Below are 142,275 nucleotides of genomic sequence, written 5' to 3' on the forward strand. Positions count from 1 at the left end.
CCAAAAATCAATTGACAATCATGATCCTTTAGATCGTCTGGTGCAGGAATTTCACTATTTTCTTTAAAAAACTCAGCCATATAACTATAAGATGAGAAAATTACTCACTCTAAAAATGCTTTGATCAATTTAAAATTCTTTGCATGATATTTACCCATAAACAACATTTTCCAATGTTTCTATATATGTTCTCTTCGGTTTTTATTAGTTCGGCTATGGGTGGAATGTCATGCTTTGCATATTCCTTAAAGGATTTATATTTATTTCTCTGTGGTAAATCAGCCATAGATAAATTGTTGTAAATCTCTTGAAGTTTGTCTATTAAATGAGACATTTTTAGAAATTTTATTAAACTGTTTATTTTTTAAATATAAACAATATTAACCGCAAATTCTATATGAATATTCTAGTAATGCTTAAAATAATAAGAAACTGAGAGCGAATTAAAAATAGTCTGGCCAGTGCTGCCAGATTAAAAGTTTAATTTTTCTCTATAAAAATCTCAAAATAGGGTATAATTTTAATTATATAACTTCGATTTTAGTTATAAAATTATATACTTTGCCTAACACTATAACAAAACCGAAAAGGTCTTACCTTAATTTTATGAGAAATAGGTAAATATTAATTGTGCAAATAAATCTCAGTAATTTAATATTTTCTTTTTAATATATTTTTTATAATTTTCTTTTTTGGCATTTTTATATTTATCTTTAAAGTCCATAAACATTTATATGCAAGTATAATTTGTAAGTAATATATTGAATATATAATTTATTTATTATTGTTATTTGATTTGTTAAACATTTACAATAAAAACTAACATTTATTCAAATTTTATTTAAATATAAATTGTTTATATTAATTAATTATAATGACACATTTAAATAAATATTTAGTTTTTTTTCTATTTAACATGCTGCTATAAAATATTTTTTTTTTCTTTTATTGGAATACATTTATAAAATGGTTCTTTTTTAAATTTTATTTTAAATTTTCTATAAATCTATACATTTAATATTGTGATTGTAATGCTTTTGTTTTACTTTATTAATTATTTAATTTAAAATTGCAATTAAAATAAAAACAAATCTTAAACGAAAAATATCAAATAAATGTTTTCAATATTATTTTCAATCTGTTTGGAGTATATTTATAAACACTAATAAAATAAATAAAAAAACTATTGAAATCTTCTAAAACAAGTTGTCTAGTTTTGATTTGAGTTCTTAATCTTAAAGAATTATAATTCTTTGAACTCCAGCTCCAGAAACTACAAATAATAGTATGAAAGTTGCCTATTCTGCAAAAACGGAATCGGCCAAAGTTTCACTAAATGAACAACTTACATAAAACGTTGTTACGATTGTAATGTAGAATACACACAATCTCCTAAATAATTCAATTCAAAATTTTCTTACGAAAAAAATTTCGAATTCAAAATGCAGAATAGGTGTGAATGTTTTACATACGTTATCGGTTTTGCCAACAAATTAAAATCATTTGTTTTGGTTTATTTGTATAAATGGTGCAATTTCATTTTCAGTTTTTTTATTTAAGCATATTATTTAATTAAATATTTTAAGTATTTACTATTATCTTCAAAATAAAGGCAAATATAAACAATTAGAGACGAATTAGCGAAATTTTAGAATTTGATGTAACTCGTCTACTTTAGATTCATGAATAGGAACATTGGAACTAGTGCTGTGACCATTGTTTCTGAAACCCATTCTGTGGAACGAGTTACATAGGTCATTAACACAGTTACACTATTTTAATTGAAAGAACTGGTTCCTGTTCTCTAAAAGCTTCTTAGAACCAGTTCTGAGAACGACAAATTCATCGTTTCATTGAAAGTGTGTCGACTAAAAAAGACGGAAACATTTCTGGCAGTCAGTACGAATCGAATAAAATTTTCGTATATAAGTTTTGAATTTGATTCTAATGGTGCCACCAGGTGCGCTGCTAGGGGTATGTAAAGTGGGAAACCTCGGGTATGTCGAAATTTTTAAAACGAACCTTCTTTTCGCTTGTGTTCCGATAACAACGGATTCAAATATTTCCCGATTTTCTCCTATGTGTGTAACAATTCCGCGGAAAAAAGTTCATAGGTAAGAACTTCGAAATATTATTATTGCTCGCCACACCAAACTAGAACGAGTACAAGTTATAACCATTCTGGATTGTGGAACTAATACAATTTTAGAACGCTTCCCTATTGTCTATGTTCTCTTTAATTTGTATTAATTTTAAAGACTATGAATTTTTGTTTAATTTTCAATATTTTATGTTCGTTGTAAATGGATAATAAATATGGCATTTTTTTCCTTTAAGTAATAAAGTTAATAATTTATTTATAAATATGTTTATTGTATATTTTATTATAGATTAATTATAGTTTTAGAAGTTGTTGTTGGTATGTAAGTATGAGTGTTATTTTGTAAAAATCGATTATAATTTCGAAAAATAATTAAGTCAAAAGTATATTAGACTTTTAAAAAGGATCTTGTTTATAAACTTTTAAAGTTTTGAAACTAAATTGCCAGTTAAACACTGGGAAATATAATATTGCATTTTAGTGAGATCTTCAAATCTTATGGGTCAGGTTTATTTATAAGTCATATTGATTTCAAAAAAATTAGTTAACAAATATAGAAGAAAACTAAAGTTAAAAAAACTTACCCCATATACATACGTCTTAAAACTTTAATTTTCAAAAATATTCAGCTTTGACAGATATTTTAATTCTTTAAAGATAGAAAGCTATTCCTTAAAATTGAAAAAAATATATTTTGTACCCTAGACAATTCAGAAATCTTATATATTTTTGACTTAAAATCCTTTCTGCCTGTTTGAATAATAACAAAATAAGTAAATAAAAACTTGTAAACTTGTTAATGTTTATTTTATAGATGTCATCATAAATATATGCATATATTTTTCATCTAGTTGTCTCATTATAATTATTAAATTTAACACATTTATATATTTTTAATATTAATTTAATAATATTTCATATTTAATTTAAATCTAATAAAGTAAATGTTTTATGTATTTTCCTTTTTTTTCATTTTATACTTTGAAAATCTTACTATTTTCCATTACAACAATTAACAGTTACATACGATTTGTTTAAAGATTTTGAAAAGTTTATATAAACATTCATGACAAATAAATTGAGTTTTTTCAATAAACAAAACATTCCGTAAGACAAAATTAATAAAGAAATACAGTTTTTGTTTTAAACAAAGTCCAGTTCTTATTCTTCACAGTCTCTTAGTTTTAAAACAAAAAGAAGACTGTTTAAATAAAACTGTTTTAAATTTATTTAAAATTATATATTTATTATTTATATTGTTTTATATATAAAACTTAATAATGAAAAGCTCTAAATAATTGAGCCAAATGTTTTTTTTTCATTCTTTTTTCTTGTTATTTTTCTTTTTCTGTTGTATATAATAATAATATAATAGTTATTTAAATGAATTCATTTATGTATTTTTATTTTCTTTTCGTTTGATTATAACATTAGAAATTTGTTAATAAACAAATATAAAAAAAATTATTTAATGTAGTTTTAAATAATAATAATAATATACATATATAATAATAATAACAAAAAAAGTAAATATATATATACAAAGTTATAAATTATCGTGTTATTTGGATTATTCTTTTTTATACTCATGAATTTTTTTACAACGCATTTTGTTTTTTTTTACTTTTAAATAAATTTTTTAAAATTAATGAAATCAGTCCATAGGTTTTTTTGATTACAAAAAATAATAATAACTAAATATATAAACAAACAAAAAATGGTAGATATTAATAATTAACAAGAAATATATATAAAGTTTATAACAAAACAAAAACTAAAATAATAATAAAAATAAAACATAATTATATGTATAAATTTTCAAACAACTTTTTCTTTTGTAATTTAATAATGCTTTTACATGTTTTTTTTTTTTTTTGGGAAACTAACACAATGTTTGTGGTAATTTGAAAGGCTTGATGATTTGATAAAAAGATTTGCGCAAATTATAGCAATTTTATGAAAATGTAATGGCAAAAGTTTACAAAATAATTTAATCTTAAATAAATTTCATATTTAAGTAGACAACAAAGTAGAATTTAAGAATTATTTATAGAAAATGTTTACATTTAATTTCAATAAACATCTTTTCATTATTTCTTTTAAACTTGAAATACTAAAATTCTTTTGTTATTCCTTTAATTTTAAAGTTTCCTTTTGCCTTAAATAAATTTTGTACATTTTCAAAACTTTTAATAGAGTATTATGATTTAATTTATTTAACTACATTTCGTTTATTTCATTTTTTTTTTTTTTTTTTTAATTTCACATAAAATTATAGATGTGTTTGCTATGTAAATATGTGTATGTTTTAATGAATTACTATTTAATTATTTGATTACTTTTATTTATGTAGATGTTATTATTAATATTATTAATATGTAAATTTTTCTCACTAGTTGTGATAAGAACAAGCTTCTAGCTTTATTTTATCTTTTAACATATTTATTATTATTTTTTTATTAATTTCTAAAATTTGGTTTAAAAAATTCTTAACATTTTTTTTCTTTGTTTTAAAAGAAAACAAACAATAATTTAATGGCTAATGTTGTTGAAAAGAAATACCAAGTTATTCCAGAATAGCAGGTAGTAAGTAAGGAATCCTTTACAAACAAAGCAAATTCCTTTTACATACAAATCTGTTTTTTTAACAGATGAAAATTATAAAGTAACAGAAGACATATTGTTTCATATTTAATCGGCGGGGAGATAGAGAGGAAAGGCTTTTCACAATGACTCATAATAAGCTCTACTAAAAAGCCTTGTAATTTTTAACACAAAACAAACGTTTATTTCAACGTTTAAGTCCTTTGGAAAATAATATAAACGATTTAAACTCCCACAAAACCATAGACTTCTAAAACTCGTATTTCAAAATCACCCGAAGGACAGAGAGGTGGATTATTAAAGGTTTTACAGCTGTCGGTTTTGCCAAAGCGTATATTCTCATCCATCCAAATGGCTTGACCCTCTCTGTAAGAAAAATATTATAATTAAAAATTGTTTTAAAACCTATTATTTTTTGTTTGTTTAAAACTTACCCTCCTCCTATGGTTATCATTTTTGAATCGGCTGCCATAAATAGCTCAGATGAATGTCCCAAATCTTTGTCATTGTCAATACCCACCCAGGGATATTTAGCTCGTTCCGGATATAGAGAGAATAGGAAAGTTTCTCCTGTACCAAAGTAGGCTTGTCTTTGGCCTTTGTCATCTTTTATGTTGCGCTCAAACCAACGGGACGAACAGTAGGCTCCAAATACCTAGAAAAGGAAAAGATTATTGAACTATAATGATAACAAGAAAGAGTGTTATATTCCTATACCCCCCTTCATTATAGTGTCTAGTCTATAGTCTAGTCTAGTCTATAGTCTAGTCTAGTCTAGTCTATAGTCTAGTCTATAGTCTAGTCTATAGTCTAGTCTATAGTCTAGTCTATAGTCTAGTCTATAGTCTAGTCTATAGTCTAGTCTATAGTCTAGTCTATAGTCTAGTCTATAGTCTAGTCTATAGTCTAGTCTATAGTCTAGTCTATAGTCTAGTCTATAGTCTAGTCTATAGTCTAGTCCATAGTCTAGTCTATAGCCTAGTCTATAGTCTAGTCTATAGTCCAATCTATAGTCTAGTCTATAGTCTAGTCTATAGTCTAGTCTATAGTCTAGTGTATAGTCTAGTCTATAGTCTAGTCTATAGTCTATATTCTAGTCTATAGTCTAGTGTATAGTCTAGTCTATAGTCTAGTCTATACTCTAGTCTATACTCTAGTCTATAGTCTAGTCTATAGTCTATTCTATAATCTAGTCTATAGTCTAGTCTATAGTCTAGTTTATAGTCTAGATTATAGTCTAGTCAAGTCGATAGTCTAGTCTATATTCTATGTTTTACGATTTTTTATTTTAACTCTGATATTTATGTACCGATTTTACTAGTTTTATATAGAAACATTCTTGAAAGCATTTCTCGTAGTATGATCGAAGATTTGTATTTCAAAAAAATCGCGGGTCTTCAGAAAATAATTTTCAACAAATATACAGTGTCGCAAGATAAGATAAACTCACCTCATTATTACATGTTTTAATCATCATTAAAGTGGGTTCATGTTGTTCCACTCGAACATAAAATGTGGTTAAAGAGCAGCCGTGTTCCTCGGTGGTATATAGCAGTACAGGCTGATACATTGTTATTCTAACTGGAAGCCAAGACCACAATGTGAAAAGCTAAATTATAGAAAAATAAAAAAAATATAATTAAAATACAAATATTTGCAAATATTAAAGTTTTAAAATAAAAATTAACTCACAACTCAAAAAAGTATAAAAGAAATAACAACAATTAAAAAAACATGCTATTAAAAATGATTAATAATAAAAAACTACAACATATTAATATAAAATTAAGAAAAATTAAGAATTTAAAGGAACGAAAAAAGTTAAGTAATTAATTCAACAACTTTTTTGGACAAAAAGTTGCTTTAGTTAAAAACTTTTGTTGTTAAATAAACAGCTGGAAGCTTTTAAACTTTTTTTTAACAAATGTCAGCAGGTTGTAATTGTAGCAGATTGACATTTGTAAATTCCAGCTGCTTCTGAGTGTAATTGTTTCTTTTTTTTTAAAGTATGAGGGGGTATGTCAAGTGTATTTTTGGGTTTTTAAGTGTAATGATTGTTATTTTTTTGATTTTGTTTAATTTAGGTGGGATATTAAGAAAGAAGGAAAACAGGAGATTCTACAAACTTTTGAACTCCTATTAAAAAAAATTTGAAAAAAAAACACAATTTGTTTTAATAAAATCCGCTTACATTAAATCTCTCTTTTATGGTTTTTATTAATTTTTTAACATCCATTGTATTCAAATTCTAAAGAAAATAAAAACCAATAATTTGATAATTCTTATTTGATTTGATAGCAAAAAAGAAACGTTCAATTCTATTTGTTAAAAGGGGCAACATTAAGGGGGATAATAACGAATTAAAAACAATTAGACGAAAACTTAGAAAAATATTTATCTAAGAGTGGCCTCAAAACAAAAGTTGCTGATGTTTCCCACTAAAAGGATAGAATATTTTAATCGAATAGTAGGTTGGTTTCCTAAAATTTTACAAAAACCTTTAAAAAAATACCTTCTTATCCTTTGATAGAGCTCATCGAGTAAGGACACAAGGGCAAACATTTGTAGAAACTACGCTTAGAATTAATTAAACTTTTATTTTAGAAACATCAGCAACTTTTGTTTTGGGGCCAGCCTAATGTCTATATAAACTTGTCACTATTTCCACCTTTTTTAACAAAAATTTCTAGTCGAAGTTTAAATTTTAGTAAAAAGACTTAGAAAAAGTTTTGTTTAAATTGAAATATTTTTCTAGGAAGTTATAATTAAGATATAGTTTTGCTTTACCTTTACCCCCGTATTTATAAACTCTTAATAGAATTATTGATGGTTAATTATACAAATTGTATTTAAAATATGCTTAAAAACCAATAATAAACGATTACTATCTTTATGAATAGGGGGGTTAGATTTGAAGATTTTTTAACTTTAAAAATACTTTTTTCTAAAAACTTTTTCTTTATTTAAAAAACTAAAAATATTCCGTTTAACAAACATTTTGCAAAATTCGTTGAGATTGATTTGTTTAAAACAATTTCTAAAATACAAATTCTTTGGAAGTGTTTATTGTATTTAATTATTGTAAACTGTCAAACTGAAGGCCAAGTATTTAAATTCAAATTTAAATGTATTGTGTAAATGTTTCTTTAAAGTGTTTTTATGTGCTGCATAAAACTAAAAAAAGAACTGAAACATATTTTTACATTTACTTTATGTAAACGAAAAAGTAAAATAAAAATTTCCTTAAGAAATTCTAATAATCAAATTGTGGAAAAAAATAATAAATTCACAAAAAAAATTACATCAAGATATATTCAGACAATTACAACAACACCAAAAATTCACACTTACATCCTCATTTTGACAAACGGTAGACTTTAAATTGTGTATGGGATAAACACCCATGGCTATGGCTCTATGGCCAGGGGATTTTTCACCCTTTATTTTTAACAAAAACAAAATTGTTTCAAATAAAACAAAAAGGTAGAAAATGTTGTTAAGAAGAAAACCAATTTGCAAAGAAAAAGAAATATAAGAAATATTTTAAAAAAGTTTTAGAAAATTAAAAGAAATGAAATAATTTTATTAAACGCCCAAGCAAGAAGTTGTTGTAGATATTTGACACCCAAGGCAAGTTTAGCGTTTACAGAAGTATTTGGCATTTTTTTATTAAGTAAATATTTTAGCGTTTATTTCAATGTTGAGTTGGATAAAAGGCAGCGTTAAAAATATTTTTAAAAAAGAGAACAAAAATTGTAAAAGAAATTTTTTATATTAAATTTAATTGTATCATAAAAATATTATAAAATATATTATTATTTTTTATTTTGTATAAAAAAAATTATAAACAATCTCGAATGTTTTCAGTTTGATTTAAAAGAAATAAAATTGTTTAAAAACATAAAATAAAACATGGTTTTACACAGCAAATGAAAATGTTGGCTTAGAGAGGAATTCACATACAAATAGAAAAAGAAAATCACATAAATAAGCAATTTGTATCAATACAATTTTGTTAGTAAAACATACAACTTCAACAAAAATAAAGAAAAAACAAGTGTAAAAAAAAGTAAAATTAACATAAGAAAAGGAGTTTAAAAACAACAAGCCATTTTATTTTTCATTACCAAGTTCCGACAAGTTTCGGTGTGGTGTGCCTTCTATATCAAAATTTGTTGTTTCATTTTTTTATTTTTGATTTGTATATAAACAGATTCAATCATTACAAATGGTTACGACAAAGAAAGTTTATTGAATTTGATTCGATACGATACGTAACGTTATGAAGTTAAAATATATGATAATTCAAGTGATTTAAAAAAAGAAAAAGAAGAAAAAAGTAAAAAAAGTTAAATTTTGGTGAGCGCAATAAGTTATTATAAAACTAATAAATTTAAATTGTATCAAAATTACAAAATAAACAAATAGTTTTATTTACAAACTACAACAAACTTAAAATATTTCTTTAATTATTGTTTTTTTTATTATTAAAATAATTTATTGTGTTTGTTAGTTACTTAAATTATAAAGAAATTTTTTGAAAAATAAAGAAAATTAGAAACTAATAAAAACTACTAAGCTAAAGCTACTTATAATAAATTTAAGCTTAAATGTAAGGAAATGTTTTAATAATGATTTAAATGGTTTAAAGAGGAAAAAAATTTAACCTATAATCGAGATTGTTTTTTTTTATAAAATTTAAAAATTTCGTAAAACCTTAAAATTGGACATAAAATTTCTACTAAGAAAATCAACAGCACAATATTTTAAAAGTAGACTTATAAACACTTCACTTTTCTTCGACCCATGAATCCATATAGATCGGTTTAACGTTGTATATCTCTTAGTGTGTTTGTTAAAAACAATTTTCTGAATGCCCCACATATCTCCTGTATTAGACATGCTTTCGAGAAATTTTTTCAAACAAAAATCAGAATTTCATTCATTAATTGATTCCATCAACAAAAACAAAATTTAACTACAATGAAGCTGTATGTTGTTGTTGTTTTTAGTATAATAATATTTTTATGGGTTATTTCGGAATTTTTCCCATATCTACGTTATTTATGGACCGATTTTGCTGATTTTAAATAGAAAACTTCTCGAAAGCATGTCTGATAGAATTATTGAAGATTTGAATCCATAAGATATCTGGGGTCTTAAGAAAATTGATTACATCCAACATACAGATATAGCTCCGCTATCTATAAAGATCCAGAATATATACTTTATATATTAATTTCTTTTCCAAATCTTTAACATTGAGCTGTTGGTTTTAGAAGGAAAAAGAACCTAAACCCTAAACAATAAACCTATTTCCAACTAGAAGACTTAACCTGAAAACATTATGTAACCCAAAAAGATAATTCTGAAAATAAAACTCACCTCTCTAATGGTTAATGTGTGTGACATCATTTGTATATTGACTTGTGATTGACTTGTTGGTAGATTATCGCTGGAACGCGATTTAACTAATTGTTTATTACCGCTATTCAAAACGGAACGGCTTTTTAATAGCATTTCAGTCTTTAAAAATATTCTAGAAATATATGTGGAACTAAGGAAGATAAAAAAAAGTACAAATTAATAATTATAATGAATAATTAAAGTTAAATGCAGACAAAATACCTTAGTCCCCTAATACTAAAAGCGGCATGTAATAATTTGGCCGGCGATACTGGGATTTTTTTGCAAAACTTTATTAAAGCACTGCCAATGTCATTCTTAATATTATCCGGACTCCATTCGTTGTTTGATTGACACTCCTTGTGGAAGAGATTTAAAATGACTAAAGCAACACGATATAAAACTTTAATGCCTTCATGGAAGAAACAATCCATAATGCGTACTAAATGCTGGAAGGGTAGACCAGCTAAAATCCACCAGCACCAATCCATAAAAACACGTTCCAATTTAACGCCGGGACAAATTCGTTGAAAATATGAAACGGCATTTTTCTAAAAAAAAAATGCAACAAAAAGAAAAACAATAAATTATCTTATCCAAAACAAATGTTGGCCTAAGCAGTATAACAACTTACTGTATGTTTTTTGGCTATTTGCATAACGGTTTTCCATGTCACTTCATGCAATAGTTTAGTTTGATTTATGAACACTTTATCCTTGCTACCCACTAAAGCGGCCAAACAATGATAAGCTTCCTCCTCTGTAAAATGAAAAAGAAAAATTAATAAAAGGGCTATTTATGACTGTTTATGGTTATAAATGTTAGTGTATCTATTATTTTTGTCTTGTTTTTTATTTATAAACAAATTAAAAGATTCCTACAAATTGACCTCAAAAATTTCTCAAAACAAGTCAACCAAAAAATGTGTATTTTTTGAAGAGATTTATTACATTCACGCGCTAAATATTTGACTAGTATGAGTTTTTTTCTTTTTGGGGTTTTGCTTTATTATTTTGGCTTTAAGCCAAAACACATTATTTTGATTTTTAATACAAAAAAAAAAAAGAAAACAAAATATTCTTTTTTTTTCAAATTTGTTTTTAAATGATAAACAATTGTGTAAGATAAGGCAAAAAATGGTAAATGTTTTTATTTGAAATTTAAAAAAATATGTATAGAAAAACAATTTTATTTTTCTTTAGATGCTTTAACCTGCTAATGAGCAGGTAATTAAAATTCTAAGCAGAGTTAGTATTTACCATAAAATTTAGCAATTTTAATAAACTTGTGGTTTTATGGCCATTAGAATTTTCCATTTTAATATTTGGAATTATACTTTTTTGAAATTATTACGAAATATATTGTTTATGGAAACAATATTTAATATTAGTTGTGTTTTGTTGCTAACGTTCAAAGGCAATTTCATATAAATTTAAAATTTATAAACGTTAGGAGTTAACGTGTAAAATTATACAAGTTAATTTTAACGTCGATAAAAGTGCTACCAATTCAAAAATGAAAATACAAATATTAATGTGTTTATGTCAAACAATAAAAAAATATTTTAAAATAAAATTTAAATCAAAAAAAATATCAAATAAAAAAACCTTTTTTAAGAAAATGTAAATAATTTCAAGATTTAGCAGATTTCTTCTGTGGAGTGATGCCAAGTCAGGTAATGTTCGTTTTGTTGCTAACATTAAGCGTTAACACTCATTGATAGCAACAAAACACAACTACTAATAAATATTTACTCATACTAGTAAAACCTTAAACTGTCAATTCATGTAAATTTCTTTATTAAATCTGAAATTTCTTTCTTGTCAGTTCAAGGAAGATTTATTGTAAATAAATCTGCATTTAATATTTCCTTATTGAAATGTCTCTCTATCTCTGACTTTGTGACCATTATTATTTTTATTTGAATTTCTAATCTAATTTCATAAAGTGTGACAAAGATAATTGTAACAACATTACAAATACAATTAAACTCGTCTGGAGGTAATTTTACAATAACAACAAGAACAATAATAATAACAATAATATATAATAATCTTACTAAATCTTAGTTGTGTATGTGTTTGTGGATTTTTTATTATTATTGTTTTTAAAATGAATAATTAAAAATTTAATCAATTTTATACAACAGATGTAAATATTTACTCATAATGTTTGTTTGTTTATAGTATAAAAAATATAAATATTTAAATTGCAATTAACTAATAAACAAACAAACAAACAAACATACATTTTTCAAATTGTATATAGTATTTACATAATGACAATTAAACGTATTAATAATAAATGTTATCAGTAATAGAAGTGATTTAAATGTAGTACAAACACCCGTAAAAATTATTGATAAGAAACCAAAAGGAACAACAACAACAACAAAATGAACTAAGACCTTATACGGTTGTTGGCGCTGGTAGTTTTAATTTATTAATGTTTTTTTGTTTTATTGAATGCATCGCATAAAATACCTTGGTTCTAGTCTAAAGACCCAATAGGTAAATTTTATATGAACAGGAAAAGATTGATCATGTATTTTCAATTTATGCTATCAATTCAGCAGTAACGGGGTTTTTTGATATTTTTAAAAACTTTTTAAAATATTTATCAGAAATAAATATTTATAGAGTAGATCGATCATATTTGTCACCTTGAAGATATGATAAGCTAACAATGTTTAATGCGTAAATTTGATTTTCTTAAGTAAAATGAATTTTAATTAAAAAAAATTCAAAGCACTAAGGACCGGTTTTACAGTTCGTCCAAAGAGACACAATTTTATAAATATTTATTAATGTTTTATTCATTAAAGGATCACACAGCCAAATTTGAAAAAAGTCGAAAAAGTTTTTCTAAAGTATTGAGTTGCATTGAATCCGAATCTGACCCCAGAACTTACAGTTTCATAAGGTTTTTGATACAACGTCTCCTAAATTTTGAATGAAAAAAACGATTTGGGTCATATTTGAGACATCTTGACAGCACTATGACACCTTTATTTATAACGTTTATTATATTATATGAAAATCCTATTTATTGACCTTAACAAGGTTAAGGTTTAACCTTTATTTATTTATTCCTTGTTCGAAAAATCTTAACCTAAAGCATGGCCTCTGGGTTAAAAATTTGTTGGTAATTCGACAGACTTAAATGCATTCAACTGTTCTAGATCAACTAAATGTCTCCAATGTCTGGTTTAGTTCTGATACCAGGGCAGAACAAGGTCTTCATGCAAGAGTACTCGCAATACTTCAGATTACATATTTCTCAACTACGACATCTGCCAGACAACAGAGATATATGTATATGGAGAATTTTATGTCAAGCGACCCAAGTCAAAAAATCGATTTTGCTGAAATTTGCATCAAGGTTAGTAATAAAAATTTTAAAAAAATTAAAAACAAATTTGGAAACTATGAAGAATTAGCTATGTGCATTTCTTTGGGCAATTTTTGCTAGGACCAATAGATGAAAAGTTACACTAATTTGAATAAAACCCTGTATGAGCAAAATGTCCAAATTTGACGCCCTCTAAGTCTGGCAGTTCTTGACCGATACAGCTGAAAATTTGCGTCTGGCCTACTATCCAATAGTACTAACCTTGGTCCAAATCGGAAGACATCGATTTTAAAAGTTGGGTTTGGTTCACCTTGACCCCTGTAATGTTTATAATCGAATGTCTTTACAACTAATTAAAGGGCGCATCATTGAACTAGTTATAATGTGCAATACACACCGAAACAATTAGTCCCTATTTGAATCAATTCAGATCGGTTTTATTAGTGCGTTAATTACGGTTTAACTTTAATCAAGTACAAAATACTTAAATCAAAAACGGACCAGCCAAGTACGAAAGACTTGATAATAGTGCGTTTAAGCCTATTTAACGCAACTACTTGTTTTAATCGCATAAGATTTCCTTATTACAAACATATAGAGAAAGTGTTTAAATACAATAATACTCTTATACTTATATATTTTTAATTATACATTGTAATTTAAACAATATTTTTACATAGAAAATCAACTAATTACCATATTATATGAAAATAATCGCGCATTTATATTGTATTTGTGTCAGATTTGTATGCAGCAGCAAAAAAACCCGGGATTCAAAACAGATTGGATGGAATTTTAACTCAATCCAACTAGTTTTAGTTGGTAATAATTAGATTACAATTGTGTACCATACAGTACAATGGTTAAATTACTGGACACATAATTAAATGTATAAATAATAAATAAATGAAACTACTGATAACAATAAAATCAAATACCGAATGTGTACAAAGATGCAAATTAATAGAAATGTTTTGGAAAAGTTAGAAAAATTATATGTGAAATTATATTTACATATTTGATTTACAAACATGTATAAAGAGAGAGGGTGGGTACAAGCGTTTTTTTTTTTTTTGCAATTAATCCGGTACAGATAATGATGGGGAAGAAATAAGTGTACGGATTTTTTATTATAAAAAACTTGCAAGCTTTTAATATTAACTCGTTGATATTTGAACTCAATTTAATCATTAACATTTGAACTTTAGAAAAGTTCTGGACTCTACTTGTCTTTATGGAAATAATTCCTCAAAATTCTAACATAACAAATTTACAGTTGTTTAGAAGGACGATAAAGTTCAACCTACTGATAGAGTCTCTGCTTCGGAGTTCCAATATAATAGTTATTTATAACAAGATATACAGATTATTTCAGATGGTCATAAGGTGATAATTTCTGTATTGACAGACTATATTTAAAATATTTCTTCAGTTGAGCATTTGTTTCCCGCTAAAAACTTCAATATTTGTTAAAATAATCTTTTTGTAAATAAAAAACTTTAATAACTACAAAAATACAAGAAAAACAAAGTATTTCTTATCATTTATTAATTAGTAATTAAGTTTATAACCATTAATATGTATACGACCATATATATCATGAGGGGTAATTACATTTAATATAAATAAATTTATAAAACACTTGCATTCATATCGCATGTTATTGAAGAATTTAAAGTATAGTTAAGCAGTGTAATAAAATTTAAATTTACGACTTTTGATTTGTGATTTCCTAATACTAAATATGAAAGATTAAGAAGCAATTTAAAAAATACTTTTGTTGACATAACAACAAATCAAAATTTTGTTTAAAAAATCAAAGGCTTTTAGATTTTGTTTTCATTAATACCTTTATAACTTTTAGGTTGTGTACTATCTATCTATCTATCTATCTATCTATCTATCTATCTATCTATCTATCTATCTATCTATCTATCTATCTATCTATCTATCTATCTATCTATCTATCTATCTATCTATCTATCTATCTATCTATCTATCTATCTATCTATCTATCTATCTATCTATCTATCTATTTATTTATCTATTATCTATCTATCTATCTATCTATCTATCTATCTATCTATCTATCTATCTATCTATCTATCTATCTATCTATCTATCTATCTATCTATCTATCTATCTATTTATCTATCTATCTATCTATCTATCTATCTATCTATCTATCTATCTATCTATCTATCTATCTATCTATCTATCTATCTATCTATCTATCTATCTATCTATCTATCTATCTATCTATCTATCTATCTATTTATCTATCTATCTATCTATCTATCTATCTATCTATCTATCTATCTATCTATCTATCTATCTTTCTATCTAAAGTTTAAGACTGTTGTAAGATATTGAATAACCAACTAAATATGACATGTATTTCAAAACAAAATATGAAAACTTTATCATTAATAGGGTATCTCTATAAGCTGTCCATAGTGTCAATAATTTCAAATATTCGTCTTATATATCTTAAAAAATAAATCTAACCAAACGACAAATAAAATATCTATAACGCTTTAAATACATGACACAACTCACGAGTCCCACTGCCCGACGTCTGACAGCCAACAAATAAATTGACTGACTCTCTGCTAAACAGTGTCACGATAATAAATGAGAAATGAAAAATTGTTGATGCAAAAAAGTAACAACAAAGATGAAGAGGTCTTATATAGTATGAGTAGTGAGTGAATGTGAGTATAAAAAATATATAAAATTTATTTTGTTGATTTTTTATTTTTTTTTTTTTTTGCAACACTCTAGAGAGATAAGCAGATAATAAAATATTTATTATTGATGGCATGAAATGATGACTACCAGAGGTCAATTGAGTGAATGATATTCAGTCACACAAAAGGCAGAAGGCAGTCAGTCACTTGATTTTCATTGTTAAGAAAAATAACAAAAAAATAAACGCAACTAATAAATATATAAATTTTATAGATGCTTTGCTAACGTAATTGCTTTAAATTTATTTTTGAACAAATTATTAGCATTAGATAAAAATTTATACAAATATATGTATATTTCACCTTTATATTAATTACCCAGTAACTTATTTATATTATTATTATTATTTTTGAAATTTTCACACAACAAAATATTAACATAAAATATTTTAAATAAATATTATTTAAAAATTTAAGCATTAACACAACAAACAACATCATATATTGCCAAATATGCGGGTATAATAAGTAGAAATACATAAGTTGTATTAAATCTAAAGTAAACAAACAAAAAAATCTAAATTTAATTTAAGAAAATAAACAATTTTGTTTTCTTTTTATAACTACATTGTAAATTTTTAAACACAACAAATTAACAAAAAAAGAAAAATATTGCTTAATTTAAAAAAATAATAAAATAAAAAACCTATAATACGCTTGACGTAGATTTTAATGTATGACAGACGAACTGACTGAATGTTAGAGTGAGGAGAAAAACTATATAAAAAGTTTATGTATTTAAAACATAAATTTAATTTGTACACTCACGTGTCTCAGCCACCAAAGTGTGACTAAAATGTTTACTGAACAAAAAAAAGTGGAACATAAAAAAGTTAAAAAAAAATTCTTTTGTTTCGTTTAGTATGAAATTTCTAATTTATGAGAAACTACTATAAGTATTAGCATTGCTATATAAATAACAGCAAATTAGCTTTGGTATTACAGATTAACGATTGCCCAATCTGGACACTTTTGCGAAATCCAGAGTATGCAAACGAGTCTATAGTCTGGTCCATAGCTTAGTCTATAATCTAGTCTATAGTCTAGTCTAGTCTAGTCTATAGTTTAGTCTATAGTCTAGTCTATAGTCTAGTCTAGTCTATGGTCTAGTCTATAGTCTAGTCTATAGTCTAGTCTATAGTCTAGTCTATAGTCTAGTCTATAGTCTAGTCTATAGTCTAGTCTATAGTCTAGTCTATAGTCTAGTCTATAGTCTAGTCTATAGTCTAGTCTATAGTCTAGTCTATAGTCTAGTCTATAGTCTAGTCTATAGTCTAGTCTAGTCTAGTCTAGTCTAGTCTATAGTCTAGTCTATAGTCTAGTCTATAGTCTAGTCTATAGTCTAGTCTATAGTCTAGTCTATAGTCTAGTCTATAGTCTAGTCTATAGTCTAGTCTATAGTCTAGTCTATAGTCTAGTCTATAGTCTAGTCTATAGTCTAGTCTATAGTCTAGTCTATAGTCTAGTCTATAGTCTAGTCTATAGTCTAGTCTATAGTCTAGTCTATAGTCTAGTCTATAGTCTAGTCTATAGTCTAGTCTATAGTCTAGTCTATAGTCTAGTCTATAGTCTAGTCTATAGTCTAGTCTATAGTCTAGTCTATAGTCTAGTCTATAGTCTAGTCTATAGTCTAGTCTATAGTCTAGTCATATCTAGTCTATAGTCTAGTCTATAGTCTAGTCTATAGTCTAGTCTATAGTCTAGTCTATAGTCTAGTCTATAGTCTAGTCTATAGTCTAGTCTATAGTCTAGTCTATAGTCTAGTCTATAGTCTAGTCTATAGTCTAGTCTATAGTCTAGTCTATAGTCTAGTCTATAGTCTAGTCTATAGTCTAGTCTATAGTCTAGTCTATAGTCTAGTCTATAGTCTAGTCTATAGTCTAGTCTATAGTCTAGTCTATAGTCTATCTATAGTCTAGTCTATAGTCTAGTCTATAGTCTAGTCTATAGTCTAGTCTATAGTCTAGTCTATAGTCTAGTCTATAGTCTAGTCTATAGTCTAGTCTATAGTCTAGTCTATAGTCTAGTCTATAGTCTAGTCTATAGTCTAGTCTATAGTCTAGTCTATAGTCTAGTCTATAGTCTAGTCTATAGTCTAGTCTATAGTCTAGTCTATAGTCTAGTCTATAGTCTAGTCTATAGTCTAGTCTATAGTCTAGTCTATAGTCTAGTCTATAGTCTAGTCTATAGTCTAGTCTATAGGGTAGTCTATAGTCTAGTCTCGTCTATAGTGTAGTCTATAGTCTACTCTACAATGTAGTCTATAGTCTACTTTATAGTCTAGTCTTATCTTAAACTTAGGGACCAGCCTAATATAACCACAAACATATAATAAACTTTCCAAAAGCAATGCTAATGAAATGACGTACATATATTTAAAATAAATGTTTTAATTTTGTTATTAATTTATTTAAAGTGAATTAAAATTTAAACACAATATGTGTTTTGTTGTCATTTAAAAAAAACAAAAACGTTTTCATTAAACAAAAATTAGCATTAGAAAACATGGCTGTTTATAATTATTTAATCAACAAAATCGAAATAGACTGCTATTTCTTATTATTTTTTTCTCTACCGTAATTTTTCCATTATTTGATTTTAATTGTGTGTTATAAACAAATAAAACAAATGTGAATAAGTGTAAAAAAATTAAAACAACAAGTAATTTGCTTAATATTTATCACACAAAATATTTTTGTTGTTTTATTTTTAAACTAGAGTAAATAAAATAATTAAATGAAATGAGAGAAAGAAAAAAAAAACTAAAGAATAAAGTAATTAAGATGATTATTTGTACTCGTTTATATTTAGAATAAAGTTATTTTTAAATTTATAAATATTATTTTAATATAAAAAGTAATATTACGGTTTATCACATGTTTAATAGATAGATAGATAAATAAATAAATGAAATGTATAATAATTATTGCAATTAATATTTTATTTGTTTATTTATTTAGAACATTCTAGTTTTGCGCACAAGTAGACAAAGTAAATAATCAGAAGAAATGATAATATTTGTAATGTATGTTCAATTGTTTCAGTTTATTAACCGGATATTGAACAATTGATCAATAACTACTTTAGTTAAGAAATAATATTTATTTTTATCGATTTTGTAACATTAAAATTAATGATATACATATATTGTAACGAAAACTACAAATTCTGAAGGAAGAAGTGATCAGTCTAAAGATCATTACATTTCAATTTGGAATTGGCAATTTCATGAACTAAAAGGAGTTCTATGTGTTCTTTTTAGCAAATTTGTATTTTAAATATTAAATTTACATTGACATTGTTTCCCAAATACCCCTTCAAAACCCATTTTATTAATTGACTTGAATTTTGAACATGTTTGAACTGATTTGTCTTACTTTATATATAAAACATACAATTTTTAAATTACTTACCAGACATAAAATGCAATAAAATCGATGTAATCGGATACAATACTGGACTGTAAGTGATATCGGGACAATCATAGCCCAAAACATTAACAATACGATCGGCCACAGCACGACCGGTACGTGTCAAATGGTAGGGCAAACAATGAGTAGCATCAACAAATGCAGGTAACATAATGGGTTTCTCCGACAATTCTGTAGTGCCAAAAACCTGTCACAAAAGAAAGCAACAAATCAATATTATAACACTTAATTAACTTTTAAACAGCAATCATAACTCACCTGATGAACCATTTCCCAATAGAAACCCTCAACCATGGGTGGTTTTGTATTGTGTTGACCACATAATGTGGGCCACAGCTGTGAACGTATGGGTGAATTAATGGGCCAGGAATTTTCACGTAAAATAGTTTTGACATCACGCTTTTTGCCTTGATCTAAAAGTTGTTTGATTTCGGTGAAAGAACGCAAAGCGGGTTCTTTGCCTAGAAAGAGATAGAGAGAAGTAAAAAAGAAAACAAATTAGTATAACAAAATAAAATAATAATAATAAGCATAGGTCAGGTACAAATTTAATCTTTTAATTGTAGTTTTTAGACTTTCTCTCTCAAAGTCTAATAAAAACAAATCATAAATTATTAAATAAATTATTAAGTATTTTTTTTTTACTAAATTAAAATATTTCTTAACAAAAATAAAATCAAAACACTTGAAAACTATACAATCATATTAAACAACAAAAATAACAATTCAAATTGATAAGCTTGATTTGGTGTTTGTTGCCTTAAATGGTAAAATATTGAGTGGTGAGTGCAGGTGTTATCAGTCCCTACTTTTTTAGATAGTATTTTGTTGTTTTTGTTGTAATTAGTGGACTCAAGTATAAGTGCGTGTTCTAGATTTTTATTCTGGTTATTGAGAAAAAAAAGAGTGTTTTGTTTTTATTCTATTGAATTTTATTTAAAGACATGACTTTTTTAGCCATATTTTTTGTTTAACTGTTAGATTGTGTTTAAAATAAACATATTTATTTTTTGGAGGACAGTTAGTGAAACATTTACCCCCCTATTCATAAAGACATTAATCGGTTATTTTGGTATATTAAGCACATTTTCAATACAATAAACCATCAATAAATCATCAACATTATTAAATATTTATGAATATAGGGTCAATTTTTAATACAACTTTTTATTTATATCAGATTTTTATAATAAAAATACCTTCACAAGGCCAAAATTGGCTAGAGTGATTGATCGGGAAACATTGGGTTAAAAATGCAATGTCTTAAAGCTAAAGATCAGGCGTGTGTAATTCAGTGGCTTTCGACATTGAAAAATACCTCCATGATACTCATATTAAGGGTCTTATTCATAAACTTTTATCAAAGGTTTATAAATGAAATTTTCATACAAAATTTGTTCTTTAAACCTTTGATAAATGTTTATGAATAAGGCAGTAAGTCTATTAAGTTTTCTATATTATACATTTTTGCCCTCCCTTAATAGGCCATAGCCATATAGATCCACAGATTAGTCAATCGACTAGTCCACGTACTAGTCAATAGACTAGCCCATAAACTAGTCAACAGACTAGTTTATAGACTAGACCACCGATTATTTCATAGACTAGCCAATAAACTAGTCTATAGTCTAGGTTATTGTCTAGTCAATAGACTAGTCTATATACTAGTCTCAAGTCCAGGCTATTATCTATTATATACTCGCCAATAGACTAATCAACAAATTATTCCATAGCCTAGCCCATGGACAAGTGAATTGACTAGTCATAGTCTAGACTCAAATATTGTTGAGCCAGCTATAGATATTAAAGTCCTTATATGAAGGTCAAATATGGAGCGATGTTTGCCATGCAATATTTTTTTACAATTGCTACATAATCAACCGTTTAAACTATCCTATATTCTATTCTACCTTTAACAAATATACGGACGGATATGTCTAGATCGTTTTAAAATATAACAAAGATCTAGACTATATGTAATTTAAGGGTCTATTAGCTATATTTCGATGTATAAAAACGCAGTGATAAAATCAATTAAAAATATAAAAGTGGACTATTCAAAAATTTGATAAAATCGAAAGATTACTATTTAAAATTGCAAAAATAGGAAAGTTTGAAACATTTATTTTTCACCCGAAATTGTATGATATAGAACCACCGTTGCACTTTATATAAAATAACTAAATTAACTAGAGCTTTTCAAAAATCCTATAACTGTCACACCCTTAATAAATATAAATCAAAACCACGCCCATCCCCTCCCTTCTTTAACACTAATAGGTAATAAAATTATAGTGCGTAAGCTTAGATATCTAAAAACACCTAAGGTGTATAATAAAAATAGGGTAAATATGTACTTTGATAAAAAAATTATTCCGATATCTTTATTATGAGTAAATAACCCCACATAGCAAAAACTTCCCCCCAAACATACCAATTTAGTCACAATCTTGTGATATGTGAAGTGTTTCAAGAAAAAAAACTTCTATTTAGGTCTTAAAATTACATTAACTTTATCTAAAAAAGAAAAAAGTAGTATAATTATAAGCAACAAGTCCAAGCCCCAAAAATAACGAAAGACCTTAAAATCTTATCAGATTTGATTATAAGTAAAACATATGTATTACGTATACGTAAAATACAAGTAGAAGAAGCTTTCTTATCTTTTTTTTAATTTTTTGTTTATATCATAAATTTTGTTATAATTTTTTCGTTCACAGAGGAAAAACAAATAAACCAACAACAACAACCAAATACAAATCGATCAAACGTCAATAAACTAATTAGACATAATCGTTATAATCAATCTTATAAATAAGAATTGAAGGTATATTTATTCATTTTTGCCGTCATATAAAATTATTATGTAGATATTATTATATATAGAGTTTGTTTAAATGTTTAATATTTTTTGAGTTTGATATTTTATTTTTTGCATTTGATATTTAGTCAGGTTTTCAATATTTGTTTGAAGTTGGGCATTTGATAATTTTTTAGGTAAATTGATGATCATGTTGTTGAATTTTCTGCTGTTATTTTTATTTTTTATAAAAATTATAAAATAAATATTAGTTTTTTACTGTATGTACTTGTATATTTGAAAATCAAATAGCGAATACAAATTTGTCGATAAATAATTAAGTTGAACATATGTAGATTATAAATTGCTACAGAAAGTGTTATAATCAATGTGAGAAATTGTTATGACTGGATTTCTCACTATTTGAAAACTAGTTTAATTATTTTCCTTGATAAAAACGACCTGATAATTGATCTTAATTTGGTGGAATATAATAAAATGATATCTTTTAATTATCAGTTTAAAGTTTCAAATATAAATTTAATTTAATTGCAGTTAAAAGTTTAGATAAACTACGTTCTAATCGAATGTTTTCAAAAGCTAAGTTTAATTTAAACAATGTTAAAGCTTTTAAAAAGTTTATTTAAACTAAGTTCATTATAACTTATATTCTAGAGCTTTGATAAGTTTTATTTAAACGCACTTAATAGTTAAGTTAAACTAAGCTTTAATACGATCATTGATCTTTATTGGGTAGAATATATCATCTCTATTAAGACTCTTCAAAAGTTCTGAAAAGATACGTTTAATTTGAATATAGTTAAACAAAACTTATTAAAATTTAGGTTAAACTCAGTTCGTTATAGCTTTATTATTACTTTTCCAGTTTATTTAGATGTTACAAGGCTTTCAAAATCTAAGTCTTATTAACATACAGTTAAAAGTTTACTTAAACTGTTTTAATACTAAAAATGATCTTACGAAAGCTTTCAAGCCCTCAAAAGTTAAGTTTAGTTTAATTATAGTTAAACGAAGCTTTTTTAAAGTTTAATAAGATTATTAATTTATTTTAACACAGAATATCAATAGAAAATAATTTTTAGAGAGAAGAATGCACAACACTTTATACGAAGTGGATGAGGACGGGTTTAACTAAACTCTTTTTAAGTGTCAACAACTTATAATTTTTATTTCCCCTTTCACAAACTTCACAAACACATTCAATTCAAACCAAAATCATTATGGATTTAAAAATGACAAAAAACCATGACTTTCCCACTAGAATCATCTATTTAAATTTGCATATAAACAAAATAAATCAATTTTACATTGTAATAATAACAATAATAATTTTGCAAGACATATTTGTATGCAAATTACTTTTCTAATTGCACAATTTTGTGCCGCTGCTCCACCCCAGACGTCGGACACACTCCAATACTATCATCACTAGCAATATCTAATATTTGACTTATTTATTGTATAAACTTTTTTTATGGTTTTATGAGGTAATAATTTTCGTAAAGGTGAATTTTCAAATGACTACTTTTTAGAACAAGTAGTAAGAAAATTAAACATCAAAATTGTTATACAATACGTTATAACGTAGTAAGTAATAAGTAGGGAATAAGTATTAAAAACAGCAAAAAATACAAATAAAATTGATAGTAATAGAAAAAAATGAGCTGTAATTTATAACCGCAAAATGACAGAGACACAAAAATTGTAATGTAAATATGAATTTGAAATTATTGTAATAGAAAACAAATTGATGTAAGAAGATTACAAAAATACACAGACAAACGGACGGACAGACAAGTATTTGTGGGTGGTTGTTTATTTTTTGTATTTAAAATAAACAATTATTGAATATTGTAATGGAAAAGTTTTTTTTTTGTTTCGCTTACGTTTGTTTATCAAATCGTATTGAAATATAAATAACATTGAAGAAATATTGTTTTGTAAAAGCAGACTTGACAGATCTGCTGAAATTACCTGTGATTACCTGCGATTGAATAACTGTAAAGTATTATTTAACAATGATTAAATTACAAAGGTGTAATTTGAAATTAATAAACTGTTATGGATTCATCATATATCCGTTTCTAAAGCGAAAAAATATTGTTTAACCAAATTAAAATGAATAAATTACGTTTAATAGAATACGTTAGAAATGCAATTGGTTTTACTGCATACATATAGATAATTATATAATACATATATTTTTTTGATTAACAATATTTTTTTTTGATTAACAATATAGCAATAACAGACTAGACTATAATACTATAGACTAGACCATAGACTCGACTATAGATTATACTATAGACTATACTATAGACTAGACTATAGACTAGACTACAGACTAGACTATAGACTAGACTGTAGACTATAGACTAGACTAGACTAGACTGTAGACTATAGACTAGACTGTAGACTATAGACTAGACTAGACTAGACTAGACTATAGACTAGAATATAGACTAGACTATAGACTAGACTATAGACTAGAATATAGACTAGACTATAGACTAGACTATAGACTAGACTATAGACTAGACTATAGACTAGACTATAGACTAGACTATAGACTAGACTATAGACTAGACTATAGACTAGACTATAGACTAGACTATAGACTAGACTATAGACTAGACTATAGACTAGACTATAGACTAGACTATAGACTAGGACTATAGACTAGACTATAGACTAGACTATAGGACTAGACTATAGACTAGACTATAGACTAGACTATAGACTAGACTATAGACTAGACTATAGACTAGACTATAGACTAGACTATAGACTAGACATAGACTATAGACTAGGACTATAGACTAGACTATAGACTAGACTATAGACTAGGACGATAGACTAGACGATAGACTAGACGATCGACTAGACTATAGACTAGACTATAGACTAGACTATAGACTAGACTATAGACTAGACTATAGACTAGACGATAGACTAGACTATAGACTAGACTATAGACTAGACTCTAGACTAGACTATAGACGATACTAGACTAGACTATAGACCTAGACTATAGACTAGACTATAGACTAGACTATAGACTAGACTATAGACTTAGACTATAGACTAGACTATAGACTAGACTATAGACTAGACTATAGACTAAGACTATAGACTAGACCTATAGACTAGACTATAGACTAGACTATAGACTAGACTATAGACTAGACTATAGACTAGACTATAGACTAGACTATAGACTAGACTATAGACTAGACTATAGACTAGACTATAGACTAGACTATAGACTAGACTATAGACTAGACTATAGACTAGACTATAGACTTGACTATAGACTTGACTATAGACTAGACTATAGACTAGACTATGGACTAGACTATAGACTAGACTATAGACTAGACTATAGACTAGACTATAGACTAGACTATAAACTAGACTATAGACTAGACTGATATTTGAGAAAGTTTCATCCAGTTGGGACGCTATCATGTTTTCAACAGAGGGACAGACAGACGAACACTGCTAAATCCTCTTAGTTTCTAATAAGAATCCACAATATATACTTTCGTTAATCTACAACCACATTTCTTTGCGTTACTGAACTGTTTCTAATAAGAAACCACAATATATCCTTTTGTGGATCTACAACCAACATTTCTTTGCGTTACAAACTGTTAAATCTCAACTATTGTAACGATTTGCAATTTATATCTATTAGTAGGCGTGAACTTTGATTGTAGTTTCTAGGTTCATTTTTGAATTTTTTATTTAAGTATTGCGGTTATTTTGCGCGTAATTACAGGAAGAGTAAATACGTCAATAAACTTTATTTAGGGCAGTACACGTATTAAATCAGTTTTATTATAATTATGTGCAAACGTTCAAACATTTCAAGTTGACGAAATGCATATAATAGCGTGAATAAATTTAAAAGGAAACTTAAAACAATTTAAGAATTATATTTAAATCTAATGTTAATATAAACAAACAAAATTAAAATACTAATGGACAAAGATCACAGGTCATATTAGTTATTCACAATTTAAACTGGACTATTCGGGCCCTTAATCTAACTTATTACAAACAAATTCCAAGGATTTTTTAATTTACCTGGACTAAATTGCCAACATTGACATTTTGTTGTTATATCATTTGAGCTGGCCGCTATAAAAAGTGGCAATTCAAAGAATTTATCACATTCTGGATCAACGTAAACACTGCTGCGGCGACTGCTAAATTGTTCGAATTCTTTAATGGCCAATATTTTGCCAACCATTTTTCAATACGCTCACAACCAACAACAACAACAACACACAAAAATAAATCACAATTTATTCTTCTTTTCTTATTTTGTTGAAAATTAATTCAATTTTTTTTATTATTATTTAAACACAGCCTTTAAAATGAGATTTTATGCTTTGAAGAAGAAAAAAAGAAGCGAAAAAAATATAACACAGCCAAACTGAGAGAATTTGTTGAAAGCTATTTTTTTATGTAGAAATTTTATTTACTTAGACGTTTGTAGTTAAAGTTGATGTTTTATTTATTTTTTTATTTTATTAATTAAGGTTATTTAAGGTGATTTGAAATTCCTTTGACTTTTTCTTAATTATTTACATAATAATTTATAATTTTTTTTATTTAATATCACGTTGTTTGACATTTGGTTGTTTTTAAATTATTTAAATTTGCACATTTTAGCTGTTTGTTTATTTGAAAATATTTTGAAAAAAAAAATTATATAGAAGAATTTTATTTCGTTTTTGTTTTTAGTATTTTGTTTAAATTTCACTTGGTATTGTTTTTCTGTTCTTGTAGCTTATGTCCCTTTTTTATACGAGTATTTTAGTAATTTTCTTTTTACACTTAATTATTTTTTATTTTTTTCTGCATAGAAATTATTTTCTTTTTTTTCTAGGAGGGACCTTGTTTTCAACTCGATCGGTTAACGAGCACAAATAAATGACTGATGATAAAAGTGACCGGCATTTGTTGAAAATTCAATGAAAAATAGAAAGCTTTTCATTTGTTGCTCTCATTTGTCAATCAAAACCAGAACAAGAGAGAGAAAAGTATTTAAATTGCAAAAGAGTACAGCAGCAATAATAGCGCACATATAAAGAAAATTAGTAATGTTGACTTTAGTGTTTCTCAAAAAGAAGCGTTTTTTATAGGAAAATCTATTAATGATTCACACCAGACGTATGAGTGATATATATTAAATTAGCCTTGAAAATTATTATTCATACGCCTTGCACTAGAAAAAAATGCATTACAATTTCTAAAAATATTGCAAATTTTGAAAAACTTTAAATTAAACACAAAACTTAAAGAACTGTTTTTATTTCACAACAAATTGACATCACTGTTAAAAATGTTCAATAGAGCATATCAGAGAGTCGCACGTGATTTTTTTTCAACAGAATTTTTAATCAACAAACAGAGAAGTAAATAAAAAAGCAAAGAAAAAAAAACACAGTGATAGCGATAAGAAAAGACTGAAAGAGAGAGGGAGAGAAAATAAAAGATAATATTTATTTCACACCAACTATACAGACACTTTACACCTCAGACAACTCATTAGAGCAGGCAGAGGCAGACTTATCAGACAATGACAGCTGATCGTTTTACAGATCGCGTTTATTAAAATATTTGTTCAGTTTTTTCATACATAATTTGTTTATAGTTTATTGGGTTAATTAAGACAACAGCTACAAGCCAAAAACAACAACAACAATAAAGTGATAAAAACTTGTTAAAAACATGAAAAAATGTGAGAGCATTGTCAATTTTTTGCCAAGAATAAAAAATCAAGATTTTTTTCGCCGCTCAAGAAGAAATATTAAACTTTATTTTGTTTTCTTTGAATTCTTAAATATTTATAATAAAATAATAATTAACCCCTTAAATGTTAAATGCGTCTTATTATGGACATTTTGAAAACAAAAATGACAAGAAAATTAAAAATACTGCCATAAAAATTTAAATTAAAGGTGATATTTTTAATATTTGTTTGCCAAAAAAAAAAACTGATGCTAGTATATTTTTGAATTTGTTGTTAAAAATAAATAAAATTTTCTTTTATTTTCATTGTGTTTAACATTAAAAAAAATTGTTTATATTTATCATTAAGACTTTAATTTATTTAAATGATTCAAAAAATTTCGTTATTGTTGCTGTTGTTTTCTTAGTGTTCGCTTAATTTAAGTATATAAATTTACAAAATTAAAAAAAAAAATCTTATTTTTCAAAAAAATATGTTCAATTTTTTAGAATTTTGCAAAAACTGAACCATCATCAACAATAGATAAAAAAAACGTAAACAAAATTTTGTATGACGATATTTTATTTTTCGTTTTAAAAATAAAATTTTACAAACGAAATAAATTGAGCATTTTTGTCCGTTGGCCAACAAGTGTTCGTTCATTCTTCTGATACATACGTAAAAATGTATCTAAATCTAAATTTATTGTTTTGCATCTGACGATTTTGTGTATTTAAATTGAAACGCTGCCATTTTTTGGGGAAATTTTATCATTTGTGTATAAATTTAGAGATAATTTTTTTCAACTTTTCCTGTGTGATGTTTTTTATGAAAACGTTTATATGTACTCATAAGTTTTCTTAGAAAAACAAATAATGTTTTTTGGAAAATCCTAATATTTAAAAAGACATTATGAAGAAATATGTGAGAGTGTAGCCATTTATTTAAATGAATTTTAATTAAAATGTGTGAAGAATTCCTATTTTATAGAATCACTGGAATTCCTAAGAACTTATGTTTAAATATTGAATTGTTAGAAGAAATATATAAATTTCGTTTGGTATTTCCTCACTAATTTCCTGAAAATATAATAAGATTTAGAATAAAGTTTTCCAATTTATTCTGATTATTTTCTTAACACGGTGTTTTGTGTTAATTTGTAGCCAATTTACAGCCCACAAGCAAACACTCTATGTCCTGAAGCTTTTACAAGAACAAAGGGCTGGAAAATTACAGCAATCAAAGGGTTTGTAGACTGTTCAGACACTATACAACTCTTACTAGTGGACTGCTTTGGACAAAAAGTTTAATATCAAACTACTTCAGCGTACATGCTGCTGGGGTATAAGTGGTGTCATATGTGTTACTTCAACCAAGAAAACTCCAGAAACGTTGCTAGATATTCCACCTATTGAAACATATTTAAGATATGAAGTGGCGTGGCGCTTACAGCCGAACTGCACGAGAACTGAACTAGAACTGAACTAGAACTGAACTAGAACTGAACTAGAACTGAACTAGAACTGAACTAGAACTGAACTAGAACTGAACTAGAACTGAACTAGAACTGAACTAGAACTGAACTAGAACTGAACTAGAACTGAACTAGAACTGAACTAGAACTGAACTAGAACTGAACTAGAACTGAACTAGAACTGAACTAGAACTGAACTAGAACTGAACTAGAACTGAACTAGAACTGAACTAGAACTGAACTAGAACTGAACTAGAACTGAACTAGAACTGAACTAGAACTGAACTAGAACTGAACTAGAACTGAACTAGAACTGAACTAGAACTGAACTAGAACTGAACTAGAACTGAACTAGAACTGAACTAGAACTGAACTAGAACTGAACTAGAACTGAACTAGAACTGAACTAGAACTGAACTAGAACTGAACTAGAACTGAACTAGAACTGAACTAGAACTGAACTAGAACTGAACTAGAACTGAACTAGAACTGAACTAGAACTGAACTAGAACTGAACTAGAACTGAACTAGAACTGAACTAGAACTGAACTAGAACTGAACTAGAACTGAACTAGAACTGAACTAGAACTGAACTAGAACTGAACTAGAACTGAACTAGAACTGAACTAGAACTGAACTAGAACTGAACTAGAACTGAACTAGAACTGAACTAGAACTGAACTAGAACTGAACTAGAACAGAACTACAACCGAACTACAACTGAACTGGACTAGAACGGATCTAGATCTGAACTAGAACTAAACAATTTTTTTTCATGAAAAATTTTTCTAACACAATAATTGATTAATTGGAATCAAAATTTGGCAATGACTCGGATCTTACACCTCTTTATTATTTCCTGTGGGGATTCTTGTTCGGCGTTCGACGTTCCTGAAGAACAGCAGCGGTGGCTAAATGCCCTAAATTTTCTTAAAATAAACTAATTTTCACAAATGAATTTATGAATAACAGATGTAACATAACTCAAATCATTTTTCCCAAAAACCTTAATTAATTATTTTAACGGGAATTTTCCCTTATCACATAACGACAATTTCAGATTAAGAATGAAAAATAAAACAATTGCATGTTAAAATTTTCAAAGTCATTAGAACGAGTTTTTTTTTTACTCTTAAAAATCACTCAGCCATGATTTACAATTTTTCTAGTTGTAAAATTAATGAACAAATTAACAATATCTGGCATCTTTTAAACAATTTCTAATGAATTAATTGTTTCGTGTTAAGGAGAACTAAAATCTATAATAAAAAAATAAATTCATTTCAACTGATCATATCTACATATATGATCAATAAAGTCAATATAATTCTAATAGAACGCATTTAACAAGGCTTATAAAATACATATAAGCGAGTGTTTATTACAAAACGAAAATTTTGTATTTATTTTTAAAGTCACGATATTCTATTTTTATTTAATTAAATTTTCATTTTTAATTAACACAATTGAATTATAAATTTATTATTAAAATACACATTATCTTCCTTCAAATAAGGGAGACAAATTTTTAAGCAGTTAAATTGCATGTATTTTTTATTATTTATATTCGTAATAAAAATATTATTATTATTAACATATTGTATTTGGTTAATATTTAATAAATTAACACCATAACAAATTAAATGGTCGAAATAACTGAACAACGTGACTTAAAACAAGTGTGAAAAAACAAGCAAATTGGAATGAGTGTTTTAATAGAGAGGGGATAAAAATAGAGTACCTTTTATATTTTATCATTCAGACATTATAAATCGTGATTTTAACCAAATACAAGATCAAGGTTTTACAAATATTCGGGATTAGATCAAGGTTCTACTGAAACTGAAAACTGGAGACTAATTTAGGTTATAAATAGTACCAAATAAAAGTACTATTTGGCTAACATATTCTGCTAGCTAAATGGCGTTAATAAATTTCATAATTTGAACATACAATTTCAATCCTCTCGTGTCCAGAGTGTACATATAAATTAAATGAGTATTGTTGTGGTCGGCTTACTCATGTGTGGTTGTTGCAGATTTGTCATCCAAATTGAAGATTACTAATTCTCAATTGGTTTATAATTGATTTAACAAATTGATGTTATAAATAAAGCTTTAAATAACTTAATATCTATAGAAAACCTAGAAAATCATGACCAAATAGCTATAGATATTGTGTTATCATGTGCTTTATTAAAATTTTTTTATACTCAAACATAAATGTTTTAAAAGAGAGCAGAGAGGGTTTCGAAATGATTATGGATTGTTCATGCATTGGATAAATAAGTATCTCAGTTTACTACATGTTTTTGGTCACGCTAAATAAGTTTGATTTGTAGTTGTTATTTTAATGACAACATTTAAACATTTTTTTTTAATTTATTTGTTTAAACATATTTTATTTTTTAGTCAAATCTATTTATTTTTTTGTTATACAGATTGCGTCAAATGCACCATTGGCATCATCATCATCAATCTGTTCGTCAAAAAAATCATGTCGAAAAAAAGGTTATCATGACGTATTGTTTTTTTAAGCAAAATTTTTAAATTTGTTCTCTAATTCGTTCAGTTGACTGACCACCAGTGACCGACCACTTATCAAAATAGTGACTGTTTAAAAAATTTCATGAGAATTTTGTTCAATTACAATGTGCAGCAGCGAGAACGTGTGCCAAGAATTGTTAAAAGTTTAAATAAATATATTTATTTGGCTACTTAGTTGATTTATTTTGTTATTAACGTAAAGTGTTTGCTGTAATTATACATAAAAAAAAACGAAAACAAAACAAAAATAACAATTTCAATTGCCTCAAACAGCAGCAGAGTTCATTGTAGCTTAACTAACTGAAAAATGTAAAATTCTGATTGAAAATAAATTTCATATGTTGAATCGTGTTGTGTCGCGTTTACCTAGAAAATTTAGACAACAAAAACAACTAATTAATTTTATTACGAAATTTTATTTATTTTTCTTTCTGCTATAAGTAGTTGTTGCTATTATTTTCTTAAAATATACATAAATATTGTATTGAGTTGTGTTGTTGCAATTAAATTAATGAAATGAAATTCTAATTTTAACGAAATTAAATCATTTTAAAAGAATTTTATTTTTATTATTGTCTTCTCAAATAAATAGTTTTTTTTCTAACGAAAACAAATTTGGATTTCCCAAGAAATGAATTAAGGAATAATATTGAAATTTAAATAAAAACATTTCCACACATAATTTTTACACTTTGTTGTTCTTTTTTATTCTATTTGTCACCATAATCTTTGTTAATTTATTTGTGATTCATACAAAATTTTTTCGTTTCTGCAAAAAAAGAAATAAATAAATAAATTGCTCTGACACGCTCGGAAAAATTTCCATATTTTTTGAGGCCAGAAAAATTATAACAAGAAAATTGTTGTTTTTCTTAATATTTCCATTATATTGAATCACTTGCTATGAACAGTCAGTGGTAGCATGAAAAGCAGGTGGCTGTATGACGCAGCTTTTTTTTCATGTATTTCGTTGACATTTGAATAATGATCTTAAGTGATCTTTGAAAAGTTTTAAGGCACGTGATTTAAATATTGAAAAAAATTAGCAAAAATGGCTTGCGCCGAATCAAGTCATCTGTTTTTAATTATTTAGAAATTATGGGGTCGACAATAAACCAATCTGATTCAAAATTAATCCTATTGAATATTACTGAGAATTTTGAATATTTTTAGTTAAAAATCGACTGAATCAATAAGCAATTTTTGGACTACTAATACTAACAGGATTTTTTGGCGCTATCTTTCTATAATCCATATTTTATCTGTACATGATTTGTAAGGTCCTATTAAAGGGATAAATTTTAAAGGACTGATTATGATTATAAATAAGCAGAAGCCTAATTCGGTATGACAATTTTCCAGATAGAACCAGATATGTATTGTCCTTTAATACATTTAAGATCCACAAATTCCCCAAAAAAATACATTATTCAACACGAAACGCAAAAAATGTTTTCAAAACTGTTGCTGCAAACAAATAATTTTCTAAATTTTTTCTTTTCAACAAATCAATCCTATTAAAACGATATTGTTTTACGTCACACCTTTTCAAATCAATGCCAAAAGATCAGTCGCAACCTGAAAAAACAATGCCAAAGATGATCAAATTTTTACTTATTATTTCTTTAAGTATCAGTATCACGAGTTATTTGCATGATTGCATGCATTAAAATTGATCACAAAAAAAAAAAAAAATTGTGGAAAACCACTGGCAATGTTCGCTGATGATGCTCATGATTCTTTCTTTTTTTAAATGATTAGTTTATTTATCACGGATAATAACAATCTAACAACGTTTTACGTCAATAACTAGTTCAAAAAAATATAAAAATTTCGATAAAACCAAGAAAAGAAATTGGTTTTGATCAGAATCCGATCAAAATTTGGACGAATTCCAAATTTTGAATAGATACCGTTTATAGGTTTCTCTAGTACGATGTCGAGGACTTGTGCGTCATTTAAAAGTGTCTAAAATATGTAGTACATCTATAAAAATCAAAAACAATAAATATCAAAAAGATTCAACAATCATGTAAAATATTCCAAAAAATAAATTGCCAACGATGTACAATTAACGGATCATAATTGGACGAAATTATTTAGCACATGGCCCGATATCGAACATGATTGACGAATGGACCACAGAACATCAAATGGGCATGACACATTGTAACAGCACAAGCCTCTTTCATGATCTGAAATAACTCAATAATGTATCACTAACGAATCTAATAAAAAATTTTAGAAATATCTATTGGTTCTCTCGGGGTCCAACTTTTTAAGTGTATCACTAAAAGTTGGACCGACAATCTAAAATATTGTCTACCGAGACGAAAAATCTCGTTACGCCTATCGAATCAAATCGCATAATGACATTGATAAACATGTTTGCATTCGCGAGCAAGACTTTCGAAAAGAAAACTCGTAAACCGATACAAATTTAAAAAATTTCGTCTCAAGAATAAATTATTTTATTTAAATCTATTCGTTGGATAAAAGAAAAATTCGCGAACACTGATGAGATTTAAATTATATTATAGAGTTTTCGCGAGCACGGTTCGAAGTTTAGGATATACGTTCATAGAAGCTTTACGAGTTCTCTTTGAATTCAACTTTATTAAAATTCAGCCCACGAATGAAAAATTCGCGAGCAAAACATACTTTTTTAAAAGAAAATACTTTGCGAGCTTAAATTAATAGGTTGGGACATTCGTGATTTGTAAAAAGTTTAAAGTTCTCATGGACTGATATAATCTAACGAAGCTTTATAGTAAAAATCTTTTTATCTTGAGGTTTATTACCTAATTATCGATAACGATATAACTACCCGAAAGTACTTTTCAGAACATGAATTTTAATTAATTTTCCAAATTTTGATCGAATTGATCAAGGTTTTTCTTAAGACACTTGTAAAAAAAAGCTTTTCTATAGATGTCGCTGATCTTCTTGTTCACTTAAGAAAACTCTATGAACTCGTTAAGCTTTCTTAAGAAAACTCAGTGATTTAAAACTTTTTATAAAAAACTTACTAAACTCTACTTTACATCGATGGTAAAATATACTGAACGTTAGGTTTTTTTTTATTCAAGTCTTAACTCTGATTATCTATAGAAAATACACTGATAAACAATTTATATGGAATTAATTTATTGTTCAAAATTATTTCTAACAGATAATTCATGGATTTTTTAGTTTTCTGTGTAAAGGCTCTCTGATCTTCATGTTCACTTAAGAGAACTCAATGATCGTTAAGCCTTTTTTTTAAGAAAACTCAATGATTTATAAACTTTTATAGAAAACTCACTGATCTCTATGTTACATTTAGAGGAAAATACACTGATCGATGGTAAAATATACTGATCATGAACTTTTTTCTATTCAAGTCTTAATTCTGGTTTTCTAGAAACATTTTGATAAAAGTTTGGTAAAGTATTATGTTTTATTAGTTTAATAAATATTCAAATATCTCTTATTCTTAACGAAAAAAAATTCTTAACGAAATATCTTATTTATTTACCTCCCAAATTCCTTTATGATTTGTCATACAAAATTTAAATGGTGTCAATTAAATCAATTTATAATCGAAAATATTTCTTTAAAATTTAATTTAAAACTAATTATCAATTCCTTAAACCACAACACAAGTAAGTATTATACAATTTTCAAACTAAAAAGAAATGTGTCATATAAGAAAATTAATTTTTTTCGATTTGGTCTATTGCTTTTCTGATAACTTTTATTGCGCTTAATTTAATCAAGTTTTGTGTACTTTGTCACTTATAAATACATACGTTACTTTTTCGTTTCTTTTTCTAAAGGTCTCGAAAACTATAGACTACATACTAATTAGAAAATAAAATATTTTCATAACAAGTTAACGACAAAATTTAATAATCATAAATTGCAAATATATATTTTTTATGTCACTAATGTAGACAGTTAAATTGAAAAAAAAATCATAAGTAAATAAAAGATAAAATTCAGAATTTTAAAAACCAGATACAAGGGTCAAAATAAGTACGTTTCTCGAAAGATCAATAACTAACAAAAATCTGAGAAATGAGAAATTTTTACATACAAAACTATTTATTTCCAGAATGTTCTAAATAATAAAATTCTTACATTTCAACTGAAATCAAATAAAGTGTAGGGTAACTTGCAATAAATATGTACATACAAATGTATATAAAATGCACAAATAAACGATCATTGAACGCAATTGAAAGTAAAGATCATTGTTTGTACAATAAAAAAGTCAAAAATGAGAACACATTCATAAACAATTACACAGTCTCTCAAAATCAAAAAAGTAAATAAATATAAAATTAACTAAAATAATGTGTGCAAAAATTAGATATGCATACAAAAATCACCAACAACATAAAAGTCGTTTTCAGCACGAGACGTTAAATTATAGCAACAACAAAAGCAGCTGACAAAGTTAAGAAACAATCCACTTGTTTGTCAATTAAAAGCAAAAAAAAAAAACAACAATTGGCATTACAATGTAAAAAAAACAACAAAAGCAACAACAATATATATATTAAATCATAACAGATTGTATGAAAATTTCTCTGAGTAAAATCAATATCATGCTGATGACGATGATGATAATTGATAATTGAATACATAATACAAATACTAACACTCATACGTACTTGTGTACAACATTAACACTTACACACGTAACGAATGGTTTATGTATTTGAAACAATTGAATGGATATTTATAGAATGTATAAAAAATAAAACACAATAACTAAACAAAAAAAAAGAAAAATAGAGAGAAAATCGTGCGATAATTAACGTACACACGTACATAATTGCCGGGAGTCAAAACCATCAATATGTGTAGAAAGAAAATGGAAACAATAACTACAAAAGCAAAGTGCATGACTACACGCATATTTCACTTTTTCTCATTTTACATTAGGGTGGAGCTAAATAAATGGCTATTGCCATTCGGCAGATCTTTTGTGGGAAAACTAAAAACGAAATTTTGTTATTGTCTAATCTTTAATATTAAAAATATTTCCTGTTCACAAACAGTTCCCCCCTAATATACGTATGTTTTATAGCTCTTTTCATCACTGCATACGATTTGAACTTCATTGATGCATTTCAAGGGGAACAATCTTTGGTGTACTAAAGAAATTACACATTTGGTACTAAATATGTATAAAAAAGTACATTTTGTTATCAAAGAAGTTTTTTTTAATAAGTAAAAAAATAACTGTAATTAACTAATTGTCGGCAAATAATTTTGATAGAAAACTCACTCAATCTTAATTTTTCTGAGGAAAAACTAACTGATTGTCAGATTTATCAGAGAATACTTAGTGATCGTTAAGTTTTCCAAAGAGAAATATAAGATTTCTTTAATTTTCTGTAAAAAACTCACCGATCGTTAAGATTTTTATAATTTCTTAACTTAAGTTCAATATGTTCATGGAATGATTTCTGTAGAAAATACAAAAATTTTAAAATTTCTAAATGAAAATGTATCTATTTTTAATGATAACTAACTGATTATTATTATTTCTATAGAAAAGTCAGTGATCATTTGGTTTTCTATGTAGTTTTGACTGATCTTTAAGTTATCTTTAAAAAACACTCTGATCATAAAGTTTGCCGTTGAAAACTAACCGATCCTTATGTTTTCTTTAAAAACTCACTTATCATTAAGTTTTCTGTAGACCAATAACTTTTCTATATAAAACTCACCGATCATTAATGGCAATAATAGGAAACTCAACTGATCATTATGTTTTCAATGAAAAACTCACTGGTTATTATCATTAAGTTTTCTATGGAAAACTCACATGTCGTTAAGTTTTCTTTAGAAAACGTATTGATTATAAAAATGTTTATAAAAAATTGATAATTTGTGTTCTGTATAGAAAACTGGTCATTCATTATAGAAAATAAGTAATCAATAAGTTTTGTGTAGAAAACTAACTGGTCATTAAAGTTTCTATAGGAAATTCAACTGATCAATAGGTTTTTAATAAAAAACTCTATTTAAAACTCACATGTCATTAAGTTCTCTTTAGAAAAATCATTAAATATTAAGACTTCTATAAAAAAAACAACTGATAATTAAGTGTTCATTGATCATGACTGATCTAAACTCATTGCTTTTTATCAAAAACATAATAATTATTAAGTTTTCTATAAAAAATATAACGATCGGAACGATCTATAGAAAATTCAATGATTGTTACGTTTTCTACAGATAGCTTAATTACGGATCGTTATATTTTCTATAAAAACACTATTGATCGTTTATAGAAAATTCACTAACCACTAAACCAACTCTCTGAACGTTAGGTAAAGAGATTATTTAAAACAGTTTGCAAAGAAAGTATTGTTTTGGAATACGTTATTTAAATATTAAATAAAACTGGTTTAAACATAAACAAACTCATACTTCATTAAATATTCAATAAAGTACGTGCTCACATATAAACTATAGTACTTTTTCAATACAAAAAAAAAATCAGAATCATCTCTGATGTAACTCTTGCATTTTATTAGATATATCTCTCTCTGGTTCTCTTTTTGCGTCATTTAAAACCGATAAACGTTGAAATTTATATTTATATAAATGTGTATGTATATGAAAAAGATCAATTAATACAGAAAAAATTAAATATTTAAATAGCCATTTACAAAGTTGCTGTTAAGTATTGATAAATATTTTTTTGTTGCATTTTTATACTAAATAAAAATTTATTTAAATCACATCATATTTAGTTTAAGAAATATTTAATTAAATTTTGTTAAATGTATTGTTTAAACCGGTTTAACACACGACCAAAAAAATTTGTTTTGCACACTTTTTTAGCTTAAATAAAAGTTCTATTTCAGCAAAATAAATTTAAAACACTATTATAGACAATTAAATAAGTATAATATATTTTTAATGTTTACAAATCTTTTTAGATAATTAAATCGTTTGAAGAGAAAAAAAAACAATAAATAAAATTATACACTTCTAAACAGCACAAAATATCAAATGAAACTGACTGACTTGCATGCATTTGAGAATAAACCGATGATAATGAAAATACATATCTGAGTAGAAATAATAGTAAACTTTTATACATTCAATTGTTAGAAAACATCTTTCGATTAGTTTTACTCTAATTAAGCATTTTGTACTTTTTGTTTATTTCAAATCACAGCACTTTTTTTCTATCTAATAGGTATCTAATGTAGATCACCGCAATAACACCTAGAAAACGATGAAAAAAGCGCTTAAATAAATGCAGTTATTAATACCGAAAGTGAGAGAGAGGAGCAAGCGAAGAGAATAAATAACCTGTGAGTTTTGGCACCAGAATTGTTAGAAAGCTTTTTGAAAGCTTTATTTTTGTTTACTTGATTTATTTTTGTAGTACAGAAGAAACCCCATATGGAATACAAAATACGAAAAAAAAAAATAATAATATTAAAATAAATTAACATATGAATGTGTTGTGTCAACGATTCTGCCTGCTTTTTTATTTTAATGCGTTTTTTTATTTTGTTATCATTATTCACAAAAAGAAAAACAAGAACTTTTGAAAAAGGTTGAAACGAATATGACAGCACGCTACTTTGATCGTTATTAATATTAAAAGTAGAAAAGTAATTGATCATGACTTTTTTCTATTGAAAACTTGAAGATCGTTTAATTTTTTCATAAGAAACTCATTTTTTCCAAAATAAAGTCAATGATAGCTTAGAAAACACACAGATCGTTAAGTTTTCTGTAGAATACATTATGATCCAGAAGTTTGAAAACACACTGATCGTAATTATTTATAGAAACACACTAATTGTTACGTTTCCTATAGAAAACTCACTGATTCTTAAGTTTGCTATAGAAAACTTAATGAATAGAGAGTCATTAAGTATTCTATATAAAACACACTCATCGTTAAGTTTTCTATATAATACACACTGATCGTTAAGTTTTTTTTATAGAAAACACACTGATCGTTGAGTTTTCTATATAAAACATATTAATCGTTAAGTTTTCTATAGAAAACACACTGATCGTTAAGTTTTTTTTATAGAAAACACACTGATCGTTAAGTTTTTTTTTATAGAAAACACACTGATCGTTAAGTTTTCTATAGAAAACACGCTGATCGTTAAGTTTTCTGTAGAAAACACACTGATCGTCAAGTTATTTATATAAAACACACTGATCGTTAAGTTTTCTATATAATACACACTGATCGTTAAGTTTTTTTTTTATAGAAAACACACTGATCGTTGAGTTTTCTATATAAAACATATTAATCGCTAAGTTTTCTATAGAAAACACACTGATCGTTAAGTTTTTTTTTATAGAAAACACACTGATCGTTAAGTTTTTTATAGAAAACACACTGATCGTTAAGTTTTCTATAGAAAACATGCTGATCGTTAAGTTTTCTGTAGAAAACACACTGATCGTCAAGTTAATTATATAAAACACACTGATCGTTAAGTTTTCTATAGAAAACACACTGATCGTCAAGTTATTTATAGAAAACACACTGATCGTTAAGTTTTATATAGAAAACACACTGATCGTTAGGGTTTCTATAGAAAACACACCGATCGTTAAGTTGTATATAGAAAACACACTGATCGTTGAGTTTTCTATATAAAATATATTGATCGTTAAGTTTTCTATAGAAAACACACTGATCAGTATTCTATATAAAAAACACTAATCTTAAATTTTTGTATAGAAAATACTCTGATCGTCAAGATTACTGTAAAAAACACGTTGATTGTTAACTTTTCTTTAGAAAACTCACTGATCGTAAAGTTATATATAGAAATCTCACAGATCGTTAATCACTGATCGCTAATTTCCCTACTCGTTAAATTTTCTACAGAAAACTCAAAGATCGCTATCATTTATATAGAAAGCACGCTGATCATTATGTTTTGTATAAAAAACTCACTGATCGAAAACTCACAATTTTCCTAAGAAAAAGTTTTTTAAAATTTTTGGAGATTTTATAGGGAAGTTTTCGCCGTTTTTTAAGAAATATAGCAAAACGTTATAATATAGCTTTTAGTAGTTAAAGTTTCAATGTTTCATATCTAATTGAATTAGCTAAATATACCTAAAATTAAATTGTACATACACACGTATACATAGCCAAAAAAAAAAAAATAATCTGAATAAAAATACAAATTTTACTGAATTGTTTACTTTTTATGTAAGTAATAAAAAAATATGAGAGACTCTATGGCACCTTAGCGCAATGTAGAGCAAAGTTCAAAACTATTTTGCATAGAATGAGAAAAACAAAATAATAACGAAAACAACAACATATGGAATTTTTTGTTAAACCAATAGCGACAGAATCGGTTTATTAAATATATGTATATAAATAAAAAAAATACTTTTTTATGTAAAAATTTCCAAGGAAAACATTTACAAAACGTGATTTTGTTAAAAGTTTTTTGAAAAAATTAAGTTTCTATATTTACTAAAAACTCTTTTTTCATACAAATATTTAATATGACAGCATCATCTGCTGCATTTTGATTTATTTTATTAAAATAATAACAAATAAATCCTTAATTATGTTAAAAGGTGGGAGGTATAATTAAAATAAGCTCTATTTCATTGTCTGTAATTACCCCTTTAGCAGTATTATCTAAGTTGTTTGTAGTAAACAATATTAAATGTAAACGTATAGGTAAATACATGATTGTAATGCACTGTGGAATTTACAACTTCCTAGTTTGTTTTGTTTTCTCATACTAGTTTTACAAATAACTCATTCGTTATTTTTGCCCGTTAAAATGAGTAATTAAACTAAAGAAAATAATCACAGCAATAAATATGTTCAGTTATATAAACAGTGGCAGAGAAAAGTCTACAAACACCTCAACTTTAACAACAATTTCAAGAAAATCTAAATTTTTTTTATTTATCAAAACAATTTAAGTAAATTTCTTTATATAGAGTGCCATATATTCGTCTGTTATTGGTGTTATTGTACTGTTGCAATTGTTAGAATAAGAAATGTTTAATTTTTATTTGAAATTTATGTACATATTTCTTTTGTTATTTTTAAGCTATTATTGTTTTTTTATTACCTACGGAAGCTTATAATTGTTTAGCAAAATGATTAAAGTTCATTATTGCAAAAGAATAAAATAAAACGTGTAAATGAATTCAATGCGAGTCGTATCTTTCAGATGCAGGAGCAGAATATAATTGTAGATTACGAATGTACTATATATATGTATGTACTTTTATTATAAATAAACACAACAGATTTGTAAAGTATTATTGGCACATGAAAGATGATAATTGTCTAGACAGGAAACCATTAAAGGAATTTAAGGCATAGAAAATAGAGAACATTATTCATGGTACAAACGGTACCTATTTCTTAGAGATAAATTGTATATAAAGAAATTTTTAATTGAAGATCAGTGATCGTAAAGTTTTATATAGAAATATTATTGATTGAAAATTCACTGATCGTAAAGTTTTCTATAGAAAATTCACTGATCGTAAAGTTTTCCATAGAACGTTCATTGATCGTAAAGTTTTCTATGGAAAATTCATTGATCGTAAAGTTTTCTATGGAAAATTCATTGATCATAAAGTTTTCTGTTTCAATTGTATTGAAACAGTGTGATGTACTTCACATAAAATCAGAACCCTCTCAGTGAGTATGCTATGGAAAACTTTATGATCAATGAATTTTCTATAGAAAACATTACGATCAGTGAATTTTCTGTAGAAAACTTTACGATTAGTGAATTTTGTATAGAAAACTTTAAGATCAACAAATTTTCTATAGAAAACTTTACGACTCGTGAATTTTCAATCAATAATTTTACTATATAAAACTATACGATCACTGATCCTCAATTTAAACTTTTTTTATATACAATATCGAAAAATATACAGATTGTAATGTTTTCTATAGAAAATTCACTGAGTGAAATTCTTTTATGGAAAACTCACAGATATTTAAGTTTTCTTAAGAAACCTCAATGAACCGCCAATATTTTGCATTGATCTTTTCTATAGAAAACAGTAACATTAAGTTTTCTGTCGAAATTTTACTGATCGTAAAGTTTTCTATTAAAAATTCACTGATTATAAAGGATCGTCAAATACACTGATCTTAATGTTTGCTATAGGAGACTCACAGATCGTAAAGTTTTCCTTTCAAAACTCTCTAAAGATTTCTATAGTAAACTTACTGATTGTTTCATTACATATAAACTGTATCTATAAGAGTTTAATTTACATTTAATTTACTTTTGACTCTAGTGAACTAAAATCTCTACTTATCTCCCAAAAATCAATCACATGACTTTTTTGACGACTTCCAATAGTTTAAAAATGTTTAAATAATTTTCAAAAAATGTGCAAAAACAAACAATTATTAAAAATCTCATAAAATATAATATAAATACAAATTGCTGCAATGGAAATTTTGCTTAAATTTATTTGCGCTATTTATGTTCTTTAATTTCAGTCTCTTTAAATATTTATTATGTTTAAATGTTTGTTTATTAATCATTTAATTATTTATGACCAATAAATGCCAAAAGTTATTAATGTAAACAAACTCTGTAAATTTGTAGCAACGATTTTAAATAAATAAACTGCTTTTTAACTGGTTTAAAAAAGTAAATACAAAAACAAAATAAAGAACAACAACTGTTGAAAAATCGCAAATATTAAAAAAAAGAACTAAATTACATTTATTTAATATGAAAAACTTATAACACATTTTATTTTTAAAATTAATTGTTTATCAGATATGTATGTATATAAAACTATGTAAATATATACATATGTATGTATATATGTATAAATGTGGTTTGTTATTTATCGCACGATTTTGTATTTTGTTTATAAAATTTGCTTTTATTATTTGATTTAATTTTGTTTGCATTTAAAAATAAATTCAAAACAAATAAAGAAAATAAGCACACAGTTTGTTAAACTCTAGTAGACATGTTTAACTAGTTTATAAACATTTTTTTTAACCAGCAACATGTTGACTAATTTCTATAATTGTAGCTTTGCTATTTCATTTTTAAAGCATATTTTTAGGCTTACAGAAAAATTTGTCAAATGTACGAGATACAAAATAGAATTAACTTTAATTTTATTACCTTTTTAAATGTAAAATTTTTAATTCAGAATTAATTTAATACATAAAAAATATTAAAAACAAAAATATGAAATTATTGATAAATGTGGAAATGTGTATAAAAATATGAAATTATCGATTAATATGGAGATAAATATGAAATTATCAATAAATGTGAGGACTTTTTAATATTTTCTGTCCAAAAAAATATTTATATGGGCATTTCTACCGTAAAATCTTCTTTTGTCACATCACATCACTCTCTATGAACTGTCTTAATATGTAGATAGTGTCAATCTAACCGAATAGTTCTTATATATAGCTTACTTATTAATTGTTCGTGACCTTACAAATGCATATAAAAAAATTTTTATCTAAAATTCCCAAATGGGATAAAAATTCCCAAAATCCCTCCTCACCAAAATCTCTAACCAAATAATATTTCAAATACCCAATTTGCGAACAAAATCCCACATCTGGTAACACTAAAATTATCTTTATTTTGATTTTTATTAAATAAAAAATGCACAAACTATAATACAAATCTTTATCAGTAACGTTATTTATTTGTTTATTAGAAAAAACAACAACATATTCTATATAAAAAAATATCAGTATCTATAAATATGAACATAAATAAATTTGTATGTTTTGTTGTACAAAAAAAACAATGTAAACACTTCAAAAAGAACAACTTAGAAACACAAAAAAAAAAAAAATTGCAATTAACAAGTTACTAACTACTCATAGATACTGAAGTGGTTTTTGACCTTTACGGCAGCTGTTAAAAGCAGCAGCGCTAAGAACGTTATACATGACGTATTAGAGGTTAGCACTTCATACGATTTGAATAAGGAAAACTGTCATGCCTTATAGGTAAGACAGCTAATTTGGCAATAACTGATTGAATGTATACATACATATCTAACTATCTGCCCGTCTGACTCTAAGACTTTTCGCCCAAAACTGTTCTTTTTTAGATCGAATTAAATAGAAATTTCGATCCGAGCTATATAACATACTACTATTTGTCTCTTATTTGTTTTTAATAATAATAATTTTTTTGATAAATTTTATTTTATTCAAAATTTTCCTAGTGTATTTTTCTTCAAAGCCTAAACTAAGAAAAAATCCCGTGTGACTTATCATTATTAACATGACATACAAACATTTAAACAAAAAAATCAACAGCAAAAACTAACTCGTGCCATATGACAGGGTAAAAATAGAGGCGTAAACTTGTTGGAAAAATAATAAACAAAACTAAAATACAAAAATATATTTATAGAGATAAAAAGTTGTTGGATGAATAAAATTAAACTAAACTGAATAATAGAATTGGTATTTCATGAAAAAAGTAAAAAAAAAAAACTAGAGCAATTAAATAAAAATGAACGGATTATTGTTTTTATTTCGGGCAGTATGTGAACCAATAGTTATTAATCCTTTTATGGATTATACTATGGACTAGACTATGAACTAGTTTATTGACCAAATTTTTCAATAACATCCGTTGTCAAGTATATACATACGTACAGCTGTTAAAAGCAACGCAACGTTGTCAACATTGCAACAATTCGTTGTCGAAATCTAAATTTTATACACATACGTTGTCTAAAATTTAACAAACGTGGTAAGCTCACTATTGACAAAGGATTGTATCAGGCATGGGGGTAATGACCACATTTTCAATTACAATTACATTTGAAGTAATTGTAATTGAAGATTTACCAATTACAATTACTTGTAATTGTAATTTATCCAATTACAATTATTTGTAATTGTAATTGAAGTTTCGCCAATTACAATTACTTTTAATTGTAATTAAAGAATTTCCAGTTACAATTACTTGTAATTGTAATTGAAGTATTGCCAATTACAATTACTTTTAATTGTAATTTAAGAATTTCCAATTACAATTACTTGTAATTGTAAATTTTGTTCCTTATAATTACATGTAATTTTGTAATTAGTAATACTTAAATTACAATTACAAGTAATTTTGATTGGAAACTTCAATTGCAAAGTAATTGTAATTGGCAAAACTTCAATTACAATTACAAATAATTGTAATCAGTTATTGTTATTGAAAAATTTGCCGTCAATTTGGTACCAGGCTTGCATATTTTTTCCCCTCTGTGCAAATAGTATATTAACTAGTCCATTGAGTGTCCTATTAACTACTCTATTGAACAGTATTTTACCTACTCTATTGACTAGTCTATTGTCTTATGGACAAACTAATATATAGACGAGTGTATTGATTAGTTCATTGATAAGTATGTGGTCTAGCCTATGGATTTGTCTATTGATTAGTACGTATATTTGTAGACTAGTATTTTGACAAGTCTATTGATTAATATATTGACTAGTCTATTGAATAGCTTATTGACTAAGTAGTCCATTAACTTGGCCGTTGTATATACATGAGTCTATAGATTAGTCTATTGTCTAGTTATTAGACTATTGATTAGTATGTTGATTAGGATATGGAATAGTGCCTAGACTTTTGACAAGTCTATTGGTTAGTATTTTTACTAATGTATTGATTAATCTATTAAATATTATATAACTAGTCTATAAACTAACAAAGTTTATAGTTTAGACTAAACAAATGACAACAAAATCAAACGTAGATCCTGTTAGGTTCTACAATATTAATAAAAATTATAAAAATTATATGTATATTTTCTCATTTAATTGAAAAGCTTTAAGATGAACAAAATTAGTCACTTTATACTTAAACAAACTCTGTGTCAATGTCAATCAAATGTCAAAAAAGTAAAAAAAAAAACTATCGCTAAGATCATGCTCTAGGCAAATATGTCATCACAAAAGTTCATTACCGTAAGTTAAACTTAACATATTTTGTTATTTTTAGTTTTTCATTATTTTTCAAAATATTTTTATAAATTTTTTTTCAACAACGATAAATCAAAAAACTAAACATCTGTTTAACATTATTATTTTTATTTATGCATTAAAAATTCCATTTAAATTTAAAAAGCCAAAGAAACAAATATGAACAAAAATTACAGCAAAAATCTACATTGCTTTTATAACTTTTCGAATCAAATTCAATTAAAATAAATCGAAAACAACAAGTAATATTCAATTGAATTGAACATTAATTTCAGCATTTGGCCATAAGAAAACCCCTTCAAGTCAAGTAGTAAAATTAAAAACTATAAAAATAAACATTTCTGCTAACACAAACTATTAGAAATTTGGTTTTTTTTTGGCAAAGCAAATATGAAATATTTAATTTTAAAGAAAAAAATAAATTGAAAATGATTGATATAAAATTTTGGATAAATTTCAAATATTTAATAAATTTTTAATTTGAAAAACGTAAAATAATATAAAAAAATCAACAAGAATTCCAAATTTATGCCAAGAAAATTTAAAGCAAAATATTATTTTTAAAATCTTAAAAATTAATAAATTTTTATTTCAAAAAGAACATAAAAAATAAACCACTTAAGCAAAAATAAAAAAAGAAAATAACAATTATTTATTAAATTTTCTTTTGCGTTTTTTAAATATTTTAATATTAAATATTTGATTTGCTTACGCAAATTGTTCAGATTTTTATATGTTTAGTATAAACAATTAAATTTTTTAGTATTCACTAAGTATTGTTGTTAATAATTTCTTCAAAAATTGTTAAAACATTGACATTGACCTTGAGAGGGTAATAGCAAAAGATCTGTATTTGAACCGCTTTATTTCGGGCGGCCTAGAAGGCGTTATTGCTCATTTGGCGGCGTCTTCTTTTGAGTTTAATTATCAATTATAATTGTTTGGTTGTTTGTTTTCTTCTGTTCTTACATTTTGCTCATTTTTAAAACAATTTAATGCCATAATTTAGGCCAAAATTTGTGTGTGTTTCTGTTGTTAATTTTTGGTAATTTTCTACACTTATCTGTTATTTTTGGCCAAATGCCAACAAAAATATTATGTTACTTTTTTAAATAACATACCAGAATATAATTTATTACAATTTTAAATATAATATTTTATAATTTCCATTGCAATAAAAAACAATTATTATAAACAATTATGGTAGGAAATAAACAAATTATTTGCCTTTATTTTGAAAAGAAACAAGAATTTGTTTTTTAAAGAGATTAAGTTTGTTTATTTTTAAGTGTTGTTGTGTCTTCATTCATAAGCAAGAAATCAATTTTCAAATGGAAATTGTTGAAAGATATGTAAACGTGCCACAGATTTCATATATTCACAGGTTTCTGCAAATCCTATAAATTTAAAAAAAAATAATTAAATTGAAAGAAATTTTAAATCTTATACTTCTCCAGATAATTCATTTGGAAACTAAAGAATTCCTTCCCTACTGTAACCCATTATACAATATTTTATTAGAAGTTGAGCCAGCCTAGTGTCCACCATTTACACTCACTTTCAATTTCCACAGCATACACGTGAAATTTGTCATTAAAATTTGTTAATTTGTACAGAAATAAAAACAAACATTAAAAATGTAAACGAAAGTGTCGAAAATGGAAATTTATATACAAAAAACAATGTTTAATTTTGCTGTAAAACTAACCCAGCAAAAAAGTTTTTGCAACTAATTATTTGCTGTAACATTAAATTTAAAAAATAATGACTTAACACTTAATTGTTTAATGCATGAGAATATGAAAGCTTTTCACTAAAAACGAAAAGTTTAAGCTTAAAGCTAACTTTAACACGCACCCACCGACACGCCCCTCTTTTAAATCACGCCCTTAAATCTAACGTAATATTCAACTAAAACAATTTGCAACACTAGTTCCATGTTAATTCCCCTCGTTTAATATGTATTTGAGTAAAAGAAATTCGAATAATTATGAATAAAACTTAAAATCTGGATCACTTCCTTGAGCATAAACTTTTCAGCTGGGTATTAAAAAATGTACTTAAAAACAATAATCATAAAATATACAGTTTATTACTCGTTATTTTTTTATTAAAATTTTATTTTTTGCAAAAAACACAACAATCTGCAGAATTTACGATTTAAGCTCCCAATGGGTGGTGGTACATCGAAATATCTGGTGAATCATGTAAAATACAACGTTTTATTAATATTTGTAAAGAAATTTCCCTTTCACACTATTACACAGTAATGAATGTATAGTCGGGCATGTTCGACCATATGATACCCTACACCAGAGAGTATATTAAAAATATGGATTATTTTTTTAATAATAAAGGATTAATTATTATTATTATAATTCCGAAATATTTTTACAATATGTTGACAAAAAAAGAGATTTTTTACAATAGTGATTGATTATATGGGGTAAGGGTGAATATGGGCCTGTGAATTTTCATCTTCTAGTAATGTTTTGAAGGGGAGTTTGTGTGGGGGATAGGGTCAAATGAGGCTCGATAATTGAATTGACAGTTTCATTTACACTTTTATAAAACTAAGTTTTTCCGATATTTGTTGAGATACTAGAACTTTTACCACGGTTGTATGGGGATTAGGCGAAAGAATGGACCGATTTTAACCAAATTTAATCAAATTATCTTGAAAATTGTGATCTGAAGCGGACATAGCTAAATTTAAGCCGATTGGTATACTTAAACCATAATAATACCCTAATCACTATAGGGGTGTAGGGTATAAAAATGTTGTTTAAATTGTAGATTTTCTTTTTTTCACACTCATAGTTGTCATTTGGTTGAAAAATGTTGTTTGTGTCATATACATATATAATTTAAAAAAAGATTCTGGAAAAATGACCTTGTTTAAATGAAATTTACAAAAATGTTGATAGCGCCATAATTAAATTTTCGCCATGTTGGGGCAAGGGTTCCCAATTGGTAAAGGTTCTACAAAAACCTCAAGTCGTCTTCTTTAAAGCAAACAGAAAGAAATTAGATTTCAATGAAACAATTTTCCTAAGATTACAAATTTCTAAAAACTAATCTACTCTCTCTTCCTAAAGTATCAGTAAAATGAAAAGCTATGGAACCTCTGAATTTTAAGGGTTAGTGTTCTGTCAAATGTTCAGTGAAGGTTGACATGTAAAGCTAAATGTTCAATGATGATTTTTCTTTTATTTTAAACTAAATTAATATTTGCAAAATTTATGCATACGGAGTAAATAAATTCACAGAATATTTTAGACAAAACAAAATTAAACAACATAAAACCTTTAATTGAAAAGTTGAATCAGAAAAACAAATTGAATTTGAATTTCATTTAATCCAAGGTTTCCTAACAAAGTTCTTTTATTCACTAACATATTGAAAACAAACATTCGAAGGACCCAGATAATAGTTTACAATATACTTTATATGATTCGGGTCTTGCAGTTCTTCGAACATGGGGTTTATAAAATAACAAAGTTTCAGATTCTAAAAATTGTATTTCTTTTTAAAAATAAATGTTTAGAATTATAATTAAAGTTAAATAATTTAATTGTTTCAAGACTTACCTGTTGACTTTGGTAAATTATAGAAATCCAGCACCTTAATTTCCGAAGTTTCAACATGTGGAGCAAATCCCTCATACAAGTCGCTCTCCTCCTCAATGCCACTCAATTTATCAGCCTGAGCTGAAGCCGTATCACGATTATAAGGCATTATATAATATATATTAATATTTCTCGATAAACCGAATCGAAATTATGCACACGATCACAAAGATTTGAAAACGCGTTATATATTTTTTTAAATATATTTAAAAATTAACACTAAAAAGATTATAGATAGTACTCGTTGTTTAATTTACGAAAAATTTTGTAATATGTATGACTAGAAGAAAGAATTTTAAAATTTTGTTTTATAATTTAACTGTACGTAACAATTTTGTTATAATTTTGAGTAAATTTTGTTTTAAAATTTTATTTAACTTTTCTTGGAGATAAAAATACTCCAATACGATGATGCTTGACTGAATTCATTTCCTCTTTAAAGCCACAAACTTATTGAAATTTAAACTCATGGCAGTCGGTCCACAATAAATTCAAATAAATTTCAAATTTTCTTTTCACCACCAGCTGCTGATTCTTCAAAAAACAAAATCACGAGTTGTGTTGAAAAATATCTGCAATTAAAAGAATTGAAAAAAAATAACAAAATTTGATTATAATCATAAACAAATATTAATTTATTTTTGTGCGTTTCTTTATTTTTTTAATTTTATTGTTGTTTAATATTATTTTTATGGCAAATATAGCAAATTAAAAAATAGAAAATAATTTATCTGAAACAACAAACTGTTTGTTGTGTGTGTTTTTTTTTTTTTTTTTTTTTTTTTTTTTTCTTCAATCTTTTGATGAAAATCAGAGAGATTGTAGAATATAAAAGTGTTGAAATTTTAAATAAACATGAATTATATTGGCACTTGAGGGAATTGAAAAACAAAAATGATATTGAGCAAAAAAAAAACGTTTAAAAGAAAAATAAACTCATTTCAGTTTGGAGGCTAAAAAAAAGAAAATCATTCATTTAAATTTTAATTTAAGAAAATAAATAGATGATGGAAGTGTTTCAAAATTGATTGATAAAAACAGATCGTGTTGTAAAAGCATTTTGTTATAGATTTATTATACCCACCATCAAAAAGATGCGGGGTATATTGTTTTTGTCATTCTGTTTGTAACACATCGAAATATTGGTCTTAGACCCACAAAAGTATATATATATTATGGGTCCTTATTAAATTTCAAGACGATCTAGCCATGTCCGTCTGTCTGTCTATTGAAAACACGATAGACTCCGAACTAGAGGGTTAAAATTTTACACAAATATTCCCTATAGATAAGGTTTGTTTTGTATTGAAAATATTCAATATTGGTCCACGTTTTCGCATAGCTCCCATACAAGTGGCCCACCGTAAAACAAAATATAACAATGAAATACGACAAAAATATGTTTCATATGAGCTCATTGAGAAACTTTCTACAAAATTTTATGGATATCGGTCCCTATCCTCCATAATGTGTACTTCAAAAAATGACGTTAACTGGCTTTAAAATACAAGTTTTGCGATGAAATTGGAATAAATAAGTTTCCTACGACCCAAAATCTCTGTATCAAATTTTATGAGGATCGGTCCATAATTGATCCTACCCCCAAAATAAGGTCCCTTTCAGAAAATGACTTTAACGCTCATTACTGGATAAAGATGAGTATAGCGATGAAATTCGACATAAGTAAGTTTCCTACGAGCTAAAATCTGTGTGGCACATTTTATAAGGATCGGTCTATAATTGACCCTATACTCCATACAAGGTCCCCTTTAGAAAATTACTTTAACGCTCATTAAAATACGAGCATAGCGATAAAATTCGTCATAAGAAAGTTTCTTACAAGCAAAAATCTCTCAAAAACAAATTTGTTGCGAATCGGAGCATAATTGACCCTGCCACCCAAACATATAAGGTCCATTCTAAATATCACCCTGATGTTTATAGGGAAGCATTCCTTTTACTGCATACGGTTTGATGGTGGGTATATTAATAGACGAATATAACACTCTTATATGTTTTTAGTTTTAAATGATTTGAGAAAAATTGAATTTGTTACAGATTTAATATATTTTTCACAGCTATTAAGTGTCTTTGGTTTAGTAATGGATTTTCCTCCAATGCGGAACTCTGCCGACCTCGCCTTTGATGTGTTTATATAAATGATCAATATAAACAGTGTTAGCCATATATTTAAGTACAACATGATTTTTTAATTTTTATACATTTAGCTGATAAATGAGAGAGAAATTCACTATTTGTGAATTGCAAACTATAGGCTTGTAAATATGTAAATCGTGTAAATTTTCGCAATAAGTGTTAGAAAAAAGAATAATTAATCAATTTTGTATAAAATTCCTATAAATAGTTAACCTACATTTTACAATAAATCATAAAAATAAGTAGTAGTAAGCTTACTACCCTTGTTAATATACTACCAAATAAAAACACTCTTAATGGATAACCCTTTTTTGTAATGCTTGGTTAACCATATGATACAACCAATAGATAATATATTAGACAATAAAATATTAACAATTAAGTTATATTAAAAACTATTAAATGATTACGACGACTTAAACACTTTAACTAAAAATATATATTTTGTTAATTTAATTTACACGTGTAATAATTTACGTCATTTTTACAGCAAATCGAAAATATTTAAAGTATTTTTTATTTCAACCTAAAATGCTAATAAATTTCTTAAAAATGCCATAAACCTATAGAAATTATCTATAAGAAATAAACAAAATAATTTAAGAAGAAATATTTACAAAATTATTAAATAAATATTTCAATGTAAAAATAAACACAATTTTATTTTATATAAATCAAGGCAAATCAAGTTGATGGAAAATATTTGTATAAAATACTAAAAAAAGAAAATATTGAAATTAATACAAAAATAAAACTTGAAATATTGCTCAGATTTCATTCCTTTCAATTTCTCTATTTAATATTTTTGCTTTCTTTTATTTATTCTCTTGTTAATTGTTTTTAACCATTTGTAGTTAATTTAATTAATTTGTTATAATTCAATTATATTTATTGTCAGTTATTTGTTCGCCATAACCAGCAAAGTAGCAAAATCTATTAGAAAAATTGTTGTTTTTCTTCATCATGGGATAATTTAACACCACTTGACAAGTTCATTTAAAAAAATAAACAAATATGATAAATATTAATTGATTTATGATTTAAAGACAATTCTGGTTAAAGGGTATATAATTTATGTCATGTCATAACACGGGGGGCTTTAAATAAATTACAATTTATGATGTAATTTAGAAATTTATTTTAAAGGATAGTTAGTTATTTATAACACTGCCTGTCGAAAATATTAAACTTTTTCGAAAGGTGTGTTTCATTTCAAATTTTATTCAAAAATATATTTGTAATTACTTGCTTAAATACACGCACTCCACACTAACTATTAAAGATAAAAAAGTATGATTCATTTTTAAGGTGAGTAATACATTAAAAAAAAAAGAAATTACTTAATTTGAAGAATTCGAAAAAAAAAACCCACTTGTCAAAATATTTTCTTTGAAACTTGGCAGATGTTAATTAAACATTTATGAATACTATTTGCTTATACATAATATGTGTTACTATTTATTTAAAAGATAATTTCAATTATGGTTGTTTTTTGTTTTGCTTTCCTAACTAGAATTGACCCTGTTTACTTGTAAACAGTTAAATATGTAATTAAACCAATTAAATATTTATTCAAGAAAAATAAACTCATTTCAGTTGCAAATAGTTTAGAAAACCCATCAGAGCGAAAAAAAATTATACATTATTAATTAACATAAAATTAATTTAAAGTGGAAAATGGCAAATTTATAAAATTTTCAAATTCAGTGAAAATTTATTTTTTTTTTTTTTTAATTTTTAGTGAAAATTTTAATTTTAAGTAAAAATTTTAATTGAAAATTTTACTAAGCCATACAACTTGATCTGAAATAAAACTTTAATACCTGGTACCAAATTGACACCAAACTGTTTATAATTTTTCAATACCATCCGTTGTCAAAGTATATACATACGTACGACAACACTATGTAATGTTGACAACATTGCAACAATTCGTTGTCGAAATCTAAATTTTATACACATCCGTTGTCTAAATATTAAAAAACGTGGTAAGCTCACTATTGGCAACGGATTGTGAATGTTTTTTAACATTAAGACAACGGATGTGTATAAAATTTACATTTCTACAACGAATTGTTGCAGACAATTACATAGTGTTGTCGTACGTATGTATATACTTTGACAACTGATGTTATTGAAAAATTATAAACTCTTTGGTGTCAATTTGGTACCAGGCGTGTATATTTCATTTTTCTTCTGCGCAACTATGTTTAATATTTTAATCGGTACAACAAGCTTATGATGTTTGCAGTTAACGATCGGGCATCACGAACGATCTAGCCCTCATATAAAGTTCCCATCAAAAAAAAATACTTTAACGTCCCAAGTTAGCTTATAAAACAATAATATCGCAAAAAAATTTGCCATAAATTACTTCTATATACATAAGAATAAATCTCTCTCTAGGATTGCCGATGACGGGGCCTAGCGGCCCGCTAGTAGCGGGTCAGTACCGAAGTACCACGACATTGCACTCTTGCAAACTCTCCCGAAACATACCCGCAAATAGAAGGGATCGATAACAGAAGAACAGGAATGTCGTACATCCATCATTATATAAACCATCATACAGACCATTCATCCGACACATTCATACGATGCTTGGGGGGTAATGACTACATTTTCAATTACATTTAAAGTAATCGAAATTGAAGCTTTACCAATTACAATTACTTGTAATTGTGAATTTCTAATTTGAAACTTCAATTACAATTACAAGTAATTGTAGTTGGCAAAAATTCAATTACAAGTAATTATAATTCGTTATTGGTCAATTACACATTACAAGTAATTGTAATTGGTTATTGCTCAATTACACATTAAAAATAATTGTAATTGACCATGTAATGAATTACTTTGTGTATTCAATGATTCATACATTCAAGTCCATTGAATGATCTATTGACGATTATATTATAGGACTATGTAGTATGGACTAGTCTATAGATTACTATACGGATTACTCTATGGAATTTTATCCGCTAGACAATTTAATTGTCTTTGTAATAGCCTACTAACTGATTTACAGTTTATAATATAGGATATATAATTAATATGTCGTGGAAATACTTTAGTGTTTTCAATGTCAAAAAGTACAATAGTACTCAATTTGAGAATCAGTAAAATCAAGCAAATATCTAGTATAAAGCGGGAACGATACAGAAACAAATTTTTAGAGTTATGAGCAAAATAAAGCATCATTTATGCGGATTTTCAGTTAAAAAAATGCAATATTTAAAATATTTCGAGTTATGAGCAAAATAAATCATCATTCATGCTAATTCAGTTAAAAAATATAAAAAAATACAATATTTACTTTATTTTAAAAACTTTGCGAAAAAATAGATGAGACGATAGTGAAAACAATGAACACAGTTCTTTACATCTTCATTGGGGTGATGGCTAAAAATGTAGACAAGATTCAAAATGAAATTTACAAATAATTTCTTATCCTGCTTAAATAAATACATACAGCCGAAACTTTATAACAATTTTAGTTATATTTTAGTGTCACCCTAATCTACCAAATGTATGTTAAATTTACAATAATGCATCTATTGTTTAGCTGCTATTCTATGTTGTAATAATTTTATTTATTTATCATTTATGTCATCGAAACAAGAAAAAAATATATAGTGACCTGTTTTATGTAAATAAATTATGCATATTGAGTTGTCATTTTGTTAATTTAACAATAACAACATAATTTGAAATTCTCAACATAAATTAATACAATAACAAGCAGTCACTGGGCTGTGAAATAGAGTATTTAAGTAGATTTAAATGCTAAAAAAAGCTAATTGAAACAATAATTTCCGAGGTCTATTCTATATTTGTAAATTTGCAAATATCGTCCGAAAGTTATACATATATGTATATACATAAGAACACTCTCCTCTAACTGCTCTTTTTTATTTTTTTTTTTATAGACAAGTTTGGATAAGTGAGGAAGAGAGTAAGAGAGCTCATGAAAGAACTCTTTGCCGATATCAGATGTAAATTATTAGTACGAAACAAAACATTAAGATTTCTAGCTGTGTTTTCTAAACATTTTTGTAGTATTTTTTATTCTAAATATGTTTCAAACACGGTGGCTTGTAAAATCCAATTAAGTCTGTTAAATGTCATTAAAGAGTCGTTAACTTTAGACACTTGAGAGACAGCAGCAATGAAAAAATACTACAAAATTAAAATATCTTAAATACATAATATGAAAATGGACACTTATTTGTAGCATAAACATGCGTAAACATGCACATTAGACCAGTTCTTAAAAAAAATAAAAATATTTTAAAATTATTAACAATGTTTCACTCTATTTGCTGCTAAAAAGAAAATAATTATTTTTTTTTAATTTTATATTCACAGAAAAAAATAATACATAACTAGAATGAATTTTGTAATAAATTGTATGAATCGAACATGACTTTTTTTTCCCAAACCATTTTCATTCGGAATATTAAAAGTTCATAAAATGTATGAATTTGTACATGAATGAATTTTTTTGTTTTTTTTTACTTTTTTTCTTTGATTTTCATAAAAAAATTGCAATAAATATCCAATGTTCCATTTTTTTAGAAAATAATCATACATATTAGCGAATTTTTATGAAAAATAAACAAAAATATTGAAAAAGAAAATATGAAATAAAAAACATCAGCAAATATAGATAAACATCCATTCTTCAGACAATCCCGCAAGTTACGCGCATATTTCATTGTTTTCAATCTAAAAATCATAAAGAAATAAAAAATTTTCCAAAGAAAATTTCAAACATTTTTTAACAAATGAAGCATGGAGCCAAATAAGGGCGTATAAACCATTTGGAAAATTTTACAGGAGACGATAAAAACATCATAAAACTTTAAAATCGGCATTTTTTCCTACTTTTTTCACATATATGCATAAATATAACTCACATCTATCCCTGTGCTAAAACTCAGTAAAAAATTCGAGTCACAACTTGCCAAAATTAATACTTGAAATTTTGCTAAAATGGAATAAGGCCATATATCCATATATTTTAGTTGAAAGTATATATAATAATTTTTTAAAATATAACTATAGTTATGGATATACGCCCTTCTTCTTGTCCACACTTTCATACTTAAATAATTCATTCAATAATAATCTTTTTTGCAATATAATTAAAAAATTAATAAATTTGAAATGTTTTCCAACCATTCTGCAAATTTGTACGATTTTTTACAGAAAAATACATTAAATTGCTAATATTTTTTTCCCAAAAAAATAAATAGTATTTAAAAATCGTGCTTTTAAAACTATCTATTTTAGCGAAAAATTTATATTTTTCAATTTATTTTTTTATGAATAGATGTAAAAAGGTTAGTTTAATATAATTATGCGAAAAAACGCGATTTTGAAAAGGTGGTCTTTACGCCCTTATTCGCATCCATGCTTCAAGTAGAAAAATAGAAAGAAAATTTTTAATTTTTTAAGTCAAGGCTTCTAGATTATGTTTAAAAAAATAAAAATTAAAAAATTCATACAATTTAGGAACTTATTCTTAAATATTATTAACTATAGTCAATGAAAGCTGTTCACAATATTTATGCTCAAACTTTTTTCTGTGTTATTGGATTTTTATGATAAATTTATTTTTAAGAGCAGGTCTATTATAGTCGTTTGCTGATTAAACATTGCGGTTGGAGTCAATTTTTTTGTGTAATAAACCAGAGACACAACAGCTAAAAATCTTGTAAAAAAACACAAACAAAATAGTTAAATTCCTCAATGTGAAAAAAAAACAAATTGTTTAGTGAAATATTTATTTACATATGAAATGAATCAAATGTTAATTCAAGTATTCAATAACAATTTAATTAAGTTAATAACAATAATTTACAAGATTTATAAACTAAACGAAACGCACAACAAGGGTATTAACCCAGCAAACACAAAGAGTCGAATATACTTGATAATAATTTGATTTGAAGGGAAATTGTGTCAACAAATACGAGCTTTCATCTCTAATAGAGATGAATTTGAAAACAATGTCTTCTTGGATAAGAGATTAAAGATTTCTCGCCTATTCACTGGAGTCTCACTGCTTACAAAATCAGCTACTTGAGGATATGTCGGAGTAAAATCTTGCTTAACTTCGATTACAATGAGGTTATTAATCCCGCGATAGATTTCTTCTGGTCCAATAAAAAACTATTTTAACACTCTATTAGAGACAATAAAGTGACTTTCTCCCTCTATTACAAAGAGTGCCAAATGACTCAAAAATTATATAAAATAGATTTAATCAAGTGGTTAAACATTTGTCTAAAGGAAAACACAGACTCCTTGAAAACAGGAGTTAAAACTGTTTTTGTTTTTTTTTTTAATTTTTAAATTTTTAATAATTGTACAAACGTTTAACCAAATGTTTGTTGGGTAAATTACGTTCAGAATATGAATTTGTTGAAAGCATCAGCAGCGACTGGTTTCAAAATTATTTAAACAATGTTAATTTAATATTTTATTTATTTCAACAAATTGGCTGTAATTAGTGGTTTAGATTTTAAATTCAAATTTTGCAGTAAATAGTAGAGTTTTCAATAAAAGTTCATCATATATAAGGATCTCAAGACATAGCTCTATGCTAATGTTCGGTCAATAGAAGAAAATGCATTTCTTCGACTATTTGATTATTCAAATATTATAGGTCAAAAAAAATTTGTTCTCAGATCAGGATTTAAGAATATTAGAATTTAGGAATATTATGTCAAAAAAATGAAAAGAAAGAATTTTTGGCCATATTAGAGACGTTATAAAAGAGTGAATGTAGTAAAGCTTTATTAAGTTTATTATGTTATCTGAAATCCAATCTGTTGATTTTAAAATAAAGACACAATCTCTATTATATCTTTCTTATATATTCTTCGAGATAGCGTAACCTTTACGTTTGAGTAAAAAACAAAACTCGAAAACAATATGTCAAGTCTAAAAAGTAAGAACTTACATATTATAATGTTTGTAAGTTATTACTTAACTCCTTTTAAGTAATGCAGTCGGTATGTAGTAGTTATTGAAAAGTTTGTTGTTGAGTAAGTGCAAGTCATTACCATATTTTTACTGGGACATGTACTTGCAACAATATGCGACTATGTTGAATGTTAATTGCTTTTCGTTTCAGCTATATTTGCATGCTGAGAATATACATATATTGCCCTTCACTGTAGTTTGAAAATCTTAAAACGCATTTAAATCTTAAATCATATAATTTGTATTCCAATTTAAATGATTGTCGGCAATTTCTCATTTAGCTGTGAAATGTCAAAACAGTTTTTCAAACCAAAGTTGTCGTACAACATAATTTGAGTGACAATTTTTAGTATTTGCAATAAAAAGACAGCAAATTTTCCCTCTAATATTCCAATTATTTACTTATTTGTCATCTCTAACAAAAAAAATAAAATTTTTAAGAGAGTATTCTAAACGATTTGGTTCCATCTTTTTATACCCACCATCAATAAAAAAAAATGGGGGGTATATTGATTTTGTCATTCCGTTTGTAACACATCGAGATATTGGTCACAAAAGTATATATATTCTTATTAAATTCTAAAACGATCTAGCCATGTCCGTTCGTCTGTCTGTCTGTTGAAAGCACGGTAGAGTCCGATCGGAATGAGCTAGAGGGTTGAAATTTCCCACAAATATTCTCAATAGGTAAGGTTTTTTTTGTATTGAAAATGGGCAATATCGGTCCACGTTTTCGGATAGCCATACAAGTGGGCCCCCGAAAAGGATTTTTAACGAGCATATCTGTTTTAAAAGTACGAGTATAGCGCTGAAATTCGATATTAATAAGTTTCATATGAGCCAAAACCTTTCTACCATCGGTCCGGTCCATAATTGACCCTACCCCCCCATATGAGGTCCCCTTCAAAAAACGACTTTAACGATCAATTCTGGCTTAAAAGTACTAGTATAAAGATGAAATTTGACATAAATAAGTTTCTTGCGAACTAAAACCTAGGAAACTTTTATAGGAACGTAAATCATTCTACCGAATTTCATGCAAAAAGTGATATTCGATTTACCTAAACATGCTTTATATAAAACAAAATCTGTCAGCAAATTAGTAATATTACCCTGATGTTTATAGGGGAGAATTCCTATTACGGCATACGGTTTGATGGTTGGTATATAAGATTCGGCACAGTCGAATATAACACTCTCACTTGTTAAGACTCCAATTAATTTTCTTAATATTTAAAAATTAGAATTCCAACAGGGGAAATAAGCAAAATTTCAATAAAAGTTAATAAAAATAAAAGTTAAAAACTTTCATATGTCTACAGTATATCGAGGGACTATATTCAATAGTCTCTATCTAAAATAATACAAGTTTTCAGGAGAGCAAAAAAACTGTTTATTTCGCTAGTTCGTGAAGATTTTTTAATTTTTTCTTTTACAATATATTTTTACGACCATATTCTAAACCATTGTATAAAAAGAATTTTAATTTTTGCATTATTTACAAAATTATTCACAAATTTATATCAGATAGAGCTTATTTTTCTACGAAAATGTTCATTCAACCAACAGATAGAGAGTTTTTCATGGAAACATAAAATTTTTATTTGAATTAAAATCAATAAATATTATATTTTATACAATTTAATGGAGGAAAAGAAACCAAATTGTTGAAAAAGCAACAGATTATAATGTTTTGGTCCAAAATCAATGTTATATGGTTAAACACGACAATAAAATTGATTTAATTAGTATCATAATGAGCGATATCTCAAAAACTATTAGACCGATTTTAAATATTTTAACAGATTTGTGTTCAGCATGTCCAAATTATTAAGAAGACTTGTTTTGCAACAGAAAATTATCCAAAGGGATCGAGTTTGAAGCAATTTTTGGATAAGATAGAGAGTTTTGCATTCAGAATTTTTCCTTTTTTAAGATAGAGAAATTTAAAAAATGCTATAAAATTGCCAAAAAAATATTTTTTTTCTTTGAAATTTATATCACTGATGCGCGATAGTTTGCTGAATATTTTGCCATCAAAATCTCATTTTCATAAAAATGACAGATAGCGACTATTGAATATAGTCCCTCGATATGTATTTAAATAATATTTTTATATGTAAATACAAAAAACAATCTGTACTAATTTAAATCACAAAGTTCAATGACCATTACTCGCAATCAACAATAATAATAATAACAATAATAAATCAATACCCCGACAACAGATCCCAATTTTCACGAGACTACACAAGGCTGTTTTGCTATATTTTTTCTTTTGTATTTTTATTAAACAACTAACTTTAGCATTAACCCATCATCAACAGGTGTTAATTGTTAAAAACTTTTTATTTTTAAATATTAATGACAATTTATAACACTTTCACATTTCCCCTTTGTTCAGACATTTCAATCATAATCACAACAACAACGTTGATAATCTCTGTTAAACAAGGAAAGTTTGCAGTTTTAAATATTTAATAAGTTTTATTTATTAACAAAAAAACACCCACCGCAATTTGTAACATTTCATTCACATGTGTCAAAAGTTGACATAAACTGATTATTTTGCAAAAGAAGCAAAAAAAAACAAAATAATTGAAATTAAATGAAAATATTGTACATATGTTGACAGTTTAAATTAATTTATTATCAATTATTGAAAATTAAATATAAAGTATGTTTTTTTTTAAAGAAAATATAGGTTACACATTGTTGCTGATTGGCAATATTTAAAAAAATTTTGTATTTTAGTGATAACTAACAGAACCCAGTCCACATTATTACGTTCTTTAGCATATACAACTTTAGTCATCCGAAGTTCTTGCACATACATTCAAAATGTCTTTGCAATAGTTTTAAGTCTTGCAAATTTACAACACTGTTTTATATACATACTTATAAGATTGCAAACTGTTAGCTACGTTTGCAAGTCTAGTAAACATAGTTTTCCATGAAAGGCATTTTCTGCTTATAAACAACGTTAGTAAATTTTTAATCAACTTTAAGACTCTTTTATGAAATTTTTACAAAATTTCCCATTGTTTATAAATTAAACAAGTAATTAAACAGTTTTTTCATATTGTATTATTATTTTGTGTTTAATTTTCAAAAAATATAAAAAAAAACTTCATGCACACATGCAAGTTTACTGAAGCATTCATGTTTAAATACAAAAATTGCAAATTTTACTCTTATGTAATTGTATTGCTGATGTAGTACACGATTTTTTCCTGTTTATGTTTCTTTTGTTAATGATTAACTGGGCTTTGTTTAAAATTGTTCGCTGTTATTTTTACACAAACTGAAAAACTTTACTTCTTGGAATTTTTAAGGTTGTTTCTGTTGTTTTTTTTTTTCCATTTTGCAGTTTTCTTCCTAGATTTCGAAAATATTTATAATTATAGTTTTTCCTTGTTTTTATTGAAAATGTTTACACTAGCTTCGAAAGGCAGTATATTTCAAAATAAAACATTTGGCAATGTGTGCTGTTTACCATCTACATTACTAAATACCTTAGCAGGAATAACTGGTAGCTAGAACTTCATGTAGAAATTAACTAAAATAAGTAATAAAACAAGTATAAAATAAGTGGACGAGTTCTTGACTTTTTTGCCCAAATAACGTTTTTCCTTAAATGTATTAGTATTAAAAATCGCTGCCAGTTTAAACATTCTCTGAAAACTTATAGTGAATAGTAAATGCTTATGTCAACCGCTTGATTGGTAGATACAACCACAGACTTACTACTGTTTGACATCACGTTCATCTACAATAACAACAATTCATATTGCAAAAACACAATGAAATGTGAATTTTCAATAGTTTTAGATTTAACGAAAAGAGAAGAATTTAGCAAAAAAAAAAAAACTTAAATCCCCTTGGAAATATGTAGATTGCCGACAGAAATGACTACATAGCAACGAAGAAATAGAAGTAGAATGGCTCCAAAAAACGAAAAATTCCTACATCTTTCAAAAAGTTTTCTTCAATTTCAGATACTAGATACAAATACTACTAGAAAAAAATAGATAAAAATCTTAAAAAAAGTTTATTTTGTTTGCCTTTCGAGAAGTGAAAAGATCAGTCCATTGACTAGTCCGTGGTCAAAAGACAAGTCAATAGACTAATCCAAGGACTAGTTAATACACTAGTCCAAGAAGTAGTAAATATACTAGTCCATTGACAATCGTATTAGTAGTCAATATACTAGACCGTATACTTGTCAATAGATTAGTCAATAGACTAATCCATAGAGATATTAATCAACTAGTCAACTATATAAAATATTTCCAAATTTTCAAGTAAATTACAATTTTGACCCTTAAAAAAAATTATACAAATATATATTACTCCTAAGGCAAGTCGCCACCCTACTGCACAAATTTCTAGTCTGGAAATTTTTCTAAAGTTGGTTTTGTGTTGATTAACAAGGGTTTTTGCTACGTTATTAATGTTGCAACATATTTGTTGCCAGTCGCCTGCTGGATTAAATATTACGAAATGGTTAACAATTTAATGAGTTGTAGTGAGTTTTGTTTCTTATTATCTTTCGGCAAGAGAGGAAGGAGACTGTTGTGTGGTTACTGTTTCTGCTACGGTAATTCACAATTATACAGCACTATAAAGTTCAATGAACGTACGATCATCGTTTCATTTGAGTTGAGATTACGACAAGTGCATGCCACCACAACTAGGCAATAACAGCAGCCAAATCAAACCGCAAGAGGCAGTTAGTTGTTGAATAGTTGTACAAAAACAAAAAATCGCATTTTTTTCTTTATTACTGTTTTATTATTTGTGCCACAAACGGCAACAGCAAATGTTGCAAATTAATCATGTTGCCTGTTTTCATGCTGTTTTGTTGCGATTTTTTTCTTCAAGTTTTTGTCAATATTATTTACACAATTTAGCTTTTTTATTATTATATATTTTTTTAGTTTTCTTATTTTAGCAACCCAACCGACATGTTTTATAATGTTGTTAATTTCATGCTGTTTTTTGTTGGTGGCGAAAAATAAAGTAAAAAACAACATATTTTTTGTGTACCCTAGACTATGGTGATAGGTTTCATATATTCTTTTGGGAACCTGCCAAGTATTCTTATATTTACCCCGATAACATTATATGTTTCTCGAAGTACCCAGTTATTTTATTCAATAATTTGCTGTACCAATTAACAATATCTAATTGATAAAGTTTCTTAAAGTACAGAATATTTTATAGCTTCTAAAGAAGAAAAATTTACTAAATCGCAGGGTATCTAAAAATTGGTTGCACTCGACTATAACAACCAAACGTGTTATACATTTTATTTGTGTAATTTGTATTTTTTTTTTTTTGTGGCAGTAAGTGAACAAGAAAATAAAAAACTCAACAAAAAAATGTATAAACTGTGATATTTTTAGCTCGATTGTAAAGATTTCTAAATTTTGATTACACGTGCCACATTTAGCAGCCAACACAATCATTATCATCATCAGCAAAACAGAGGCTGGCAAATCACATCAACTTACATTTATGGTAGCACTTCATATAGATGCAGTCAATTGTCAAATCAAACCTCTTAACAAAGTCGACGTCACAATGTCTATGTTTGAGGTAATTTTGAAAAAAAGAAAAATATAAAAAGTTGTTACAAAAAAATATCAGTCATCATTTAACCAGACCAACAACAACTAAACACCAACAACCTCTTTAAAAGTAGGGGAAAGAGGACGGCAGACAAGGAGGAGGCGGCAGGGAAGGGGCAGTGGGGAAAACAAGGGCAGAAAAAGGATAGAGGAGGAAAGAACAAAAGGGGGGATGGGGAGAGCGGGAGCGGCCAAGAGCGAGCGAGCGAGTCGAGCGGCGAGCGAGCGAGCGAGCGAGCGAGCGAGAGAGCGAGCGAGCGAGCGAGCGAGAGAGCGAGCGAGCGAGCGAGCGAGCGAGCGAGCGAGCGAGGAGAGAGCGAGCGAGCGAGCGAGCGAGCGAGCGAGCGAGCGAGCGAGCGAGCGAGCGAGCGAGCGAGGAGCGAGCGAGAGAGAGAGCGAGCGAGCGACGAGCGAGCGAGCGAGCGAGCGAGCGAGCGAGCGATAGATCGATCTATCGAGCTATCATATCGATCGAGTAGCTATCGATCTATCTATCTATCATCTATCTATCTATCTATCTAGCTATCTATCTATCTATCTATCTATCTATCTATCTATCTATCTATCTATCTATCTATCTATCTATCTATCTATCTATCTATCTATCTATCTATCTATCTATCACATTTACAGTATCATAGATCTAGTTCGACTTATATACATATATTAAATATTAATGTTACATGATTTACCCCAAAAAATAAATTATTACAAAAAGGTTACAACCACTTTCTTAAAACACTATAATTATGTACAGTCAAACCCGTTTTAACGAACCCGTTTTTACTCTGTCAAATTGGTTGTAAGCGAAGTTCGTAATAAGACGGTCGAAGTTTTTGTAGACCCAAAATTAAATGAAATTTTACGAAATTAAAAGAATATGAATTATAAATTTATTTAATATTCTTTATAAAAAAACTCAATTGATTTTAATTGTTCAAATATTTCTTAACAAATTTAAAGTCTTTTGCCAACAAAGCTAAATACTTTCTTATGATTTCATTACATACTTTTGAAGAGAAAAATCAGTTTTGTATAAAAAATATCGGGACTTAAAAAACTGTTGATAATAACCGAGAATTCGTTATAACCAAGTTCGTTATAAGCGAGTTTGACTGTATTCGATTATTTGTAGTAGAAGTATGTAACATGAAAATTTTGTGCGCATGAGCCGCCACCTGTATTGAGGTCACATTGATTTCTTCTGTCGCTGTTGTAAGTTTGTGCTTCTTCTGCTACAATATTTTCGTACAACCTGCTCTGTGAAACACACACTGACTGACAAACACACTCGATTACTAAAGTGCAACTTTTTTGTCATTTGGTTTTTTTTATATGTGTGTTATAATTCCCCCCTAGCGCCAACCCTCTATTAGTGTAAATTTACACTAAAATGTATAAATACGTATATATGTGTCTCTGTGTGCATTGGAAAATTTATTATATCTTTTGTTTAGGTTTCAATTTTTAGTTTTTCTTAAGAAAAAAGTTTAAAAAAAATTACTGAAAAAAATTTTAAATAAATAAAACATTCAAGTTTCAGTGGAAATTGTATAAACTGCTCGTAATATTGTCTGTTGGGAACACACCCATTGTTGGCTGTCAGATGATTTGACTGACTTTGTTGTTGCCTGCTGATGTTGATGTTGAAAATCCATAACAATGGCGACATTTATCCTCAAGTGTTGGTTGTATTTCGTTTTTTCATGTTGGTCTCAAACAAATACTTAAACAATTGAAACGAATGGATTTGTGTGAGTGTATTTGCTAAGTAACCCAGTAGTTTATAAGAAGTTAATGTACATCCAAAAGTATCCTTTTTTGTCTAAAGTTAAACTATTTGGTTGAGTCATTTTATCGATATATACTCTTTTATATTCTTTTCGATTAGAAAATATCTTAGAGACTAGTAATTTAAACTACCACAGGTAATTTATTAAATAGTCAAAACAGACATTTGCAATGTAAATGAAGTGTGGTTATTGTCTGTCAAGGGTAAATTCAGCTTTTTTACAGTTAACTGTTTGGGGATAACCACCCCCAGATTGCAGGGTGCGTGTTTATTTGCCAAGTTAGAGTGTGTATATGGATTTCAATGACATAAACATTTAATTGTTAAGTATACGCACTTAAGTACTATTTTATAGACTACTTTCTATTGTAGTCATACATTCGCACAGCTCTGCATATTTAATCAAAATGTACTTAATACAAATAGTACTTACTGGCATAATAAGTATTAAAAAAAGCAAATAAAAAAATGAAAAACTAGGGCGTTGTTAAGTAAAATTCCCTCATAATACATTATTATTTTTTGCTTTTAAGAAAAACAAAAGGACTCCTCCACTTTTTGACCATTAAGTATTCCATAATGTAAGCATTTTTCGCTCCCATGGCGTTTTTTAGAGGAAGTTGAATTATATAATAAAAATGTTTATGAATAAGAAAAAAATTTGAAATGTTTTGAAATTATTTGGTACTTTACCCACCCACACCCTCAGATATGTATATATATTTGATATATATTTGTTCTTTTAAGGGAAACTCAAGCCATAAATCAAATAGTTGTATATAAAATGTTTGTAAAATTGCTGTTGTTTTTATTATATAGATAAATTATATTTTAATTAGGGTCATTTGAATGCAATACAAACAAATTTTGATTATGTAATCAAATAATATTTGACAAAAAAGAAAATTTTGTTAAAAAAAAAATGATTTAATTTTTTTGCAAAAAATTTCATACACTTTCTAAAATAACTTGCACTCTCACCTTAATATTTAAAGATACAAATAATAAGCAAATATTTAACTATCTTTATTTTATAATAAAAAACTTTTTATCTACATTTTATTAGCAGCATTTGCTAAGTTTTCATTATCACTTTATATTGAATCGTAACTAGCAACAACATTTTTAATAATTTATTGATTAACTAACTTTAATCGCTGTTAGTTCAATGATTTATCAATACACTTTATATTTTTTTAAACACTTAATAGAATTTTTATTAGTATATTTTAGCAAATTTAAAGAAAAATTAAAAAACCAACGCTCAATCTACTAAAACTAATTATAGTTTTATATATAGTTTTTTTTTTTGCAAATTGTCATGGCAGCGGCAAACAAAACTACAAATATATAAAATTGATCGTACAACAAGTTTAATTAATTTTAGCATGATATTAGGCACGTATTGGAACGAAAATTATTAATAATTTACTTTAACAAAAGTGTAAAACAAAACAACAGAAAAATTGTTTAATAAAATGAATTAAAACAACAAAAAATAAAAATCCAACTTTAATAACAAATTCAATAAATTAACAGAAAAATACTTAAATTTTATATCCGGAATGTATTTTTTGCGGTCAACTTTCATGATCATTCAGGTCTTTTGTTTTTTTTTTTTCATTTAAGTAAAAGTGATTAACAGAGTCTGCAAGTGGACGGAGTTATTAAAGGAATTTGTGGGTAAATTTTTTTCTTAATTTTCACTCAACTTATTTTTATATTTACTTGTTTAAAATTAACTTTTAAATATGTTATTTGCTCAGTTTAAAATAAATTATTGCAATTTATTGACAACTGTTTAAATGTTGTTACAAATGTACCAGTTACTACAAAACTGGCATAAGTCAAAATTGGGGTTTTTAGAACGGAATACTAAAAAAATATAAAACCTCTTTCACTACTTACTCATTTGGATTTTAACTACGTTAAAGAAATACTTACACTCTCGCTTACAAAGAAATTGTTGAGTAAGTCTTTTTTACTAAAAAAGTCGGCGAGAATACGAATCAGGGACTTCGGCTTGGTAGTAAAATGTTCTACTTCAATGCAAATTAAATTTTCTCTAAAAATTTATTTCGATTATTTTAATTTAAAACTAAAGTTTTTACAAAAAAATATTTTTTTAAAATACGAAATTTTTTAATTTAATTTTTGCTTCAATTAAATTCAAATTTAGATTTTCGCAAAAAAGTAAACTTTCATTTTAAGTAGATTCTAGATTTCTTTACTGTTTTTTTTTTCATGAAAAGGAGCGCACAACAGGCCCGATAGTGGTATAAAAGCCTCTAGTACTTTATTTAAATCCAGTACAAAACACTGAAAACGGAGCAAACGGGTTCAAATCCCATCTTTAAGAAAATTAATATTTTTATTTTGGCCTTTTGTGGTTTATAATCCATTAGACCCAATATTTTTTGAAAACTTAAGTTTTTCTTGCTATTAACAAGACAACATTCCCGGATAAATTGAAATATTTGGCAACGTTTCTCGACATTTTTCACTTTTGTTCTAAGCTAAAATGAGTCATCAAATAATTGAGCGAATAAATAAATGACTCAAGTAGTTGAACTCGAGTACAGGTTCGAACTTCGAAGCAAGTATGTATGTAGAAGATTAAAAAGAATTCAATAAAACCCAGCAAAGGAGAGTAAGTCTGCTTAGGAGACTTAAACAATTGCTGTTGTTTTTATCAACAATTTAAATTCCAATGAAATTTAAACCGAGTACGTGTTAATAAAGTCTCTTTTGCAAAAAAATATCAAAAACAACAAAAAAAGTAATTTTGCCCAGAGTCTACAACTTGTACAAACAGTGAACCACGTTCATTAACTTAACTATGATTACGTTTATAAGCTCTTTCGCTATTTATTGTGCCGGAGTCACGTGCTTTTTTTATTGTTTTAATGTTTCATTTACAAAAAAGTGACAACACAACACAATATCCACAGCACAGTGGGATTAACAAAGAAAGTGTGAAAAGAAATTTAGTGTTGGCTAAAAATTGCATAGAATATAAGAATATAGCTAAAGCTCCTGGTAAAAGATTTCTGCCCCCAAATATTCACTTTATTTTTGCCCCCAAATAATAAAGCTTAAACCCACAGTGCACTGCCTAAAGCAACATGAAACCACTTTGAAAACTATAAAAAATATTAATATTGCTTTTATACCAAAAAAAGAGTAATTACAGCAAAATGGTTACAAAAAAATAATTATAATTAAAATGATATAAAACAACGAGACGACATAATAAAACAACTATAATGGAAAAAAGGAATATGAAATAAATAAAAAGTAATGTATAGTTTGGTGTTATTGGTAGGTGTGTCTCTCTGTTATGGATTTTTTTTGTTGTCTAGTGTTGTAAACAGTAAAGAGACACCCAACTGTTTGGATAATAATGGCGTAAACATTGTTGTAGTATAAAAAGAAGAAAAAAACAACCTACAATAAAAGGGTGTGTGTTGCAACTGAAATTGTATGTACTCTAGAAAAAATCTTAATTACTGAAAAGCGTTAAAAGTTAGACAGAATATTTTTTACAGTTATAGGAGTAATATGTCATTTCTTTAACAAGGGATGTCTAAATTTCCAACAATCCATGTTGACAAATGTGCTTACAACTTTTCAAAATATGAGTAGATGTCATATGTGGAGATATTATTTACTTGGAAGTAATGTTGAGATAAAGCATGCATTCATTACTTAGTAATGTATAGTTGCTTCCTTATCATTTCCGAGAACAACGATACTCAGGAAATGGTGAGACCAGACTACAGACTAGACTATAGACTGGACTATAGACTAGACTATAGACTGGACTATAGACTAGACTATAGAATAGACTATAGCCTAGACTATAGACTGGACTATAGACTGGACTATAGACTGGACTATAGACTGGACTATGGACTAGACTATAGACTGGACTATAGACTAGACTATAGAATAGACTATATCCTAGACTATAGACTAGACTATAGACTAGACTATAGACTAGACTATAGACTAGACTATAGACTAGACTATAGACTAGACTATAGACTAGACTATATACTAGACTATAGACTAGACTATAGACTAGACTATAGACTAGACTATAGACTAGACTATAGACTAGACTAGACAATAGACTAGACAATAGACTAGACAATGGACTAGACTATAGACTAGACTATAGACTAGACTATAGACTAGACTATAGACTAGACTATAGACTAGACTATAGACTAGACTATAGACTAGACTATAGACTAGACTATAGACTAGACTATAGACTAGACTATAGACTAGACTATAGACTAGACTATAGACTAGATAGACTATAGACTAGACTATAGACTAGACTATAGACTAGACTATAGACTAGACTATAGACTAGACAATAGACTAGACTATAGACTAGACTATAGACTAGAGATAGACTAGACTATAGACTAGACATAGACTAGACTATAGACTAGACTATAGACTAGACTATAGACTAGACTATAGACTAGACTATAGACTAGACTATAGACTAGACTATAGACTAGACTATAGACTAGACTATAGACTAGACTATAGACTAGACTATAGACTAGACTATAGACTAGACTATAGACTAGACTATAGACTAGACTATAGACGACTATAGACTAGACTATAGACTAGACTATAGACTAGACTATAGACTAGACTATAGACTAGACTATAGACTAGACTATAGACTAGACTATAGACTAGACTATAGACTAGACTATAGACTAGACTATAGACTAGACTATAGACTAGACTATAGACTAGACTATAGACTAGACTATAGACTAGACTATAGACTAGACTATAGACTAGACTATAGACTAGACTATAGACTAGACTATAGACTAGACTATAGACTAGACTATAGACTAGACTATAGACTAGACTATAGACTAGACTATAGACTAGACTATAGACTAGACTATAGACTAGACTATAGACTAGACTATAGACTAGACTATAGACTAGACTATAGACTAGACTATAGACTAGACTATAGACTAGACTATAGACTAGACTATAGACTAGACTATAGACTAGACTATAGACTAGACTATAGACTAGACTATAGACTAGACTATAGACTAGACTATAGACTAGACTATAGACTAGACTATAGACTAGACTATAGACTAGACTATAGACTAGACTATAGACTGAACTATAGACTAGACTATAGACTAGACTATAGACTAGACTATAGACTAGACTATAGACTAGACTATAGACTAGACTATAGACTAGACTATAGACTAGACTATAGACTAGACTATAGACTAGACTATAGACTAGACTATAGACTAGACTATAGACTAGACTATAGACTAGACTATAGACTAGACTATAGACTAGACTATAGACTAGACTATAGACTAGACTATAGACTAGACTATAGACTAGACTATAGACTAGACTATAGACTAGACTATAGACTAGACTATAGACTAGACTATAGACTAGACTATAGACTAGACTATAGACTAGACTATAGACTAGACTATAGACTAGACTATAGACTAGACTATAGACTAGACTATAGACTAGACTATAGACTAGACTATAGACTAGACTATAGACTAGACTATAGACTAGACTATAGACTAGACTATAGACTAGACTATAGACTAGACTATAGACTAGACTATAGACTAGACTATAGACTAGACTATAGACTAGACTATAGACTAGACTATAGACTAGACTATAGACTAGACTATAGACTAGACTATAGACTAGACTATAGACTAGACTATAGACTAGACTAAGACTAGACTATAGACTAGACTATAGACTAGACTATAGACTAGACTATAGACTAGACTATAGACTAGACTATAGACTAGACTATAGACTAGACTATAGACTAGACTATAGACTAGACTATAGACTAGACTATAGACTAGACTATAGACTAGACTATAGACTAGACTATAGACTAGACTATAGACTAGACTATAGACTAGACTATAGACTAGACTATAGACTAGACTATAGACTAGACTATAGACTAGACTATAGACTAGACTATAGACTAGACTATAGACTAGACTATAGACTAGACTATAGACTAGACTATAGACTAGACTATAGACTAGACTATAGACTAGACTATAGACTAGACTATAGACTAGACTATAGACTAGACTATAGACTAGACTATAGACTAGACTATAGACTAGACTATAGACTAGACTATAGACTAGACTATAGACTAGACTATAGACTAGACTATAGACTAGACTATAGACTAGACTATAGACTAGACTATAGACTAGACTATGGGTTTATAAGTTAGAAAAAGTATCGCAGTATTTTTTGAAATAATAGAAAGAATTGCGATGTTGCTTCCTAAAAAAGAGTCTATTAAAGTACATAACTGCAATTTCTTTTCTATAAAATTTTTCAATTTTATTTGCATTTGTATTAATTTACAGGAAAGGAAAGCCTAACGCGATAAATAAGTCCATATGTATTTATAAATATATTTATTTATTTATCTTTCATTTGCAATAAATATTTTAGCACACAAATGAGAATTTATTTTTATGCAGTCTTGTTCGAAATTGACAATTATTAAATCAAGGTTAATCAAGCATGAAATATCCGCCTTTTTCACACATCATGACTCAAAGAGTCTTTTTCTGTTCGCGTTTTTATTAAGTATTATTTGTATAATTTTTAATATTTTTTTTTATTACATGAATAATTCTTGATTTCAAGTTGATTTAAATTTCCACACATTGCTAGTACTAAGTGCGACCGACTGGTCACAGACTACGATAATTGATAAAATGCATAAAACTACGCTTTTAATTTTGCATACAATAAAAATTTACAGAATTTACAAAAATTCTCTACATGCATCGACTAATGCATTATAATGGACAATCAAAAAATATCAAGAAGGACGCAGTAGAGGCTGTGAAAGGAGTAGACGAATGACGACAAGCTTTAGTATGTAAATTTTTGTTGATTAAAACTCTTTATAATATTAAATTCATGTTGTTTTTGTTTACAATAAATGCATGTGTGAGAATTGAACGTAGTTAGGGGCAGATGTACATACGTTCAAGCTACCGACAATGATGAGGACGCATGGATGTGAATGGTTGAATGGATGGAAATGATGTAGAGCTTTAATAATGTTTGTTTTTAATAGACGTGAGTACAATTTATGATTGTGGGTGTAAATTAGTGGGCGTTTCATTATTCCCCATCCGTTTCTTTTTTTTTTTTTCAATTTTTTTCGTTTTTAATTGAAGTATTTTCCATTTACGTTAGATGAATCGTTAAAGACTAAATATGTACATCAACAGTTTAGTAGACCAAACAAACGAACGAACGAATGAATGAATATGTATTCATTTGATTTTATTAATTCAATTAGAATTTATGAACACTTTTCATAAATGGTTCATATCTCTATAAAATATAAAATAATAATAAACAAATACAATACAAGATATGAATTTCGTTGTATGATGGTACGTGAGTATACTAAATGAAATTTAATTACAGCCACTTAATTAAGACAATAATAAATTAATGTGATTGTTATTGTTTAAAGGAGGAAACGGTATAGAAACTAATCTAATTTAATTTTATGGCTTTTTTTGATGTCATATTTATTTAAATGTCTTGATCCTTAAAAGGCACATGTTATTATTTACTTCACATTTATGACTCAATTAGCAGTAGTAGGAAATATAACTTTTCTATTAGTGCCTTATGAAAATGTTATGCTAATTTTTAAAGTAACTTTAATAATTCCTACAGAAAACACGAAAAGATCTTTCAAAATGTATATTTTTTTTATCGTATATTCATATATTTCTAAATCGATATTTACGTTTTCTTATTAAAAAACCTTCTTTCGAGTGCTACACAGACGGAAAAAAACGTTTTAATTTTTCTATAACAGCCGTTGTATGTACCGATAATAATGCCTTACCAAAGTGCAAACGCTATGTTGTCAAGCAGAACGTAGCGTCGTCGAAATGACAACAATACATAATCGAAATGACAACAATATGTTGTTGCAATGTGTTGTCAAAATTACAAACGGTGGTTACCAAAATGATAGCTGGATGTTATTTAAATTTTATACACATCCCTTGTCTAAATATTAGCAAATGCGGTAAGCTCACTTTTGACAACGGATTGTATCAAACTCGTTACTTTTCTACCGTTTTTTCCCCTCTAGCTATATAACTGAATGCGGAAACGTCAGTGTAGACTGTCCTTTGGGACACTGACGGTTCAAATACTGTTACTGGTCTCGGCCTCTATCAGACAAACTAATACCTGTTCTGTTTTAAGAAAACGTAAATGTTAATGGTTGACGTCTCGAAATTTAGTTTTCAAATATTTAACCCGGCCTTATCCATGGCATAAATTCGACGTTGCATACATAGAACGATAATCATATGGGGGCACTATTTCCACTTGAAGATTATAAAAAATGCTTTCATCCTCTCATTTTCATTCAAATTACCTTGATTTTTATGCAACTTTTTAGAAATTCGTTAAGTCTTATGGGCTTACTTACTTGGCATTGTATGATTGGACGCATGTCAGGCTTTATTTAAGACTACCCACTTAACATATTTTGGAGAATTTTTAGATAAAAAACGCGTGTGTCAAGATCTATAAAAAATATTACTAAATCTAAAAGAATCCTATAACATCAATCATATTAAACCGGGATCCACAATTTTTCTTTCGGTAAAATGGTAGATGTTGCTGGATCATCTTAAGCACTTATTTTTCAATCTTATGCAATAGGCCTGTCTTCACTTAGACATTACCAAGTGTGGTTAACTATTAGATAATGCATAACTATGTACGTACATATGTATGTATATGAATGTGTGTGAGTGTAAAAGATGGATGGCTATTGAACAGACGCTGATCGGTTTTCTTTGTATTATTTTAATTTTTCTATTTAATAAACAAATATACATTTATGCAATCATTATTATATCGTTATTAATAGAGCAGATTGTAAATATTTAGATTTTAATTGATTTTTTTTTTTAATTTATTTTATGAATGTTTTTGTTTGTTTATGCAAACGTATGTATAATGATGAAAATGATTATAAAGAATGTCGATTATCTGCAAATATCAATATACATTCTTATATGATTGTATGAAAACTAAAATAATGTTTATTATTAAACCATAATATTAATAATAGAGAAAAGTATGGCACGTGTTAATTAATTTGTGTATTTGGCTAATTAATTCACATTTTTATAAGCTAAATAAAAAAACAAAGCAATTTATAAAGAACAATTTTCCGTGTATAAATAATGAAAATTTCATTACTTCAAATATAATACATAAAGTTGAATTAAATTAGTTACTTATAAATAATGTCAACACATTTCAAATACATACATATGTACATCAATATCAAATATTTAATATTTGATTCCTTTATATTGTCATATTTGTCATAGGAAAAAAAGTAATAACATTAAAAAGGATATTGCTGTTATTGAGTAAGAAGGTCTTTTGTTAACTGAAATTAATTTCCTTAAATGTCCTTAAGTAAGAAATTCAATTTATTTTTTTTTTTTTTTGTAATGCAATAAAAACAAATGTAATTCAATCCTTTTTTATTGCCTTTTATGCTTATCCTTAAAATAAAGGGTAAGTCAAATGTAGGCAGATTGTAGACAACACAAAGGAACTACATATAGTGTATAATAGAATTGGAACATATAGTGTATGATTGAATGGGAACTAATTATTTAATATGAAATTTTACAGGATTCCGGTATTAGGTCTAACCCAGCAAAAAAAAGAACTTCCAAAGAAGCGAAAATGAAGTGGAATTTACTCCATGGAAGTACAGAAAAAGTGATGAATTTAACATAGGCTTGTCATAGGAGTGATGTCCTTTTTATTTGATTCCAAATCCACTATTTCTGAAGTTATTCTCAAGAAGTAATTTTTAAGCTGTTTTTTTGGAAGTTATTCGGAAGTAAAATTGTATTATTATAGAATAGGTACAACTAATTTGATTTATATAATATTAACATTAATAAGGATAATACATTTAAAACAGAAACCCAAAAATGAAATTTTTTATCTTACAAAAAAATATCTTCAGCATTAAAGAAATAAAATTATTTTCGCTTCTTCGGAAGTCATTAAAAATCACTTCCACAGAAGGTAAAAAATTCTCTAATTGCTACTTTTGAAGTGGTGATAAATGTTATGCTTTATTTTTGCTGGGAATATAAGAAAAATCGAGACAATTGCGTGAACATTTATGTCAAAAATATATTAAGATTACATCATAAAAGGCCAAATATGGTCTGTTCACAAGGACTAAGCCGCTATGCTCTAGGGACTTTGCGGGTCGGCTTTGAAGTTATTTTAAGCGTGTAACAGTACTTTTTGAAATATTTGAATTTTATAAAATTACAAAACGAAACCTTTACATTAAAATAAGTTTGTTTTTGCTTTTAAATGCGTTAAATTCTTTTATTAATTCTTTATGTTCATACTGTTTGTGAAACGAACTGTTTTTATTTTAATTTTTTCTATATTCACGTACAATATACAAAGACTATTTTGTACTGGAGCAGACTTATTTTATAATTTCAATGCCATGAATAAATAAAAAAGTATTTTTTGCGACAGAAGTTTTTTTTTTTTTTTTGTTTAAACAGAAGCCGGAATATGTATACAAACGACCAACGAAAAACAAATTAAAACAAAATGTCTGCAATTTTGTTTAACTCTTACTTTACAAAAAAAAAACTGAAGAAAAAAGAAAAAAATAATAGAATGTATAAGTATAGATACATATAAACAGAACCTTCTGGGTCTTCTATGAATTGACTGGTTATTACTTCGTTTACTGTTGAATACGTAAATTTATAATCAACATGTAGTACGTAGATAGAAAGAAGTACACGTTGCGTTCCTTTATTTATTCAAACATAGATACATAAATACATATGTACATATGTACGAATTCATGTAGGAATTTACGTAAATTTTGTTTGCATAAAAATGTTGGTTGGATGTTGGATTAGTTTTGTAAGAAAAACACTTAAGGAATTTTTTATTCCGTAATAGTAAATAAAATACTGAGATTCAAAATGACAAAGAATAAAAGAGAGAAAACATGTAGAGGAAAAGAAAAAGCAAAATCTAGAAAATCCCTTTGTTGCGCAATAACACCCGCACTCAAGCCCATGTATTACGTATAGTAGATAAATTTATGCGAATATTTAGTAGGCTGGCTTATGAAAATAATAATGATTTCAATTTCAACAAAACGAATGATGATTTGGCCAATATATGCAAATATGCATGAAGTTTACATTTTCAAATATAAGGAGCCATCCTAATGTATTTGGAATAAAAATAAAAAGTCTTAGCTCATATTTCTTTATCGCGTTACTATTCAGAACTTTTAAGGAATGAAGGATATATTGTGGATAAATCGTAATGGACGTAATTCCTAAAAATTTTCCAATCAGTGTTAGCCAGGAATGTTATTTCCGGAATAACATTACTTCCAAGATAATTGGATCTAACTTCGACGAATGCCTGGCAGTGGCAAAGAAAGTGCTCCAGAGTTTCACTGCCCTCTCCACATGCTCTACATTCGTCTGAATCCGCACGGCCAATTTTGTATAGATGTGCTCGTAAGCCTGTGCGTCCATTCAGAATACGTACCATCATACTAACTTCAGACTTGCTCATTTTGAGGAGATTTCTCGTCTTGTTCTCATCAGGGTCACCCCATAGGATATTTGTGATTCTACCCACCGTTTCATTATTCCAAGAGGCCTTATGGGATTCTCTCACCCATATTATTAATTCAGTTTTTGTTGCGTCGAATGGATTTGCGTTTGTCAGGTTAACTACCTCGAGCTCCCTTCCCTTTAAAGCTATTACATTCACCCTTTCGTTGCCGACTACACCCGACTGACCTCGTACCTATATGATGTAAACCTTACCTCTGGGAGAGTATTCAGTTGAAGCTTTCTTAAAATCCAATACGGTCTTAGATTTAATTCTATCACCTTATATCGCCCTAATTGCGCTCTGGCTGTCGGTAAATATATTAAAGGCTGTGGGCGCCATATTTATTCTAGTTTCCAACAAATTCTGTGTCTGGTATGCATGTCCGATGATTGTGTATACCCTTCCAATCTGTCCAGTATACATTTATTACGTGTCCAATAACCGCTTTTGGCCAGTTCGGGTGGAATATATAGCAACGTTTTCAGAGCTTTGATTGAAGTAGTACACATGGCACCACTTATACCAGCAGCATGTACGCTGAACTCCCTATAGTAGTTTGATATTACACTTTTTGTCTAAAGCATTCCACCAGATTATTGAAGCATAAGCTAGAATTGGTCTAATTACACTTTTATAAAGCCAATTTGTCATAGGAGGATTAAAACCCAATTTCATGCCTATAGTTTTCCTACATATCGCCCAGCACCGATGTGCCTTATTGACCTTATCCTCTATGTGGTGTTTCCATTGTACTAAACTAGCTACGAGATTTATTCTTGGGTTTCGGAATCGGTTCTAGTTTTAAAACTAGGGCAAAATCCTAGTAGTAACTCAATTAACACCTTTTAATCATTTCCACCAAAAAATCTGGTAAATTAACACACAACAGGCCTAAGAAAACGTATACAGTTTTTAATTTTGCAAAATTGAACAGATTTCTCTTAAATTAATTTAAACAAATAAGACAACAAAAAAAGCAATATAGAAATATTGGATTTATTCCTACAAAAAATTATATACATAGTTAAATCTTCTCTGCTGATTCGCCCAATAAAAATAAACTCACAATATGGCCCAAAAAAGCAATATCTAGAATTTTTTAATTAACGGTCATAAATCGAACAAAATAACATGAACGTTATTTTTTTTATCAAAATATGCACTTTAAAATCGTTAGTAAGTGTATTTTATCATTTCATTCCTTTAAATCCCTTTTAAACGCGTTTAAATAGCAGTTGTAAGTAGTTTAAATTCGTATAAAAACGTTGCTGGATTTTATATAAATTCTTTATAGAATTTTTGCATTGCTTTACAAAAACATTAAAACGAAAGCAACAAATCTCTGAAAAACACTGTTAAAGAAAAAAATTTCAACTACACCGGATGTTATTTATATTATATGTAAAGTAGTATATTTTAATAAAAAAATGTAAAAATATTCGTCTGAAGAAACACAAACATACAAATAATTTACTTTGTGCACAAAGACTGAATACAGTATTTTAGATTGAGATTTATTTTCTAATAAAATTAAATAAATTTTTAGTAAAATATGTAGTTTCCAGTGTAATTTCATTTTCAATTTTCATATTAATTATTTTATTTATTTTATTTGAGGTAATCATGTGATTTTTATTCCATTGCAACGTAGCAACAATGATTGGACGACTGACTCTCTTACTACGTAAGTCTGAGACGTTGAAATTTTGTAAAAATTATAAAAATACCTGTTTTAATTATTATATTTTTTTTGCAATTTTTTGCTCATTCATTTAATTTTTTTATGTTGTTAAATTTAATTGAAAACAAACAAAAAAACATTTTTTTCGTTTCACCCTGAAAAGTTATTAACACGTTTATTTGGATAATGCAGTCTACATATTAAGTACCAATGGTCTTAAGTTCAAATAAATGTTTAGAATTTATTTTTAATTCTATATTCTAAATAAACAATAGAATCGTTATTTTAATAATTTATATTTTGTGTGGCGACAGCTTCCTTGTTTAAAAAAAAAAGAAACAGAATTTAAACGTTACAAAGAAAAAAAATATTTTTACTGCGAATTGGGCTAGAATCCTATCAGTCCATCTTTCCGTATATTTATTGAAAAACAATTTTAAAGGACCAAGATTTCTTCGAAGTTAAGATCATTCTTTCACACATGCTTTTGAAAACTATTGCTTAAAATATATTTTCTGAAAGCTTCAAAAATATTCGCGATCATTTTCTGAAGATCCCAGATACATATATTTGAAATCCAAATCTTGGATCTTTCTATCAGGCATGGTTTAAAAAAATTTGCTTTAGGAGTTAAACTTTAAAATGGTAACTTTAAAATGCAATATCTCACGATATTGAACCAGCTTTTCAAAACGGAGTATGCAACTCGATTCTACGACCGAAGATTGAGTTCACGTGTTTCGGCGTTTTTCTGTGCCTTTTTGAAAGTTGAAATTTTACGTACAGTGTTATATTCACAAAAATGGTTCTAATGTTCTAATCTAATAAATAAGTAAATCCTGATAGTAAGTAACAAAAGGATGAATTGACAAAGAGCGAAATTTAGAAGAATTGTTAAATGGATCTCGAACTCTATGCTCTAGACAATATATTGGTATTTGAGCATGTACAACCAAGTAGTTTAAATAAATTTTCACAAATCTAGTCTGTTAGAATATATATGTATATTCCTCACGTTCATTCCTTCTTTGTGGAACGGTATCTGTTGTTAATAACAACGTTTATTGACAAACATTTCGGAACCACTTTATTTTGGAAAATAACAAAAATTTTACAAAAGAAAAGTAAACAATTTAATATTGCAAGTGTAAGTGGCAAAAAAAAATCTCATTCTTTTCTGGCGATAATGAATAACAACTTTTACATTATCATTATTGTTATTCGTTAAGTTTACATTCAATTACATACTTATTAGAATTCAATTGATATTTGCACGTTTGGACATGCTCTCAGTACAAACTTACATACCTAAGTACATAAATGTATTTGTAAAGTTACATTTTTTTACACGATTTTGATCGTTTTGAGAAATATTCAATTTCACACATGCATGTCGAACGAAGTGATATTACGTGTAATAAGAATATTGATTGGGTTTTTTTGTGGACGATTTTAACATGAATTTTTGTTTAAAAATAAATAATTTTAAAAGACAACGAACATATCGCGATGTTAGTCAATCTATGTATCTATCTATTCATACGTATATGGTAGTTTTTTTTTAGTTTTGTTTTGTTCATGTTTTTTATTTGATTTATATTTTTGTCTAGTTTGCAAAAAAAAACAATATTTCGATACTTTGATCACAATGTAGTCAGACATTGTTGTCAGAACGTCATTCATTTATATTTCTTTATATTTTTTTGGAGTTTTTTTTTCGAAACGGATTTCAAAATAACAATTGTCATTATATTGTGATTTTATGATTCATAGTTTTGAGTTGTTGGTGGCTGTGTCAGAATGACAGTGTACTACTTAGTTGAAATCATTTCTAAAGTATTTGTGTGTTAAAATGCTTTATAGTTAGCGTTGAAATATGAATTATAGTTGACTGAACTAAAAATTTTAACAAATTGATTGTGGATGCAAAAAAATAATAATAACATGGCATAATTTCCAACAAAACTCATGTGCATGGCAGACTATAAAATGAAATAAGAGGACAATTTGAAAATTTACTTAGAAATTTAGGAAAATTTGTTTTTTTTTCTTATGAATTAAAATGAAAATTGCCTTTAAATACCATAATTTTGGTTATTTTTTAAAGGTGACTTTAATTACTCTCCTCGTTTCTTAACTAGAGCAGTATATTACCACAAAAAAAAATCGTTTCTATTATGAAACCTACTTGAATATAAATCACCTCATACACATAAAAAATCCAATATAGATTTCGATAATAATTCTATAAAAATATAATTCTGCCATATGAAAAATATCATAAAAACTTTTTTTTATTATATACTTTTTTTTGATATTTGAGTTTAGTTTGTCATGACCCATTTACATTGTTTTTGTTGTTGTTTTTGACATTTTCCAAATATTATACATACAAAAACATAAAAAGGAAATCTGTAGTTGGCACTACATCAACACTTCATTTTTTTGTTTGGTATAGAATCCGGCAAATGAGTTGAGTTGGACCACCACACCTCTCAAAATATTGAAATAAAATCAATAATAAACAAAATATAGAACACTACACACCAACCACCCACCTTCTTAATTTAGGTTTTCCCCTAAAAAGATATGTATATACATAAATACATACATGTATGTATACACAAGTATTTGTCAGTAATTTGGTTAAATATTTATGTTTCAACCGAAAAAAACACAGAGTCTAGTAATCGTTGCTGATGGTGGTTGAATGAATTTATACACAACATGCGTAGCCACCAGCACTTGTGGGTGAACTTTGGAAGAAAATTGTAACAATGACTTTGTTTGTGAGGGAATTTCTTTTTCTATTGTCATAGTGACGACACACAATTTGACCAATTTATTTTGAGTTTTTTTTTTCTTTCTTTATATTTTATGTTTTTGGATTATTTTTATTCATTGTAGTAAGTGTTTAAAGGTTAATCTCTTATAAAATTGACATAGATAAAAATAATCTTATATTTAGAATATTTGAAATGCTTAGCACCAAAAAATTGGTTTAACTTGACATTAGCAAAATTTTGTATAATCAAAATTTCTTATAGCTTAATATAAAGCACATTAGTGTGTATTACTCATTGATTATTTAGCTGATAAATGTGACGTTTTACGAAATAAATTTCTAGAGGTTAAGAAACTGATATGTGACAAGCACCGTAACTGGTTGGGGTCAGAAACACAGTCTAATTTTAATACATTTTATAAAAGAGCAGCAGTTCCCAAAATTGAATATTTTTATATAGATTTCGGAATATTGTATGAATATTCAGAAATATTAAAACTGACACACAGAAAAACAATCAATCAATGTATTAATTTCAATTCTTAAATTTTTTTGGTTTTTATTCTCCTGTAGAAAGTTTTTAATAGATTTTTATATATTAATCCTAAAGTTAAAAATGATTTTTTATGCTTAAAATATTTTTTTGGATTATTTCTTTTTTTTTAAGAGACTGATATTGTCCCATCAATAAATATTTATTTGGGAAAATTAATTCTGTTAATAACCTACTGACAGACAGATTAAAAACCTTATTGTATATAATTAAAAATAATAATAATTTTCCACCAAAAAAATATCAGCTATTAACACAATTTTGTGACATAATAAATTGATATTTCAAGGCTATGATTAGTACAAAAAATATTGAACGCACCAAAATACATATAACAGAGAATTTTATATTCATGTGTTATATTGGTTTTAACTAAAAACCCAAAATTCTTATCTCGGCCAAAGAAAAACTACAGATAAGATAAGGAAGCTCACAATCAGAGGCAAAAAACAATCTATTCCCTAAAACTAAAATGAACATCATGGAAATATAAAACAAAAATAAAACATGTAAGAAAGTCTAGTAGTCGGGCATGCCCTATATGATACCCTACTAGGAGTTTATTTATCCCTCATTTTATTAAATTTTCGTAAAAGTAAAAAAATTTTATGTAAAATATTGGGAAATTTTTCAAAATTTGACTTTTTTCCATACATTAAAGTATGTCATTTCGTTTTATAAAATGAGACGTTTAAAGTGATTTTGCGAAGAAGGTATTAAATCGATGTTGAAAAATGTATAAAAATCATTTACAAATTTATAATATTTTTTATAATTTTATAGAATACTGTCTTAAATTTTGGAAGAAGTTTTAAAATTGGCCTAAGTTATGAAACTAACTTTCATCACTATTGATATTTTTACAATACATCTGAGCGTAAGATTGCATTTCGGAAAAGCGAATTTGATTGAAAACTTGAAGCGATTGTCATAACAATTAAAATATATTACATACAAATTGTTTTATATCAAAGTTTATCGTTATGCTAGAAATTTTAAATCAGTTCTTAAAGTTGTAGCATTTTGAATCTTTAATGGGTGATATGCGAAATCATGGAGCGATTTTACCAGATATCATCTTGGCTCAAAAGTGGTAGACTTTTATTAAACTTTATACAGTTATTTTTATAAATGCAGGCTATTTGACATGGTTAGTCGCATCACTATTTTTGATTGTTACAAACATATGAAGAAACGCATAATACACTCACCACTTAAGTAGAGTTGAGTATAAATATCTAAGGGAATTTTCGAAAATTAATGTGTGCAAAATTTCTGGAATTCATTAAACCCTCAATAAATATAAAAAATATGTATAAAAAACACTTACCTACTATTTATTTTGTTGTTGTTATTGTTGCGAATATTTCGTATGTTGACAATCAATTTTTTGTTGTCGTTGTCAAATTTTGTCCGTACTTGTTGTTGTTCGTTTTTTTTTTTTTTTCTGCGAGTTGCTGTTTTTTTCTATTTAAAAGAAATTATTTTTATAATTTTCAACACAAAAATTTATTTTGTTTTTTATTTATTATTTTGAGCACACTATTTTTGCTTTTTTTTATATTTTTGTGTTTATATTATTTTTGTTTATATGTATGTACCACAAGTAAAGAAAAAATAAGAAAATCACGTTTTTGTGAAGCACGTTCACGTAATTTCTCAATTACTATGTGTGTTTGTATGTGCAAAAATTCTTTTTCAATTCTTGTTTACAAGGATGAAGATCTCAACTGTTAATTCCTTTTTTTCTATTATAAGCACTTTCTAAAATATAAATAATTTTTATTTGTATAATTTTATTTTTAAAATAAAATATTTATTTTTTTTTCTTTTACACACCTAACAACTCGACCTCAACTTTAACGTTTTAATGCCACACTAAATATTTGTATTTTTCTTTTGCCGAAGAAATGTATGATTTTTTCACGTTTTTCTTTGGCTTGTTTTTTTAAGAGAAAAAATGAGAGAGATAATTATTTATTTGTGCTACTTTTTTTTAAAGAGAGTTTTAGTTTCATTTATTACTCTCTTGTGAGATATTTCTTCTGTTTAAATTAAATAACAGTGTTGCAAAAATATGTACTTTTAAGAAAATTTTAATAAATAAAAAATTCTTATCTGAATTTCTTATAAAAGTCTAATTTATAATAAAAAATCATATCGATTTGTTGATAATTATTACTGTTTTACAACGTCTGTAATATATACATACATATATATATCTTACGATGTACTATTTCTCACAAAGTTTCTATAGAATTATGGGCAGGCCACTTCACAAAACTTACCTCTAAAGATTGTAACCAACCTGTATATATACACCCATATTCTGGATTTCTCTAGTTGCTTCTTCTTCTTTTTTTACGACTCTGTTGTTGTTATTGGAATACCTTTTTTCGATTGTTGGCTAACTAAATGCGGAAACGTAATCGAAATGCGAAATAGTGGTGATTATGGAATTCAAAATGGTTCTATATCCTTTACCAGTCATAATATCTTTTATAATATGAACTGGACCTATAGCTTGGTCTGAAAAAAACAGTTCCATACCATAATATTCCCATAGTCATCTTAATTGTTTTACTTGTGTATTTTAAATCCAGTCTTTTCGTGGTTATTGCTGATTTTTTAAAAATATTCCCAACATGAGGGGTTTTTAAATGAGAACCATATAAGTTATGGAACATATGATGTAAAGCGCATTTAAATACATATAGAATATATGTACTTACGATTAGAGTTTTGGGAAAACTCAAGAGGACAAACAATTTATTCACATATACATTAAAACGAACTCGGTTTATCGTCGGATAAAAAGAATGAAATAATAAATAAATAAATTTTACTGGTTCCTCGGAATACCTTATAAACGGGTTTGACTGTATAACCAAAATAATAATTTGTAACCATTACAGCTATTTCTTAAATAAACAACCTAAAATATACAACCCTGTTTCACATTCTATTAGTCGCACACTAAAATTCTAAAGTATTCTCACGAAAACGAAAAGTGCACATGATAAATAACCACTCTTCTCGTTATTAAAACCAACAAAAAAAACTCTTCCAATAGAAGTACAAAAACTAGCAAACAAACAACAACAGAAAGTAAGGATTTAAATAATGCATTAATGTTAGTATTGTTGTTGTTTGGTTGCCTACATACAATTTCTAATGTTTTTTTTTTGTTATTTTTTTCGGTACGCAATGTTAAAGCAAAAAACATAAGAAATCTTAATGTACATACACACATTTTTTCTTTCATCTTTAAATAAACAAATACAAATATTTAGACAAGTTGATAAAAATGAACAAAAAAAACGTAAAAAGACAAATTATTGTTGTTCATAAATAAATGTTGTTGTAGTAGGCAAAATGATTAGAGCGGCTGGTAAGTGTTTTAAAATCAGCAAAAGAAAATAGCAACATTTATTTAAGTGATGATAATTTGATAAAGCTGTTTTTTTTATTGAGGTTGATGTGAAATAAAAAATAAATAAATTATTTTATATTCATGTGAATTAATTTGGCATTTAACAGCAGGGTGATTACTCTTCCCGTTGTAGTGCTCGTTTATAAATTTAGTACAAGTCAGAGATGAACACATGTTGGGTACTTTTTTTTCAAAAAAAAAAACTCTGAACATTATTAAAATTATTCTATCTACACGTTTTCATAATTTCATTAATATTTTATTCATAATCTCACAATAATTATGTCCTCATTAAGTTTAGTAGGTACTATTTCTAATTCTAAAAAAGTACTTTGGTTATTGTTTTAGTTTCTCTCTTGCAGCCCTGTAGTGTACACATTTCTTCTTTTTGTTTTTGCAATCAACGCTTTTTAATACACATTTGTTTTCTTCTTGTTGTTGTTGCTTATATGAATTTCTTAAACATTAATTTCACTTTATAAACACTATAAATTAAATTCTTTTTTCTTATTATTATTTTATTTGTTTAATGATAACGGCAGTTTAATTTTTTACTTCTCCGTTTTGTTTCTTCAACACAAAAAAGTTCTGATTTTGTTGGGCTTCAAAGTAGAAGTAGAAAAAACAACATACAGAAAGTGAGTGATGAAATTACTTGGGTTTTTTTTCTTTAGCCCAATTTAGTTTTGTAAAAAAATCAATACCTAGGTATTTCAGTTTTTTTCTTTGAGTTCACTTAAAAACACTTTTATCTATTAAATAATCACCTTTTCTTTTATTATTTTTTAATACACCGACCGCAGTATTTTAAATTTGCTATTAAATTTACTTGGATTTTTCATAAAACTTATTACTTTTTAATTATTTTCACTTCAATTAAACGCGTGCCTTCGATTTAGCGACAATTCACACATTCCAATAGAGTTTCGTTAAAAGACTGAAATTAAAATTAAAGAATTTTTGTATGGCGATTTTTTTTGTTGTTGTTGGTTGTTATTAGCGACTCTCTTAAATAAGAGAACAATATAGGTTTCTCTTGTAACATAGCGCCATCTACATGTTTCTTTTTTGGTTGTAATTTTGACATTTCTTTTCGATGTGTTATTCTAAACAAAAAAGTCATGGTTGTAAAAATTGGTAGTCCAGAAATATATGGTAAAATTACACAGGCCAACAAAATTAAAAAAACTTTTCTATAGGATGCTGAATCCGAATCTTTGCTTTGTCTTCAGATATCTCGAAAAAGGAAAAAGTTACCAGAGTTTTTACACATTTAAAACCTGGTACATAATTAATACACATAGAATAGTCAGTTCACTATTCCGTAGACTAGTCAATAGACTACTCAATAAACAAGTAAATATACTCGCCAATATTCATTCTAGTCATTATACTAATCCAAACTAGTCAATATACTAGTTCAGTGACCATAAAATCCCAGCAAAATCATGGTAATGGCTTGTACTTACTCAACAACTTACTTTTCAGTGACTACTACAAACCGTCTGCATTATATTAAAATGAAGCTTACATGAAATCATGAAGCTGTATATTAGCGTCAATATATTGCCGTTTCTTTTTTATAATAAAAAATCACAATTTAAAACAAGTAAGAAAGTATAGTTGGGCTTGGCCGACCATATGATACCCTACACCAGTTATGAATATTAAATGTGATTTATTTTTCATAATAAAGCATTAATCTTGAATATTACCTTGATTCCGATTTATTTAAGCAATTTATTGATAAAAAACTTATTTTCCAAAAGAGGCTTTATATGGGGGATAGGAGCAAATGTGGACCGATCCCGATAAAATGGGCTGGATAAATTTGTATTTATATAATATTTGTCTGTGCTAAATTTCACTGCTAATAAATTAATTGCAGATATTCAAATCACTTTCTGAAGGGGGCTTTGTATGGGGGCTAGGGTCAAATGAAGTCCGATCATTTCGAAATTCGTCAAGCTCATCAAGGCTTGTATAAAACTTAGTTGTGCGAACTTTCATTGAGATACATTTATATTACACATAATTAGCTCAAAAGCCCTTTTCGGGGGGTTCAGTTGTATGGGGGCTAGGTGAAATAATGGACCGATTTTAACAATTTTAACCAATAGGCTTCGTCCTTGGGTCTAAACAAACGTGTTTTCCAAATTTCATTAAATTATATTGAAAATTGTACTTGTACTTTGATAACAACGTTTACATGGACACACGGACGGACGGACATCGTTAAATCGACTCAGAAAGTTATTCTGAGTCGATCGGTATACTTTAAGGTGGGTCTCGTATTAATATTTTAATGCGTTACAAACATCAGCACAAACGCATAATACCTTCCTGCTATAGTGGTGTAGGGTATAAAAATAGGTCTCACAGACCAACACGCATGCATAGGAAAGTTAGTTCTGGTTTCCAATGTCATCCCCGTGTTAAAATAATAACTTAAAATTCTATTATGTAAGTAAATTTCTTTACTTTTACTTTTCAATATAAGTTTTTACTGGGTTTGTACATAGAATAGTCGTTATTCTAGTCCTTTGACTAGTGCATATACTTGAAAATAAATAAATTAGTCAACTAGTCTACAGACTAGTCAATGCATCACTCCATAGGATCAAAATCTATACATATATAAATTTATTTATTTTATTTGAGAATTTAAACTTAAGCTAAGCTTTATAAATTCGTAGCAAAACAATTATACAGAAAGGAAAATATACATGAGTATGCACCACAACAGTGATAAAATATCAAAAAAAAAAAAAAATTAACACTTTTCTATACAAAAATACAAAATCACTTTTATATAATTTACCATGTTTTAAATTATTTTTCTATATCGTTCCAAGAGGTAGTAACGAGTAAGAAACAACTAATCCTAATTAAACTTAGGAATTCGAGTGAAAAAACTAAATGCTTAAGAAATTCAATCAATTGAAAATCATGTTACACATTTCATTATTCTTTTGATTTAAAGCTAAAGTACGGCCTGGGAAGTTATACGAGTATTTGGACAAGACTTTTTTGCTAAATCTGTGGTCGGCTTGTAAAGTAACCAATTTGGTGTTGAAGTGTCTAAAGAAAAAAATAAATTATTAAAATCAATCCAATAAAAAAATTATATATTAACTTACTTTAACTGCATTTTAGGTCTTTGCAATTGCATGCACAATTTAATGCCAGAATAGAAATCAATATCAGCTTGAAGGCTAATTTTGGGCTCATAGGTCAAAAGGAACTCATTGCTTACTTGGGCATAAGTAAAGCCAGCTTTCATTATGCCATGTACGGCAGCAGCAGAACTAAAATTATTTATTATTAAAAATAAGTTTTGATTTTTAATAAAATCTACTTACTTTTGTTGAATTTCGGTATTGGCATTACGATTCCAAATACTGAAATCTACTTTGCCATTCAAATCCACCGATTTAGAACCGATTACTCTCGTATAAACAGTGGCTCCTGATGATAATATTATATAGTGTTCATGATCTTGAGCTAAAGTGGTAGCTTGGAAGGCAGGTGTGGGATCTGAGGCCGTGCCACTCCAAACATGACCCATCAATTCTGATTGGCCGGTGAAAAATATCAAAGGTCTCAAGAGAACCCCTTGTACAGCAATTTCCATACCAGCAGTAGCAGGACTATCATCGACTTCTTCGTCATCATCATTTGTATCCTCTTCACTATCTCCTACAAACGATGTTAAACCACTAGTATAGATGCCCAGCTGGAAAACAATATTAATTTTAAAATAATATAAGAATGAGTTCATATTTATACAGCAACTATTTTGCTTGTACTTTTAAATTGTTTTGGATTTGTAACTGTTTACCTTAAAGGTGCTAGTTTCTTCCCTGCCAGCAGATAATATCAATTCAACCGAACCTCGTTTCAAAACGCCTTGATAAATTTCTTGAGTACTGAGTAGACTTTCATTGAAAGCAGGAGCCCAAGATAATTCTCTAGATAAAACTGTAGTAAGACCTAAAATATAAAGAAAACTATTGTTTATTTTTATTGTCTTATTTGTCTTGTTTGTCTTATTTAAAATGGAAGTTAGTAATACTTTTAAGTTTAAACAAATTGATTAGATTTTTTGTTCTAAAAATCAAGATCGAGAAAAAATGTTTAAAATGAATATTTTTGAAAATGATACTACCCTTAACAATCACTCTTCTATAAATATGTATTAAATGAAAATTACCTATTTCATTCTTGTCTTAACACAAAATAAGTATTTATATTCGTTTTGTATTGTTCACAATATGAAAATGTAATTTTAGTCAATAGTTTTAATTTAAATTGATTTTTACGTTAATGAGTATTCAAGCAAATTCCAATCAAAAGTTTTGAAAATTTTGGATGGGATTTTTATTTTAGGACCCTACTAGGACCCTACTGAACCTAATGCACACCTTTACGACCCATGAAAACATATTTTAATTATAAATAAAATGTTTAAAATTGAGAATTTTCAACTAAAATTTACAATTTCCAATAAAAAAATTTTTACTCAAAGTACATTTCATATTTAGAATTTTCATAAGAAAATTTAAAAGTAAAGGTTTTTTGAGATGCAAAATTGAAAATTAGCATAGTGCTTTTCTGAATTTCTATAAAAATTGTAATTTACAATACATTTTCTATACAATAATTTTATTATACACATGTTACAAGTTAAAATCAAATTAATCCTATTTTTTAAAAATAGAAAATACATATACAAGAGACAATTTCTTTAAAACTGCACAGCCCGAGCAAAATCAATAATGTATTAGTTGGGCATTGACAAAAGTACTTCCTCCCTGGCCAGCATGAATGTGTGGTAAAATTGTATTTAGTTTACGCTGATATTCCTCAAAAAGTTCCGGGCAGACACGATATGGTTGATCATCAGATGACAAGTGAATTGGTTGTATATAGGATTGTGGCATAGGAGCTGGAGGTGGAGCAGGTTTTGGTGCTGTCATAGGGGCTGGAGGTGACAAGTAAGCCATTGCTGCTGGCGCTGGAGATGAGGATGGCAATGAATAACTATCCAAAGGTATAACATTAGAGGGAGTTAAGGAATACTTTGAAGGTTCTTCATTTGAGCAGGGCACATTGGGTGCAGTTACACTAGTAATGTATGAAGGGCTTTGACCTGCTGTTAGAGTATGTAGCAATGATGGAGTAATAATATTATAAACAGTAGAGACTGTTGATACAGCTGGATTTGTGAGTGGTGGGCTTAAACAAGGTGTAGATGGAACAGCATAAGATTGACTGCAAGGTGTTACTACAACAGGAGTTTGTGGTTCCGGTTTATTGTAGTTATCTTTAGAACTGTCATCTGATTTTTCACTATCTGCCTCTGAGCTATATGAAGGTGATGCGGATTCACTTTCAGTTTCCGTTTCATAACTAGGACTCAAGGGTTTATATTCCTCTTTAGGTTTTTCATCATATTTAGTCTCTTCCTGTTGGATTTGTTTGATTAAGTCCTTATTGCCTTGATACTGAGGTGATACATATATAATGGGTTGATATATAATTTGTGGTACTTTTCCATTTGTATATTGGTTAGCTTTAGGGGTTTCCTCTTTTGTATATGTTGAAGGCTCCGGAGGGCTATAAGTATTTTCAGGCACAGCAGCAGGCGGCTCATATAATTCTTCAACAGCAGGGCTATTATTAACATTGTAGTCAGGCTCTGCTGGTGGCAGTTCTGTGGGTATCTCATATACCGCTTCAGGTGCAGGTGGAACATTGTTATCATAGCTGGGAGGATTGTTAAAAGCATTACCATTATAACGCGGAGGATTGGCATTATTATAACTACCCCTGCCATAGCTGTCATAGTTTATTGGACCGAATAAAGGCTGTAAATTTTGCCACAGTGGCAATGGTCGAAAGGGCTGAAATGGCAAAAGAGGCAAAGGTGCCGGACTATAATTATCACCATTTCCTACATCGTAATTACAGTTATTACAGCAGTTATCACATTCTCCAAATAGCCCGTTTTTAAATAATTTCTTCCAAAATGAACGCTGTGTACGTTTCAACTCATCCGTAGGACCTATATTAGAACCACTATCGGCAGACAAATAATACGCTGCCTGTCTAGACTCTTCCTCGGTACCGCCGAAATGTAAATAATCCTCTGACATTATCTCCGCGACGATGCCCAAGAGAAACCATATTAAACAAAAGGATTTCAAGGTAAACATTTCCAAAATTTTTATTAGTTTTAGGAACAACTTTTTTATATGCCAACCAGTCCCTTTGAAATTTTCTATGCAACTACTTGGATAAATTGATTTCAATTTCTGTTTGATATTGGCCATTAAACAAAAATCGCTGTTCAGCAATAATTTTTTGCTATTTAACAAAAAATTTACAAATAGGTTACGAAAATGTATACGTTACAACAAATGCACTTTAATCTGATTTATGATATTTTTGCCTTTAGGTTCTTTCTTTTTGTTAATTTTTGCTAAACTGTTTTATGTTTTTGTATTTTATTTTCAAAAAGTTAATGGTATCGATAGAGGAATTTGTGTTAATATTAAGGTGGCATTTGTTAGTTTTGTTAGGAATATGAGTCTAGATTAAAGTTTATGTATAAAATTTCAAACCTAAATTTGACCTAGACCAAGTTTTATCTAACAAAATTAACATTAACGTTTTTCTATGAAATTTCATTTCCCAGAATATATGCGAGAAAGGTGTTAAGTTCAAAAAGCGTTAAGTCATATCGTCCCTGTTTTGAATATTAGTACAATGTGTTTTTTAACAAAGTTTTCAGAAAAGCAAAAAAAAATTTTAACTAGAAAAATATGTATCTTCGCGGATTCGTTAACTAGTGTAATTAATATATATATTGAAAAATAACTGAATTTTTAACAGTTTTTATATTGAAATGTACTTCCCCTTTATGTACAGATTGAAGATGTCGTTCGAAATTTGGGTTTAGGGATTTTTGATCAATTATAATACCATGCAGCGATTGTTAGGTAAAGATCATCAGTTGTTTTCGAATGATTTTCTTTTTATATTGCTTAGCAGTGCTACTTAAAAATATCAATAAGATTAATACTTATAAAGATATTGTGATTACTATTCTTGCATAAATTAGCAGAAAATAATTCTTATTAAATCAAATTGCAACAATGAAAAAATTTCGAAAAAATCCACATAGTACTAAAATTTAAAACAGGAACGATATGTAGAGTATTAAAAAAAATCTAACATAATAATTCAATTCGTTCACTTACCCTTTTGACCAATTATGTGATAATTATTAATATGAGGTCTCTCATACAAACCAGCCTCGAGCAGAGCCCTAAAGCGTGGACACTTATCCGACAACATTTTCAGCTTTTGTATAACATAAGTTTTAATTTCGAAATGGCGATCATTGGAGGCCAAATAATCCAATAAATGTCCCAATTGTTCGGGTGTTGGTTTCATGGCCAAGAGTATATCCAAAGCCAAAGTGCGAGCAGAGGAATCGTATTTCTTTGGTATTTGATAGAAGATGTGAGTAAAGGCTTGACGATGTTTCTCATTGAAGTGTATAATGGGGAATGATTTTAAGGCTTGCATGGCGGCCACAGATATTTTAGTTTCCTCCTTTAAAGCATACTTCATTAAAATGGAAATGGTTGTAGGATCGCGTAGATTTTGTAAAGCTCTTATGTAACGAGTCTTGCAGACTTCCTCTTCACAAACTTCAAGGAGATTTTTAAAAATAAAGTCTTTAATTTCTTTCAAAAGTTTATCGTTAGAATCAAAGCCTGATTGATGGGTGAGCGAGGCCACACACTGAAGTACTGAATCTTGCAATTTTTCATTTTTGATGGCATTTTCCTCAGCAGTTGTAAGACGTTCAAAGAGATCTTCAATTATAGATCTTTCAGGATGTGTTCCAACTGAAAGGGATTGTAAATATTTCTCCAATAAATCTACATCTGACTTTTTGTTATAATCAAAAATTTCATGAATGGCTTTATGGGCATCAATAGTTTGTACCGCTCCTAGAAGATCTACCAATTGAGAGTGTAATTTTTTATTGGATTTTAATATATCCACAAATTCTTCTTGTTTGGTAATACGAGCCAAAGGTATAAGTTTAACAAAGGCTTCGGCCAAGGCTTCCTTGCCAATTAAATCATCGGTTAAATCATTATTAAATGAATCAACTTGTTGTTTCAGCTGTAATTTTAAAATAGTTAGCAATTTTTGTGATTTCTATATTAATTTTACTTAAAACTTACTGTAATGTCCTTAATTTCACTAATAACACCATCCACATCAGCTTCAATTTCAAATACCCTATACCATTCCAATAAACTCTTAATAGCTTCTTCTGAAGTTTTATAGGGAAGTTGTTCAACTGGTTCAGCGGCAAAAGCAGTGTGCTTTAAAAACAACAAAGATTCTACTTGAGTACCAACTTCTGGCTGGGCTTCCAAACTTAATTTATGAGTTTCCACCGAAGAGGCTAGCAACAACTGACCGTCGGCCGACAAATCATATTCAACTCTTTCGAATGATTTTTGATGAACACCTGATATAAGATAAATTTAGTTTATTAACCGATTTCATTAAAATATCCATTTCACTTACCTAAAGGTTTTTCGCCTCTATAATTCACCTTTAAATCCCAGTGGGAACAATCAGTTTTGATTTTATTTACTTTTGTAGACGACTTGATGTTATAGAAATTATTACACATGCCCGAAACATCTATTTCGCTAACGGGTCCATTTTCAAAATTAATATGCATTAACGAGGCAATGCCTCGTTCCATATTTAGCAGAGACTGATCCCGCGATGTATGAGCAATAACTTTACTTGGTTTGTTATCAATAAAGCTAATATAAAATGGTCTATCGGGAATCTTTTCAATTTCTTGCACTTTTACATTGCCCTTTTTGCCAGGAGCGGAGACACGATTTTCCGTAAAGTAAACTTGTATAAGTTGTTCGTTGTCTGAATTCCAAACTGAATTTATTTTGAGCAGTGAATTGAAGGTATAGCTGATTTCTTGAGACGAAACATGTTGCAATTGTTTTGTAGAAACTTTATTCTCAAGAACATAGTACTGTTGGCTCTCATAGGGTATGAGAGGGGAAAATGCTGTAAGGAAATATGTTAATTATGGAGCAATATAACTTTAACGAAATTCGATATATGTATGTACCTACATGAGATTTATAGGAAATCCCACAACTTTAAAACAAATTATTGGAAATAAAGAGTCTTTCAGATTATAAAAGAAACTTCAAATATTAACTGCTAGTAATTTTAATTTAGGCCAACATTTAAAATCATTAGTTTAACTTTAAAATATGTATTTTCGAAATAATTTGGGAATCCCTTGCTACATTGAAATCAATCTTCCATTGAAATCAATATTTTCCATTTAAGAGATATTGTTCTAGAAAGTGAATGAATTTAATAGACATGTGTGTTCTATTTAAGTAGACACCACTGTATTAGAAGTGATTAACTAAATCTGATCTGTTTAAAATTAAATTTGTACGAAAAGCTAGATTTTGTATAAACTGATAAGGAAAATTGTAGGAAGACGTCAACTAGCCACGTCATTTTTTTCATAAATTTTCAACACAGAAAGAATAAAATTAAGAATAAATTTAAAAATACATACCTAAATGATGCTAAATTTGTATAAAGAGAACAACAACTATAATAATAAACAAGATAACTTTCACCAATAACAACAAATATTTTAATATTAAAATGACCTAAAAACACTGATTACTTAAAAAAGGTTATCATACACAAAACTATAAAAAAATTTTAAATAAAAGTAAAACTAACTCTAAAGATTAATATTAACAAAATATAAAATTATGTATGAACACTTGTTGGACTTAAAATTGCAGTTTACTGATTGTTTCAATAAAGAACATAAATGTTTGACATTTGGTACTTCATTTACTCACTCTTTTAAAACGTTAATATTATTTATAACTGTATGTTTTCGTTCTCTATTGTCTTAAGTTCATTAAACTTTTATTAGAAAATTAATTAATTATTCTAAGCTTTACTTTCATATAGGTACATTCACATTGTGTTGTAAAATTATTAAATTTCTTCTTCCCCCACTAAAAGCACCATTGGAATTTATAAATTTCTTATTTTTTCCTTTTTAGTCTTTTTTCGGCAACTTACCCGCCGCTAAACAGCAACATGAAAAACAAAATATTAGACAGACAACTATTCTTAAAAATCTTATAATCATTTTGAACACAATTATATGAGGAACTTGTTAAAATGAAAAATTTATTTTTAATTGATATTAATTTCCCTTGTATTTTATTTCATTGATACAATATATTTATTAATTCACTCAAGCCCGATTTTAGCACTTCACTAAACAAGTAGTAAGAACAAGAAAAACAGAACAACTGCAGTGCAGTGTGCGGCGAGAGAGCATCAGAGACCTGCGACGACCATAATTGTTGACGCCGGATGATACATTAAATTTCGATGACGGCTTAAAATCTGGTGGCTAAGTTTTCAAAAGTTGTTTAACGGTCATAATCAGGGAAACCAATAATATACTCTAAAAGTGTTTTATGCGCATTAAATATGCAGTAATAACGGAACATGTGCTCTTCATATTTTTAATGATTTTTTAACATTAGCGGAGTTTAGTGTTTAGTGAAAATGGTTTTTTAAAAGAGCAAATGCAAAATATCATAGCTTTTTATTGCAACACAGGGTATACAGAGGCGACACGAGCAAAAAACTATTTCTATCTCTTTCGCACACCACTTTACACCAATTTTTTTAGCTGTATTTTATATACCTCTTCCCACAAATGTTTACAAACGCCGCAGAAAAGCTGATTTTTGACTTTTGTAAATGTCAAAAGTGACATCTCTGTATACTTTGTGATTGCAAACCAACAACAAAACACACACTGTTGCAATTGTCACACCATAGTATAATTTTTTTTTTTTTAACGTTGTTTGCAATTTTTTTAATTAAACAGCTGACAATTGTAAACAACAAAATAAATAAAACTAAATAGAGACAAAAATTATTCAAAATAAATTAAAAAGAAAAAACCAAGTAAAAAGTGATCAACAGAAGGAATATAAATGTTCTTTGATTATTTGGAGGAGACACCAAGTATAGAAGTACGTTTTTTTTTTAACAATAAGTAAAGAAGAATGGGATAATTCTTTACATTCATATAACTAATAAATTATATTAATAATTTCAACATTTGATTACTAAAATACAGTCTTAATAGGTCATAGTCCAATTGTATTACATAATTTTTTCTAAAATGACGCTATTCGAATTCATTATTTTAGTGCTTTTTTGTGGTTTAGTGCTTCTAAAAATTAAAAAGTTGCCAACTCTGTCAACGAACAACAAAAGAAACGAGTATCTGTCTACAAATGCGTGAGAATTAATAGCCAACCCAATAATAAAGAAAAACAAAAACAATTGTATTTACTCTACACACCCATACACAAACTTATACGTATTTAGAAGAGGGGAAGGGCACACAAGCTGCAGGGGCAAACATTTTACTATATTATTAAAAAAGAAAACGAAAGCAAAAACAAATAAAGTCTGACAAAATAACAACAAACACACACGATTAAATGAGTGTACGACCCACAAAGATTTTAAATAGCGAACGGGAATTTTAATGGGTAGCTATAACGCTCAGACACACCACCCGTGAATGCCGGTTGGACTTGACTTTGGACGAACCAGGAAAAACGAGACCCCGCCAAAAGAAGTTTCGCTTCCCTCTTTTTTACCAGGCGGTTCAGAAAAGTAAACAATTTATATGCTGTCAAATGCATACAACCAAAAAAACAAACAAGTACATAGAGAGTGATACTATAAATGAAACAAACACAAAAAAATAAACGGGAGAAAAAGGTTGAAGATTTCACATTTTATTAATACCGCTATACACAATACTACATCAACTGTTACACTGGCAAATTTATTTGAAACGATGAGATTGTTGATTTTGTGTTTGGTGTTGCGTCTCTTTCCCTCCCATCAGTATCTGAGTTTGTGTGTGATTAATAGGTGGGTTTGTTTTTTAGTTGTGTTTTTTTAGTGTTGCCAAAGTCTAAACATTTTCTAGGTATAAATATTTCCCAAAAAATTTTATTTTTGAATATTGTATTAACTAAGATTTTTAAAAAAGTTTTAAGACTTTTTTCTAGATAATATTTGCATGTATAATTTTCAATAATGTGAATATTTGTATATCATTCAAAATTCAATTCGACTATTTTAAAGTGATAAAATTACAAAATAAGAGTAATTTATTTGGCAATAGCCGTTACTTAGCTTTTAATTAGCCCTGAGTGTTCGAACGCTTCAAAAATAGAAGTTGTTTTTTTGGGCAACAATTCAATTGTCAATAGCGAAACCTGAGGTCGTATTTCAATGGGACTAATTTTAAAATGTTGTTAACTGATGGCTAACTGGCTATAATTTTACCCAAATATTATTTATACTTTTTTTAATTTAATTTTAATCATGTTGCAACGCGACATGTTGAACGCTACATTTTTTCCTTTGTGATATTTATGTTGTTCCTGTTATTGTAGGCTCGACCCTTCTTTAAGCCAACAATAAGTTGATTTTTAACAATTTTTTTCTTCAGTTATACATAAGGAACCATGTAATCCCAGCTTATTCTAAAATCCCTGTATAGGCATTTCAACACTTCCATAATATTTCAGCCGCAAATTAATTATTGGAATTGGAATATAATCTTAAGATTGATAAAATTTTATTAAACAATTATTCCAATCAATTTTACAAATAAAATTTGTTAATTAATTAGCAAAATCAATAAATTTTAACCAAAGATGCTTTAGAAAAATATTCTCTAATTCCTGGACTCCAATATTTTTAAAATACATTTTTGCACATACTTGTAGAACATGGATGAGACAACAAATAGAATAAAGACTTGCATAAAAACTTGAGTTATTACCAGATCGAACATAGATTGTACATACATATGTATGTATAAAAAATATCCGTCGACCATAAGCGTCAAACAACATAATGTTTGATTATGAAAGTTTCAAAACAAAGTTGTATTTTGCCAAAAGCACTATCAACAAGAAGCTACACTATACGTATCTGATTATTTTTGGCAAAATGAAAGAAATAAACAAACGACAAATGAAAAAGGGTACAAGCAAATACAAAATAATAAATGTGTTACTGAGTAGTCATATTGTTTGTTCGTTTCATGGGGGAACAGATTTTATAAAAAGTCGCCCTCTGCTGAAAACAAGTATGAAATGAATAAAGTATATATGTAGTAAGTACACAAGAATAATTATTGCTGTATTTTAAAAAGCTTTTTAATTCAAATGCTGCTAGAGTATACTAATTGAATAATATTTTGTCCCGCCATTGCCAGTTAATGTTTTGTTTCTTCTTTTCTAATTCAAAATTTGTAACGTCTGTGCGATTTGTTTAGTTATTTGAAAATATTAGATATGGCGTTTTTAAAACGGATGTTCGGTCGGCAGCGTTCGGTCCACCATTTATATTTCTGTGTGGGTCGACATTTTGTTTTATGCCCGTCATTTTGCTTATTTCACAAATTTCTAGCAGGCCAACAGCATTTCTTACAAGAGGAAGTAATGTGTTTATTTCTATGTACGAATAGAAAGAAAACTAGATAAGAAATCTAAAAGGCAGCTAGAAGAAACAAATTTGTGTGTAGCGTATAGAAATAGGTGTGGTATAAATGATATGTGCGCACTTGTTAAATGGTGCGAACTTTTAAAATTATAAGAAAATCCAAATAATACTGTAGCGATACAGTTTGTTTCAATTATCCTCTCATAATGTGAATTATTATACAAATCTTAATGCACTTAACTAAAAACATACGTTCATTCATATGTATGTACCTATAAGCATTCAATAAAAAGGTGTGGTTTTATATCCGAATCCACCTTCTACAACTGCAGTGCGTTGTTTTTAAGCGTACATTTTAATCTGAAGAGTTTATAAATTGGTTATAATGACACATTTTTTCAATTATGATTTTAATCAATTTCTCTATTATCCTTATAAAGTTTCTTATTATCCTATGAGTCCTTTTTTTTAAATTTTAATCATGGTGCCGAATGCCAGGAGATGACAGTTCCTTAAGTTTAATATTATTCAATCCTGGATTTCTTAATGTCAAAAACAAAAAAGTACAATACTGCAGCATTATCCATCCCTGTTACATTTGTTAATAAGACCCACTAAAATATACACTAGTTTTAAGAAACTATTTTGTATTTTATTCTCACCCGCCTGTCATTCTGTTAAAAAAGTTCGTTGTCCACTACACACAACAACAAACAACTACTAATGAAATAAATAACTACACGCTATTGTGGGCGTTTAACACTTTCCTACAAGTTAATGAACAGGCGTACAGAAATCTTCGCAACCGTTCTAAAACTATTCAATCCCCAACCGGCCGAACGACCAGCAGAAAATATTATTATTGAACCATGTTATTGTAACAAATGTTACATATTTTTTCTTGTTTGTAAGACATTATTCTAGCAGATTACAATCAATCTGCAATGCGTGTTGTGATATAATATTTATTTTTTTTTTGCTAAAGATTCACATTCATAAATATAAAAAAAAATTGTACATTTCTTCGAAAAATTAAAATCAAGTATATTTTCTGTTTTAAATGGATTTTTAGGTTCTGTAATTTTCTTATAATATTTTCTCCAGTACAGTTCTTACTCGAATTTGTGTAGAAGAGTACGGATGGGATCGTCTTAACTTGACGAAACTCTCTTAAGTACATTATAGTTTGGAACATAAGTTTTATATGTATTCGCACAGTTGCTTAAGCTGACTTAAGCTACGGCATCAGGAATCGATAAACCAGCTTGTCTTAGTTAAGAAGCCAAAGTAATCACAACATCGACAGTTTACTATGACCTTTTTCTCCCGAAAATTCTGTTAAAAACGATATTTGAAAGTACAATGGTACACCAATGACCCATTTGGAACAATTTTTGACATTTATTTCCTGATCGAAATAATATTATAAAATGGTACATCTGACACAAAGTTACAAACATCATGTGAAACTGCAGATCGATTGTTTATCTTTCACGCATGTTATAAGTAATGAAATCGATATCAATTGATGACCTCTGAACTGCCATTTGATCTTTTTAGATTTTTTCTTTACATACTTTCAATATTATTTATTTACAAAATTTATGAAATACTAAAATTCATAATCAAATGATTATTCTTTTTTTCGCTATTGGCGCTATTGGTCAGTTGTACAATTTATTTTTCTATAGTTTAATAAAAAAAAGAAGAAAAAAACACCCAACTACTTTATGGTATTTCTTCTTCCTTGGGAATTTCAACCTACAACAATTGACCACTGATACCCTGTTATTTATATATTCCATTCAAATTTTTTCCACATATTTTTTGTTTCTTTTAAGAATTTGTAGATATGTATGTGTTTCTTTTTGGCAGACATTTTTCTGGTGTAAAAAAATTAAACACACACTCTTATAAATATTTAGTTCTTGGCCATTTGCCATAAGTTTTACAAAAAAGCACTATAATAATGAAAGAAAGAAAAAAATAGTGACCATCATACAAAATAAAAAAAACAACAAAACTGTAAGGCAAAATACCAACAACATCAGTACAAGAAGAACAGGCAATGAATGACAGGTTGTTTGTTGTTGTAAAACAAGAAATAAAACAAATTGAAAATTGACGAGACGGACAATTTACTTTTATTATTTTAAATCATTGTTCGAGTATTATGGGAGCCTAGTAATAAAACTGGATTGTGGACCTGACTGACCGCATGTTTAAACAACAACAACATCAACAGTGAAAAAAAAACAAAAAATGTATGGAGCACTATTTTTGAAAAAAAAAAATCATAGACACACGCATTTACAACAAGAGGAACGAGAAACAAAACAGTAATGAGTGTAAAAAAATTGTGTCTATAAAAATGACCACCGGCTACTTACCAATAGCAGCAACAAATAACAGTGGGAAAAAAATTAATTTGGGATAGGTAAGTAATTTTAGTGTTTTAGAAGTTAAAAATACATACATATGTACATATGTATATTCATAAATTAATTTTATTTCTAAGGTATTTTTAAATAAATATATTTATTATTAAACAAACAAAAAAGCTTTAAAAACTAATACATATGCATGTTTTAGTAGTCAGTTAGTTAGTTATTCTGTCATTAAACTTTTTTTTTTTAACCTTAACCTTAGCTTCGAAAAAAGCTTCAGCACAACCTAGCGTATGCGGGCAACATATAAAATAGTAAGACACTAAACAGTCAAAAAATCTCTTTTCCAACAAACCTATCAACCAACCAAAAACAACAAAAAACACTAACAGCCAAAAAATACACGCAATGCCCCCCAAAATAATAAAAAACAACAAAAATCAATTCCATTCCACACACACTCATCAAGTGTTGAAGAAGGTCGGTGAATAAACTTTGTAAAACAAGTTCATTAAACTCAATAATAAATAAATACAAAACACTGCCAACGAAAGAATGAATGAACGAACTACTGCTTAAGTACGCATGAACGTACAAAGTACCATCAAATCTTTGCAAGTAAAACATACACAAACACACTGTCTCAATCACTTAGCGAAGAACTTTTTAAAGTTCTGCCAAAAACTAAAACAAAATCATACGAAAAGTTTGCAAAACTGATATGTTCGTTGTTGTTTTAGTTTTGCGAATTATTATATTTTTCGCAAACATTTGGCTTTGAGTTTGTTAGTTTTGCACGAATTTAACCTTGATAGTCGTCAAAATTCTATATAACGACCTCAAAATGTTTGAAAATCCTTGAACATTGAAACTAGGCCACTCACGGTCGTTGTATTCGTTTGTTTTACGGTCAAAGCCAGTGTGACCAGGTCTAAAAAAATTTTGCGGCTAGATTCTATCCAAAATAATGCTAGAAAAAATGGTAAATTGATTATAAAATGCCAAAAAAATTCTAAAATTTTTTAAGTACATACTTTCATGAAGCATGAAGGTTGGCGGTGCATCAAACACTAATATTGCCAAGGTTATCACACGTTTGTCCGGAGAAACTAGGATCAAAAAGGCACATCGGTGCTGGGCGATATGAAGGAGAACCATAGGCATGAAATGGGGTCTTAGTCCTACTATAACACATTGACATTATAAAAGTGCAATTAGACGATATCTAACTTATACTTCAATAATCTGGTGAACTTTTTTGGACAAAAAATGTAACATCAAACTACAAACTACAGGAGTTAAGCGTACATGCTGCTTGGGAACAAGTGATGTCATAAGCACAACGCCAAGCAAGGCTCCAGAAACGTTGATAGATATTCCACCCATTGAAACATATTTAAGATATGAGGCAGCACTTACAACCGAACGGCTCATAACATTAGGTGAACTGCCCAAAAGCGGTTATAGGACACGTCATCAATGTATACTGTACATATTGGAAGGCTATAAACAATCATCGGACGTGCCTGATCGCATACCAGACAGAATATGTCGGAAACTTTGAAACACTGAGCCCAGAACATTTCTCACGAACATTACCCCCGAACAAGGTCCCCTCCCGTAAATCACTTATTATTATTAGGTAATGAGTTATATGCGTTTATATAACTCATTACCTAATAACGATATCCGTACAAAATTTAGCACAAATGTTACTTTTGTACACAGAAATGTAATTTCAAAATTTATTTACGATTGGTCCATATTTGGTCATATGCCCCATGCAAGGTCCCCTCCCGAAAATCACTTAAAGACACATATCTACTAAATTAGGATCTCCTTACAAGATTTAGCACAAATATTGTTTTTATATACAGAAATGTTATTGTGAAATTTTTATCGCATTGGTTCAGAATTAGTCATAGCTCCCATACAAGTTCCCCTTCAGAAGAACACTTAAACACACATTGTTACTCTTTACAAAACTAAGATATCCATACAAAATTTGGTACAAATATTACCTTTGTACACAGAAATGTTATTTAAAATTTTTTACTATCGATTCATAATTGGTCGTAGCTCCATACAGGGTGCCTTCCGAAAATCACATAAACGTATATTACTCATTACCAAATAATAGAATCCTTACAAAATTTGGCACAAATATTAGTTTTGTATACAAAAACGCTATTTCAAGTTTGTTTCGCTATCAGTTCATAATATGGGTGCGAACATTCCTATGCAATTCCGCTTCCAAAAAGCACTTAGACACATATTACTTATTACCCAATTTGTAAATTAAAAAAAAAATAACGATATAGATACAAAATTTGACTGAAATATACCTTTCATATACAGAAATGTTGCTGTAAGAATTTGTTACGGTTGGTCTACAATTGGTCAGATCTTACCTACTAGATCCGTTCTGAAAATCACTTGAACCCTATTTAACTAGTTGTATTATCTTTATTAAAATTAGTTTAGTATAATTAATATGTGTACAACAATACATTTGAATTTCCTTAAATCTTTCACATACAAGCAAATTATTAAATATCGCTAAAGAATATTTTAGGGCGCTATCTTGGGGTTTTCTATTAAAAGACACGAGAAAACTTATTTCTACAAATATAGCACTCTAACTTGTTTTTTTTACCAACAAACCTTTTTCTTTCATGAAAAGCAGCGCACAACAGGCTCGATAGTGGCCTGTTTCTAATACATTAATAAATAGTACGATTTTCTTGTATAAAACAGTTTGTAAAAACGTTTTTAAAACAGTTTAGTTAAACATCGTATATATCATTATAAAAAGATATATTCGATTTTTCTTTTTTTATTAGAAATTTTTAATTCTTTTTGTTCATCAAGGATAAAAATTTTAAACTGGAAATCCCCATGGTCCTATACAGAATTTTATATACATATGAATGTTGTCGTTGACATTATAACCTAATTTTAGTATAGGAATTATAAAAAATAAAAAAAATAAATTTTTAAGATAGCAACAGCATTTATTGGACTTAAACGAGACCGTATACACATGATAATAGTGGTCTTATAAAGTAAAACTGTGTTTTTAGTTTTTCATTTTCTGATATTTTCTCCTTATTAAAGTACTTTAAAATTTTAAGGATATAAAAATGTATTAAAATATTTCTATCAAATAGTTTTCGTCAATATGGGTATCAAATGAAAGAGGATAATCTATTTGCCGGTCCACACTAGGAAACTATATTTGGGAAACTTTTGATTTTGCGTGAGAGAGAAATAAATATCATTCATCTCTCTCGCGGTACGGAGTTTACAGTCGGAAACTTGTTTTGTTATTCTTCTCATTCGTAGAAAAACAAATCAATACAATTAACACGTAGTTTCTGAAACAAAAGTTTCTATGTGTAGACATTACGGAAACTTGAAACGAGAATTAAGAAAAAGTTTCTCAACTAAAGTTTCCGAGAGTGGACCGGCACTATGGAAAACAAAACTTTATTTTGTTTTTACTTTTCAGGACGAAGAAGTGTAAATAAAGTCTTTTTTAAATTCATTCTTTACCTGACATACATGACTAATTAATGCGTTTATAATAGCAATTGTAAGGACTTTGTACTTATTCTTTATATATTTTTATTGTTATCATGGCTTAGCGCATTTGCATATCACAGCAAAAGTACATACATACATGTTTAAAGTAAAAATTATTTAATTTTTTTATTGTACCATGTGCATTAAAATCACAATTTCTATAAAAAGTGGACTTGTTATGTTTGCGTACTAAGCTAACGATATTTCTCTCCAAAAATATATATTGAAACCTTATGCATTCTTTACCACATATTACATAAATATTGCTCCTATGGCATTATTACTGAAGTCGCTAAAAAATATGTTATTACTAAGGCAAGGATTTTCATGCACTAAAAAATTAAAAATATGCGCTTATAACATGCACTATAAAATGGGAAAATATGCACTAAAAATGTGGAGAATATGCACCAAATAATATTTCCTTTTGAAATTTATTTATTAACACAAATTTTTCTTTTATCGTATTTAAGTAAATTTTTATAGATACATATTTAGAACTTAAGTTTTTGACAATAAATACATAGGTTCTTGATGTCAGAGGTACCGCTTAATGTACTCTAATACCAATTTAACAGAATCACAATCTCGTGTCAAGTGACCCAACTCAAAAACCGATTTGGATTTTGCATTTATAACAAAATATTCAACAACAAATCGATGCCATTCCAAAAGTTATTTTGATTTACTGACTACAAACATGCATTTGCATAAAAATCCTTGCCCTGGTTATTACTCTAAAAACAAAAAATTTTTTGTTAAATAAGGAAATACTCGTGAATGCAGAGATTGCATACAGAAGAACTGGGTACTCAGTTTTCACTTTTTGATCTTTTTAAAGGACATCAAAATGTTGAGGATATAAACATTTAATTAATGTTTTTATCTTATATCAATATGGGCATGACATTAAAGAGGATGATTTCTGGAAATTAAAAAATATATTGTTTTCATTTGAAAGTTGAAAGATTATAAAGTATGTCCTTTAAATATATTATACCTTCAAATTTCTAAGAATTTTTCAATACATATTTTATATTCCTTTTGCTTCTGTTTATCATGATTGCCATTCTTTACAGTATACTTTCTAGGTACCAACTTGTCCAAAATTAAATTACGATTGCTGCTTAATTAATATATGCATAGCTGTTTTAATTGTATTCCGGTGGCCTATTTGAAATCAAATTCCGATATTGCGCTTTTAAAAAATCAAACCGTGCCAATCAATGGAAAATATGTGTGTCGGACGGACATAAGAGTTTTTCATAAACAAATTTTGGGGAAATCAATTTAAAATTGGGGATTTTTTGGGGGCAACAAGCATAAGATGGGGGACATGAGTCAAAATTTTTCTGACAACACTGTTAATAGTTAACAAAATTACTACAAAATGTCTGCTGTCAGTCTCGTCGTCGGTTTTTTGTTGTGTCGTAAAGGTGGTTCATTGTGAAATGACAGCGCCGAACTAATTAGGCAAACAGAAATATCAAATGGCATTATTTGTGTTTTTTCTTTTATATCGTAAGAAAAACTAAAACTAAACATTTCAGAGATGGTAAGTCGATGAGAATGTATACTATTTATTATTTATTTATGTTCAAAAGTGTCGTACGTAATTGAGAACACTTTTCACTTTTTAATCAGATTTTAACAAAACATGAGAACCAAGGTTGGCAACCGTCATTAATACCGATACCGATTAAATACCGTTTAAAAATGAATAATATTAATAATAAGTATATTAAAATAAATATATTGCATCTATTTGCTTTAAAATTATCATATCTGTAGTATTGTGATGCCGACCACTTATTAGAATTCAATACTTTTAAGTATCCATAAGACATATAGTGAAATATGACAAAAAAGGAACACAATTGACCTTAGAGAGAATCGGTTCATAATTAACAGCACTCTCTTTCATCAGAATACTCCGAACCAGTTTATTATTAATAACACTTACCCCCATTATCTCAATGTCTGGTTATATTTTATCGTAAGGTTAAATTGACAGTTTTTATACAAAAATTATTTTAACCGGCAGAATATCTACCGGTTAAACGATAACCGGAGTTGGTGTTAACGGGGGTTAGTATTAAAAGTAATCACTCTATAAGATTATGTAGTCTCCTGTCCATTATAGGGTACTATTTGGAAATTCAGAAGGACACTCATAAATGCATTTTTTGTGATAAATATTGATATAAGTAAGCATAATAATCATTTTAATTACCTTTTCAAATTCTGTGAGGATAGTTCTATTGTAGGACTCTATATTGTTTTTTTAGAATGATTTGCTAACGGTATAATAAGATTCGGAGAATATAATACTTTTATTTGTTTTTCATTAACATTTATTACTGCTGCCGGTATAAATACCGATATATTACTTTTATACCGGTATACCGATACCGAAATAATTTTAAATATCGTAACCGAAATAACTTAAAGTTTAATATCTATAATGTTATTCGTTTGCGTACTTCAAGTGAACTTAGATTTATGCAATTGTTATTTAAAATAATACAGTTAGCTAATTGCTTTCTTATATGAATGCGGGTATATTGATTTTGTCATTCCGTTAGTAACACATCGAAATAGTATCTCATGTTTACTCCATAAAGGTTATACTAGAGCCCGACATAATTGATTCTATTTGCTTCCGACTCATTTAAAATTTTCTACATTACTCAGAAATGTTTCCTGTTGAAAATGGGCAATATCGGACCCCCTTCAGAAAATGATTTTAACACCCATTACAGGCATAAAAAACAGTATATCATCAACGCATAAAAACTGGCTTTATGAGAATCGGACTATATTTGATCCTATTCCTCATATAAGATCCACTTCAGAAAATAACTTTAACGCAATGAAACTACAGGAACAAGTTTTATAGGAACTAAAATCTCTCTATTTAATTTTATAAGAAATGGTCCACAATATAGAGTCACAATTTATATGTAAGGTTCCCTTCAAAAAATTACTTTAAAGCTCATAATTAGCTTAAGAGTAACAGCATGGACATACAATTTTACACGAACAGTTATTATATAAGAAAAAATCTCCATACATAACATTACGTTTTTAAATAGACCTTCATTAATCATTAATAAATTAAATTGGTACTAAACTTTCCATCTCTGTAACAGAAATTTCTCTCAACTGCTCTCATAATTAAAATAAAAATAAAATCTACAACTTTTTACTTGCTACACAATTTTAAGCTCCTAATATTTAGTGTCATATTTCGCACAGAATTCGAATTTTCGGTTGCGCCGTAGTGTCATCGCTGAAATGTGGTTGGGTATCATCATCGCAGTCTGTTTCTAAAAATGCTTCTTTGTTCCCTTATTTCTTCCTAAAAAACCGTTACAAATCACTGTCAATACGTTAAATTCAAAATATGAATTTGAATTTAATAACAACTAACTCTGTATATAATAGAAAAAAATGTTAATACCTATATGTCATATAATACTGCTACGTTTATATGTACCTACCCATTTGATTTTTTTATAAATTAACGTATTTTTTATTTTTCAAAAGTAAATTTAACGAAAATCGGTTATCAAAAATGTTTGGCTAATTTAGAAATGTAATTAAGAAATACTGAACATTTTCCATCTCTGCTCCTAAGAAATAATATAAAATGTTGGATGATGGAATAGACGACGGACGGCTGGCAGTCTTGCGGCGGTTTATTTTTTTATTTTGTTGTTTGTCGCCGCTTTTTTGTCTCATCCAACCAAATTTTGTTGTTACTTTTTATAGAGCCGCACATGTTTTGTGTCGCATCTGACCAATCCGCGTAGCCAAAATCCGTATTTCAGCCGTTGTTGTTCCACATGATACCAGGCGAACAGTAATTTCAACAAACCTTCAACAACATTTCTTTTGTTTGATTCTCTGTGGTGTGAGAGTATAAAAATCGGCATTGTTGTTTATTAAAGTGATTGGCTGATAGGAAGGCAGGCAGGCGTTGGCTGTTGTTGGTGTAAAATGGAATGATGGTGGTGTATGTATAAATGTAGTACTGTATAAAATAGCAAGTGGTGTGTATTAGTGCTGTAATATTCTACTACTTTTGATTACTCAATACTACTCAATACTTTTCGTTTGGGTACTCAATACTACTCGATACTTTTAACGGTTTTATTTTAAATTAAAAACGAGGAATTTTTCCCTTTTTTAAGTAAAGTTAGACCAGACATCACACCTCTTTTGAGACATTTTATTTTTTTAGATAGCGTCGATAAATATTTGTAACTTTTTAACTATTATTGCAGTGTTTAAATTATTTTTACATTGATTTGATATTGCTAAGAGTTGCATTTCTAATAATGATATGGTCTATAGAGCTGTATTTTTCGACATCATAGCCGTTAAATTTAAATAAGTTAAATACATATACAAGTCTGAAAGTATTGAGTAACTACTTTTTAGTATTGAGTACCCAAAAAATACGGCAAATACTCGATACTCGATACCCACTACTCAATACTTTAACAGCACTAGTGTGTATTGTGTTGTATATTTACTTTGTTATTAATGTTTCCATGAAAGTAGTACATACATACATACTTGTTATTTTTATCATGTACGTTTTTATTAAGAATTGTTGTAGAGTTAGAGCAGGGTTGGTAAAATTGGTATATTTGTAAACGATAACTGTCAAGTTATAACAAGTAGGAAAGTATAGTCGGGCATGGACGACCATGTGATACCCTATCCAGTTCGCCTTAACTCCAATGTATTAAAGAAAATTATTGACTTATTATTAAAATTATAGTTAGTTATTAGTTAGTGTTAGTTAGTTAGTTAGTTAGTTAGTTAGTTAGTTAGTTAGTTAGTTAGTTAGTTAGTTAGTTAGTTTTGTTAGTTAGTTAGTTAGTTGTTCGTTAGTTAGTTCGTTAGTTGTTAGTTAGTTAGTTAGTTCGTTCGTTAGTTCGTGTTTTAGTGTTCGTTGTTCGTTCGTTATGTTAGTTAGTTCGTTCGTTCGTTCGTTCGTTCGTTTCGTTCGTTCGTTCGTTCGTTCGTTGTTCGTTCGTTCGTTCGTTCGTTCGTTCTTGTTCGTTCGTTCGTTCGTTTCGTTCGTTCGTTCGTTCGTTCGTTCGTTCGTTCGTTCGTTCGTTCGTTCGTTCGTTCGTTCGTTCGTTCGTTCGTTCGTTTCGTTCGTTCGTTCGTTCGTTCGTTCGTTCGTTCGTTCGTTCGTTCGTTCGTTCGTTCGTTCGTTCTTCGTTCGTTCGTTCGTTCGTTCGTTCGTTCGTTCGTTCGTTCGTTCGTTCGTTCGTTCGTTCGTTCGTTCGTTCGTTCGTTCGTTCGTTCGTTCGTTCGTTCGTCGTTCGTTCGTTCGTTCGTTCGTTCGTTTTGTTCGTTCGTTCGTTCGTTCGTTCGTTCGTTCGTTCGTTCGTTCGTTCGTTCGTTCTTCGTTTCGTTCGTTCGTTCTCGTTTGTTCGTTCGTTCTTTCGTTCGTTCGTTCGTTCGTTCGTTCGTTCGTTCGTTCGTTCGTTCGTTCGTTCTTCGTTGTTCGTTCGTTTCGTTTCGTTCGTTCTTCGTTCGTTCGTTCGTTCGTTCGTTCGTTCGTTCGTTCGTTCGTTTCGTTCGTTCGTTCGTTCGTTTCGTTCGTTCGTTAGTTAGTTAGTTAGTTCGTATCGTTTCGTTCGTTCGTTCGTTGTCGTTCCTTCTGTTTAGTTCGTCCGTTAATTATTCGTTTTGTTTGTACCAACTCTCTTCTCTTTCGATTCTCCAACTGCATCCATACACCTATGGGCATGGGCAAAGCAATACATATGTATGTGCATGCTGAAAAACTTGTACATGCCAATTAAAAACAAAATAATGAGCATTATAATTATAATGAAAATATAACGCAACGAAGAAAAAGAATTGAAATCGAAAATGAACACAAATCTCATTTATACACGCCAAACTTACTAAATGATGATGCGCTTTCAAAGTAATTATGGGAGCCTGGTCGCAAACGATTAAATTCAGTTTAATCATCCACTAAAAAGAACCATCATCATCGTTAACGACACCAAAATACAATAAGAAACAACAAGCAGCAGCAACAACAAGTAATAATTACATTTAAAAGTTAATGAACAAAAGCTACTCTGTCGTTTTCTGTACAAAAGACACAACAATCAAGCAACAACGTCAATCATTATGAACACAAAAATTATAGTAAATGAAATTAAAAAAAACTCATTCCAATACACTTAACTGTAACTGTGGTAGTAATGATAATTGAAATAACATTATTTATTCGATATGTATGTATGTACTATGTATAATAACGAATCAAATTGTCTTTTAGGATTTATTTATTTGATCTATAAATGTATTTATTATAAATTTTGAATGTCACCTTTTGATATCTTTTTCAACTCTTCTCACAGGTCTAATAGAATTTCCTGGTACATATTTAAAAAAAATAGAACCAATTCTTCGATCAACGACTTTGGTTCCGATGAGCTTAATGAGCGATCATTTTGCGCTAAAAAGTATACATACATTTGTATTTACAAAATAGGTTATGATCAATCCTACAAATTTTTAAGAACAAAAATCTTATAAAAATTTCTTCATATTGAGGAATTTATAAATTATATAAACTGTTTTATTTTGTAATTACGCAAACTACATTTGAGGTTATACATATGTTTCGTGTGAACCTAAGCCCATTTACTACAAGAGTGTTGTAAATATATTCCAGAATGATTCGCCATTTCTGATCTACATGTAATTAAATATTTAAAAGCTACACATAAAACACATTTAAATTAGAATATTTTATTACACATACATAACTGATGTTATTCGTAAAACTTGTACTTGTATGATCAAATACCATCATCATTTCTGAACAAATAATGATATCTTCACAGGATTTGGTGGGTGGATGCATGACCAGTAAAGGCATTCAATAGTGAAATAAAAAAATTATCTAAAATTTTCAAATGACTGTTTTTGTCGGAGCAACGACGATAAAGAGATTATTGCTCTTTCAAGAATAATACTTGCTTCTTGCAAGAATAATTATTATTTTTGTTTTCTTTAAATGAATTCAACATACATACATATGCAAATATGTATCTATAGTTTACTTTACCTCTTATAAACAAAGTCTATTCAATAGAAAAATTATTTGTTCAATGAGTATTTTAAAACAATAACAAATACATACATACTCTTTATTTACGAGTACAAGTACTTGCACTCTTCCAACAACTTACAGTTGTTTGTATTGTATTATTAAGTTATTTTTATATCGTTCTCTTTTTAAACATCTAATACTTTTTCTATTGCTGTTATAATAGACATTTTTTGTATTATTTGATATAATCAGCTATCTGAAATTACTGTTAACCTGGTAAAAATGTTTGTTGTCGTATTTTAAAGTCTAAAGAGAAAAAAGATTGTTGTCGTCGTTCTATCTAATAAAAAACATTAATGATAATTTTTTAAGCATCAACACCTTACTAATTTATTTAATAACACATAGATTGTTGTGGAATAAAAAATAATTGATGATAGGTTATACATACATATGTATATGTATAAACTATTCCTGAAGATGCTGAAAAAACGGCGAAACGTCGGATGAAAAAAATTAAATAATAATTTTATTATTTGGAATTGCTATTACGTATTTATAAAAAAGTAATTACTTATAATAGCAGTGTATGTAATTTCAACTAGTGATTGTTTTCTTGTATGGTAAACATTTTAATTATTAGTTTGACTTCGGTTTTCATTTATTAAGCCACTAATGAGGACACTTAAGTGATTGAGGAATTTTTAAGGTTTATAATTTAATATTATTGAAAAGGAACGAATGCACCAATAGAAAATAAATCGCTCAAACTATTCCTTTTCATTGCTTGGTCTAATCATGTTTTCTAGAATATTTTGGGATCTACTGATGACCATTCACCAACTAGACGTATTTAAAAAAAGCACATTTTTCCATTGAAAAATATTAGGGTATCCCGTGGACCATATTTTTTGTAGGAATACTTCTCAAACTACTAATTCCAAGAAAAATAAAAAAATATTCATTTTAAAAAGGGTCTCACTTCCCTACCAGCCATTGAAAATCTTGATCTCAGTAAATGGACCAAATCAAATGCCAAAAATTTTTTTAAATATTTTTCTATATAAACAGAAAATTACATATGTATGTATGTACATTTTGACACCTACATATGTGTTTCAATAAAAAGCAAAATAATATGTTTCTCAAATACAATAAATAATTTTGTGAACCAAAAATACGCTCAAAAAATTTAACATTATTGATAAAAGTTTGGTATAGTTTTACAAATTACATATATGTACTGATGTCAGGATTTTCAGTTCAAAAAATATTTATATCAATACGCATCGATTGAGAGATATTTCTACATGATATTCATATCAGAAGAGGATCTGAAAATAGCTCTGCTGTTTGAAATATCGATATATTTATGTCAATACTATAAATGAGCATTAAATCTAATAAAAAATCATGGTGATAAATTCCGAAAGAACCAATTTATAATGCTTTTCGGTATTTTCTTTAAATTCATTTATAAGAGAAAAAAACACCTACTTGTTGGGTATAGAAATTGATAAAACTATTTTTCTATACAAAGTCCTTTAAGAAAGTCTGTTTTTTAAATTCTTTTTAATGGGCCCCATTAATAACTTCTTAATAGAATATACAATTTCAAATGTTAACTTTTTGCAGTAAATTTAAAAACAAAAATACTTAAAACGTTTCAAACGTTGTGGCTTTTTTTCTCAATTTTTAAATTTGCAAAATCAAAACAAAGAAATTAATGGTATAAAAAAAAATTAAAACAAGAAGTCACTTGCTAAAATTTTCGCAATCCTAATAATGTAAAATTAAAGGGTGGGTGCTGCTAAGCAGAATTTCTATACAAAAAACTATGGCGACTTAATAAAACTAAAATGAAAGAAAAAACAGCAAGTAACTTTGAAATTTAAAATACAATTTTATGTACATATGTATGTACATATATATGAATGTATTAAAAACAACAACAACAAAAATTAAACACACACAGCAGAACTGCAAAACAAATTCTAATTGTTGGTTTCATAAGCAGGCCCACAAAAATGTTGACAAATAGTAAACTGTTTTGTAAAATACAAAACATTTGATAAACATGTCTTTAAGGTTAACAATGGCTAGAAGGCTGGAACAACAAATTTGATAAATTGAAGGTATCTTGGATTGGAATATCTTACAATTTTGAGTCCCTCCTAATAAACAGACAACCCATCTTAAATTCAATATAACGTAAAAACGATTTTTAAATAATAAAAACAATTACAGTCTGCAGTAAATGCTGACACCCTGTTACGATTTGCACGTAGAAAATTCGTTTTTAATAAAAAAATTTTGTTTAAATTTAAAAAACTTCTTGAATGGTTGGGTAAGCAATGTGATTGGTTATTTTTTATTAAAAAATAATAAATAATAATAAAACGGGCAAAAAACACAATAATAATAAATAAATAAAAATAAATTCCCCTCTTATTTATTTATACGTTTATGAACGTCTATACATGTGTGTGTTTCGAAATGAATATGTATAATGATTGTTAAATGATGTTGTTGTATGTTAATGTTGTCAGTATTATTTTATTATATTATTTCTGTCAAAAAGGGGGATTATCGTCTTGTTGATTTTCCTGTTGGCCCAATGATGATTATGTCAGATCTGTGCAAGTGCCACTATAATTTTAAGAGTATTTGAGAAAATTTATTGCACTAACATGTTGTTGTTGCTTATTTGCTGTTGTTTGTGGTGACTATAGCTAGCTATGGAGATACTTACTTACTTAGTCTAGCCCGTCATATGACATTGATTTTTATTTGAAAAATAAAAATACAACAAAGTATAAATAAAAATGTCAATAACATGCTACTACTATAGCAATACCAAATGAGATACTAGATAATGAGTGTACGAAATGAAATGCATTCACTGCCATATATTGTATATGACAATACCCGAATTTAAAAATAACAAAGTCAAGAAATCGACCATTTTGTAAGGAACCTTTTTCCTTGTTTGATGAATGTTTCATGAATACCCTTAATAAGGGTATTCATGAAAGTCGTTTTAACTATAGAATACTACTCTTAAAATATGTTTATATGTATATCATCCTAGAACTGGTCAATATTAAAAATATTCTCCATATTAAACCCGTTTTGGTTCTCCTTTCTCTAGATTAATCAAAAATTTACAATAATAATAACAATTTTGGGTGGTAAAATTCGACAGCACTACCGTATTGCCAACATTGATCTGATAATAAAAAAAAATTTTAGGTCAATTCGATTAAACAACTTCCCGCAATTTTTAAAATGCTTTTATTCGATATTTTTATTAAAATTATTTTAATAATTTTCACATAAAGTCATACTATTATCTAAAAAATTCTATATTATGATATATTGAATTCCGATTTATTTTAATTACGTAGTGACTACAACAAGTCGACCTTTACGTAAACTACTTAAGAAATAATTCTCTCTTCAGTTGCGGTTTTCATAGTATTATTTAGAAAATTTCAAATGAGTTGTTTCACTTTCTGGCAAAACTAAGCGCCTGTTAAAAAGTTTAATACAAATGTTGGTAACATTGTACAATAATTTATAAAATTAGTGTTGTGTTGTTGTGTTTACTGCTAAATGCAGCTACACACAAATGGCAACAATATTTTGTTGAAATTTATTTTTATTTAACAGATTTGAATGTAAGGAAATGAAAAATTTCAGTTTTTTTTGAATTCGTTTGAAAGGAGTTGCCAATTATGATGATGTTGAAGTGAATGAGGGTGGTTAAAGTTTGAATTTATTTTAAGTTTTTCCTACAATGTTTTTTCCCTTTAAAATACCATTGTACTGAATACATACATACTTACATATTTTAAAACAAAAACAATCCCTTAAATTTTTTACTTACTTTTCTCCATACAAAAAGTACGCTGTATATTCATGAAATATTTCTTTTGTACATATTTTATTGTTGTAATTTGTTTAAAAATAACGAAAATATACTACAACATTTTTTGTTTAACAACATTGTTGTCGTCGTATCGGTCTACTGAAGAGCGATGAACATTTTTGAAATTTTTGTTTATTTGGCTGCCATATTTTGCTGTTTTCCTAATACAAATGATGTGGATTGTAGTCATTCTTTGAAATTTTGAAATTCTCCAAATTCCAACCCGAACAACCCGACGGACGATGAATGAAAAAATGCGGTGTGAGTGAGATAGTGTTGAGTGAATGTTAAGAAAGAGAAGGGAAATAAATAATGATGATTATAAATAATATTTCATTATTATAATGATGATAAACGATAATGACAAAAAGTAAATAAATAAATATGTAAGTACATATTTATGTACGTACTTACATATGTATGTTGAAATTTAAAAAAAGTAGGCAACACAAAAAATTCATTATACCAAAGTTGTTCATGGAAGAATTAGAATTAATTCTGCATGGTCTATATCTTATAGCCTAGTCTATAGTCTAGTCTATAATATATGTATGTATTTGTATATAAAAAATCTAATTTGTATACACTTTGGAGATACTTATGTATGTAGTTGCCAAAATAGGCAAAAATATTTCAACTGCACATCTACATATGAAGCATGGATGCGAATAAGGGCGTAAAGACCACTTTTCCTAATTCGCGTTTTTCGACGGTATAGTCTTCTTTTGGTCTATTTATATCTATTCCTGAAGAGATAAATTGAAAAATCCAAAAATTTCGCCAAAATATTTAGCTTTAATAGCACATTTTTGTAATATTATTTTTTATTTAAGGTAAAAATATCAGAATCATCAAGTATTTTTGTTAAAAATCGTATAAATAATTATTATAATTGCATCAAATTTACAGAATAGGAGGAACACATTTCAATTCCATGAATTCCTTAAATATATTGCAAAAAAATATTATTTTAATAGTAATCTCATAAATATAAGTATATATAAACAAGACAATTTTTGAGTTTTTAAACTGTTTTAACAGTAAGAAGGTTTTCGTCCTTATAAGGCATTAAAGTAATAATAATAACTATAGCTGGCATTGTCCAGACCTCTAACTCCAAAAATATTGGAAATTTAAGGTATAAAAATAGCAAAATAGTGATCTAATCTTTTGTCCTTTAATAATATTAAAGGATAATCAAGGACTTCCTTGAAACTTAAGCAAATTATACTATGGTCTCTTATGTTGATACTGTCCAAGTATTATCCAATTTATATAATATATAATTTAAAAGTTTTATGATATTTTTATGCTCTCCTGTATAATTTCCCAAATGGTTTATACGCCCTTATTCGGCTCTATGCTTCATATATGTATTCTGAATCTTTACACCGTCCAACAAAAAGAGAAAACAAATCGTCAGAAACTATATATTTAATGGAGAAAAACTGCGTTTTTAGTTTTTTACTTCGTGATCCTGTGTCCTTTTTAAAGGACTTCAAAGTTTTAATGACCAAACAGTGTCAAAATTGATGCCAAGAGAACAAGAAAATTTGGAAAATTTTTTTTATTATTTTTATTTTATACTGTCAGGATAAAAAATGTCTAAAATTTGTTTTAAAACGTTAATCATTTATCTATTTAAGTTTTCAATATTATTTTTTCCAAAAAGAATTTGAAAGACATATTGATATATTTTGATCCTGACACCAAATTTTACATAATAGGGTAAGCAGAAGTATTTAAATTTTTTTTAAATGGATCACGAAATAAAAAACTGTGAACGGAGTTTTGTTTAATTTAATCTCTAGTTTCAGACTTATGATATCTGGTTCGTGTCTAATTTTGAGTGTCGAACGGTGTTATAGAATGATTATGTCCAGGAAAGAATTATGTATATGTTCGAAATATGTATGTATGTATATCCCAAAAAAATATGCTAATAAATATGTATTGGTTTTTGGAGATTTTATTTTCTCATATCTTTACTCAATATCTTTATGCTTTAGTTCATTTTAAGTTAATGTTTATCAAAATTTTTGTCCTATGGTCAATATTTGGAGAGCTGTGTCAAAGGATAAAAATTACCTCTTTTAAGGTGTTTTCACGCAAAGAAATGTTATGAAATTGAAATTTTTTTAATTAAATTACTGTTGATATTGAAATAAAGAAAACAATTTTAGAGTATTTTTCTAAATAGAGAGCAGTTTAGGATTTTTTTAAGGTTATTGTACAAATTTATGAATTAAATTGATCTTTTCTATTAAATTTTGGCGATAAGTTACAAATGTTTAATAAGTATTTGTCATCTTTTACATGTTGTTTTTGTATTTTAGCACTACTCAAAGCACCAATTTATGTACATTCATATGTATGTAAAATTACAACTTCATTCACAAGATTCTTTACTTTTAACAGATGATCTTGTCTGCATCCAATATAAACGAATGAATATAATACAATGTTTACATATATACATATGTATGTATAAAACTAAAACAACACTCACTGCACTTGATGATGCGAAATGTAAAAACTTACGCATACTTCCTTAAAATCAAGGTCTACTCGATCAAGTGGAGAATAAAGTAAAATGTTTTTAAAACAAGTTCCTCTTCCTTTGGTTTTGAAAGAAATTGGAAGGCTAAAAACACAGCAAAACATAATAATGCTTAAATATACAATGCATAAAACTACATCAAACCAGGCATCGACCGACCAACACAACACAACCCAGTCATATTCCATTAAAGAAATTAGACGCACTATTGTCCTCATACAAATCCTCTTTGTAACAAGAGACCAGAATTTCAAAAAAATGGAAATTTTTATAAAATGAACTTGAAAGTAACAATAACGTTACTACAACAAAATTAATGCAATAATAATGGTGATGATTGCAAATACTACACATAAGTATAAAAGCAAAAAAAATTAAGAAAAAAAAAAAACGATGCATCATAAGGCAGAAATACCGCAGATACTTAAGGAGAATCCTACGCTGAAAATAAATACAACAAAAATACTTAAATGCTCGATGCCATCGAACCAGCCAGCCACAGCCATTGCCAACCAACCACCAAACAAACATCCAACAAGACACCAGCTAGTCAACCGCACACATTAAGTTTATATTAAAATGAAATGAAACTACATCTGCAGCTTCCCTTGCGTTCCTTATTATAGTAATATATTCCCCAATACTCCATACACACACAAAACTCGAATTATGGCAGAGTTATAAAGAATTATTTCTTTAATGTAGAAAAATTTAGATTTTTTGATGAAATGCATATTTTCTGGTGAAATATCGTTTTTCTAGTGAAAATTTTATTTTCTAGTGCAAATTCAATTTGTTAGTGAAATTTTAATTTTCTAGTGCAATTTCGATTTTGTTGGTGAAAAGTTAATTTTTAGGAGAAATTTTGATTTTCTATTGAAAAGCCAATTTTTTCGTGAATTTCTATGCGAATTCTATTATTTTAGTTAAGTCGTTTTTTTTTCTAAAATGCAGATTTTTTGGTGAAATATGAATTTTCTGATGAAATTTAGATTTTTTGATAAAAAAAAAAAAATTATTTTCTGGTGAAATGTCGGATTTCTAGTGAAAAGTCGATTTTCTAGTAAAAAGTCAAAATTTCCGAGAAAAATGTTTTTTTTTCTGGTGAAATGTCGGTTTTCTAGTCAAAAGTAGATTTTCAAGTAAAAAGTAAATTTTTCTGGTAAAATGTCTATTTTCTAGTAAAAATTCTAATTTCTAGCGAAACTTGATTTTTTAATGATAATTCTAAAAGATACAAACACAAAATTTTATGATATTTCAATTATCATCAGTTCCATTTTAAAGATATTTTACTACACATTTGTCTTTAAATATTTTATTTAAATTAAAAATACATTGTACCTTAAAAATTTAATGAATGTTTAAAATATTAATATTCTCATATGAATATTTTTAATAAATACCAACAACATAAATAGTATATTTAATAAAGTAATATCATTTTCATTTAAAAATATGTAACTGTTTTTGAGCAAAATAAAAGCAACAAAATTAGTCTGATCTAAAAGACAAACATACAACTTTTAGCTTTAATCTGAATTCATTACTTTTCTTCTGCACATAACTGTATACAATTTAGTTTAATAAAATAAAATTATAAAATAAACATGTAATTGCATCTACTGTTTTTCTTGTTTAAAAATATGAAAAATAAATTGAGAAAATATTGGGAGGTGTATAAATATACATATTTTTAATCTTCATATGAATCTACTTTTATTGTTAATATTGTTTGGTTAAAAATTATAATAACAATGTGTTGCGTTTGGAAGTAAAATATCCTGGATTCTTTTATAGCTTTAACAAAATAAAAGTTGTACTATGAAACGTTCAAAATATACTTATGTATGCATAAGTGAAAATACATATTCTTTTGATTTAAAAAAAATATTTAATTTTAGCATAGTAATGATATATTTCCACTCTCATTGCCAGCCAAAAAGGCATGATTTAAAGGTAAAACTGCCAGAGAAGTTAAAACTCCACGGAAATTTTCTGAACGTAATTTGGTAACATTGTGAGAAGCATGAGAACTACTTAGATCAGAATATATGCCAATGCGATTACCGGTGGTGGCATATACCAATTCAGAGCCAATAGTTTGTAGAAAATGAGCAGGTTCAGCGGGGGGCCTAAAAGAATGTTCTTTTTAATAAATAACTAAATAATATGGAAGGTAGACTAATTATTGACTTACATTAACTGATAATGCAAAATACCATCGTGAGCATGCCACACCGCCAAGCTATGATCCAAAGCTGAACTTATCAACTGTTGATCATTTGGTGCTGCTAATTGCAATAAATCACATTCCATGGGTCGCCAGGAATTCATAATCATTCCCGTACGTGTATCCAACATAACAATAGAGCCTGAAGATAAACCCACTGCCATCCAATTACCCGATGGAGCAACCGTTAAACATCGTACGGTGGCATTATTTTGTGTATTTGTACTAACACGCCATTCATTGACATATTGCATGCAACGTGAGTCGATAATTTTCACTGAAGCTTCTGCTGTGCCGGCCAAAACCAAAGGACTGGGTGAAGGTAGACATTTTACTACAGTTATGGGATTATGTTTAGGAGAGTCTAGTATACCCAAAGGTCTTCCAATGAATGGATCCCATATGTGAACACCAGAATCACAAGAAACAACAAAACGCATAGACTCAAGAAAAGCCAGGGAATGTATGGATTTCTTGTGGGCAGTATACGTAAATTGGCAGGATTTCGCTTTTGTACCATCTCCCTCGCTGCGAAGTGACCATAATTTAACGGTTTTGTCCTAAACACGAGACAATAAATTCGGTTAAGCTGTGTTTTAAAAAAACAATTTTGGAAATATAAAATTTAATTGTTAAGTGCTCACCTTTGAAGCTGATATAAAACTATTCTCATTGTCCAAAGCCAAGATTGCACGCACCGAATTCGTGTGACCAACAAACGATTGCAATTTGATTTGTTTCAAATTTAATGTAGTATCCTTATCGGAACGTGTTATCTCATGACGCCAGTAAGCCAACCAATTTCCCTTTAAATGGCGAGTATTTGGTAAATGTTCGAATTTATACGCCACCATATCTAAAACCTCCATAGTATCAAGATTTTGAAGTGGCGCATCATTTGATTTCACTCTAGTCAAGGGTTGTGTCACTGGACTAGCCACCTCTATACGATTACCCACCACTTGGGTGCCAAAACTATTAGCGGCTTGTTGTTCTGATCCAGCATCTAAACAGGTACTTGTGGGACAATCAACAGCATCGCTTGATCTGCGAGGTACATTGGAAAACGGTTTGTAATCAGGTGATTCAAATTCGTGACATAGTGTTAGTATAAATTCATAATTCAAAACTGTTCTTTTCATTATATCTTCACCCAGAAAACGCAAAAAAGCCAAGTAGGCACTGTGAGCCAAAGCTGGAGAAAACACATCACGTATTTCTTCTAGTTCTCTTTTGTTTTCCAATTCACTCTCCTTAGAAGGTGGACTTATACTAAATGAATTGTAATCTGTCTCGAAATTTATAGTTTCGCCGAAAGCTTTATCGAAAATTAAAAAGAACGGCCTTAAAATGGAATTGCATAGATGCTCTCGGGTCATATCAGAACCAAGGCGTACGCTTAAGACATATACGGCATCCAAAAGTTTACGTGATAAAACAGAGCGGCCCAAATAACCACTAGGCATTAGGACGTGTGTTGAGGCCAAGAAGCGGAGAACAGGCAATATAATAGAATCCAAAAATAAATCCTATAATGGAATAATAATTTTATTCGCATTAAAATAAATATAAAATTATTATGCTCACCCTTAAATGTTCCATTATGGTGGCATCTGTTAGACATGGTATCAAATATTTCAACAATTGTAAAGTACTAATTAAAGCTCCCTCCAAACTACCGGTAATACGTTTTGTACTCAATGCCACTAGTTCACTAATATGCGGGAAATATTGTAATAATATCACTTGCTCTCCATACAAAGCCGCAATAGTCATTAAGCATTCGAGAACTCGCACAGCACAACGATCTCCCACTACGCGAGCGTCCGACACAGTAAAATAATTCAAAAGATGACCTTCATCTAAAGCTCCGGATTCGGGTAAGAGATTTTCTTGACCCACATAACATAAGGTAAGCATTTTGAGTAGATTCTTCGTAATAAATCTAGAAGTCAAAACTGGTCCCAAGCGATGAGAAAGCCACACCAAGCTTTTGCTACTCATTTCGGAGATGCAATTATTCTGTAAAGATTTTTCTTCGGACATTTTCGAAATAACAGAGGCTTGTAGGGAGTCGCAGGCTTCCTGAGAAAATGACTTTGAATTTTCATCTGGTCGTTTGTCATCTTCGCAATCTGCAGCATCTGCTTCCTGTCCTTCTGCTTTGCTCTCTCTTCTCTTTTGTTTTTCTTCTTCTTCGGCGGCATTTTGTAAAATTTCAAAAGAATCAATGCTTTTGCGTGAACCAATATCACAATCGATGGTATTTAGTTGATATGATCTGCGAAATACACTAGCTGGTATTGCAATAGTTGGTGAACGTGGTCCCAATTGGCTTAGATTAACCGGTGAATCACCACTGACATTTTGACTACTTAAAGAGATTTTATCAGGTTCTTCAAAGGAATTATTCGATATTTTAGAGCCGTAGATTATTTCCGAAATGGCCAATTTTTCAGGTGTGGTATCCAGTTGGCGTTCATCGTCTTCTTTGGCTTCTTCGGCAGTAGTGGGCCTCATATCGAAAGAGTCTAGAGACCTGTTGGAGATGTGATCGGATGTTGATATCCGATCCGAGTTGGCATCGTCATCAAAGCTAAAAACATCCTCAATATCCGGCTTTAGATGAGATCCTTTATACGAATATAATGGATAATATTTTAATAAAATAATAGTAATATTCCGTTAGCTAAAATGCAATTTGGCCTTATAAAAACTTTGGTAACTACATGTGTATTTAAAAACAAATATATGAAAAGAACAAAACTTATAAAAGTAAAATTTGTTTAAACAATTTTTTCTAAATTTTGTTAGTAAGGTTCGATTGCATTTTATGTGACAATATCTATAATATGCGGATCTGAGCTTACCATCCATATCTACCGATATGGTATTATCCTCCAAATCCTCGGCCCTTTCAGGTGACATTAAAGTTAAATCCTCTTCATTACCAGCGGCACTGGTGGCATAACTGAGATTCTTACTAGTTCGTCTTCCCGTCACCGCGCTATGGTAGTGAAGTCCATTACCATCCTCTGGTTCCTTATAGCCGCCCACAGCCTCTATGAGAGGAGCAATAAAGTTGGTCAAAAAACAGTTCAACCCGAAACGTACCATCAGCCTGAGCAAAAATATCTGATGATAGAGTTTAACAGATTTTCGAGATTTAAACGAGCTGCTTGTGGAAAATCGTAAATGACCTGTATTACTTGTAATGGAATCCGAAAGAGAACGATTTCGTACAGATGTCATGCCACGTTCAAAACTCTCAACATCGTAGAGTTTCATAAGTGGGTGTAATAAAAGTTTTTGCGTTTGCACAATGCCCAGCGATTGGGCCACTGCATCGAAAAGATTCCAAGATGTCAGTATGGAAGTGTGTTCTTGTGTCAGCAGATCAATAATATGAGGTAAAAGCAAATCAATTGAGGGAAATTGCTCATAACCAATGGGATCTAAAAGGCGGCGTATATGAGCGCAGCAAGACATTACTTTACACTTGGCTATTTTACGTTCATATAAACCCGCAGACGATCGATTTCTGCATATTTCGAACAGTCCAATCCATTGCAGTGGAAATGTGTATGAAGTTCCAGGAGTACAGAGGCAAAATCAAACGATTGCAGAGATCTAATTAAGGCATAGGAGGGATAATAATTGCTGGGAAAGGGAATAAGCAGGTTATGATATATTGGCTCCAACAGCTGCTGTGCCGAAGGTAAGGGAAGTCCATTTTCCGTAATTATGTCTTGGCAATTCAAATTGAGTAGTTGCAGCGTAATGGACCTCAAACACTTTGGTATTTCGTGCTTGTTAAGAACAAATGTGGTTAAACAGGCCTTTAATCTATCCTCAAATTTCGGCGTCAAATTATGACCAATCAAAGGCCGTAGCTTGGGCAAAGCAAATATTTCCACTATCAGACAACCTAAAATTTGTAAATCCTGCAGTTTTTTCTCTATGGAATGTTGCGGAGATCTAGGTTTATGAATTGTTGGCAAGAGTTTTGTTGTTGTCAATAGCTTGGGTTTTTGTTTAGAACCTGCTGCACTTGTTGTGGGAGAAACGTCATTGAAAAGTTGATTGGTAAAACTGTGATTCTCGCTGTAGTCTTCAAACAGTAAGTCGCTGCTATAGATTTTTTCTTGAGCATTTTCAGTGGGCTTTTGCAGAGGAAAAGTTTTCGCTATGAACTGTTGAGCCGTTTCTAAAGATTGCAATTGGGCACAGGGATTATAATCCTTGGGCAGCTCTATAAAGTTGGTGGACTTGTAAAAGTTGGATGTTGTAGAAACTTCTTCGTGATTTGTAGGTATTTTAAGCGACAACCTGGGTGAGGCTTTAGAGGAAGCATTAGATTTTGTTTCCAGTATATCCAATGAATCTGAAGATTTATTAAGATTTTCTGTACTCTTGGCCAAACGCTTAGCTTCTTTGTTAAGATGTTGGCTTCTAGATTTTGAAGATTTATCTGCTTTTTTGCCGCTGGCAGGAAAGAGGTTTTGCATTCTGGGAGCCGTTTTGTTAAACCATATGGAGTTTGTTCTCTTGGCTGGATGCGGATGGGTAAATAATTGCACTATACCACGCTGGCAAAGGTTTTTATGTTGATCAACCATGGTTAGACAGACATTTTTAGATTTTATGGCTGCTTTTCCACTCAATTTACAACCAAAATTTAAGTCAATCCAGTGATGTAGTCTATCGCTGACATATTGAGATTCTAAAGCTTCGCGGTGTTTGCATATGAAATCCTCGGGGCAAGAAGCCCACGACGGAATTTCCAAATCTGGTAAGTCTTCATGTATAGACTTGAAAATCATGGGATCTGTGTAGAATTCCGGAATACATTCATCGGGAGTCCATTCCTGTAGTCTTTGTATGGAGACCGGGTATTCCGCTGGCACCCATATGGGTCTGACATGTTCCCTTAATATGTGTTGCGGATGTTCTACGAGCCATGTAAACAAAATAAGTAATTTCGGATAGAAAGTCGGATACGTGATGGGGTACTTGTGGTGTATTTGAGGGGAAAACTGATTCCAATTCTTTGTGTGATTGCTGAGCAGCATGCTGAAACATGAGATCAAGATGAATGTCACCTTTATTTAAACGATATTTACTTTTGGACAAGTCGCGCCAATTTGCTCCGTTACGAGCAGAAAAATCCGTCACCCAGGGCATGATGTGATGGTAAGAAGGGTTTGTTAGGGATCTGCCAGCAGCATTATTCAGCAGAGTTAAATAGTCATAGTTGCTTAGCAAACCATTACACCACATTTCGCAATAATCTCGTAAAGAAAACTGCTTCAAATCGTAAGAGAATTTCAAATCCAATTTTAAGTTTGAGACGGATAAATGTTCTGCCTCTTCGTTTATATGATCATATTCTAAATCCTGATGTCCTGTAGCCTCACTTGGAGAATGTGATAGAGCCTCATCCAGATATAAAGGTAAGATATTGGCCTCCAAAGAAGGCACCAGCAAAATCCATAAGTTTTCATTTAGTAAAATATCCTGTAGAAATACATCTCCCAACAGTAAACCCTGACTATGCAGGAATTTATAAAGTTGTAGTAGTTGATAGACCAGAAATAAGGATTTATTATAGTTTTTGGTCAATATAGCCGGACTAAAGGTAATGCAGTCATATAAGGAAGTCGAAATACAGGGTGGGTAGAAAAAGACGGCAAAATATGAAGAAGTCTCTATGGCCACTAAAGCAGGCATAATGTTAGAATGACATTCTTGTACCTCATCCGATTCTGCTTTTATATCCAAAGAACCTTCTCTTAAACGATCTAGTTTACAGTGTATAATAGGACATTTGTAGAACCGCATAATTAGTTCTTTTAGAACTACATCATGAGGCAAAATACTCCCAGATGGTGAAAGTCCCACTTTCATGTGTTGTTTACTCTGCTTTTCTGTCTTTAAATGAGCCTCCGGGCAGTTTTTATAATAGTTTTCCCATAAATTTTTGAAATTTGTCGCCATAACCTCAAATACAGCCTGGGAATAACTCAAGGGCATGGACTTGGCAAACTCTCCATTGACCTCAGCATCTAGAGTGGAGTTCTTTAAAGGGTACACTTTTACATTGGGCTGTTTCTTGTACAATTGCAATAGAATTCGACACCAAGGGTGTTCTAAATCTCCTTCCGGGTGAGCTCTTTTATCCAAATTTGGATATAGAGGAAAGTTAGCAATTTTCCGTTTCTTTTCTAAGATTTGCAGCCACTGCTTGTCGCATATCAATTGATAACGCAAAGGTTGATTTGTCTCAGCCACATGTTGATAATTTATGCCAATTTCCAAGCAGACTGAATCCATATTGCAAAATCCCTAAATTTTGAAAATGTTGCTGATGTGGTTATGATTGAAAACAGAAAACTTAATTATATGCAAACAACAAAGAATTTTTTTGTTATCACAGGCTTAACAAATTAATCATAGTTTTTGTTTTTCTTAAAACAACAAATAAAAATTATTTTTTCTTTTATTAAAATGAGGGGTGTTTTATTTAGCACAAATTCCTTTGTTAGATTTCACTTAAAAATATAAATGGTTTTAATTATTCCTTTCACGATAACAGGTTGTTTTTAATTATTTTTTTTTTGCTTGATGGTTTTATTTTTTTGATGGATTGTTTGTATATTTTCTTAAACAAATAATAAACTTTTACTGCAATACATAAGTAATAAAAATTTTGCACTGTTTGTCACTTTTTTCTTTTTCTTTGTAACCCAAAAAAAAAGAAAAGAAAAAATACAAATGAAGAATCAAAACAAACAGTGAAAATGACTAAAAAGGCAAGAACAAGAAAAATTTGCATTTGTAAACAATCACAATGGTGTTGAAATGTGGCATTATTGTGAATGGCTGGTAAGAAGAGAGAGAGAGTATGTTCAGTGAAGGTTGAACTTATTAAAACAGTTAATATTAGTTTAAAATAAAATTAAATTCAAAAGTAACTGTTATTTTTAATAAAAACCAATTTAATTTAAAACAGTTAAATTTAAATATAAGTATATGTAATATACATTTTTTAAATAGCTTAAATAAATATTATTATAAAAAAACTACCTTAAAATTTATTTAAGTTTATATTAAATAATGCAGCTAAACATTTTTTTTATAAAATAATATAATGTTTGTTGAATGTCAGTGTTATTTATTTTAAAATTAAATAAAAATTATAGGCTTGACCATTAATTTATCAGTCTTTCATTTAGCAATATAACACTGTAAATTTTCCTTTAACTGATCTTCATATCTGTGACATTAATTGGCAGTACTTCAAGATAATAATGTTACTTTTTGGTTCCACTTTTTATTTTTTTAGAACCGCTTATATTAAATATTTACACACGTCAATACATTTATACTAGCATATGTGTACATTAAAAAGAAAATAATTTTTTATAGAAACTAATAATGATAACGTGCCTTGATATTGTTTAAACTTGCTTCTTATATCTTGACAAAAACAAGTGAAAAAAAAAACATTTTATTCGCACAAGTTCGACCATTTAAAACCGTACAGTTGTCGCAAATATTTGAAATATTAAACGAAAGTAGTATTTGACCTTAAATTTTTGAGGGTGGTTAATATTAATTCTATCTTTTCTAAAGGATTTGTAGACTTTAAAGACTGATTCTTGCAATATTTCTAATTTTGTTATTTTGACCAATTTATGAACATTTCTGATTCAAAAACAACTTGTCGGTAATGCGAACTTATAGGAACTTAAAATTCAATAGGCTTTTTCCTTGATGAACATACATACATATGTATGTATGTATGTCGGTATATGAACAATTTTATGTTATTACCTTCAAAATTAGCACCTTTATTTTTAATACTAAGTTGACCAAGAACTATTAGCCATGCGACAGATTCGAAACAGGTGATATAATCCATTATTTATAACTGTTAAAACGATATTATTGGAGTAGGGTATATTAATACAAATCGATAATCTTTTATATGTACATACCGATTAAATTCATAACTAAAGTCAGACGATAGTAACAATATTTAATACGAAAACAATTGATATCGATTAGTATTTAATCAATTAAATGGAATTAGTTAAGAATTATGAGAATTTAGATCGATCAGTTGACAACATTATATGGCATGAATCATATATAACGTGACCAGATGGTTTTTGGATTTCTATTAAGTAACGGGATTTGCTTGAAAAATAAGGGATTTATAATTTTAAGTTTAATAGTAAAATCAAAAATGTAGTTTAAGAAAGGTAAAAGTAAAGTCTGAGATTTGTCTAATTTTATGGAGTATCTACAGACGATCTCTTCGATCCTTCGATTTCCTAAGAGAAATTTTGTGTAATAATTTTTATTTTTTCAAGTTTTTAACTTTTGATTTCTTTTTTCATACTAATTTAATTAATATTGATGAAATGCGGGATAAGAGCCTAACTAAAGTGGAACTATTTATTTTTCTATAAATACTAATTGGTGTTAACACTCGTGATATTTTTCTGACAATAGTTCATGATTTTTTCACAAGTGTACTCAATTTATACTGTGGGTTAGTAGATAAACAATTTCTTCATAATCTTCTACTAAAAAATAATTTTTAAAGAAAATTAAAAAAAGTATGAAAAAATAAACATGTCAGTCAATTAAGTGACAACTATATCAGTGAGAAATCTTGTTAAAATATGCTTTAAAATACGAAATATTTATAGTATGTATAATTGAAAACAAGTATAATTATAAAAATATTCGGCTCATGGCGAATCTTATGAACCCTATGATAAATGCTATATTTTTAATTAAAATTTTTCAGATCTATCTTTGCGCTTAGTTTATTTGGATATTTTTAAAATCACAAGCCGAAAAGTGGGCTTTATTTACTGATCACATCCTTATCCTGCACATACATACATCTGTATATATGTAAAGCCTTACCATCAGCAGGGATATAGTTTTTTTTATAATAGCGTTAGGAATTTTTTTCTTTTTTAAGTAAAACTCATTATCACAACAAAAACTATTAAGTTGTTAAATTACAAAACGAGAAAGCTTTTGATATTGTTGTTTTATTTTCTTTATATGAAGATTAGAATCCCCAAAAAATATCGTCTATTCATTAAACCAAAATTATATTGCTTCATAACAAACCTTCGAAGTATTCAAAGCTAATGGTGGACATACATGTGTGGCATATTTATTAATTAATAACCTCTATTAATAATACCTAAAACTTATGTATATTTTTAATGTAATTTAATTATTTTTTTATTTTAATTGTTTATAATTTATAAAATGATGTATTTTTCTAGATTTTTTTAATACTTTTGTTTATAAACTTATTTTTAAACGATTGATTTATTTATGCAAACCTAATAAGGTTTTTGTTTGTTTTGTTTTCCTTTTCTTTAGAACAAGTGTTCAGTATTTGAATTCTTATGCACAATGGGCTTTTTCCAAAACAATGGGAACAAAATATTTTTTTGGTGAAAACATTTGGTTGAAGAATATCATGTAGAAATCGATGCGTATTAATGTACTGAATACGAGAAAATTTAATGTACAATATGTTCAAAAAAATCTTTCTGCAATATTTTCAAGAGAGGTATTCCTACACGGAACACCCTAGTATATTTATTTGTCATTGCGGTAATACAAACTCTTTTTGTAGTCCCCGACAAACTTCGATTTAATACAACGATTTTTTTAAATCGCTTTATTTTTTAAGTTAAGTGTAAATTATTTATCAAACAAATGTGAATGTGCAAACTTCTACACGTGAAATTATTAAGAATCGAATATATAAAAATGATTGTAACGTCAAGTGTGGTGTCAATAAAAAAATTGGAATAAAATAAAACCACAATTTTTGTTTATAAAACGTGAAGTAAATATTAAGAAAACCAACCACCAACCAAAACGGAAACTCAAATCCATTGACTTCCAGATTACAATTCTGTTAGAGATCTTAAAAATTATGTTAAATGTAATTTTTAAGCGTTAAATCACTGTAGCGAGCTAATTTTACGGTCGATTTAAATACAAATATTATTCATTTAAACAATTGCTAATGGAGTCGAAAATTCTTAAATTCTATAATTATTTGTTTTATTATAAAAGACATTAAGACATTTATTTATTTATCTTAAAAATATTGCGCCTTAGGTAAATTACAAAATAAAATTGCTTTAAATATTTAATGATTTTAAAAGGAAAGAATATTTCAATATAAAATTAGAACTTTCTAGAAAATAAAATCTAAAAATACTTTCCATTTCTAAATATTTACTGCTGAGAAATTATATTTTAGAACTCGTTATTTAATAGTAAAACACTTTCCTTAATTAGTTTTAAAATAACGAAATTTTATCTTTCAAAAGCAATTCGTCGTGCTCGTCATTTTGTAAAAGAATAAAAAGATTAACATTTTTAAATAATGTTCTTTCTTTTCTTTTGATTTTTTTCCAAATAAATAAATTGTCTTTTCTTTTCCACAAATTTTTAATGTGAGAAAGTCCAGCATTTTTTTCTTGATCAGACAAAAAGGTAAGCAGTAGACCGGTTTGGTCTACTGCAAGTGTCATTTGTTTTAGTCGGTTTTTAAAATTACCTGTTTAGAAGGTGTATTATTTTAATTTTACGATAACAGTAAAGGAGCGTGAGAATTTTTTCTGAAAACATGAAAAAAACTAAAGATGAATTGAAGCTGTGAGAATGTTGTTTTTCTAAATCTTTTGTTTGGAAAAAAGAAAGTAATTTAATGTAAATAATAAATATAGATTTGTATATTTTAATTCAATAGAACGTGCTAGAATGTTTAGTAGTTTTCAGGGAAACGAGTTTTTTGTTAAATTTTGTTAGTCCAATTTTATAGGTTTTAAATTTTAAATAAAGAGCAAGATCGGCAAATATTTTTATATATACATATATGTATGTAAATAATGACAACTAAAGATAATTTCTCATTCAATCCTATGCAAATTGATTTCAAGGAAATTATTAATTAATTTTAACAAACGAATGAATATAGAGAGCAACAAATATTTTCTATTACTTAGTACCGTTTGCTTTCTATTGAAATGGACAATATTAATATACAAGAGGTTTCTCCGATTACTGTTAAACTGTGATTATGCAGAAATCCCTTTTGCGAAAATCGCTTCATGTTCTTATTAATATCGTTACATAATTATAAAATGCTGAAACGATTTTCCGACTAGCACAAAATGAAATACATATGTTCATATGTACATATATTGAATCTTTCATCAAAATAAGACTCCAAAGTCAAGGTCAAACTTATGGGAATTTTTAATAAAATTTGTATTTATTAAATATCATATAGTATTTCTGTCACAATAATCTTCATTAAATTAAAGGAATAATTCATATACTACGTATTCATCTAGATTTTTTTTGTAAAATTTTTGAAATATTTTGCAACGTTTATTATAGCTGTTATGACGTTTGCTTGCAGTTGAACGTAACTCATTCATGACAGATAGTTAGGCAGACAAGTAGAGATATTACTACTGTTCTACCACTTACTTATATTTATTTACAATGTTTTCGATTCGATGCCACTGATTTATAATTAATTTTTCTACTTCAATGCACTTGTTGCATGATTAAATATTAAACAGTTCATAAGAACAAAAAAAAAAAAGTTGAAAAAACAAATAGAGTAGAATAAAACTAAAAACACACAGGCCGAGGCATTTCGAAAATGTATATACAACTATAGTGTAAACTATTGAAAGTAAAATATAAATGAAGATATGTGTGTAGTATGTACTTACAAGTAAGTGGGTATAAAGAAAATATTAACCTACAAAGATAATTAAAAATTTTTAAAGTTCTTAGTAGAATTTTGAAATTTAAAATAAATTAAGTAAATTTTACACAAAACAGCAACAAAACAAATGGAATTTCCACAATCAGCACAGCAAATAAAATCAAGAAATGTGATTCAATTTGATTTTTGATAAATTTCTTTCTAAAGCGAAAGTAAAAAAAGAAACAAGCAAATGCAATTAATAACATATATGAAGTGACTTTTATCTTGCCTTGTTTATATAAACATACAAGTACCAATACGTAAACCTTGCAGTTGTCGGCAAGTCCAGAATATAAACTAGAGCATAGTCTAGACTATCGACTATACTCCAGACTGTAGACTAGACTATAGTCCAGACTATAGAGTAGAATTTAATACAGACTATAATTCAGACTATAGACTAGTCCATAGTTTAAACTATAGACTATTCTATACTATAGTCCATACTGTAGACTATACTCCAGACTGAATACTATAGTCCAGATTATAGACTAGATTATAGTCCAGACTATAGAGTAGACTTTAGTACAGACTATGAACTACACTATAGTCTAGTCTAGACTAGTCCATAGTTCAAGCTATAGGCTAGACACTACTCTATACTATGGACTAGCCTATAGACTAGACTATAGTCCAGCCTGAATACTACTATAGTCCAGACTATTGACCAAACTATGGTCCTTATTATAGTTTACACCATACATACTATAGACTAGACTAAAAACCAGATTATAGACTTGAATATAGTCTAGATTATAGACTTGACTATATTTTAGAGTATAGACTAGAATATATTTGAATCTATAGACTATACTATAGTCAAGGCTATAGAATCGATTGTTTACTAATCATTAGGGAATTAGCGTTAAATTTAATAATTAATCGTTTTCTTAAGTAAACATTATGTTAAAAAAAGAACAAAATTGATACATACTTACAAATTCGAAACTGTCGGGTATGATCATGAACTCACGAGTAAAATCATTTGTGCGTTTTTCCAAAAGGGGGCTGGTGGGAGAATTTGTTTGTGATTGGTGTAAACAACATGTTTTGTTTTTTTGCAAATTCAGAGAAAAATTTGCGACAACATATGAAAAGTGCAAAACGAAGAGAAGAGTCTACGAGTAACAAGAAATGGAAAGTGTTTAAAAAATTTTAAATATTTACTCAGTTGCAATATGTAGCAAGCAGATAGATCACTTTTGTTGTCATTTTATTAAACGAATACTGTAGTTTTGTTTTTAGTTTCGATTAACAATAGAAGTCATAGCAAGAGTGGAAAATTATGATGGATTAAAGCAGTTTTTACTGGTTGACACAGTCTCAAAGTGATACTTGTACTTGTTTAAAGGCAAAATGTAGTCAATTTTTTTTTCTTCAACAACTAGTTTCTTGTAAATGAAAAAAACTATATGTTTTTTTTAAGGAAAATGTATTAAACTTAGCAGTGATAATCACAGATTGTAATGTATGAGAAGTTATATTTCAAAAAATGCAAATATGATAGAATTAAGGGAAATTTTCAAAAACGTTAAATGGATCTCCAAGGCAATGGAATGGTATTGATTGGAAATAGTTTTATAACCAAGTATGTATATCAGACCGTGATGGCCTCAAATGTTTGATGTACGACACTTTGAAACCAATGCATCATAATCAATATAGTTGAGGATTCATTTAAATTCAAGTCAATGACATTTTTGTCATACATGTTTTCCTTCCCCCCAAGTTTGTTGTCAAACTGAAGTGTAAGAAAACTATTGACATTTAATAATCATTGTACCATGCTTCCATTAAATACTTTCTTGTTTTGTCTGCCGTATAACTTTAGATTTTCGCACGTTTATGTTAGAGTTTGAAAAAGAATCTGAAACAGAAACAGCTGTGTGTTGGCGCAACCAAATTGCAACTTTTTGCATACGAAATTTCAATTTAGGAAACTTGTTTTACGTAAATGATTTGGGGGTTTGGCTTTTGGAAAAAACTCTTAGAATTACTTTTAGTGCATGCAAGTTAAATTTACAAATTGTTCATTAAATCAGTTTTCTTGCTTTAAAATTGCATTTGAATGTGCATAAAAGAAAATGTAACAATCTAAATGAAACTAGTTGAACATACTAACCTAGACCCGCTTTACTTAGTTTTAACATTTTGTAAAGTACAAGATTTTGCTATGAAAATTTTCCATGCCTTTGGATTAGAAAAAAACTGTTAATGATAAAAAATTTATGTATGTGAATATTCTCATACATACTTATGTAGTATGTATTTATATGGACTTGCATGTAAGCATTTAAATATTTTACATTAATGTTTCAGTTGGTCATGACTGAAACTAGTGCCCTACATTTAAATCAAGTTCAAGTTAGATATTAAATATTTATAAATTAAAAATTGTTACAATTGGAAAAGCAAAATCTTGTTACCGACAAAGTTGTATTACAATTTTCTCATCTATCAAAAAAAGAAAAAGAACTCGTTCCGAAATATTTAAATTAAGCGATTCTTTTTAATCTTTACAATGTTGAAAAATGTTTCATCATAGCTAAATATAAAAATAATTTTTACTAATTTTTATGTAGGAACCCCTGTGAATTTTGAAATTCAATTCAGCACGTTTAAAATTTATCTAATCATCTTAATATTTTGCCGAACGTGTTCTTACAGTAATATCAGGGACTAGGGGAGTGGCTAGATTTGTTTCTTCCTCCACACAATCTTGGAACACTCGGTTACACATAGAATTTTTATATGATATTTTTAATGTTACCTATTTCTTTTTTGTAATTTTATGTCTAATTTCAATTTAAAATATGTATGTACTTAAGTATGTATATTATTTTTCACTTAAGTATATTGATAAAACTATAAGCTGTCTAAAAATTTATAATCAATTATTTATTCGTCCACTCGACATTAACATTCTTCCAGTTTAATCTTATCTCAACGATCACTTTTCATTTTCCTTGTACAATTTATACGACATGAAGATTAGAAAAGGTGTTATCATCGATATTGTGTTTTTTTTTTTTATAAGCATCGTAAAAATATAAAAATTCTGTTTTTTTGCTTTACAGTGTTTTTATTTTTCGCAAGTACACGATTTTTGTATGTGTAACCAAACTTAGTACATGTATTAAAACATATTTATGATGTTTCTTTTTATCTCAATAGAAATGAAAATAAAACAATTCTAAAGATAAATATTTATCATTATTACCGACGACCAAAGGTTTGCAACGATAATATAAGCGATCTGAACCATGGACACACCTATTTCCTTATAAAACTGTCTAAATATTTTTCGATTTATTTCCCCAACGAACGCGTGCGTTTTTCCTTTTATTTTCCCATATTATCGCAATTATATGTGAATTTCTTATTGGAGTGATTGTAATATTTACGACAATTGATTTCAAAAAACAATCTTGTTTATTATTAACTATAAATTAATAGTGTTCTAATGGTATTTATTTGTTCTTCATTATCACCACAATCCGTTCATAGGTGTGAATTTGAAAGATATTGTAATTAGCAGTGATAAAAGTATACAATAGTCAAAACTAACAATTTCTATAACCAATACTTTTTAATTAATCCTTAAAATTCTTTGACAAATGATCAAACTATATGAAGGACCATGTATATTTTGAATTTTGACTCTTGTAGTAGTTAAATGAGATATGTATAAATGTAGAATTCAAAACCTTATTCTATTGTCAGATAGATATTTATATAAAAAACATTTATTTGTCCAAAATTATGAATTAAGAAAAATCATCATCTATGAAGTGATTAGGTATCACGAAGTTTAAAAAAATAAAATTGAAATCAACATTTCTAAGGATCTAGATAACTTGAATAACTAGCGTTTTAGGAAGCAATTACATGCTGTAAATATTGCAAACGCAATGTGTCTCAATATGTATTTTATTTACTTTTCCTGTAAAATTATGAAATGTATTATTACGTAGTTTTTCATTTCATTTAACTCTAGTATAATCTATATAACTTTCATAAACCAGTTATTGTTTCATACAAAAATCTCCATTCTAAATATATTGAACTGTCAACAATGCCATCAATCAATAAGAAGTTAATTGAATTGATACAACAATTATATCAGTCAGTCAATGTACGACGAGTACAAACATAAATAGTACTTTCGAGTATTCGAACATGTAATTACTCTGAATAAATACAACTAAATAATAAAAACGAGCACTTAACTATCACTTAATGTAAAAGTGTCATAATTTGAAAAATATAAATTTTAATAAAAATGATTTATAATGATACATAAATGTGTAGAGAGAGGGGGTTTAAAATCGAAATTATCAAAAAACGAAATTATTAATTTCTTTGTAAGTGATAATGGTTTTCAAAGAAGAAATTATTATTTATTTTTATTTTTTAAGCGGAAATGTTTTTGTAAATATGTTAATATAGGTTAGGTTTTAACATGCTCATCGAAAAACGGATACCCCTTTACTTAGATCCAAGATTGATTCCATTATAAAAATAGCTATAAGAATAAGGTAAAAGAGGTAGCGGGGGAAGAATGATAGGGGATGATGAAAGAAGGAGGAGAAACAATGCAGATGTCGAGAATAGAGACGTAGTGTCTAGTGAGAATTTCAAGTTCGAACCCAATTTTACAAGTTCTAGAATGCATTAAGTCGTTCTAATTGAACACTGCATACATCAGATATATCATTGATGTAAGTTGATCTTAGACTTTGATAGCGTGCCGTTACTATAGCTGGACAGTTACAGAGAAGATAGGCTACCGTCTCATCTACGGAAGACCAATACGTTTATCATGGTTACTAAATTTACATGACCAGTAATGACTGATAGCAAATTACCTAATTGTAGTCTGTGAAGAGCAAGAAGTTTTGCAGTTTTGCGTTGGTTGGTTGGTACGAAGCCATAACGATCTACATATGTATGTAGTGATCGCAGAAATATGCTTATGGATTTCGTTACTGTGTTATTATGATATTTTGACAGAATTTTTATATACATTTTTGTAATTCTATCATATAGTTTATTAAAAACAGTACTACCAAATCAGTTCCAAAAAAGAATATAAAACTTACTTAGTAAATGTTAAGTCGCTTTTTGAATGTTCTTTTTTGACTTGGTACAAAAAAATATAAAATTTTAAGCTAAGACAGTTTATCATTAATTACAAATACTTAACAATATGTAAATACTATTAGTAAATGTTAAAAACGTGTTGCATTATTAAATAAAGAAAATATAAAATAAAATAATAATATATATGTATGAACAATAGCACTATACAATTGCTCATATCTATCTACACATACAACGTTATAACGTTTGTTTCAAAATGTTTAAAAGATAATAAAAAATTTAAGGCAAACGTTTTAATTTCTACTTGCAATTTTATAAAATAATGAAATTAACCAAAATTTGTATTTAACTCCAGAATATTTAACAGATTACTTTTGATTTAGTTTTCGTTGCAAGTGTGAATGATCTCCTACTTTACGGTTTAATACACAGATATCTACATAAATACTAGATAGAGTTCAGTTAATTTCGTTTTGTACTCGTAGTGTGTGAAACATTCTGTTAATTCAGAAAAAAAAATGAGCAGTTTTTTGTTTTGCAATAATAATACCGTAGAAAGAGATTATAAACAATATTTTATACAAAAAAAACAAATAGTTTTAAAACGCTAGTTAGACGCGACGAAACACGATTTTATTTTGTAAAAATATAATTAAATAAAAGAAAATTTAGAGAAATAATGACGTTTGTTGAAAATATAAAATTGTTAATAAGTAAAAAGTAGTGCTAATATATCATATTATTAAAGAATATATTTAATTAATAAAATTCAATAATGAAGAAAAAGATTAATCAAGTGTTGTTAAAACTGAAAACAATGTAATTAAACTAATGTTCTAAAATCAAAACTAGCTTCTCGTAAAATAACTTAAATTTCTTTTATTCATTTCTACTTATTGTTTTTAAATAAAGTTTATCTTATACGCACATTTAAAAATAAAGAACCTGTTATACATATTAAATTTAATTAAATATGTTTATTTACCCCTTTAATAAATATAAAAAACATCCGTTTTAATTATTTTGACCATGACTAAAAATATTTATCACTCTCACCATGAAATTCACTGATAGATAAAATTATCTCAGAGCTATAATAATATACATATATCGAGTGGCTTTATTCAATACTTTATATCTTGGATTTGAATAAAAATGAGGTTTTGATCATCTCTGATATAAATTTTAAAGAAAAATGAATTAATTTTGTTAATTTCATTAACATTTTTGTAATGTAATTATTCTTTAAAAAAAGTAATTCTATCTTTTTCAATAATTGTATTTAACGTTTATACAGAACATTTTGAACGAAAGCTTTATATTCAGAAGGATTGTGATACTTCGATTTCTACTGATTTTGAAATAAAATATTTGTTCCTGGATACTAGTGTCCTTTACGATAGAGAGTTTTTTAATATGATCCCTCGATATGTAGCATTTTTTCTGAGAAATTGCAAATGTTCTTAATTAAGCGTAATTTTTAAAAATAAACAAATTTAAAACTTTCTTCAAAATACTTAGATTTTAATTCATGGCTCTTATCCTCTTAAAATTTAAAATTTTCTTATTTCAATTCTCAACACGTAATAACACATTTACATTTTAATTAAATAAATTTGAAAACATCATAATATATCGTCAACTGAAATGCAAAAGGGCGTAACAACACTTTTAAATATTTTGCTGGAGAGACAAAAAACTAAATGAACAATATTTGCTATAAAAGAAGGTATTTTTTAAAAGATTTATATGACGGTACCGCCAGACATTAGGGCATTGCTTTTAGGACTTTCTGACTTGTGGAAATTAGTAATTTGTTGTTACGCCCTTTTGAATTTCATGTCAATAAAATCTGAGTTTTTGACAATAAAGTTCTTAAAATTTTGATGCAGTGTCAAAAACCGATTTAAAATTTTTTAGTTGTTACGCCTTTTTGCATTTCAGATGACGATATTGTTGATTTTTTCAAAAAATATGTATAATGTACAGCAAAAAGGAGTTTTATATTTGTGTGTGTCGAATCTTATAAGCTCACATTAAGCAGAAAGTTATTTTTATTGGGAATCACAAAAATTTCAAAGTGACTTTCATTATTTTGTCTAAAATAATCTATATGGATTCCTGGCTCTACTTCTATATGATCATGACTAATCATATGCTTTTGTTATTATAAAAAATATTTTAGTTCTGTAA

General features: G+C 28.0%; 5 protein-coding genes across 15 annotated transcripts in view; all 5 read right to left on the minus strand.

Moving 5' to 3' along the window:
• Positions 1 to 458, minus strand: part of LOC119600014 (rho guanine nucleotide exchange factor 25-like) — a 1,877-nt gene extending 1,419 nt beyond the window's left edge. The window contains 3 exon segments of the mRNA XM_037950011.1: positions 1 to 84; positions 155 to 318; positions 386 to 458. The exon segment at positions 1 to 84 is cut by the window's left edge and continues 33 nt beyond it. Coding sequence (XP_037805939.1) covers positions 1 to 80 — 80 coding nt within the window. The 5' untranslated portion in view covers positions 81 to 84; positions 155 to 318; positions 386 to 458.
• A 3,854-nt stretch (positions 459 to 4,312) lies between these two features.
• On the minus strand, positions 4,313 to 88,607 carry LOC119599992 (GTPase-activating protein skywalker). 10 transcript variants are annotated; one of them, XM_037949984.1, is made up of 13 exons: positions 88,436 to 88,601; positions 85,566 to 85,702; positions 50,804 to 51,414; positions 19,902 to 20,104; positions 19,626 to 19,830; positions 10,746 to 10,870; positions 10,334 to 10,662; positions 10,091 to 10,262; positions 8,833 to 8,862; positions 8,057 to 8,143; positions 6,156 to 6,314; positions 5,140 to 5,360; positions 4,313 to 5,071 (listed from the first exon to the last, which is right to left on the minus strand). In XM_037949984.1, exons 3-13 carry the CDS (start codon positions 50,949 to 50,951, stop codon positions 4,930 to 4,932), a joined length of 1,821 nt encoding a protein of 606 aa, XP_037805912.1. In that variant the 5' UTR covers positions 50,952 to 51,414; positions 85,566 to 85,702; positions 88,436 to 88,601; the 3' UTR covers positions 4,313 to 4,929. The 10 variants fall into 10 exon arrangements, with proteins under 10 accessions (XP_037805912.1, XP_037805905.1, XP_037805909.1 ...); XM_037949977.1 differs by lacking the exon at positions 8,833 to 8,862 and having other exon boundaries at positions 88,436 to 88,607; XM_037949981.1 differs by lacking the exon at positions 8,057 to 8,143.
• Positions 88,608 to 90,296: 1,689 nt separating this feature from the next.
• Positions 90,297 to 98,100, minus strand: LOC119600001 (microsomal triglyceride transfer protein large subunit). 2 transcript variants are annotated; one of them, XM_037949993.1, is made up of 8 exons: positions 97,860 to 98,100; positions 96,288 to 96,800; positions 95,936 to 96,228; positions 94,934 to 95,873; positions 91,510 to 91,661; positions 91,031 to 91,404; positions 90,809 to 90,976; positions 90,297 to 90,749 (listed from the first exon to the last, which is right to left on the minus strand). In XM_037949993.1, exons 1-8 carry the CDS (start codon positions 97,927 to 97,929, stop codon positions 90,605 to 90,607), a joined length of 2,655 nt encoding a protein of 884 aa, XP_037805921.1. In that variant the 5' UTR covers positions 97,930 to 98,100; the 3' UTR covers positions 90,297 to 90,604. The 2 variants fall into 2 exon arrangements, with proteins under 2 accessions (XP_037805921.1, XP_037805922.1); XM_037949994.1 differs by lacking the exon at positions 97,860 to 98,100 and adding an exon at positions 97,333 to 97,350 and having other exon boundaries at positions 90,602 to 90,749.
• On the minus strand, positions 92,349 to 94,173 carry LOC119600002 (pollen-specific leucine-rich repeat extensin-like protein 1). The gene has a single exon (XM_037949995.1). It carries the CDS (start codon positions 94,001 to 94,003, stop codon positions 92,441 to 92,443), a length of 1,563 nt encoding a protein of 520 aa, XP_037805923.1. The 5' UTR covers positions 94,004 to 94,173; the 3' UTR covers positions 92,349 to 92,440.
• Positions 98,101 to 122,289: 24,189 nt separating the features above from the next.
• LOC119599998 (WD repeat-containing protein 81) lies at positions 122,290 to 129,852 on the minus strand. The gene is given in 7 exon segments (XM_037949991.1): positions 122,290 to 123,039; positions 123,105 to 123,697; positions 123,782 to 124,666; positions 124,725 to 125,770; positions 126,008 to 126,661; positions 126,664 to 128,083; positions 128,085 to 129,852. Coding segments are annotated over 7 exon segments (6,219 nt in total). The 5' UTR covers positions 129,471 to 129,852; the 3' UTR covers positions 122,290 to 122,804.
• Positions 129,853 to 142,275: the final 12,423 nt, after the last annotated feature.

This window comes from Lucilia sericata, unplaced genomic scaffold, assembly GCF_015586225.1.
Source record: "Lucilia sericata isolate MDLA Ls3-8-SP2 unplaced genomic scaffold, ASM1558622v1 Contig000100F_arrow, whole genome shotgun sequence".
NCBI lineage: Eukaryota > Metazoa > Arthropoda > Insecta > Diptera > Calliphoridae > Lucilia > Lucilia sericata.

What these genes read in the sequence shown, in the direction of transcription:
- LOC119600001 (XM_037949993.1), bottom strand. Translation starts at nt 97,929, where the DNA reads ATGATTATAAGATTTTTAAGAATAGTTGTCTGTCTAATATTTTGTTTT. An exon ending in GTGAAATTAAGGACATTACA is followed by an intron (nt 95,874 to 95,935) that starts GTAAGTTTTAAG and finishes TTAAAATTACAG; the next exon opens with CTGAAACAACAAGTTGATTC. An exon ending in AAGAAACTAGCACCTTTAAG is followed by an intron (nt 91,405 to 91,509) that starts GTAAACAGTTAC and finishes ATTGTTTTCCAG; the next exon opens with CTGGGCATCTATACTAGTGG.
- LOC119599992 (XM_037949984.1), bottom strand. Translation starts at nt 50,951, where the DNA reads ATGCCTTATAATCGTGATACGGCTTCAGCTCAGGCTGATAAATTGAGT. An exon ending in TTAAAACATGTAATAATGAG is followed by an intron (nt 5,361 to 6,155) that starts GTGAGTTTATCT and finishes TTCCTTTTCTAG; the next exon opens with GTATTTGGAGCCTACTGTTC. An exon ending in ATGATAACCATAGGAGGAGG is followed by an intron (nt 5,072 to 5,139) that starts GTAAGTTTTAAA and finishes TTTTTCTTACAG; the next exon opens with AGAGGGTCAAGCCATTTGGA.
- LOC119600002 (XM_037949995.1), bottom strand. Translation starts at nt 94,003, where the DNA reads ATGGCCAATATCAAACAGAAATTGAAATCAATTTATCCAAGTAGTTGC.